This window comes from Dasypus novemcinctus, chromosome 19 (genome assembly GCF_030445035.2).
Source record: "Dasypus novemcinctus isolate mDasNov1 chromosome 19, mDasNov1.1.hap2, whole genome shotgun sequence".
Classification (NCBI taxonomy): domain Eukaryota; kingdom Metazoa; phylum Chordata; class Mammalia; order Cingulata; family Dasypodidae; genus Dasypus; species Dasypus novemcinctus.
In genome coordinates, this window is record NC_080691.1 from 80881612 (window position 1) to 81020204 (window position 138593).

Consider the following 138593-nt stretch of genomic DNA (forward strand, 5'->3'; position numbering starts at 1 on the left):
CCCTAGGGGAGGCCCCGGGTTCGATTCCTGGGGCCTCCCGGGGAAGGCGAGCTGGCCCGCGGGGCGGAGAGCTGGCGACCCAGGCCGCGGAGAGCTGGTGCACAAGATGACACAACAAGGGGGACGCAGAGGAGAGACAGTGAGAGACGCAGCGGGCCAGGGAGCTGAGGCGGCTCAAGCGACTGAGCGCCTCTCTCCCACGCCGGAAGGTCCTGGGATCGGTTCCCAGTGCCCCCTAAAGAGGAAGAAAAGAAGACAAAAGAGAAGAGGACACGGAAGAACACACGGTGATTGGACACAGAGCAGAGAGTGTAAGAAACAAAGATTAGTTTAGTTTTCACATAAAGGAAGAAAATATTGATTACTGTAACCTGGCAGCCTACTGCCTCAGTCTCCCACTCCCGGGTTGAGCAGGAACAAAGGAAACCAGCTTAAGCCAGTCCTAGAGGCAAGAAAAGATACCCAAGAAAGAGCTAAGTCAATACCAATTCAGCACTAGATTCCAATCCTTGTTTGGCAAAGGGGAGCAGGTAAAAACTAAAATGGTTGGAATGTGATGGGGAAGCGGTTAATCACAAACTTTTGCGCAGGAAAGTTAGATCTTCTCGGCTAGGCTGTAACTTCTGAAGCATCCGATCTATGGAGAGACAGAGGAAGGGCTTGCGTGCTCGGCTTAGGGGGGTAAATAGTCATTTTTCTTTGTTTGGGGCACTAGCCACGCTTTCTGGCTGTGCGCCTCTTCTTGCAAGATTGAGAATAAATTCTTTTCTCCACAATCGGGTGAGCTTTATTTTCTTCCAAAAGATTTCTTTCTAACAAGAGTGAGTGCAAACAACGACAAGGGGGTGAGAGAAATTTTTAAAAATAAAAGAAGCAAGTAAAATATAGAATGGACCGGATGCAGGGCGAGTGAAGGGCAAAAACACAGCAGGAGAGGACGAAAAGAAGGGTGTGCGGAGGTTCATTTTGAACAGGGCAGCCCCCTGGAGAAGGGGACATTTGCTAAAGGATATAGGGAGGGACCTAACCTGAGGGAATAGCATTCTGGGTAGAGCGAACAGTAAGTGCAAAGGCCCTGAGGTAGCGAGGAGAGCGGGAGGAGGGGAGGGCAGGGAGGGGGTGGGGGGGGCTTGGGCCCCTGGAAGGACAGGCCCTGACTCAGGTGCTCACAGGCGCCCTCTGGCTGCTGCAGGGAGGACAGACTGGGGGGGGGCGTTAGGGGACACGGAGGGACAGGGGTGGACCAGGCGGAGGTGGAGGAGGGGGGAGAGGTGGGCATATTTTGGAAAGATTTTCAAGTCTAAGTCAAGGAGATTTCCTGGAGGACTGGGCGCGGGGTGGGAGGGAAAGAGGGGTCTCCAGAGTTGATTCCAGGGCTTTGGTCTAAGCCCCCGGGGGGTCAGAGCTGCCCTCGACAGAGATGGGGAGGAGCGAGTGGGTGGGGACCGAGCTTGGGCCACCTTCAGGTTGAGAGGTGGCTGGGTGCCCCCACGAGGTACTCAGGGGCCGTGGCTATTAGATGCCATCTGGAGACAGGAGCTCGGTGGCAGCGAGGTACGAGGGTATTTGGCGCCCTGGGGATGCACGAGGGAGCGGTGGAGAGAGGAGGAGGAGGCAGAGAGATGGAGGAGGGGGCCGCCGGGGAGGTGGAGGGAAGCCAGGCGAGCGTGGGGTCCCAGGGGCCCCGTGAGGACGATGTACTGAGCGTGCAGGAGGACGAGGACTGAGATGGGACCGCTGGATCTGGCAGCGTGAGTGTCACCGGGGACGAGGGCGGTCTCGGGACAGTGGTGGGGAGGGCCCCTCCAGGGAGATTTTAAGGAAGGGTCTTTATTACCAGAGACTCAGTTACCCCGACTCTGGAAATATCGGTTGGGCCTTGACCTACCCCAGTGAGGCTGAGGATTTGGTGAGGCCATGTGCTCGGAGCACACGCTCTGCTTGGTAAGACAAAGCGGCATCGCTGGGCTCTTGCCATTACTCTTAGGAGGGCCATCTCTGCATCCACCCACCCACCATCCACCCATCCATTCCATCCACCCACCCATCCATCTACCCACCATCCACCCGCCATCCATCCATCCATCCACCCACCCATCCATCCACCCACCCATCCATCCCATCCATCCATCCACCCACCATCCATCCATCCACCCACCATCCATCCATCCACCCACCATCCATCCATCTACCACCCACCCATCTACCACCCACCCATCTGTCTGTCTGTCCATCCATCCACCCACCCACCCATCCATCCACCCACCATCCATCCACCCATCCATCCCATCCATCCACCCACCATCCATCCACCCATCCCACCCATCCATCCACCCATCTACCCACCATCCATCCATCCACCCACCTATCCACCTACCAACCATCCATCCACCCATCCATCCATCCATCCACCCACCATCCATCCATCTACCCACCATCCACCCACCCATCCATCCCATCCATCCATCCATCCACCCATTCATCCATCTACCCACCCACCCATCCATCTACCCACCATCCATCCACCACCCATCCATCCATCCACCCACCCAACCATCCACCACCCATCCATCCATCCACCCACCCACCCACCATCCATCCATCCATCCACCATCCATCTATCCACCTCCAGCCATCCACCCACCCATCCACCCATCCCTTCCTCCATCCACCAGACCATCCATCTATCCACCTTCTCATCCATCCATCCACCCATCCATCCATCCACCCACCCATTCATCCATCTACCCACCCACCCATCCATCTACCCATCATCCATCCACCCACCCAACCATCCATCCACCCATCTATCCATCCACCCACCCACCATCCATCTACCCACCATCCATCCATCCACCCACCCAACCATCCACCACCCATCTATCCATCCACCCACCCACCATCCATCTACCCACCATCCATCCATCCACCCACCCAACCATCCACCACCCATCTATCCATCCACCCACCCACCATCCATCCATCCACCCATCCACCATCCATCCATCCATCCATCCACCCACCAGCCACCCATCCATCAATGCTGACCCATCCCTTCATGCCATCCAGTGTCTGCACAATCTGGACACTGTGGTCTGATCTATCTCCAGGCGTGGCCCCGCCACCCCCTTTCCTTCTCGAGTTCGTGCCCAGGCTTGACTCCTTGGCCTCCCCCTCCCCCCAGCCTCCCTGTCAGGGCAGGGCCTTGCCCTCCATCCCCCCAACCTGAGTGGTGGCATGGACCAGAGTCCCGGGGCCCGCAGCGGGCCCATCTGCTGAGAAAAGCCCCCCGGGGCCCTGCCTGCCGCAGGTCTGGAGGAGCCACCCTCTTCCCTGCAGTGCAAACTCTGCTCCCGACGCTCCCCCTCCCACGGCAAGACCCCTTGGCACCAGCCTCGGGCCTTTCTCCCTTCCAATCACTCCGTCTTGCTCCTGCGTCTCGCCCAGTCCCCCCGGCGCTGGGGAGAAGTGCGGCCCCCGCGGAGAAGTCCAGTCCCAGCTCCCTGCGACCTGAGCCTCAGTTTCCCCCACTCTGGAACGGGGCCGTGATTCCCCTCTGGCAGGCAGGTGAGATTCTGCAGACTCACCTTGCAGGCTGGCCCCCGGCAGGGGCTCGGCCACCGCCCCCTTAACCCCGAGGGAGGGGCCCCGTGACGAGAGGACCCCCCCCCCCCCCAAGAGAAAACAGGAGGAGGACGCGAGGCGTGGGGGCCCCGGCGCTGGCGCGGGTTATTTTTCTCTGCAAGGACATGGTCTGGGGGCTCCGGGATTTTTCAGGCGGGCTCGTGCGCTGCACGCCGCTGTCGCCTAATGAAGCAGCAGCACATGTCCTGACCCAGGGCTCGGCATTTCGGGTCCCATTTAATTCGGCCCAAGGATGGAGATTTTTTTTTTTTAGTCCCATTTCACAGAGAAGGAAAAGGGTCCCGCGTGCGTCCAGACCAGGGGAGCGGGAACCCAGAGGCTGAGCCGAGGGGGGTGGCCAGGCCAGCCGCGGGGGGCTGGGGACAGGGGCCCCTCCTGGGGCACCCCGGGCGGGCTCCGCTCCAAGCCGAGACTTCCTCCGGGCGCCATGGCAACCGGCTCCCGGGAGATGCTAATTAAGGCGAACAGGAGCCGCTACCCACCTTTGACCCTCCCCCGAGGAGGGAGTGCGGGGAGGGGCCCCCCCGGCGTGAAGGGGATATTGCGGGAGAACGTGCGGCCGGAGGGACTCGGTTTCCCCACATTGCGTCAGTCACGTGCTCTGAGGCTGGGTCCCCCGCGGGTCGGGGATGACAGCAGGGAGGACAGAGGGTGAGCTCACCAGCTCAGGGACTGCAGGCCCCGGCCTTGGGCTGGGCGCCAGGTGCTGAGCGCACGCCGCGCCCCATTCATTTCACGGCCAAACAATTCCGTCTTAGGGATTTGTTTGTTTGGATAGGTAAAGCCGAAACAGGCGGCACAACAACGTTGCTGAGATGGCGCCTGACTTAGGCCAAGCCCTGTTTTCAGCTCCTTCTTGGTGTTAATTCGGTACGTCCTCATCCCAGCAGCGCCTGCAGGCTGGGTGTCAACACGTCCGGTTTGCCCATGAGTTTGCTGAGGCACGGAGAGGTTAAGTGGCTGGCCCAAGCTCACACAGCTGGTCAAAGGTAGAGCTGGTGGTTGAACCTGGGCCAAAGTATGGCATTTAACCATCATGCTTTTTTCCCTTTCTGGGCATAAAAAAGTTCAGGGAGGGGAAGAGATGTGGCTCAAGCGGTTGGGCACCTGCCTCCCATACAAGAGGTCCCAGTTTCCGTTTCGAGTGCCTCCTAAAGAAGGCGAGCAGAGACAACAAGCAGACACAAAGAGCAGACAGACGAAGGAGCCATCTCGAGTTTGGGGGAAGTTTGGGAAACTCTTTCTTTTCTATAGAGAAAACTCACCCCCCTTGCCCTGGCCATGGCCACCCAGTACCCCCCCCAGAGGCAGCCATTGTCACAGTGCCCTGCACTCCTTCCAGGGGTGGAATGTACACCCAGATGCATCTGCGGGTGTTTCTCTTCCTCGCCTGCTCTTAATCACACCCAAGGTGTGTACTCACATGCTGGCCGCTCCTTCTTTGTTTTCACTTAACAATACACCTTCCTATTGACACAGTGAGATCCCTCACCTTTTTCACAGCTGCATAGTACTCTGCCAAGGGGATAAACAGGACTTAAAATTTTTTCCTGTTAAAAATAACAGCATAGGGAAGCGGGTGTGGTTCAAGTGATAGAGCTTCCGCCTGCCTTATGGGAGGACCTGCGTTCAAGCCCTGGGGCCTCCTGGTGAAAAAGAAGAGAAAGCGGGACTGCACGGTAAGCTAGTACCCCCACAAGTGAGTCACGCAGCAAGATGATGACACATCACAAGAGAGACAAGAGGAGAGTCAAGGGAAGCGGACTTGGCCCAGTGGTGAGGGCGTCCACCTACCACATGGGAGGTCCGCGGTTCAAACCCCGGGCCTCCCTGACCCGTGTGGAGCTGGCCCACGCGCAGTGCTGATGCGCGCAAGGAGTGCCCTGCCACGCAGGGGTGTCCCCCAGGTAGGGGAGCCCCACGCCCAAGGAGTGCACCCCATAAGGAAAGCCGCCCAGCACAAAAGAAAGAGCAGCCTGCCTAGGAATGGTGCCGCACACACGGAGAGCTGACACGGCAAGATGACGCAACAAAAAGAAACACAGATTCCCGTGCTGCTGACAACAACAGAAGCAGACAAAGAAGAAGACGCAGCAAATGGACACAGAGAACAGACAACTCGGGGGGCAGGAGAAGGAGAGAGAAATAAATAAAATAAATCTTTAAAAAAAAAAAAAAGGTGAAGCGCAGCAGAAACCAGGAACTGAGGTGACGCAGCTGGCAGGGAACCTCTCTCCCCATCAGAGGTCCCCAGGATCGAATCCCGGTGAATCCTAGAGGAGAGAAAATGAGAAGAGAAGACAATGCAGATGGCGAAAACAGCAGGGCGGGAGGAGGGGAGGGGAAGAAATAAATAAATAAATCTTTTAAAAATATATAACAGCATAAAATTGACCATTTAACCATTTTATTTTATTTATTTTTTTTTAAAGATTTATTTAATTCCCCCCCCTCCCCCGGTTGTCTGTTCTTGGTGTCTATTTGCTGCGTCTTGTTTCTTTGTCTGCTTCTGTTGTCGTCAGCGGCACGTGTAGTGTGGGCGGCGCCATTCCTGGGCAGGCTGCACTTTCTTTTCGCGCTGGGTGCCTCTCCTTACGGGGCGCACTCCTTGCGCGTGGGGCTCCCCTACACGGGGACACCCCTGCGTGGCAGGGCACTCCTTGCGCGCATCAGCACTGCGCATGGGCCAGCTCCACACGGGTCAGGGAGGCCCGGGGTTTGAACCGCGGACCTCCCATGTGGTAGATGGACGCCGTAACCACTGGGCCAAGTCCATTTCCCATTTAACCATTTTAAAGTGAACTATTCAGTGGCGTTCCGTACATTTCGCAGAGAGCCGTGCAAACATCTCTCTGGCTTGGGGGCTTTCTCTTCGCCCCCCAAACAAATCCTATGCCCGTTAGTCTCCCCCTCCCCTTGGCAACTACTAATCTACTTTCCGTTTCTACAGAGTCCCCTGTTCTGGACATTTCATGACAACGGAATCCTCCAAGAAGTCTTTTATTATTTTTTTAATTAAAAAAATTTTTTAATGATGTCATTATAGTTGACAGCTTTTTTTTTTAGATTTATTTTATTTCTCTCCCCTTCCCACCCCACTGTCTGCTCTCTGTGTCCATTTGCTGTGTGTTCTTCTGTGCCCACTTGCATTCTTGTCAGCGGCACCGGGAATCTGTTTTTCTTTTTTGTTGCATCATCTTGCTGTGTCAGCTCTCCGCGTGTGCGGCGCCATTCCTGAGCAGGCTGTGCTTTTTTCACACGGGGTGGCTCTCCTTATGGGGCGCACTCCTTGCGTGTGGGGCTCCCCTACGCGGGGGACACCCCTGTGTGGCAGGGCACTCCTTGCGCGCATCAGCACTGCGCATGGGCCAGCTCCACACGGGTCAGGAGGCCCGGGGTTTGAACCCTGGACCCTCTGTATGGGAGGCGGGCGCTCTCTCAGTTGAGCCACGTCCGCCTCCCCCAGAAGTCTTTCAGTACCTGGCTTCGTTCACTCAGCACGATGTCTCCAGGACTCATCTGGGCGTACCTCCGAGCTGCTTTCCTCTTCCTGGCTGAATACTATTCCATCGTACGGACGGACTGGCTTTTATTCATCCTTCCATCCCCTGCTGGCCACGGGGCTGTTTCCATCTTTTGATTTTTGTGAATGTCGCTGCTGGAACGGTTGTGTGGCGCGTCCTGTTCAGACGCATCATCACGCGAACACCTGTTGTTGTTGTTGTTTTCCCCAGTTCTTTCGGATCTTAAACCAGACTATTTTAACTATTTTAAGCATTCAGGTTGCTCCCGTTCTCTTATTGGCTTTTGCAGCCAGCACTGCAGTAAACATCCTCCCGTGCCTGGCGTGTTGCGGGGACAGCGAGGAGGGGTGACCGGAGGGGGGTGGGGGGGAGAGTGGGGGGGGAGGGCAGGGAGGGGGCAGGCCAGGTGGGGTCCTGTGGGCGGCAGGGAAGAAGGAGGCCTCTATCCACAGAGCCCTGGAACTCGCGGGAGGGCTCGGAGCAGGGATGCCCCAGCAGGCTGAAGTTTCACAGCCATCCCCCTGGTCTCTCTCATTCATTCATTCATTCATTCATTCATCCACCAAACAAGCCCTGACCAAATCACAGCTACCAGCAGATTGGAAAGAGAGGACAAGGGACATGAAAGGCCAGTGGAAGAGGCAGGATTCGAACCCGCGCCTGTCTGGCCCCAGAGCCCCAGCTCTTTCCCAGCTCCCCCTGAGCAGATCATTCCAACCCTTGGTGACCCCAACGGTCCACGCTGAACAAAACCACCCCGGCTACGGCCGAGAGGCCCGCTCGTTGTCCTGCCTGCCCCAAAAGGCAGGGGCTGCAAATCGAGAACTCGGATTCGTCCCCAGGGCAGCCCGACACCTTCTCAGGGGTCTACAGCAGGAGGGGTCACCAGAGAAGACGGTCAAGGTCGGGGGCAGGGGGCCACTTGGGTTCTGGGGCCTCTGTGAACCTCGGTTTCTTCATCTGTGTCATGGGGACTCCCCTCGAAAGCGCCGGTGGGGATTTCAAGGAGACGGTGCGCGTTAGTTAGCAGTGACGTCACGGGGCCATCGGGCCTTTGATGGGGGACGAGCAGGCAGCCGTGGTAGCCCCCCTCCCCGGGGCAGGAGGCATGTGACTCAGCCTCAGGGGGCTCCCTCGAAGAGGTGACCTTGCAGCTGAGACCTGAAGGTGAGGGAGACGGCCAGGACAGAAGGGGAGCGAAGTCCTTTCCAGGTAGAAGGAACGGCATGTGCGGGCCTGGAAGTGAGAGCAAGGGTGGCCCGTGGGAGGACACGAGGCTGGCTCAGGGGCCACGAGGTTAGCTCGGGCGGGAGGCCAGGGGCTTTTAGGGTGCGGCGTCCTCCTTCCCGCTCCCCGAGACCCCTCCCTGTGCCAGCCGGGCCACGCGGCCACGTGCTTGCAGCCACCTGCAGACATGCACGCTGCTGGGGGCACGAGGCCAAAGGGCTGGAAGGGAGCGGGGGGTGGATGGTCCCCAACTGCACTGGCAGGGAGCACCCGGGCAGGCCCAGGGGATGGGGAGGGAGGAGAGTCCAGGTGTGGGCCCCCCCGCCCTGAGGGTACCATTGCCAACTGTTCCCATGCCCACTTTGGCTTCCGCGCGCCGCCACCAGGTGGTGGCATGGCCGTAGAGGCTGGATGCCAAGGCTCTGGCAGCCGCGCAGACAGGACCCCAGGTACAAGATGCGGCTGAGAGTGTCTGCCAGGGCCGCGGGGCAGAGCTGGAACCGACCCCGAAGCTGGGCCTGGAAATACAGCCAATTTGGATTCAGAGCCTGGGCCACGAAAGTGGGGGAGGAGGCGAGGACACTGGGAGAGGCCAGTGCTAACCGCAGCAGAACCCGGCTGCACGCCAGGCGCCGCACTCCCAGCACCGTGTCTAAGCCACCAAACACCTCGATGAGGCGGAGATCCCGTCCCCTCTTCGCAGAGGCGGGGGTGAAGCTCAGACATGGCTAGTAACTTGCCTAAGGTCACACAGGGTGGAAGCTGCGTAGCCAAGGTTTGAACCTCATCTTCCTTCTTGTCAGCGGCACCAGCAATCTGCGTCTCTTTTTGCTGCGTCATCTTGCTGCATCAGCTCTCCGCGTGTGCGGCGCCACTCCTGGGCAGGCTGTGCTTTTATCGTGTGGGCCGGCTCTCCTTTCAGGGTGCCCTCCTTGAGCGGGGGCTCCCCTACGTGAGGGACACCCCTGCGTGGCAGGGCACTCCTTGTGCGCATCAGCACTGCGCATGGGCCAGCTCCACACGGGTCAGGAGGCCCGGGGCTTGAACCCTGGACCTCCCACATGGTAGGAGGACGCTCTATCTGTTGAGCCACATCCGCTTGCCTTGAACCTCATCTTCCTGAGTCCAGAATCCCTCCTCCTCTGTGCTCTCTAGCAGGGTGTGGACGATTTTCTCCAAGCAGAAGCAGCCCCGTCGCCCAGGGAGGGCAAGGTGTAGCATGCAGACCACCATACGCTGTTCAGCTGCCACGACAGGCATCACTAATCAATAACAGGACACTTTCCCAGGGAGGCGAGAGCCAGGCATCACTAATAGACTGCAGCACGTCCTTCCCTGCAAAGCCGGGGCACAGGCCCAGAATCCTTCTTAACACAGCCTCAGGCAGCTGCTTCCATCCATGGGCAGCTGTGCAGTTGGGTAAATGTAGATGAACCTTTCTCTTTAAAGCAAACATGGGGCCTTCATCTTCCAGATGAATCTTTCTAGGCCACCAATTGTGGCTTAGATTTTCCTCGCTAAACATCTCTTGAGTATCTTCTCCCTGCCTGAACGATGAAATCCAAACGCCCCTCACCCACCGCAGCCTCTGCCCTCGTTGTTCCCTCTGCCTTCCAAACCTCGGCTCTTCAGAGTCATCCTGGCGGAAGTCTCCCCGACACCTGGTCCCTCCACCGGGCTGTTGTATTTTTATGTCTTTGCAGCAGTTGTCACCGCCTGAAATTCTCGCCTTTATTCCGCAGCTTTGCTTGTCCCCACCCAAGGCAGAGGCTTGTTGGGGGCATCTAGCACCTGGAGGGCATGTTTTGGGGACCCTTGGCCCCAGACTCCCAGAGAAGGGTCAAGGGCAAGTCTCAGAAAAGACTTCATAGGAAAAGACGTAAGGAGAGTTGGTCAAAAATAATCAGAAGGGGGTGCAGGCATAGCTCGTGGTTGAGCGCCTGCCTCCCATACACGAGATCCCCTAGGTTCAATCCCCGGCACCTCTGAAAACCTTAAACAAGGAAAAACAAGCAGAACAGCTAATCAAAGCAGCAACTCTTCCCAGCAATGATGGAATATCATCCGTCTTTGGCAGGTGGGGAAATGGAGGCATGGAGCAGGGAAACCCACACCCGAGGTTTTGCAGCGAGCGCTTGGGTGTTTGCTAGAAACTTCCCTCCCCAGGAGGACAATCATCTGCACGAGAAGAGACCCCAACGTGGCTCCCCGTGTCCTGGTGGCCAAGGACAGCCCGGCCCCACAACCCCGCCCGCCCCGCGTGAGCTCCGTTCAGTCCTGGCAGCGCCCCGCGGACGCGCAGGGCTCCGGCTCCCGCGCGATCACGCCGTCCTTGTGGCCGCCCCGCTCCGGCCTCTCTCGCCGGCCTGGCGCTCACAGCTGCGGGTGAAGGTTGCGGGCGGAGGACAGGAAGTGTCTATCTTTATAATTCCGGCATTCACCAGCCTCGCGCTTATTGAAATGGCAGTTTTCTTTCTCCTAATAAATGAGAACGCATTTTTGTTTTTCTTTTTTAGCTCCTCCACTATCAGTCGATTCTCCAGTCTGAATCGTCGGAAGGCTTACGAGCTTTCTGGCTGCGTCCTCCCATGTACACATTTTCCTCCCCAGCAAGAGAAAAGCAGAAAGTACCAACAGGGGGAAACGTTTGGATTGTATTAACAGGAGTATGGGGCACAGGAAAAGGAAGGTGATTGGGTCGCTTGCTCAGTTTGGAACCTTCCTAAGCTGAATGTGTTCAGTCCAGAAGAGGCTGATGGGACGGGTAGACTCGTGTCAACTCAGCCAGGTAGTTGTGCCCAGCTGTCTGGTCAAGCAAGCCCTGGGCTGACTGTACCACAAGGGCATTTGTGGACTTTAGTCACCAGTGACTTTACTGCGGTGGTAAATCATAGATAGCTGGTTACAATGACATCCGTCAGGGAGACTGCCATCAGCAGTGAGTGACGCTTAACCCAGTCAGTTGAATCCCTTAGAAGGGGAAGTGATTCCAGCATTGGGAGAGAATTTCCCAGCTCGTCTTTGGACAGCCAGCGTCTCCCAGAACTCGTCAAGAGCCTTCGCTGGACGTCCGCTGCAGCCTCTGGTTGCACCTGCCTGCGGAACGTGGACTCGTGCGTCCCCACAGCTGCGGGACAGACTCTCAGAGAAGCGCGTCCTATTGACAGGGAGCTCTGGCTGATTCTGTTTCCCTGGAGAGCCCTGACTAATACAGCTGATTGGGGAGAAAGCAGGCAGAATGGGGTATGACATGTGTCACTTGTTTTTTCAATCACAAGCCTTTATGGGGCCCCTAACATATGCCAGGTGCTTGTTTTAGGTGCTGGAGTGACAAGCCCGAACAAAACAGACACGACCCCTGCCCTCGGGGCACACAGAACTTGCTAGAAGACAGGTGTTAAGCCATCGAGCATGCACGCCACCGTCTCCCTGAACGGTTTCGATGCCCCCCGAGCAATGAGCCGGGAGGGCGGCAGGAGGATGAAAAGCAAAGCGCGGCAGGAAGAGCATTCCCAGGAGAGGGAACAGCCCGTGCGAAGGCTCCTGGGAGGAGAACAGGGAGGACAGAGCAGGGACCGCATGGCTGAGAGTGAGGGGGCTCTGGGGGGCCCCTAGTGTCTCCTGGGGGGACAATCTCAAGCAGGGTCAGCTTTGGGGCCCGTGATGACCAGTCAATGGACTAATCGTTGACGGGGGAAAAGCATTTACTCCTTTATGGAACAGCTCCTGCGTGCCTGAGCTGGGCGCCGGGACCCACGGGGCACCCGAGATGGGATCTTCCACTCTTTTTATGGAAGCGGATAGGGAGGCTCCAAGAGCTGCCGTGACTTATCCAGGGTCTCACGGCTGCCAAAGGGCAGGTGACTCTGCCTCCAGACCAGAGAGATATCTGTTCTATCTATCCTGGTCCTTCGATAGAGAGCTGGAGGACTGCCTGGAGGAGGAGAGAGGAAAGAGAGGAAGGGTCGGAGAGGCAAGAGGGAGGGAAGAGAAAAGGAGAGCGGGAAAGACGGGAAAGAGGAGGGGATGGGGGAGGAGGGGAAAGGGGGGAGGGGAGAGGAAGGAATGAGGCGGGAGAGGGGGAAGGAAGGAGAAGGGAGTGAGAGGAGTGAAAGGAGGAGTTGGGGAGAGGAAGACTTTTCCTGAGCAGCCTTCCAGGGCAGCGGCAGGGCCCAAAGAGGTAGGATGGAGACTACCCGGATTAAAGGAAAAACCGTCTAACTCTTAGCACAACCAAACTACAAAGGCGGCTTTCCCCGACAGAGAGTGAGGGCCCCATCGCCGGGAGTGTGCAAGGCCAGCCAGGGCAGGGACACCCACTGACTTCCCAAAGCCCTCACTGCCTGCGGTTCGGGGCCAAGCGGGGGACCCCAACCCCAGAGCAGCCTTGGCTCAGTGCGACCCGTGTCACGGACCCCCAGTTCCTCATCGCGGCCCCCCTGTGTGGCCTGAGCTGGTTTCTCGGCCTCTCTGGGCCTCGCCTGTGAAAACAGGGCCGTGACTGTCCAAACTCCCCAGGGCCTCCAGGACTGGCCGGGGAGCGCCTGGAACAGTGCCGGGAACAGAGGGCCCGCTCACGAAGTGCTGTCTCGGGTGCCACCTCCAGGCTCGGCCACTTGGGAGGCTCTGGCGACCACCGGAGCCTCCTCTGGGTCTGGCACGGGCCTCTGGGGGGGGCGATGTCACCGGCGTGTCCCGCTCAGCTTGCCAGGGACTCCTGCTCAAGTGCTCGGCAGACGCACAGCTGGGTGTGAAGATGCTGGGGGACAGACGGCCCTGCCTGCGCCTGCGCCTGCGGGTGACACGCGGCACGAAGCGCCCGCCCCTCGACCCCCTCGTGGGGCGCCTGGCACTGCCGGGGGAGCCGCCGGCTCCTGCACCAGCCCCAGGGCTGACCCCGGGCCAGGCAGCGGCACCCTGAGCTGCGCCCAAGCCTGCCTGACGGTTGCTCCACCTCCCAGGACCGCCCCCCCCCCCCTCACACCTCTTCCCTTCCGCTGCCCCCGCCCAGGTCCGGGCCCCATCACCTCCCCCCGGGACCCCCGCTGTTCGCCTCCAGCTCCCGCCCTCGTCCACGCAGCCTGTTCCCCCCGCAGCCGCCAGAGGGCGCCCGTGAGCACCCGCGCCAGGGCCCGGCCCTCCCCTGCCCGCAGCCCTCCGTGGCTCCCACGTGCTCCCCGCGGCCCGCCAGGCCCTGCGCCCCCCGCCCCGACCCCTCCCTGCCCTCCCCTTCTCTCCCTCCTCGCCAGCCACGCAGGCCTCCTCCTCGCTTTCCCTCCAACTCTCCAGGCGCGGGTCCAGCCTCAGGGCCTTTGCACGGCTCTTCCTTCCGCTTGGAATGCCCTCCCCTCCCCTCCTTTGTTCAGGCATCACAGCGAGGCCTTCCCCGACCACCTCCCTGCAGCCCTCAGCCCGTCCCCTTTCCACTCGATTTCGCATCCACCTTCGCCCGTTAAGATGCCCGCCGGGGTCTGCGTGATCGCCTGCTCTGTCTCCTGCCGTTCAGAACAGCGCGTAGTAGATGCTCAGTAAATACAGAGGATGGATGCAGGCGTCAGAGAACGAGCGGAGTCAGACCTGGGCCCCCCAGTGCAGCCCCGCCTCCTGAGCCGTCATGGATCGCCTCCCTCCTAAGCCTCAGTTTGCTCCGTCATAAAATGGGGACAGGGACAACCACTCTCGCCCCGGAGGGCTGCACGTGGGGCGCCCGCGGCCCCCAGCCCGGCCCTGCAGGTGCCACGGAACTTTCTTTGTGTCCTATGTCGAGGACTTCCCCTCCCCAGCTCAAGAACATCCCGCTGTGTGGGTTTCCCTCTTTTCCAGAAAAGGCGTGGCTGTGCTTGGGGGACGAGGACGGGCTGGTGGGGGGGGGGCCCGGTGGGAGGGTCTGACCCCCCCCCCTCCCCCGCCAGCAGCAGCCCCGGACCCCTCGGGCGCCGGGAGAGCTCTCCCCGCGCGGGCCTGCGGCTCCCCAGGCCCCGGGCGAGGAGCTGGGGTGTGTAATTGGGACGCGAACGGATTTATTTAGCACTTCCCGTTTTATCCTGGGCGACATCTCCGCTGCCAGGGCGATCCCACTCGCAGCCGCGTGGCGCTCCGTCATCCCCCTGCGCTGCGGGCGGGGAGGCGGGGAGCCGGCGAGGGCGGTAGGGGGAGCGCAGGGCGGGGGCCGGGCCTGCCGCCTGCCCCCGTGGGTGTGCCCTCGGCCAACCTGCGCCCCCTCGCTGAGGCTCAGCTTCCTGCCACGTTGGGACGTGGCCATAGTATGCCGTTTATGAAGCGCCTACCGCGCGCACACGGATGCAGGCCATGGGAAGCTGCTCGGAAGTGTTTGTTGACTGGCTAACGGATGGACTTTCACGGCGGTGAACTCAGGCTGGGTTGAATGGCCTGGCGGTGGCTGCTGCTCACTCCGTTTTCTGAAGGATAGGCCGTGGGCCCAGACTACAGATTGGTAAACTGAGGGCAGCTTTATAACCTTCCGGAAGAAAAAATATGGCCCCCAATAGCTGATTGTCATGGGGAAAACGGGTGTCTCTGTGAGTGACCCCAGAGCTCCAGGCCTCACCCCTGACCAGATCCCTCTACCTCTGGCCAGAATGAGACCTCTGGGGCCCTCGCCCCCTCCCCACCTGCTTTGTAGTCTAGTCCCAAGATGCACCTGGGAACAGTATGCAAATGAAGCGACTTGATCCTTCCTGCACCCAGCCAAGCTCCACCCTCTCCCGGGGTGCGCAACGCTGTGGGACGGGTGGACTAGCCCCCAGGCCCCCATCCTGTTTAGACCAGCCAGGCTCTGTGCGTTGAAGCCGGAAGGTTGGATGGCCAGAGAATCATCTGGAGGCAGGAGGAAAGAATCCGGCTTCACCTCTCTGACCCCAGTCTCTTCTTCCATAAAAAGGGTCTGGCTAAGACCGACCCCGCCTGGGTGCCATCCAGGTCCCATGGGATCATGGAACCTTTCCCTTCTTCAGTCCTCTTCAAGCAAAACAACCCCCTCCATCTGTGACTCAGTTCTTTCCTGAATCCACTTGTTTGCTTTTATGTAACCACATTTTCCTTTTTTTTTTTCTTTTTCTTTTGGAAAAGCAACACTGTCGCTTCTCTAGTGCTGGGCACAAGGACAAATTCACCCAGTGCACAAAGGCAAGTAAAGCTGCAAGTCAACAGAGCAAGGAAGACCAAGTCCAAAACCAAGGGGCCACCTAGGCAGCTGCCAAACGGTGAAACCCCGGGGACATCAGCAGGCGCGGGCTCAAGGCTCCAGCGCGCGCTGCCCGCAGGGCCCCGGCTCTGTCCTTCCCGGGCTGGGTGCTGAGTGACGGTGAGTGGGCCGGCGTTCGGGACCCCCGAGCACCCACCTGAGACTTTCACCCGGGAGGAGGACTGAGAAGTGAGCAGCTCTGACGGTCAGCGCTTCCGTGGTCCCCGCCCCTTCTTTAGAGGCACTGCGGTGCCCAGACGGGCCCCGCAGGAGCGGCGGTGGAAGGGGCGTGGGGCGAGGGCCTGGGGCAGGGGGCCCAGAGGACGAGTCCATTGTACTTTAGATGCGAAATCCGGCTTGGCCCGTTCCTGGTGGGAACTCCAGGTAAGACAGGAGGCCCGGCCCCTCGGCCAGGCAGCAGCTGGCAGCGGACAACGGAGGCTTGATTTGAAGACGTCCCCGGGTTCCTGGGGGGTGGGGAGTGGTGGCAGAACACAGCCCCCCTCGTTTCCCCCTGTGCCCAGCCAGGCCCCAGCGGTGGGCGACCCCCCAGTCCACCACCGCAGAGCCGCAGGTGCTATTTTATTTACTTATTTGAAGATTTATTTTTTATTTATTTCTCTCCCCTCCCCTCCATTGTCTGCTCTCTGTGTCCATCTGCTGTGTGTTCTTCTGTGTCCACTTGTGTTCTTGTCAGCGGCACAGGAATCTGTGTCTCTCTTCGTTGCGTCATCTTGCTGTGTCAGCTCTCTGCGTGTGCGGCGCCACTCCTGGGCGGGCTTAGTCTTTTTTCACACGGGGCGGTTCTTCTTACGGGGTGCACTCCTTGCACGTGGGGCTCCCCTACGCGGGGGACACCCCCGCGTGGCAGGGCCCTCGTTTTATATACCTAGGAGTCAACACTTACGACCTTCTGTCTTTCCCTTTTTCTTTATTACACTCATCCAATGGTATCTCACTGTGGTTTTGACTTGCCTTTCCCTAATGGCTAATGATGTCGAGGATCTTTTCACCGGCACGGTCATCGTTTGTATATCTTCTTTGCAGAAATGCCTATTTGGGTCTTTTGCCAACTTTTAAATTGGATTATTTACCTTTTTATTATTGAGTTGTCCTAAGAGTCCTTTATATAGCCTAGATACAAGTGTTATATCAGATATCGGGTTTGCAAACATTTTCTCTCATTCTGTGCATTTTCCCCCCATTTTCTTATTGGTGTCTATTGAAACAATTTTGACGAAGTCCACATTATCTGTTTCCTTTAGTTGCTTCTGCTTTTAAAGTCATATCTAAGAAACCATTGCCTAATCCAAGGTCATGAAAGTTGACTTCTAAGAGTTTTGTAGTTTTTGCCCTTACATTTAGTTGTCTGAGTCCATTGTCATCTGTGGTGTGAGTTAGGGGTCTAACTGATTTTTTTTTTAATAGAAAATTCTTCTTTTTTTAAAATTTCTCTCCTCTTTCTCCCCCCTCCAGTTGTCTGTTCTCTGTGTCTATTTGCTGCCTGTTCTTCTTTGTCTGCTTCTGTTGTTGTCAGCAGCACGGGAATCTGTGTTTCTTTTTGTTGCATCATCTTGTGTGTCAGCTCTCCATGTGTGCGGCGCCATTCCTGGGCAGGCTGCACTTTCTTTCACACTGGGCGGCTCTCCTTATGGGGTGCACTCCTTGCGTGTGGGGCTCTCCTATGCAGGGACAGACCTGTGTGGCAGGGCACTCCTTGCCACTGTGCATGGGCCAGCTCCACACGGGTCAGGAGGTGCTGGGTTTGAATCCTGGACCTCCCATGTGGTAGACGGACGCCCTAACCACTGGGCCAAGTCCACTTCCCTAATTGATTCTTTTGATTGTGGATATCCAGTTTTACCAGCACCATTGATGAGGAGATGATTCTTTCCCAATTGAATTGTGTTGGTGCCCTTGTTGGTAATCAATAGACCATAAATACGAGGATTTATTCTGGTGACATATATCTATGCTTATGCTAATGCCTCATTAATTACTGTAGCTTTGTAGTAAGTTTTAAAATTGGGATGTGTGAGGCCTCCAACTTTGTTCTTCTTTTTCAAGATTGTTTTGGCTTTTTGGGGTCCCTTGCAATTCTCTGTGTATTTTAGAATTAGCTTGCCAATTTTTGCCCACAAGGCAGTTGGGATTTTGATACAGATTGAAAGCTGGAGATCACTTTGGGGGAGTATTGCCATTTGAGTTATGTCGAGTCTTCCAATCCATGAACATGGGATGTCTTTCTATTTAGGTTGTCTTCCGTTTCTTTTAACAATGCTTTGTTGTTTTCAGCATACAAATTTTGCACTTCTATCAGTACATCTACTCTAAACACTTTATTCTTTTTTGATCTATTGTAAATGTAATCGTTTTGTTAATTTCGCTTTCAGCTTGTCCATTGCTACTGCATAGAAATACAATTGATTTCTGGATATGGCCTTGTATCCTGCAGCTTTGCTGACGTCATTTACTAGCTCTAATAGTGATTTTGTGACTTCGTTAGGATTTCCTATGTACAAGGGTCTGTCATGTGCAAATACAGATAATTTTACTTACTCCTTTGCAACCCGGAGGACTTTGACTTCATTTTCTGGCCTAATGGCTCTGGCGAGAACTCGCAGCACCACATGGACTTTCAGCGGGCATCCTTCTCTTGTTCCTGATCTTAGGGCGCAGGCTTTCAGTCTTTCACCGATGAGTCTACGTCAGCTGTGGGTTTTTCGTACCTGTCCTTTCTCAGCTTGAAGAAGGTCCCGTCTTTTTCTAGTTTGTCGAATGTCCTCATCATAAACAGGTGCTGACTCTCGTCAGATGCCACGGCGGGATTTCAGCCCGCGTCTGCCCGACTCCGGTGGAATCGGCTGAATCAGTGGACACCCCCACAGCCCCCTGAAGGGCAGGGACTCAGCAAAGGGTGTGCCCCCGCCTACCCCTTCTCTTTGTGGCCTTGGAAGTGAATTTGCAGAGGGAGAAAGCACGACGGAAAGAACATGCGGTACTGGGATTTCGGCCACGGGGCAGCGTTGTAGAGGAGACTCTTTCGAGCGGCCTCGCGGGGCGAGTCTAAGGCTGGGTTCTCTGCAGCTGAGACGGGGACGCTGACTCGCGCGAGGAGTCGACCGTGGCTGTCTGCGCACGGCGCTGGGCGGCCCGCGGGGCTGTCTTCCTGAAAACACAGCCGCGCTAATTGCCGGGTTCTGGGAGAGGCTGGGGCGGAGGGGTGGCTGGCAGGGAACGGGAGGAGGGCGGGAGGCGGGGCAAGGGACGCCCCCCTGCGGGGAGTGGAAGTGTTCATTGACGAAACGTCACCCAACAAGTGAGTCACAGCCACGGGCGCCCGTTAGGCCCCACGTGCCAAGCCTTTTCCCCGGTGTGGGGCGCTGAGGCTCAAGCCAAACCCCAGGGGAGGACCTTCTCCCCGCCTCGGCTATCTTCAAGTTTTGGGGCTGCTGCCCCCCTACCGCCTTTCAGATACCTGTCAGCCTCCTGGCCGGCAACGGGATCTCACTAGAATATTCTGTTCTTGTCTATTGAGTGAACCCGGGACTTCGTACACGGAAGCAGGCGCTCAACTGCTGAGCTACATCCGCTCCCCACTGTCCATTGATTTTTTTTTACTTTTAAAAAATATTTATTCTCCCCGTCCCCCTGCCCCTGCCCCCCCCTGCTGTTTTTGCTGTGTCCATTTGCTGTGTGATCCTCTGTATCTATTTCTCTTTTTGGTCTTCTCTTCTCATTTTGTCTCCTGTAGGATTCACCGGGATTCGATCCTGGGGACCTCTGATGGGGAGAGAGGTTCCCTGTCAGCTGCGCCACCTCAGCTCCTGGTCTCTGCTGCGCTTCACCTTGACTCTCTCCTTGTCTCTCTTTTGTTGCGTCATCTTGCCGCGTGACTCACTGCATGGGCACTTGGCTCGCCACGTGGGCACTCACGCGGGCACTCGGCTCGCCACGCAGGCACGCTTTCTCTTCTTCTTTTCGCCAGGAGGCCCCAGGGATCAAACCAGGGTCCTCCCATATGGTAGGCGGAAGCCCTATCACTTGCGCCACATCTGCTTCCCAGTCTATTCATTTTTTAAAATTCCTCCCCACCCCCCATGGCTCCCTCGTCTGTCTGCCTGCTCGTTGTCTGCTCGTCTTTTTTGGGGTACAGGGAACCGAACCCAAGACCTCCCACGTGGAGGCGAGGGCCCAACTGCTTGAGGCATTTCTGCTTCCTGCTGGGTGCGTCGCCTGCTGCTTGCGGCGTCTTCTCGTTGTGGCGTCTGCTTGTTGTGGTGCATGCTTGTTTTCTTTAGGAGGCACCAGGATCTGAACTTGGGATCGCCCATGTGGGAGGCAGGCGCCCAATCGCGTGAGCCACATCTGCTTCCCATCTATTGATGGGAAAACAGCAATCCTGTTTTTTTTTTTTGCCATTTACAATGACCACATTATTAAGCAATCCCTTATTTAGCCTGTGTTCTATTCCAGGCCCTGCCTGGACAAGCTGTAACTTGTTTCCCCCTCCCAACAACCCCAGGGAGGAGAGACTTTTACAGATAGGCAAACTGAGGCACAGCTAGGGAGGGAAACAGAAAACAAACTGGCAATAACGCCATCATTCTGAATTGTGATCAATAATCTGGCATTGAGACGAAGGTGAACCGGCACTGGTTAGGAGGATCTGGCCCGGAAAGAGCGGAAGGAACAGCATTGGAGACAGGGGGTATAGCCTGTGCAAAGGCCCTGAGGCTGGTCTGGGCCTGGCACGCGGGAGGAACAGGGAGGAGCCTGTATGCTGGAGCAGAGGGAGCAGGGGAGGGCAGGGAGGGGACAGGGCCTGGTGGGCTGTGGGGAGGACTTGGGCTTTTACCCCAAGGGAGGTGTGGGAGTATGAATTCCAGGAGGCAGGCATCTTGTGTGTGTCCCTGTTTTATTTACTTCTGTGTCCCCAGCCTGGTGCACAAGCTATACGGATGGGTTTACCAGGTGCATGTGGCACTGTATCTTACACCCATTTTCCCTTTTTTTGCTCAGAAGAGCCCTCCTAGGTACCCATTTTTGAAATTTATTTTATCCCCCCCTCCCAGATATGTACTTCGTCTGTCTGCTTGTTGTCTGCTGTGTCTGCTCACTGTCTCTGCTCATGGTCTGCTCATTTTCTTTAGGAAGCATAGGGAACCAAACCTGGGGCCTCCCATGTGGGAGGCAGGTGCCTAACCACTTGAGCCACATCTGCTCCTTGCTTGTGATGTCTGCTCATTTGTCAGCTCATTGCATCAGCTCATTATGTCTGCCCATTATCACCGCTTGTTGTTTGCTTGTCTTCTTTGGGAGGCACTGGGAACCAAACCCAGGACTCTCCATGGGAGGTGGGAGCCCAACTGCTTGAGCCACATCCACTCCCTGCACATTGCATCTGCTTGTCAGCTCGTTGTGCCAACTTGCTGTGTCTGCTCATCTTCTTTAGGAGGCATTGGGAACTGAACCCAGGACCTCCTATGTGGGAGGCGGGTGCCCACCTCCTTGAGCCACACCTGCTCCCCGTAGGTGCCCCTTTCTGCAGATGGGGATAGGCAGATTTGCTCAAGGTCCCTCTGCTTACAGAGAGCAGGGCAGGGGCTCTTGCCACGCCCAGAGCCTAGCCTCTCAGTCTCCAGCCCACCAGGCTCAAACACCCTGCGTGCCTTAGAGACCAGGCTGAGCATCTCGTCACAGACCACCCCGTCTCATCACGCAGGGTCCCCAACACTGCTGAGATGAGAAGACGGAGGCCCGACTGTCCACGGTCAGGTCAGGGTCATCGAGACAGGAAGGAGGGCAGAGTGGGCTCCGCCAACCTGACGGCTGCGCTGGCCGCTGGGAAACTCGGGAGCTTAATTTAGGCCCCTTGTTTAATTATTCATTATCCCCTCTCGTCTCCTGTTTATGACTTCCGCCGTACCGTTCTGTTCCAGGGGTTAATGCTTTCTGTTTAGCTGCATCTTTAGCCCGGAATGAATGAATCAACGATTTTAAAGCGGGGAGGAAAAAAAACCACACAAAATTCCATACTCGAGTCCCTTTGTGGTCACCTGGCCTTCTCCGAGTATGCACCCGGAGGAAATGCTTTCCACACGCTCAAAATACAACGGCTGGACAGACAGCCTGCCCCTTCTGAGCCCCTCCTTCCCACCATGAGAATAACGTCCCTGGAAAATTTTTCTTTGGGTCTTTTTTTTCAGGTTGTCCCTTTTCTTTTTGTCCCAGGAACCACAGGCCAGGCAGGAACGTTCTCAAGAAGCATGTGGGGAAACTGAGGCTCAGGGCCCCACGCAGCAAATCAGAGTGGAGCTGGCTTGTCTCCACCGCATTAGGGGATGGCCGTCGGGCGAGGAGTGTGCCGAGACCTGGAGATCCCCTGGGCCAGTGTCCCCTCTTTCCTGGCCTCACCTCCTCACGTGCCAAGAATACAAACGGAGATTCGGTGGCCGGTGGCGTTTCTGTCCCGGGGGGCTGACGTTTGAGCGGGAATCTGAAAGAGGCGAAGGGGAGAAGAGCGCTCCGTGCAAAGGCCCTGGGGCAGGATGGAGCCTGACCTGCTGGTGCCAGCCTGGCGTAGGCACCCGCGGGGGCACCAAGGTGGCGGGTGTGAAGACGGAGAGGGCAACGGGCAGCCCCGGCAGGGCTCGGGGCCGGGCCCGACCTCCGCGCCGCGGAGGAGCCCCCCGGAGCGGCCGCCGCCCACGTGCTCCCCGGCGCCCGGCGGCCCCCACGTGCTCCCGCGGCCCTTTAAACGCCCCCCGGGGCCACGTGACGCGCGCGCCGCTCCCCATTGGCGGAGCGGGCGCGGCTGCGCAGCGGCGCGGGCGGCAGGGGTGACGTCAGCGGCTGGGGGGGGGAGCGCGCGCGGCGGCGCGAGGGGAGCGCGAGCCGCAGTGAGTGTCCTCGCGCCGCCCGCCCGGCAGCCCGGCCGGGGCGCGCACGCTCGGGGCTCGGCTCGGGGTCCATGCACCAGTCAGGATGTGAAGCGGGGCCGAGCCTCCAGGTAGGGGGGGGAGAGGTGCATGCCTGCGGGGCCCCAAATGCAAAAAAAATCCCTGCCCCCCCCCCCAGCCCTTCCCGGCGCCGGGCTGGGGGGGAGGGCGCGGAGTGGGCAGCGCGCCGGCTTTGTGCGGGGGAAGCCCGCACGGCCTTTGTGCCCGGGGGACGCTCCAGCCGCAGCCGGGGACAATGTCCCTGATGGGTGGGCCGGGGGGGGGGGGAGCGCGCGGGGTGGGGGGCTTGGTCCGCGGCGTGGGAAGGCGTGGGGGGGGGGCTGGGCGGGCATGGCCGGGAGCCCCGCGTTGGAAGCTGCCGCCGGCTGCACCACCCGGAGCTGCGGGCGGGGCAGAGGCGCCGAGAGTGCGGGTCGGGGGGGGGGGGGGCGGGGGTGTGAGTGTGGGGAGGGGGTGTTGGTCCCGGCTTGGGGTCTGGAGGCAGGGGGCGCTGTGTCGGGGTGCGGGGCGCTGCGCCCCCGGAGTGGAGATGAGCCCGGGCTGGGTGGCTCGAGGTGGCAGCCAAAGGGGTGGGTGGGGGGGAGCGGCCGACGCGACTGCGGCGCCCCCCGCCGGCCCTTTCCGGATCCCCCAGCCCCGGGGGACCCCTGACTCAACCCGCGTTCTCCCCACCCCCTCCCCTGTCCCGACATCCCTTGGAGGGGGGCGCCCCTCGGGCCCCCTGGCCTTGCCCCACCCTTCTGCGGCCCGACGCCCCCTCCCCGTCCCCTAGAAGGACTCCTAGCCCCAGCTCCATCCTCCACCCCGCGCCGGCCCTAGGGCCCCCCGCGGACGGACCCCCGCGCCGGGCACCCCGACCTGCCCTCGGAGCTGGGGTGCCCGCGGGGATCTCGGGAGAAGGGAAGCCGCCCCTTGGAGCTGCCTGCCCGCGAGCTCTGCAAACCCCGGGAGCCCCCTCGGGGGCTGGGGGAGGGGAGGTGACGTCATCCCGGGGGCGGGGCCGTGGAACGGGTTGAAGGGGGCGCGGGGTGGGGGGGCGCGGGGCGTGCCCTGAGGGGAGCCCCCGCGGCTTAGCATCCCCGCGCTCGGCGCGCCCGGCTCGGCCGGGTTACGGCCAAGTTCACGGCCCTTCGCGGGGATCTCTCCTCCCAGATGTAGGGCCGGTGAGCCCCGCGCCCCCCACGTCTTGGACCCTTCTCTCCCCAAAGCCCCCCTCCCCATTGGGGAACTCCCATCAAGCCGCTTTTTCGCCCCCAGATTCTCTAATCAGGGCCCCCACCCCCACAAACTGGAATCTTTGCTCAGCCACACCCCCCCAAAATCTGGAACCCCCCCCCCCCCCCCGTCTTCAGTGACCCCTTCCCCCCATCTCCAGTCCTTCAGCCGAGCCCCCAAATAACACAGCTTTTGAGAATGCCCCTTCCTCAAATTCAGCTCCCCCCCCATCAACCCCCCTCCCCAGCGCTGGCGTCTGGGGGTGCCTCCCCTGCCCCCCACCCTGGGCCCAGCTGGGATTCCCCTGCTCCCCCACCCCAGTTTGGGGAGTCCCCCTGGCGCGCTTTGCCGGGACCCCTGAGAAATCCGTCGGGCCACCGGGGAAGGGGGTCGGAGGTGTCCCTTGTCCCGGCCGAGAGCCGGCGACGCCGAGACAAAGCCGGAGCCCCCCGAGGAGGGGGAACGAACCCCGCCCGGACTTTGGGGCTGAGATCCCGGCCTCGTCCCTCTGCGGCTGCTGTCCCTGGGGGGTGGCGGGGGTCAGGGCCCCTCTTTGTTCGGGGCGTCCCCTCCTTGGTGGGGGGGGGGAGCCGGCCGGCGCCGCGGCCCCTCTGATGCCAGCTGCCGGGGAGCTTTAATTAATGACCGCGGCTCCTGCCATTTGCATAGCTCCCCTCCCCCTCGCGGGGCTCCTTTGTGTCCCCCTCCCCCTGCCAATCCCGCCTTCTGTCCCTTGGCCCCTCTGCCAGCTGATACTTTGGCGGCGGAAGGCGGCCAGCTGGGGCTGGGGGCGGCAGCTCCTCCCAAACCCCGGCACCCGCGCCGCCGGGGGACCTGTGGCCGGGGCCCCCCCCCTCTCCGGGCCCCCCACCGTGCCCTCTCTCCGCTGCCACTGTTTGCGTCCCCTCCGGAAAGCCGCATCCCGGACCCCCAGACCCGGCGGGGATTGGGGGGGGGGTGACCCTTCACCATGATGGTGCATTTCTGCCTGGGTGTGTCCCCCCCCCCCAGCCCCTCCTGGGGGGGCCGCGGCACTCGCTCGGTCGCCCTGAGAGTTGGTGTAATTGGGCTCAGGCAAACAAAACGTCGCCGGAGACCCAGCCTGGCGGGTGAGCTCACGGCCTGTTCTATTCCTGCCACCCCGGCCAATGACATCGGCCCCCCAGGGGGCCACGGGGGGGCGGGGAGTGTGTGTGCGCCGTGGCTTCTGTCCCCAGAGGTGGCAGCCCGGCCTTCATCCCCTATGGGAGACGGGCGGTGGGTAATTCCGGGGTGGCCGGCAGTGGCATCGGAGGGCGCTGCTGGAGGGGCCGTGGAAATGCTGGCTGCCCGGGGGCGGGGGGCGTCCTTCTCCCCAGGGTCCCTCGCCAGGTGGGTGGCAGGTGCGTGCCGCGCCCTCCGTCCCGGGTACCAGCCTCCTACTGCCAGCTTGGAAACCGGGACCCACCGCCGTGCGTCTCTGGGCGCCCCCCCCAGCGCCGCTCTCTTTTGCCCGCTTCCCAGGGGACCCGCTCGGGGGGGCCTTTGTCCCCGCTGGGTGTCACTGCTCCGGTGGCCGCGTCCCGTGGGCCCTTCCAGAGACGTCTCTTCCCATCTTTTGGCTGGAGCGCGGGGCCCTCCCGGGGCGCCCCGGCCTGAGGAGACGATCCACCCCCGGCCACGCGGCCCGGCCCGGCGGCTTTTGGTTGGGCACGTGCCTCGGTTTCCCCTCCTGCCCTCCGCGCAGGCGTCCGGGCTCGGGCGCTCACCTCCGCGGCGCCGCGGGGAGCCGGGTGCGGGGACCTGTGGCTGCCCCGGCTGTCCCTCCTCCCGGGCCCGAGCGGTGGCGGGGAAGGGACGCCCCGTGGCCCTGCACGCTCACCCGCCTCCCCGGCGAGGGCAGCCACCCTGTGGGGGGGGAGGAGGGGGCACTGAAGAGTTTGGGATGGGGGTGAGGCTGGAGGAAAGCCCTAAAAATACAGGCGGCTGTTTATGAGCGGGCGGGCTGGGGGACCCCTGACGGGCTCAGGGATTCCGGCTGGGAGCCTCTCCCGCCCCCTGCCCGGGCCGGTTTAGGCTCGATTTGCGGACCCGGTGGGAGCCAGCGGTGGCTGGGGGCGGGGGTGGCTGGGGTCTGCCCGGCCCGTGCTCTCAGCCGCGGCGGCCACGAGAGCCGCCCGCCCCGCCGGTGGGTGGGGGGTCCCAGGCCCCAGGACTTGCGGCCCCTCTTGGGCGAAGCGGGCGCGCCTTGTCCTTGCTTCGTCCTTCCCTGCGGCAAACGGCGCCCGGCGGGGGGTCTTTCGGGAGCCCGTTTCGGGGGCAGCGAGGGTCCGAGGGCTTCGCAGGCCGGGAAAACTGCCCCCCTGCCTTTTGTCCCCTTCCTGCTTGCCCTCCTTGGCCAGGAAGCTGCTGGTTCTTGGGCTGCGGCGAGAAGATGCCAGAAAGCGGGGGGGACAGAGGCTCAAAAGGACCGATACCGGGGGAGGGGGGGGGAGGCGGGGGGACTTGAGAACGGACGACCGATCCGGTGGGATTCGGTTCTCAGAATCAGAGACGGGCAGCGTCTCCCTCAGGGACACACAGCAAGTCAGGCCGGACACAAGAGTCCACTTCATGGGGTCCAGTTTTCCGCCCCCTCTGGCCTTCCGGAAACTCAGGGCCGGCAGCGTGCCCGTGTTTTGGTTTTTCTCTTTTTTTATGGAAAAGCAAGAACCCCGACATCCGCCTTGTGCCCGGGCCGCGGCTGATATTTTAGAAGTGCCGAGGGAGGGGCGTGCTGCGTGGGGAATATGAAAAATCAATTGCCTTCCACTTGTGGAGAGGCGCAAATGAACAGGCGGGTGGCAGTGACTCACGGACACGGACGCGACTTTCGCATCCAGCTTTTATTTTTGTCTCCTCCTTTTTCTCCTTCTCCTGTTCTTCTCCTCTGCGGAGCTGCGGGTCTGGGGCCTGGAGGCTACAGGAATCCCAGGCCTGAGAAGAAGGCCCGGCCTGGGTCCCGGGCCCCGCTGCCCTCCAGTTCCCAAGGATCCCATGCCTCGCGCTTGTGTTTCTGGGTCGGGGTGACGGTCAACACCCGCCCTGCCCCCGGGTTCAGCTTTTTAAGCGCAGACGTCCCCCTTCGAAGGGGCAGCCTCTGTCCACGCCGCCTTCCGCGGTAGCGCCTGCGCGGCCCCGGCGGCGTTGGTGTTTTTGTTCCTTGCCCTTGGGAAGGGCGGATGTGAAAAATCCACCTTTTCTATTCTGCTTCTGTTCTGGCTCACCCTTGCTGTGTGATCTCCCGTCTGCCCCTCACCCTCTCTGTGCAGGAGCTTCCTCGCTTGTAAAAGGAGCTTCCACCTACCGCTCTCTCTGTTGTCCCTTCATTTCAAAAAACGGGCCCCTCGCGGCAGGCGGGTGGCGAGCGGGAAACACCTGCGGGTCTCCAGGTGGCCCTCGCCAGGCCGCGGCGTCCGCCCCGGGGAGAGGAGCCCCGGGACCCTCGGAAGAGGCGGGAGCCGGGGGGCGGTGCTGTGCCGCCGCGGGTAATTGCGAGTTGGCGGAGATGCGGGGAGGGGGGTTCTGGGAGGCTCGTTGTGCCGCCCGCGTGTGTGTAGAATTTAATGCCGCTGCTAATTAACCCCCGCGCCCGGCAGATGCGGGGCTGGCAGCGGGGGGCCGCGCCGGCTGCTGCCCCTTCTTTGGAGTCCGCGCCCGCGCCAGGCCCTCTGCCGCGTCAGCGCCCCCCTCCCAGCCGTCTCCTTGCCTCCGGCCTTCGGATCCCCCGGAAGCGTGGCGGCGGTGCTCGGGGCCCCGATCTGCAGAGAGGGAAACTGAGGCACGGCGGTGGGGGGGGCGGTCTCCGCTGGTCTGTGATCACACCCAGTAGGTGACGGAGCGGGGATTTTCACCCGGGGCCGGCCGATGCCCGGGACGGAACTCTTAACCCCTGGAAAGTTCCGGAAGTCAGGACCCGCTCGAGGCGCCCGAGAGTTGTTTTGGACGCATCGGGGCCAGGGGGGCGGCCTTCTTCTGAGGCTCAGAGCCCGGACGCAGGACCCAGGCCGCCCGGGTTCAAACCCCCGTGCTGCCGCTCACCGGCTGTGCGACCCGCGGCAAGTTGCTTGACCTCTCTGGGCCTCTGTCGTCGGGAGGGTTAGATGTGCTAACACCTGTTAGGAAGGAGCCGTACCGGGGTGACAGGTGCTGTTCCCGCGGCTGCCATTGTCGCCCTGATGATTTTCTGAGGCTGCGGGGCCTGCCCCGGCCGGGGTTCCCCCTCCCCCGGTCTCTTGATGGGGTCCAGCAGACGTTGGGGTGACTCAGTGGCTGCAAACTGGGGCGCTCCCCACCGCTGGCTGCCTCATCGAGGCCGCCCTGCGCGAGTTGAGCTCGGGGTAGGGGGGGGCTGTCTTGGGGGGCCTGGCGCCCCCCCCTCCCCGGGATCCCGGCTTCCCGGGGGCGAGCGCGCAGCGTTGGCTGCGACCTGCGGGGGACACAGGAGAGGGGTCCGTGGCGCGCCGGGCGCGTGAGCGTTCACTTGGTCGAGTCACCCAGTCACTGGTCCGCTGGCCCGGCCGCCGTTGAAATCCGCCAGGAGCCAGCCGCGGGGCTCGGGACCTCAGGCTCGCTCTGTGGCCGCGCCGTGCCTCAGTTTCCTCCCCTGGAAAATGAGCCCTTCGGAGAGTCTCCCCCCGGGATCGGGCTATTGTCAGAAATACCTGCACCCGCCTACGCCCGGCGGAGAGCAAGGGCTGTGCCGGTTTTAATTTGTTTTTATTTTTTATTTTTAGTTAAAGCAAATAAAATGACAATTCTGGGGACGCGGCGGCCGGTGAAGCAGGTCCCTGGGAGCCCGGGGGACGGGGACAGTGAACACGTTGTTTTTTTTTAAAAGCCAGAAAAATGTCATCGGCTACGCGAGGGCTTTGCCGGGAATGAAAATCGTCGTGGAGCCCGGCGTGTTGCCAGGTCGCTCTTTTGGGGGCGGAGGGGCGGTCGTGGGGATTTGAGGGGCCCTGCTGGGGTGCGCGGCTGGAGGCTGATCGGCCGGCGCAGGCCCTGCGGGGGCTCAGATTGCATCTTGAGCACGGGCGGCCGGAGCGTGCCCGAAGCCCCCCCAGAGTTTGGGGGTAACTGCTCCGACCAAGACCCCCGAGCTCAGAAACGACCCTGGGGATAACTGTCGGGCCGAAGCCCAGAGAGGGAGAGCAGTTTGCCCGGGTCACACAGCCTCACCGGGGCCTTTCACAGACAGGGTCCCCCGCACCCCTGCCGGAGCTGGGACAACGTGACGGGACGGTCACCCTGAAACCCCAGCGCCCGTCTGCGATGAGCCTTTCGCTGCCACCAGGGGGTCTGCGCCTCCGGAGCTGCCCCCAATGGCTTCGTGGCCAGATCTGCCGGTTTTCCTAAGGAAAACAAGCGACTGGGGTCTTCCGCGGTGTCGCCCGGCTGCGCGTCCTCGGATCTTCCTTTCATTTCTCTGAAAACCCGGTGGCCTGACGTAGTTCACGAGTCCCGCCCGTCGGGGTCCCCGTCCCGGGCCGCCGCCTCGGCCGAAGCCGCGTGGGTTCCCCGCGCCGCCGGACGGGGCTGAGCGCCGCCGGGTGGTCTCGGGGCGCGGCGACGCGGGGCGCGGCGACGCGGGCCACGGGCGGGGACGGCCCCGCGGACCTCCGCTCTTGCCGGGTTCATCCCGGGGCTCGACGGGAACCCCGGCGCGAGGGAAGCGCTGCTCCGTGGGGCCCCGCTCGCCGCCGGGACGGGCCTGTCCGCTCCTGGCACCCCCCCGGTCCCCCCCCCCCCCCCCCGGTCCCCGTCCGGTTGACGCCTGCGCCGGGGACGGTTTGGCTGTCCCCCTGCTTCGAGGGAGCAGGATCCAGGGGTGCTGCTCGGCTTCCTGCAGGGGCCCCACAAAACAGCATCCTCGCGTCAGCGACGTCACGGAGGGGCCCGGGGCGGTGAGGGCGTCCACGCCGCCACCCCCCCTCCTCTCCGGCCACCCGCCGCCACCGTGGCTCGCAGGAGGCGGGGGGTCGGCGCCCCAGAGCAGGCGGGAGACCCCAGAGCGGCCCGGGGCCGCCGGGCTCCGGAACGTTCCTTCCCGCTCTTGCCCGGCGCGGGGGGGGGGGGGGGGGGGATTCCTCCGGCCGAGGGCTTGGGGGTCCCGAGAACCCCCCGAGGTGAGCTCCCCGCGCGGGCCCGTCCGTGGGAGGCGGTCCCCGGGCCTCGGTTTCTCCGTCTGTGAAATGGGGGCAGCTTTTCTTGCCACGTCCCCGGGGCCTCGGGCGACACAGCGACGCGGCGGCGGGGGCCCAGCGGGGGGGGTGGGGGTGGCATCACCCCTCCCCCCGCCGTCTTCATTAACGAACGGGGGAGACGCGGGTGGAGCCCCGAGTTCATGGCTCCCCCAGACGACGCAAGGAGGGGAGACCGCCCCCGTCCCCGCCGTGATAAGGACAGCCGGCTTCGTGCAGTGGGTCTGACCCTGGGCCGGCCGCATGGGGAAACCGAGGCACGGAGCGGGGCCGAGAAAAGGGAACGCGCGGGCCTGCAGGGGAAGGCAGGGCGAGTTCCTCAATATTTTTGGCGTGGGGGGGCCCCGCGGTCACGTGCTGGCCATTCCCCGCAGTGGTTGGGACACGGACGCTGTCGCCAGCCAGGCCTGGGTTCGAGGCCGGCTTCTGTCCCCCGGCTGTGCTCCGGGAACGCTCGGAGCAGGGACATGGCAGCGAGAGGCAGCCCCGGTGGGCGTCGGGAGAGCGGGGCCCGGGTGGAGGTGCTGTGTGACCTCTGCCACTCGCGCGCCCTCTCTGAGCCTTTCCTTGCCTGAGACGTCCTGACATGTGGCCGTTGAGAGCGAAGCGTCTGAGGCCTGGAGCCGGGGGTCTGAGGGCATGTGTCGGGGGGGCCAGGGGCTCCCAAAACAGCCTCGAGATTTCTCGCTTCCCCGGGAGGCGATCAGCGGCCCAGGGGAGCCCCCCAAAGCGCACAGAGGCTGGGCCAGGGGTTCGAAGTCGTCTCGGGCCAGAAGCCGGGAGGATCGTCGAGGAGCCTGCGGGGGGCGCGGGTTCGAGCTTTTCCTTCCGTCCCGCGTGGCCTCGGGCCGGCGGTTTCGGCCGCCAGGGCCTCAGTTTCCTCCTCCGTAAAACGGGGGCGATGAAGCGGAGGCTCTGTTTGAAGCAGTCCCAGGAGGTTGTCCGCGCGCCCGCTGGGAGCCAGGGCTTTGATGGGCAGAGGGTTTGGGGGTGCTTGGGAGTACGGGACCCCGAGCCATGCCCAGCGCCAGGAGCGGGCTGCGCACTCGGGGCGAGACGTCAGGTCGGTGTTGGCAGGGGGTCGGGCCAGGAGCCCGGGGCTGCCCCGGAACCCCTGAGCCGAGACGGGGAGACTGAGTCACGCCCACGTGGCCCGAGCCCTCGGGGGGTGGGAGGGGGGAGGGCCAGTCCCGACCCCCTCGGCCTGACCTGTGCGTGCCGTGCTGGCTGCACCCGGGGACTCGCCGTCCAGTGCTCTGCACCGTCTCAAACTTCAATCGCTTGTCCCAGTATCTGTCCCTTCGACGCGACCGTCATCCTCAGACCCTTCGGAGGCTTCCTTTCGTGCCCGCGAGTGGGAACCCGTGTGTCCTCGGCCTCAGCCGGCAGGTCCTGAAAAACGAACACAATGAGATAAACGATAATGACGCTAAATCCTGGCCAGACGCCGCCGTCGCCCCATGACAGGAGGTGGGGCTTTGTCCATGCCTGGAGCCGCGTGGGGCTCCCGTCTGGCCAGGAGCTGGGGTCCCCCCCAGCCTCGCTCCAAGGAGCTGGGACTCTCCATCTGCCTCCCCCGGCCGGCCCCCTCGGTGGCTCCGGGAGAAGATTATTTCTCCCTGAATTCAATTATCGAGCCCATTAAAAACTATTTATTTCTCCCGGTGCTTGTTTACGGAGGAGGAGATGGGCTGGCTGGGTGTCCTTGGGCCGGGGCGCCCGGACCCCGCACAGGTGGGGGTCTCACCTTGGCTGGTGTTGCTGACCCTGGAGTTTTTGGGGGGGCAGGCCGGAATGGGTGGGAACTGTCCTGGCGCAGAGGCAGGGGGCTGGCCCCAATGACTTCCCCTGCCTTCCAGGCCCGAGGGTCACATGCTCTGGTTTGAAACCCAAGACTTGGCTCCTGGGCCACGTGGGCGTCCCCCGGTGTCCTTCTCTCTTCCTCCATAGGAGTTGAACCTTGACTTTTATCCGGGCATGTGACCACCTAATGGGGGAAAACGTCCATTTCCCAGAGTCCCTCGTGGCCACATGGTTCCATTCTGACTAATAGGATCAATGAGCAGGAGTTCCTGGAAATGCCTTTAGAGGGAGGTAGCAGATGCTCCCCAGCTGGAGTACGGAGGTGATGGCTGGCACTCAGGCAGCTGTTTTGGACCAGGTGGCAGATGGCATCGATGAGACTGGCGGATCAAAGAGATGGCAGGAGCCCGGGCCCCAGTGACTGTGAGGGAGGCCAGAGCAGCCCCAAAAGGCCGGCGACCTGTGTGCAAGGAGAAATTACCCTGCTCCAGCCCCTCTCGTGGGTTTTCTGACCCCCGCAGCTAACGGCGCTCATTCATGAGCCTCGGGACACGATGCCTTCTGGGGACTGAAGTCTCCCAGAGGCCGTGAGGACGACAGTGAACGGCCGCACGTACCGGGAGCTGGCACTGCCCCGGGGTCCCTGCCAAGCGCGTCCTGCACATCATCCCGTTTAATCCGCACGACCCTGCGAGGAAAGCACGGCCGCTGCCCGCCGTTCCCAGATAAGGAAACCGAGGCCCCGAGAGGGGACGTGGCTCACCCGGGGTCACCCAGCGAGCCGAGGGGGCAGGCCTCCCACCCCTTCCTTCCTTTCCCCCGCCGGCCCCCGCCTCTGCCCGCGTCACGCCCTCCATCCTGGGACAGGCCTGCAGGGGCCGTGGTGGAAGCCGTGTCCCTTGCAGCGGGGGCCGCCATCTGCCCCTGGGTCTCCCCAGGTCCCCATGAGGGGGGCAGTACTCAGCCTTAGGGTAGAGCGATCGAGCGCTAAAACGAATACCGGCGGGCATTTATGGAGCACCTGCTGTGTGCTGACCCGGTGCGGGAAGGACAGTGGTTGTCCGTCCGCTTCTCCCCCTCCCCTCTGCCTCCACCTGCTCCGGCCGCACCGTAGCAGTCTGCGCCGGCCCCCCGGCCCCCCACTGTCTGCCCTTGCCGGCACCGGAGGCAGGGCCCATCTCTCTCCTGCCTGCAGCCCTCCGTGGCTCCCACCTCCCTCGGGGGAAAGCCCGCGCGCTCCCTGCGAGCCCCTGGGCCCTGCACAAGCTGCCCCGTCCCTCCCTCCCCCTCCAGCCCCACGGGCCCCTCGCTGTTCCTCCAACACGCCAGGCCCCAGCCCTGCTGCGGGGCCTTTGCACAGGCCGTGCCCACTGCCCGGATGCTGTTCCCCGCAGCGTCTGGAGGGAGGACAGCTCCCTCCGCCCCCTCCGGGACTCTGCTCAGCTTTAAGTGAGCCCCCCCGGCCCCCCTCTCTAAATGTGCAGCCCCCCTGGCTCGCCCGGCGCCGACCCCTCCTGCAGCGCGCCCCGCCACCTTTGGCGCACACAGTAGGGCGTGCAGTAGGGCATCCAGCGCGGCCTCGCTTCCAAGGGAAGGAGAGCGGCCCCCGGGGTCGCGCGCCGGTCCTGGCGGGTCCCCGCGGCCGCGCCTGCCCCCTCCCGCCGCCCCCGCGTCCTCACCGCGGCCTCCAGAAATAGCCCGGATTAAAATAGCCTCGTCCTGAGGCCCGCTGCCCCCGCGCGAGCCGCCGAGGCCCCGGGCCGTGAGGTCGGCAGAGGCGCGGGTGGCCCCGGCGCTGCGCCTCCCCGCCCCCCTCCTACGCCCGAAGGCGCCCCGGCCGCCCCAGGGCCGCGCGCCGTTTAGGTCCTGTGACTCGTCCCCCCGCAGACGCGCCGGGGACCCACGAGCCTGCGGAAGCCCCAGGCTCGAGGCCCAGCGCCGCCTCCTGCCTGCTGGGTGACGTCAGGCCGGCGGCTGAACGTCTCTGAGCCTTAGTCCGTCTGTGAAGCTTGGATGGCCCTGGCAAGTGGCAGAAGTTCTCTGAGCCTCAGTTTACCCTTCTGGACACAGGGATGGCCTCGGGGCTTGGGTGAGGTTCTCCAAGCCTCAGTTTACCCTTCTGGGAAGAGGGTAGGCCTTGGGGCTTCAGCAAGGGGCGGAAGTTCTCTGAGTCTCAGCTTACCCTTCCGGTAATGGGGACAGTTTCAGACCTTGGGTGAAGTTCTCTGAGCCTCAGTTTACCCTTCTGGTAACAGGGACAGCCTCAGGCCTTGGGTGAAGTTCTCTGAGCCTCAGTTTACCCTTCTGGACACGGGGATGTTCTTGGGGCTTGGGTGAGGTTCTCCAAGCCTCAGTTTACCCTTTTGGAAAGAGGGTAGGCCTCGGGGCATGGATGAAGTTCTCCGAGCCTCAGTTTACCCTTCTGGACACGGGGACGGTCTCGGGGCTCAGGCAAGTGGCCAAATTTCCCCGAGCCTCAGTTTACCCGTCTATGAGCTGGGACCCTGGGGTTTCCCGTGCAGCCGGGCGCCCGCCGGGTGGGAGCCGAGCTCACCGCAGCCCTCACCGAAGTGACCTGCCCGCTCCCAGAGGAAAGGCCTCAGCGAGTGTCGCGCCAGGGCGTCGCCGGCTTCTGGGCTGTGGAACCTTCTGGAAACGACTTCTCCCCTTGGGGACTCAGTTTCCCTCTCCCCTCACGTGGGCCCGCAGCGCTGGGTGGCCGCGAGAGGTCAGGGCGACGCGGCCTGGCTGCTTTCCCCGCCCCAGCCGGGCCGCGGCGGGCGCTCCCTGCACGCTGCTGGCAGTTGCCCTCGCGCAGGGCTCCTCGGCCTCCCGCGTCGAGAGCCCGTCGGTCAGCGGGCGCTGGACCTCACGGCCCGGGTTCAGATCCCGGCTCTGTTGTCTCCCGTGCCTCTGGGCCTCAGTTTCCCCACGTGTAAAAGAGGGACCGTCCTAGCCCTGATTCCCAGGTTCCCGGGCCGGTCCGGCGAGTTAATCCGAGGGGACCCGTCGAGTGCGCCGGGCTCGGAGCGGGCCGTGGGCGGCTCGGCGGCGCGAGGAGGTTTATCCGCCAAGTAGCTGCCAGGTGCCTCCTGCCTGGCTCAGCGCCCCCCGCCCCGGCCACCGTGGGGGGGGATTAGCCCCGGCCGCGGCGGCCGCCCCCTGCTTCCTGCACGGCAGGTGTCCAGCCGCCCGGTGGCACCTGCTGGGGACAGAGGCTCCGGAAGAGGGCCGGGGGCCAGGGCCGGGGGGCAGCGCCCACGGGGCCCCACCGGGGCAGGGAGGGCACTTCCGCAGCCGGCCGCCGCCCACTCCCACACTGGTGTGGGGTATTTATTGGGCTCCTGATGTATGCCGGGCTCCGTGCTGGAAGCCAGCAGGGGACGAAGCTTCTGCCCTTGAGAGACGCACGTTCCGGTTAAAAAAACCATGTCACGTCAGGCGGGGTGAGAGAGCGAGCAGACGGGAGCGGGCGCCTGGGAGTGGAGGGGTGGGGGTGTCCTTTGAAACGGAGTTGCAGGTTCTCGTCATGGGGTAACAGAGGGGCAGAGACCCCCGGGGAGGCGGGGGAGTGAGCCACGGAGGTGTCGGGGGGAAAGTGCGGTCGGGGCACGGCTCGTGCAAAGGTCCTGGGGCAGATCGGTACCTGGCGAGTGGGAGGAACAGGGAGGAGGCCCGAGGGGCTGGGGCGGAGGACGCCAAGGGGAGGGGACGGGGCAGGGCGCGCGGGGCCTGGGGGGGCCGCGGGGAGGACGGGGGCTTTTATCCTGGAAAGAGGTGGGAGCCATGGAGGGCTGCGGGCAGAGGAGGGCCGGGCCCTGCCCTGGTGCTCCCGGGCACCCCTGGCTGCTGTGGGGGGCCAGGCGGGCGGCGATGGGGCTGCAGGAAGGGGAGGCAGAGGGGAGGCGGAGGGCCCGGGGCGAGCGGAGGAGGGCGGCTTCGGGCCGTTGCTCCCCTGCAGAGCCGGCCCGTCTTCTCCTCCGGGGTCCCCGGCCAGCGCGGCCGTCACTTTCGACTCAGTCCTCCCGCAGCTGCTTCCGGAGCCGCCAGCGGCCCCGGCCCTCCGGGGACTCGCTCTCGGGTCAGTGGAGACGGCGGCTGGCTCAGCAGACCACCGCGGCGGCGTTGCCCGCCGAGCCGGACGTCAAGCGTCGATGACCCAATGGTTGGACTAGAAGAAGTAAAAAGAACACTCTGCCACGTATGGGCCCCGCGCCGGGTGCTGGGGACGGCTTTATGCTCACTTTATGGAGAAGGAACGCAAGGCCCAGAGAGGGGGCATCACCTGCCTGGGGACACACAGCTCAGAGAGAGCTGACCTCCTGCCTGGCCCGGGGCCGGCTTGCTTTGTCCCCTCCTCCCCGAGCACTTCTTCCTCATTTATAGGTTGACCCCCTGCCCCCCCACTCCGTGCCTTTGAAGGCCGTGCTCCATTTCGTAACACTTCACCGGGAGTGCCGGCAGCGGCGTGGACAAGGTGGAACAGCCCGGAATTCTTCAGACCTGGGTTCGAGTTCTGCTCTCGGCTCTGGCCTGAGCCGTGTGGCCGTCGCTGGACCTCCGACCCTCACTTCCCGGGACGCCGGCCACTCACTCGCTCTGCCACGTCGTGGCTTGCGAGTGCCCGCCGGGGGCCCGGGCGCGGTTGGAAGCGGGGCGTCCAGCAGAGGGTGGGGGATCGCCGGGCCTCGCGTGGCTCCCTGGGGCGGGTGTCGGCGGCTCGGGGCGGGGAACCCGGGAGGTTGGGGCAGCCTGCGCCGGGGACCCGGGGGTGAGAGATTCAGGAGCGCCCGGCTCAGAACTCGGAGGCGTTTTAGGAAAAGTCGAACCGCTTGTGCTTTCCATTTACGTCCCTAACCCGGGAGCGAGGAGGGATGAAAATCTCTATCTGAAGCAGCCTCCGAAAAGCTCTTTAAGTAGCTGTCAAGTCGTAATTCAGTGTGATAAGGGAGTCGTGTCTGGGGTAACGCGCAGGGCTTTTTTTTCTCTCTCTGATCCGCAAAAATAACGATGCGTCTCAGATGCAACGAAATGTGCAATGAAGCGTCAGACCTGGGACTGGGATGGGGGAGGGGAGGTGAGAGGGAAGTCAGGGAAAACTTCCTGGAGGAGGCTGCAGCTGGACAGAGCGTGGAGGGAAGGGTGTTCCTGGGAGAGGGAACAGAATGGGCAAAGGCATTGTAGCCGGGTCCAGCACATAGTAGGTGCTCACCAAACACCCTCGGCCTCAGGATTTCGGGGGATGCCGCACGGGGTGTCGCTTTCTGGTGACTGCATTCCAAAAGACCCGAGGCCCGGAGGTTTGGGCCTTGCCCAGAGCTTCCTCCGCCCCCGCCCGCCCCAGCAAGTTGAGACAAGCTTTGGGGCCCGATGGACTTAGCTCCCCGCCCTGGCTAGACCTGGTCCTCAGGTGTGCGATGATCTGGCAAACTAGACCGACTTCATGTACAAACCGCAGGGAACTGAGAGGCCCCCGTAAGTACAAAGGCTGATGGTGGAGAGCCAGTTTCAGGCATGGCTCGATCCAGCCGCTCAGACGGGGCTCCCTGAGCAGGCACAGAGAAGCATCGCCACCAGAGGCTTCCGGTTCCGTCCCCCAGGCCCCACGGCGGGAAGGAGGCCAAAGCAGGATTCAAACCCAGTTCTCTCTAAATTCCACATCTACTCTGTTCACGCCAGGCCAGAGGCTAACAGCCAGTCGCCTCCATTTTACAGTTGGGGAAACTGAGGCTCAAGGAGAGGAAACGGCTTGCTTATGGTGACACGGTAAGCAGGGAGCAGAGCCTGGGCTCAAACCCACGTCGAGCCTGCGGTCTTGGGTCCCACTGCTCTCGGTCAGTGCGGGTTGAACGGGACACTGGTCGGACCGACGCAGAGAGCGGAGCTGCCAAGGAGGAGACGCGGTCTGCCAGGGGCCACCTCCGTCGCAGGCCAGCCCCTCTCCCGTCTCCGGGCCTCGGTTTCCCACCCAAGGCGCGTCTGCCTGAGCACCCCCCCCCCCCCCGCCGCCCGCCGCCACCGCGGCTCCTGATGAACACGTCAGGGTGACAGGTGGGGCGGTCCCCGCGCCCTGGCCCCGCGCCCGCCGTGGTTCCCAGCCAGGCCTGCCTTTCTCTGTCGCAGGAGGAAGTGAGAGCGACGGCCAATTGCTCTCCCCCGCGCCAGCCCGCCGCCCGATTTCCTCCGTGCTGGCCTCGATCGCGCGAGCCCTCGCCGCTCCTTCCTGGCCGCCGGCGGCCGATCGACCGGCCGATAACGCCCGCCGCCTCCGCCGGGCACGGCCCTCGCCGCCCACAGGGGACCTCCGCGGCTGTTACTGCGCGTCGGGCGCGGCGTTCTTTCGCCGACGTGCGCCGTCCCCCGCGTGCGAGGCCGGCCTGGGATGCTCTGAGCCGCGTAACCTCGGGCGAGCGCCCTGGATTCTCCGGGATTGAGTCCCCTCGTCTGTAAAACGGGGAGAAGTAGGTGCGTTATGGTGTGCGAAGCCCCTTGAGCCGTGCCCGGCGCGCGGTAGCGATATGAAATATTAATTAAATATTCAATTCCCAGAGCTGCCCTAACGGAGTACCCCAAACCGGGTGACTTACGGTACAGTGCGATTACAAATGTATCGTCTCACCGTTCTGCAGGCCGGAAGTCCAAAAACCAAGGTGCTGGTGGACTGGAGCAGGTGTCGCACGGTGGTTGAGTGCCTGCCTCACACGTATGAGGTCCCGGGTTTTATCTCAGGTACCTCCTAGGACAAAAACAGAAGAAACGTGGGAAAAAACCCAGCCTTTTGGAGCGGGTGTAGCTCAGTGGCTGAGCGCCTGCTTTGCACTTACCACCTTCAGTCACCAGTACCTCCTAGGAGGAAGCGGTGCCAACAGGGCCATGCTGGCTCGGGAGCCCCTAGGGAAGGTTGTGTCCTGTGCCGCTCTCTGGGCTGCTCTGCCACCCATGGTGTTCTCTGCTTTGATTGTCACGCGGCCTTCTCCCCTCTGTCTTCTCATAAGGACCCCAGGCATATTGCCCTAGGGTTCCTCCTTTTTCGGGGCTGCGTACTATGCCGTCGGCATGCCCGGTCCTCCTCCTGGTCATGAATGGGCCTGTTTGGTTTTTTTTCTTTGCTTTTGCGCGATACCAGCCGCTGCGCTCGCTCGCCTCGCTGGTTCTCCGAGGGGCTCGGGGGTCGCAGTCTGCATTCTCCGCCGCGCTGCCCCTCGAGTGAGCGCCTGCTTCCCCGTAACGGCTTCGGGGGTCCCAGCGGTTCCCTTCCTGCCTCAGCTGCTCCCCACCGCCTGCCCCTGCTCTCTGCTTGTGCCCCTGTCGGGGTTTCCGGGCCCTGGCTTTGGCCCTCTGTTTGTCTGGAAAAGGAGCGCACGGCGTCTCGGGCCTCGGACCCCGATGTGGGTCTAGAAATTCGTCGGTGACGATTTACTGAGCACCTATTGCCTGCCGGGAGCAAGACAGAGAGACAGCCCTGGCCTCGTGGAGCTCCGCTGGGGAGGTGGACGTCCATGGATAAAACGCCGGCGACGACGTGAAACGGTGGATCGCTCAGCAAATACCAAGCGCCTCCTGTATGCCCTGCCTTGGAGAAAAATAAAGCAGGAGATGGAGGGGGTGGAGAGTGAGGCAGGCCTCGCCCAGGGGACATTTCAGCAAAGGCTGGCGGGAGGAGAGAGAAGAGCCGTGCGGAGATTTGGGGGAACAGTGTTCCAGGCAGAGGGATCAGCATGTGCCAAGGCTCGGGGCTGCACGGCGCCGGGCGCCCACGTGGCAGGAGCAGGTACGCGAGGCAGAGGGTGGAACCTGGTGAGGACGGGGAAGGCACGGGGTGGGTCGTGCAGGGCCTGGTGGGCCACGGAGAGGGCTTGTGTTTTTCCCCCGAGGGAGGTGGGAGCCGTGGAGGGCTGTGGACCGAGGAGGGCCGGGCCGGCCTCGGGTGCTCACGGGCGCCCTCTGGCTGCTGCGGGGAGGACAGACGGGTCCCGGCAGGAGATGCTGCTGCTCCAAGCAGGTTAGCGACAGAGGAGGGCGGAGAAGCGGGTGTGTTCTGGAAAGATCTTTCAGAAGAGCGGCCGGGATTAGCCCAGTGCTTGGATGTGGAGGCTGAGTGTGGGAGACGGTGGAAGGGGTTGAGGAGCGGCCCAGGTAACTGGGCTGGTGGCGGGCAGGCGCCGGGACCCCCGGTGACGGGGGTGCTCTCCCTGCAGTCAGTGAGGGACCCTGGAGTGGGGGGAGACGACCCCTTCCTTAGCCAGGATGTGCCCATCCCACGTGGCTGACCAGCCAGTCGGTGGCTTTGGAAAAGGAACATACTTCTCTCCTGCCTCAGTTTCCCCATCTGTAGACAGAGATACAGGCAGGGTTTCTGGAACTTGCTGGCCTCCCGGAAGGGTTTCGCTCTGCTGTCCGTGGGGCCGAAGCTCAGAGAGGTTAAGGCACTTGCCCAAGGCTGCCCAGCACCCGGCAAGCCCCACTCCTCTTGCCACTCCCCCCAGGCCGGCCAGCTTCAGTCTTTGGTGGTTTCCAGGCGCCCCACGGCCCTGACCTGGTGCTCGCCACCCCCCCCCCCCCCCGCAAGCCCCGGGCCCAAGGTCCACCAGCCTCGGGGGCCCGGGGGTCTTGGCGCCCTCCGCCCGGCCTTACACCCAGGGTGCCCCCCGGCCCCTCCCACCCCTCTCCCACGAACAACGGCACGGGAGCCAGCGCGAGCAAGCGAAATCATATACACGCGGACGTGGAGGAATTAGCGTGGGGTCAGGCCAGGAGCATCGTGGGTCATTCACCGCCGATGACCGGAAGAGCCAGGGCTGCCTCGCCGGCGGCCGGGGGGCTGTCGTGTCAGCTTCTGAGGAATATGTAATTCCTCTCCGGGCTCGGGGTCCGTGGCTCCCCCTACCCGCCGCAGGACCCCCACCCGCCCTGCCGCGTCCCCCTCCCCGGAGGAATGTCCACCTGCGGCCTGCTGGGCAGCCAGCCCGGGCCCCCGAGGCCGCGTCCGAGAAGCTCGGCCTGGCATCCGATGCCACCTCGTCCCCGGCAATCCTGGGCCTCGGCTGCAGCCCCAGCCCTGGGCCCGCGCCCCCCGCTGGTCCACTCGGCCCGGGCTCACGGGTTCCACGTGGGCGCCACGGCGAGGCCCGCGGGGAGCTGGTCCCTGCCCGGGCGGGGTTGCGGGGAGCCGGTGGGCGTCGATCCGCGTTGAGAGCTCCCCCGCCTCTTGCCCGAGAGATGCCAATCCAGACGACGAGATGCCACTTGGTGCCCGCGTGCCTGGCAGAGCTGTTTGAAGCGTGAGAATCTCCCCGGCGGCAGGCGGGGCTGGCCCCCAGCTCCGTGGCTTCACGACATCTTTCCTCTTTCACGTCCAAGGACACCCGCACGTGGGCACGATCCAAGTGAAGGCGCACGGGGGGTGGGGGGCACCCTCCAGGCCTCTCCTCTCCGTCCCTGCCGTGTCTCCTTCCGGGTCAGCAAAGGTTTTTTCCGTAAAGGGCCAGAATCAATACATCTCAGTCGTGACGCGAAAGCAGCCAGAAGCGTGTGTCGGCGGGTGGGCATGGCCGAGTGCCAATAAAGCTTTATTTACACAGCCGGGCGGCGGGCCGGATTTGGCCGTTGGGTCGCAGTTTGCCGCTCGTTCCTCTGGAGCGGCCCTGTCCGGTGGAAGTTTCTGGCGGGTGGACGCGTTCTCCGCGCCGTCCGGTAGAGGAGAGCCCCTGGCCGCATGTGGCTGTTGGAACGCTGGAAAGGGGGCCAGTGCCACCGGGAAAGTGAGTCTTGAAATTTTATTCGACTTTATTGAGTTTATATTTAAACAACCACTGCGGCTAGTGGCTACCGTTTTGGATGATGCGGTTATCTAGAAACCTGTGAACATTCAGTAGGCAGGAAGAGAGAGAGAGAGAGAGAAACTAAATCTTTTACAAACTGGTTTGTACTTTGGTGTGTTTTTTTTTTCCTTCTAATTTTACGGTGGAATGTAATATAAAATTAGCCATTTTAGCCATTTTTAAATGGACTATTCAATGGCGTTAGTCACTTCTGCAGTGTTTGCGACCCTCCCCGCCATCCATTACCAGAACTTTTCCATCACCCCAAACAGAAACTGTGCCCCCATTCCGCAGGAACTCCCTGCTCCCCCCTTCCCCAGTTCCTGGTCCCCTGGAGTCTTTTCTCTGTCTCTCATTTTGAGGTATTTCATAGAAGTGAAATCATCCATATCCTTTTGTGTCTGGCTCATTTACCTCAACACGATGTCTACAAGGTGTGTCCGTATCGTCACATGTATCAGAGCTCGTTCCTTTTTTACGGCTATATAATATCCCATCGCATGTAGAGCTCACGTTTTGTTTACCCATTCATCTTCTGATGGACACAGAAGTTGTTTTCCCTCTTTGGGCTGCTGGGAATAGTGTCGCTGTGAGCATGTGTGTACAGGTATCTCTTGGAGCCCTTGCTTTCAGTTCTCTTGAGTAGCGTCTTTTACGTGATATGCCTCACCTTGTCTTTTTTTCACTTAAAACTGAAAATGAAAAAAAAAAGATAAAAAAGTAAATGAGTGGCGTAATTGTCTGTATGGGTTCCCCATTCCTTTCCATAGCTGCCCAGTATCCCTGGGCCATTATTTGATCCTCTTTTACCATTTTTTTTTTTCTGACTTTATTTATTTTTTTTTCAATAAATGTTATATTCCTTTTATCTCTACAAGATAGCTAAAATTGCTTATTGTCCATTCAAAATAATATACCAGTTGCATTGCTTCCATTAGTAGAACAAATAAAGTTGGTTTTATAGCTTACATTTTACACCAAGATAAGTGAATAGGTATTTAAATAAAGTTTTTTTTATTGACTTTGTACTAATATTACATTAAAAATATATATATGAGGTCCCATTCAACCCCACCTCCCCACCCCACCTCTCCCCCCTCCCAGCAACACTCGTTCCCATCATCATGACACATCCATTGCCTTTGCTCTTTTACCATTTTTATTGAACCAATCCCCAATTGTTGGGCACTTAGGTTGTTTTGTGTCTTTTACTTGTGAGGGCTTTTTACTCTGCACCATCGCGTTGAAATGCATCAGGTAGATAAATTCCTAGAAGGGGGCGTTAGTAGGCCCAAAGGGAATGGGCAAACTTGATTTGGGAAAATAATACCCCCAGTTGGCCTCTTCGAGGGTCTGTGCCGATACACACATGTCCCCAGCCGCGGGTGGCAGGGTCCTGGGTGTTTAGACGTAACCGTCATCAAATCCTCCACGTCAGGGAAAGAAACGCTTCCCCCGGGGCCCCGGAGGCGTCGGCGGGAGGTTTGCCAAGACGTGGGGCGAGGTCGGGAAAAACGGAACCAGCGCAAGTGTCCATCAGCGAGAGGATCGGGTAACAGGCAGGCCCAGCCTTGGGCCTGGAGAGCACACGGCAGGCACAGCGAGGCCGGAGGCAGCGTGGTCGGTGCATAGTGAAACGTGGGAAGAAGCAAGCGGGGGGCTGAGGCCTGCAGGGCGGTGCGATTTCACTTTAAAAGGCTCCCAGTGGTCCAGGGTTTGGGCTGCAAGTGTGCAGTGAAGACATTCAGAGAATTCACACAAACCCAGCAACGGGGGGCTGCCTCTGGGCGGGGCGGGGAGGACACAGATATTTGCACCTTCGGCGTGCCAGGCAGTACCGGCTGTTCCAGGCACGGAGAATTCGAGTGACTAAATTCCTGCCCTGGTACGACTGGGGAGGTGGAGAATAAACCAAGCACAGCAGAAAACTGCGAACCCGAGAGGGTGGTACATTGCTCTGGGGAAGAAAAATAATCCAGAGAAGGCAGGTGGGGAGTGTCAGAGTGGGGGCAAAATTGTAAACGGGGCATTTAGAAAGAACTTAGGATGGGGGCGAGCCACGGGGATGTCTGGGGAAAGAAGGTTCCCGGTCGGGGCACGTGCAAAGGCCCTGAGGTGGAGCCAGCCCACAGCCCGTGCCTTGGCCGCTCCTGCCGCTGCTTCCGGGGAGTCCCACTCGTTGGCTCCTGTCTGTCCCCCGCCTGCCACCATTGCAGGGGACAGCTGGTGGGGACCAAGTGATAATTAACCCCTGCCAATCATGACTACGTTGGGGAGCCGGGAGGCTGTCCTCGTGCCCCCAAACAGCAGCCCTTGCCCATTCGCCGGCCGGTTGGCGATGCCGGGGATTCTGGGACCGTGTGGCCTCCGGTCGAGGTTGGGAGGGTGAAGGCTGGGGTAGGGAAACCGAGGCCCGGATGAGCCGCTGGGGATGAGCGGGTTGGGTTCGAATCCTCAGCTGCGGGAATCTGGGCCCATCGCGTCGTCGCGCTCTGTGCCTCAGTTTCCCTCCCCGGAAAATGGGGAGGATCGCCCCGCCAGGCCCTCATCGAGGGGGTTGGCTGAGCTGCTTGGCACGTGGCCGGCACCTTGGGAGGCGCGAGGAGTCCCTCGGCCGGCCGTGCGCTCGCTGGGCGCCTGCTGTGTACGTTGCCTCTACAAAGTGCTTAGTGGGCCTCTTGAGGTCCCCGGGGGAGATGGGATTGGGTCCGTGTCCAAATACACTGTTCAGAGATGCATGGGAGCTGGGGGAGCTGCCCAGAGAGGTTAAGCCCCCAGCCTGAGCTCACACAGCGGGTCTGAGGCCAAGCACGCAGCCCCCTCCCTAATGAGATGGGAGCTGGCCAGGGCCCCCCACCCCACTTCTTGCATTTTGCCCGGCTCTACTTAGCTTTGCTCTCTCTAGCCCCCAGACCTTTTCCCCCCGCTAGTCCTGGGCAGCAGTCCCTGCTCCCTCGCATTTTTCTCATCCTTCGCTGTGAAATGCTGCCTCCCCCTGGAAGCCTGCCCGGCCCTGCCCTCCCCCGTCACGGCTCTGAGCTTGAACCCCTGGCCCCTCCGCCCCAGCCTGGAGCCTGGTCTGCCGCGGGCGCTCGGGAAACGCTGGGAGACCGGGTGGAAGGAGAGCGCTTTTTCTCCCTCGGAGGCCCCCCCAGCTCCGCCATCCCGGGGGCATGGCGGCTGTTGGTTCTTCAAGTACTGCCGCAGCTTCGGGGGTCGTGGTCCCGGGCACCCTGCACGCCTCTGACCTCGTGTCCTCCTCGCGCTCTTCTGCAGCCCCCCCCCCACTTCCCCCAGGACGCCACGCTGGCCCCTGCCCCAGGACCTTGGCACGGGCTGTGCCTCCTGCTGGAACTCCCGCCCCCGCCCCGCCTGTCACTCTCCCTCCGTAGAAGAGGAGCCCTGGGAGGGTGTCTGCCCGGGTGCCCGCCCCAGGCCTGGACCCAGTGGGCGCCTGGCGCTCAGTAGGTGCCGCACCCTGGGACCCAGGGCTATGCCTGACGCACAGTAGGTACCATGCGCCCGGACCCAGGGGGCACCTGGCACACAGTAGGTGCCATGCGCCCGGACCCAGGGGAGTGCCTGGTGCACAGTGGGTGCCACACTCCGGGACCTAGGGGAGCACCTGGCGTTCAGTGGGTGCTGCGGGCCTCGACCCAGGGGTGCACCGGGCGTGCGGTGGGTGCCACGGGCCCACCGTGCCCGAGACCAGGTCCCCTGCCCAGCGCAGCCGAGGGAAGCCGAGGCCCCGAGCTCAGCTCAGGGGCAACACCATCCCCGGCCTCGGGGACCCCTCGGGCTTTTAGCCTCGCCTCAGTTTCCCCGATCTCCATGCGCGGCCCCCTCGGTGCACAGATGGGGAAACCGAGGCCCCAGGACTTGCCCAGGGCCCCCAGCTGGGGAGAGAAGCGGGCCCCCTGCCTCCCAGGGCGGGGCCGTGCCGGGGTGGAGCCGCGCTCCCGGGCCCCCCCCCACCCCCTTTCCGGTTGCTGGCGCTTTCCAGGAGAAAGGCTCGTGGGGGGCGCGGGCTCCTCTAACACCAACGCCTGCCAATCTCCTTGTAACAAAATCCCATCTGGCGGCTTTAGCAACGGGATCCAGCAACGCCGAGAACGGGGCGTATGTTTCTCATCGTTCCTCTCCTTCCAGGGTTCCTCTCGAGAGAGCACACTGGGGGGGGGATGCCGGAAATCAGTCGATTATTTTAAGGAAAAGGCACGAGCCGGTTCAACGAGAGGTTCAAGGAGATCACGGGCGTGGCGACGTCGTGGAGAAGGGCTGGGGGCTTGGGCACGAGTGCGCCCGGCGCAGGGCGAGGGGAGGGCGCTCGAGTCGGGGAGAGGATGTGGCCCGGGCCGTGCAAGCCGCCGCGGCCGCCTCAGCGCCGGGGGCGGCGGGCCTGGCAGGGGTCCAGCCTGCCCGCCCCGGGGCCCGGCCCGGCCACCCTGCTGCTTCTGGCCGAGCCGGCACTGCCGGCCGAGGCGCCGGGCTGCAGAGGGGACCCCGGGCGGCTTTTAAAAACTCCTGCCGCTGGTGCTGGAGCGGCAGCCCCAGGAGGGGAGGGTGTCTGGGTGGTCAGCCGGGAGGACCCGAGTTCGAATCCCGGCTGTGTGGTCTTGGCTCCGTCTCCTTATCTGGCAGAATGGGGAGTTTAGAGGTGCTGCAGGGCCCCGGGGGCTGTGGCCGCAGATGACAGCCCCTCCCTCCACCACCCAGCTCCACTGGGTCTCTTAGGTGTTCATTCATTGAGAAAACACTGCTTGAGCACCGACCGCATGCCGGACCCTGGAACCCAGCAGCCACCGCAGCTGCCTGGTGTCCCCCGGCTCTCCCAGGCTCGAGCAGAGCCGTCCAGAGAAGCTTCTGCGGTGCTGGAAGCGTGCCCTGCCGGCGCCGGCTGATACGCAGCCACAGGCCGCGCGGGGAGTGTGGCCCGTGCAGCCCGGGAGCTGGATTTCAAATTGTGTCCGATTTTATTTCATTGACGTTGACAGAGGCACGCGCGGCTGGAGGTTCTCGTATTGGGTGGTGCTTATTGAGACAGGAAACGAGCAGAGAAAGAAATGATTTCAGGTGACAGATGCCCAAAAGGAAATAAAATGGGGCGTGTGTGACAAAGGGGCGACGGGAGCCCCTGACGCTGGTGGCGAGCAAGGGCTACCCTGAGAAGCCGGTGTTTGAGTGAGACATGAACAGTGAGAAAGAAGGAAACAGCCATGAAAATGTGTGTGTGTGGGGGGGGGGGGGGTTCCCGGCAGAGGGAACGTGCAAAGGCCCTGAGGCAGGCTCGGGCGGGCGTGGTGGGGGAGCGCGAGGAGGCCCTTGGGGCTGAAGCAGGAGCGAGGGGGAGAGCTGGAGGAGGGGAGGGCGGGGAGGACGTGGGCTTCTCCCGAGGGAGGTGGGAGCCACGGAGGGCTGCGGGCAGAGGTGGGAGGGGGCTGACTCGGGTGCTCACGGGCGCCCTCTGGCTGCTGCAGGGAGGACAGACGGTGGGGGGTGGAGGTGAGAGGAATAACCGGGGACCAGGGCGGAGGCGACTGAGAGGTCCAGGAACGGGGAGCTCGCGGAGGAAGATGCACAAACTCAACACACTCAGGTGGGAGTGGCGGGAGGAGTCCAGGTTGAGCCCCTGCAAGGGTATCGGGGAAGCAGCAGGTGTGCTGGATCCAGCCGCGCCTGAAGGCGTCCCGCATTTGTCCAGAAGGAGAGGAAGGTAGCCGGGCGCGGGAGAGCCGGCGGGTGAGGAGAAACCGGGGCGTGCCCGTGGTGGGCAGCGTGCCCGCTGCGGGGCGGCTGGCAGGCAGGCGTGGCGCCGGGGCCCCTGGCGCAAGCGTGGACAGGGCGGGCCGCCGGCCGGTCGGCACATGCTCGCTGCCCCGGGTCACGAATGCGCTGCTGGCTGGGGAGCGGCCCCCCGGGCACAGAGCCATTTCTGGGGTGCCCTGGAGCCTGGAGGAAGCTGCCCGACTAGTTTCTTTTCGCTCTGGGAGCCAAAGGTGCAGAGTCTGACAGTTGCGACCGAAATGGAACTTTCAGGGGTTTTGATCCCAACTAGAAGGGGGGCGGGAAGGCCGGGGGAGAGGGGGGTCCTGCCCAGGGGGCTCCAGGGTCCCCCGTCAGCTCCGATTTCAAAGGCCTTGCCATCATCCCCAAAAGAGTCACGCCCTGCTTGGAAGTATCTGCAGGAAACCACGGGCCCAGGTTTCCTCTGAGGATGTCCCTCGCGATGTTGTTATCGTGGAGAACATACCCGCATGTCCAGCAAGTGGGGACTGACCAAGCTCCGGGCGCCGGGCCCTGGGCTCATGAACGTGACCTCCACTGAGAGAGGTTCACATTTGCACACACAGGCATCTGGTCTCCCGCAGCTCTTCTTTTTCTTTCTCTTTAATAAACAAGCATAACTTTTTTATTTTTTGTCTTTATTTTTTTAATGTTACATTAAAAAAATATGAGGTCCCCATATACCCTCCACCGCCCTCACCCCACTCCTCCCCCCATAACAACAACCTCCACCATCATCATGAGACATTCATTGCACTTGGTGAATACATCTCTGAGCACCCCTGCACCTCATGGTCAGTGGTCCACACCATAGCCCACACTCTCCCCCAGTCCACCCAGTGGGCCATGGGAGGACATACAATGTCCAGTAACTGTCCCTGCAGCACCACCCAGGACAACTCCAAGTCCCAAAACGCCCCCACATCGCATCTCTTCTTCCCTCTCCCTACCCCCAGCAGCACCATGGCCACTTTCTCTACACCAATGCCACATTTTCTTTGATTCCTAATCACAATAGTTCATGAATAGAATATCAGTAAGTCCATTCTAATCCATACTCTATTCCTCCATCCTGTGGACCTTGGAATGGTTGTGTCCACTCCACCTCTGTATCAAGTGGGGGCTTAGAGTCCACATGGATGCTGGATGCAATCCTCCTGCTTTCAGCTGTAGGCACTCTTGGCTCCCTGGTGTGGTGGTCGACTTTCTTCACCTCCATGTTAGCTGAGTGGGGTAAGTCCAGTAAGCCAGAGTGTAGGAGCTGAAGTCTGTTGAGGGTCAGGGCCTGGGGCAGCCCATTTTTTAATCTTCTTTTTGGAACCTTTCAAGTGCTACCCAGCGTTACGTAGGGGACAGCGCTTCTCTGTGGGTGCCTGTCCCCCCACTTGTCTGTGAGCCCCCCCCGAGCGCAGGGGTGGTGGTTGGCTGCTCCGCTACACTCACCCCTGGGCCCCCAGCGGCCCCAGCACACAGTAGGTGCTCCATAAGTGCGGAAAGCACGTGCGGCAGTGTCCAAATGGTGTCTCTGGCCGGGAGGCGGGCGGATGGGCCATTTTTATTTTCTCCTTTCTGCTGAATTTCCTTAATTTCCTGCTGCACGCGCCTCCTTTATAATTAGAAGAAAAGTTATTTTGAAAGAAAAAAAAATTACCCCCAAAAGTTCCAGCTGCGGGAGCCGAAGCGGTTGAGTCCCGTGCTCCGCCTCAAGGGCGGCTGCCTCCCGGGACGTGGGGAGGGGACACAGGGAGAGGACAGACGGCCCTCCCAAGGTCAACAGCCCTCCACGGCCCCAGGCGGGCAAGGGCAGTCAGGGAGGGCTGCCCGGAGGTGGCAGGGCTGTAAGGCAAGGTGGGATCGGAGCAAAAAAGGAGGAGCCCAGGGGTCCCACCAGGCGGAAGCTGTGGGACGACACACCGAGGGATGAGAAAGTGGGGGACAGGCTCTCTGGACACGGAGGGGGTGTCAAGTTTGCGGGAGTCCCATTCCCAGGACCAGGGCTGGGCTTGTCGCACCCTCTTAGAATAGCGCAGGTCAGTCAAAATAAAATTACCTGACGAGGGAAGGTGCTATTTTTACCCCCGTTTTCAGACAGGGAAACTGAGGCACGGGTGCCTGCACCATGCCTGCCTGCCTTGGGGACGGGGGTCCCAGGAGAGCCTTCCCCACCGGTACCCCGCGAGCCTCGCCCGCCTTCTGCCTGCGTGACGGAGGCTCGGGTCTCCGGTCTGTGAAATGGGGGCACCGGGGGGCGCTGATGGAGAAACGGGGTGCTGCGGGAAAAGGGGGGAACCACGTGGGAGCTCGGCCCAGAGGGAGACAAAGTGACGACAGTGTCCTCCTAGTGTGGCCTCATCGTTCCTTCTGCCTGGCCCCCCGTCAGCTCCCACCCTCGCCCCCCGCAGTTCGTCCATCCCGTACCAGCCAGGGGGCACCTGTGAGCACCCGAGTCGGGGCCCGTCCCTCCTCTGCCCACAGCCCTCCGTGGCCCCCACCTCCCTGGGGGGGAGAAGCCCACGTCCTCCCCGCGGCCCACCTGCTCGCCCCGCCCCGTCCCCTGCTCCCGCTCTCCCCCTCGCTCCCTCCGTTCCAGCCCCACTGTTCCCTCCGCACACCAGGCACCGTTCTGCCCCAGGACCTTTGCACGGCGGTGCCCTCTGCTTGGCGCACTTTCCTCCAGATCGCCACGCCTTCCGTCACCTGCCCTCACCTGCCCCAGGTCTCTGCTCAGATGTCACCTTCTGCCTTTCCGAACCCCCCCCCCCACACTGAATGCTTCGTCTCATCCTCTTCACTGCTTTATCTGTCTCCCTGGTGCTTCCCCTCGTCTGACATTTTACTCCTGTCACGCATTTTACGTCATCACCCGCCCTCGAGCGGCAGCCCCTCGAAGGCAGGGGGTCTCTAGAGGCTCTGGTCACTGTGCTTAGGGGACACCGGACACCCAGTTTGTGACAAAGGCCCCCCATGGCGTGGTTTTGGGAGGAGAGTAAAGTGGGGTGCTCTCTGCAGGGTACGGATGGACCCGACCAGTCGTGTAAAGGTTTGGTCCTGCGAGGTCCTAGGTCATGCTGTGGCCCGTCCCCCGCACCAGAGGCCCAGGGGACTGGCGCGCCCGCCTCGGGTCACACAGCCATGGGCAGAGGGCGGCTGGGCCGACACAGGCAACATGCGTTGATTGAGGCCTCTTGTGTGTCCAGCTTCTATTACCCATGGGGAAACCGAGGCCCGGAGAGGTGCAGAGCTGGGCCTGAAGTCACGTGGGGCATGCCGGGATTCAAACCCGGGTCTACTTTGGCCCTGGGCTGGGAACCAGCAGGTGCAGGCAAGGCACCTACTGTGCGCCCGACGGCATTTCCAGCCGCGTGTGCTCTGCCAAGCTGGGGCAGGCTTCACTGCTCAACGCCACACCCACTGGGTGCCACCTCCACGAAGCACCTACTGTGTGCCTTCCCAGGGATGGGGGCCGTGGGGAGAAGTGGTGGGGACAGAGCTAGCATGTTCAGTCAGCGCCGACTGTTGGCTCCTCTGTAGAAGGGGGTAGAGAGAAGACTGCCTCCAGGTGGCCCTGTGACACCTACTGTGCGCCCAGCTTCAGGTGAGACCTCCAGTATTGGCAGGAGCTGGGACTGATAACCTCCCTTCTGCAGGGGGAGGAAACTGAGGCACAGAAAGGGCAGGGGGGCAGGCTGGGGCCAACCAGGCAGGGAGAGGCATTCTGTGCTGGGGGGTAGGAGGGGGGCGCGTGTACCTGCTGGGGGGCCACAGCCAGGTCACCCAAGTGGCTGCCAACCCTCCTGGACTGGGAGCCCCTAGGGCAGGGGGAGTGGTTTGTCTCTGGTGCTGCTGTGCCCCCCCCCCCGAAAAACTGGGGCGCTTTAAATTTATAATGGCTTGCTCTCAACAGCCATGCTTCTCAGCCTCCTGCAGCCGCTGTAGTAAGAGCTCGGGACCCAGCCCTGAGTTCGAATCCCTGCCTTTCTAGCCCCGAAGGAGTCACTTATTTCTCTCTGTCCCCCCACCCCCACCCCCCATGTCCCCTTTGGAGAATGGGCGGGTGGTCGTGGGGGTCTCCCTTCAGGGCTGTCATGCCCGAGCACCAGTGCTGGAAGGAGAGGCCCTTTCTAGGGGCTTGGGAGCCAGCCCGGTGTGTGGGGGGGTCCCGCCCCTCCCTGACTGCGTCTCTCAGGCCCTGGGGACCCCCCCCCCGCCGCCCCCCCGCCCCCCCCGCCGGGCCTCGCCAGCGCCCGGCCGCTCCAGCGGAGTTTTCAAACCCGCAGCCCGGGGCAGCGCGGGCCGGGATTGGCTGCCCGGCAGGGCCGCGCCTCCCCCCCCCTTCCCCCCCTCCCGCGCCCGCGCACCCCCCCCCCCCCCCCCCCCCCCCCCCGCAGCCGCCTCCCGGGATCGGGTGTCGCGCGCTGGCACCCGCCCGCCCCATCTGTTTCCAATCTGGCCCCGCGCTCCCCGCCCCCTCCTCAGAGGTGTAGGGCGGGGGTGGGGGGGACCCTGCCACGGCGTCCCCCCCCTCTGCTCCCCGCACTGGGCTCGCAGCGGAGAGAGAAGCCCCCCCAGCCCCCACCGCCGGGTCTCGGGCTTGGGGCGCCCCTCGGCGGCTGGGCCCCCCTTGCAGCATCTCCCTGCCCCCCTCCCCGACCTCCCCATTTGGGTGTGTTTTGGGCGTCCTTGGCCGCCCTGTCCATCACCCCCCCCCCCCCCGCGCGTTGCCATGGTCACGAGGAGCGCGGGGCGGGGGGGGAGGAGCCTCTCGGCTGCGACCCCCCTCCCCCCAGCCGGGGGAGCGCTCCCCCACCCGCGCCGCCCGGACCCCCGCCAGGCCGCGGGGCGCCCCTCGGGTCTCCCCGCCCCACTTCCGGCCGGGGCCCCGCCCTCCCGGCCCCCTCCCCGGGCCCGCCCCCCCGCCGCAGGCCCCGCCCCCGGCCCGCCCCCCGCGGCCTCTCCCGAGTCCTCGCCGCGCGCCCGGGGCGGACGGAGGGGACGGACGGCGGCGCGCGCGGCGGCGGGGGGGCGCGCGGGCCCCCGGATCTGCGCGCCGCGGGGGGTGAGTGCGCCCCGGGGGGGGCCCCCCTGCACCCCGAGGCCGCGCCGGGCTGGGTCCCCGCCTCGCCCTCCCCCGGGCTCCGCGGGGGGGCCCCCGCCTCGCCCCGCCCGGCCCTCCCCCACCCTCCCCCCCACCCCGCGGCCTGGCGCCCGGCCCCCCACTCGGGCCCGGGGTCGCACTTTGGAAAACTCGGGGACCGTTATGCTTCGCGGGGGGAGGGGGGCGACACCCCCCGGGGGCGGAGCCAAGCGCGGGGCCGCCTTCACTGCCCGCCCGGGGGGCGCCGGGGTCGGGGGCTCCCTCGGCATCCTCAGGGTGGGGGGGCCGTGGAGGAAGCCGGCGGGGTTGGGGGTGCCCAGCTGCCAGCCGCCCTTCCCCCGAAATCACAAAGTTTTCCGCCTTGCCTGGGTCCCCGCGCCCCTCGGGCCTGTGGATCCCGGGGAGACCCTGGGCCCAGCGGGGACTTTCAGCAAGCAGGGGGGACCTGAGCCCAGGGAGGGTTCTGGGGTGCCCGCCTCTGGCCGGGTCAGGGCCACAAAGCAGCTCCCATTTTCTTTCGCAGTCCCTGTTCCCTGAGCTCCCAGCTCCCCCACCCCCCCCTTCCTGCCTCGCGACCCCCAGGGCCGCCCCCAGCCCTGCTTCCTAGGAGGGCATCGCAGACACCTGGACCCCCCGGCTTTGGGGACCCCCCCGGCGTTTTCCTGCAGGCTTCTCACTTCCCCCCAGCCCCGTCTTCCCCTTCCCAGTCTCATCCACCCCCCAGCGCCCCCAAAGCTTGAGCGGACCCCAGGGCAGGTAGAAGGAAGCGGCGGCCGTGCCTCGTGGGTGGCTTCTGCCCGCGGTGGCCTCCCCACGTGGCCTCAGTTTCCCCTTCTGAAACGAACATCCTTATAGGAAGGATGTCAGTGAAGGGCGGGAGTGAACCAGATCTTCAGTGGGTGAGGGCCTTTGCCCCCTCCTTGGGACGGGTGGCGGTCCCCGGCCTGGGGGACTGACAGCCCTGGGACGGGAAGGCGTGGAGCCGTGGTGGGGGTGGCCGAGGGTGCTGGGGGGGTGAAGGTGGCTCGGTCCAGCCTAGGGCAGCAGGGGAGGGCTTCCCGGAGGAGGTGACAGCTCGGCCGGGATCTCAGGCTTTATAGGGAGCAAGGAAGGGTGTGTTGCACGGAAGGAACAGCATAGGCGCATTGCCCTTGGAGAGGAAGAGGGCAGAGAGTTAGGGACCAAGGGGACAAGAGTGGGGCTGGCTGCGTGAGTGACCGGCATTGGGGGAGGTTGGGTCTTGAGGCCCAGAGGTCAGGGGTTTGGGTTGCTGGGAAGCCATGGAGGGGTTTAGAGCAGAGCTGGCCTCAGGGTGAGGTGAGAGAGACCCCGACGTGACGGAGGCTCAGCCTGGGAGAGGGTGAGGCTCTCGAAGGACGATTGGACAGGTGGGCCGGTGCACCCTGGGAGCTGCGGAAACTTTCCAAGGACTTCTGGGAACACTCGCGGGGCGGGGGGGGGGTGGGGGGAGGCAGATGGCAGAGGGTCCCAGCCCAGGAGCCGGGGGTCCCTGGCAGGTGTGTGAGCAGGGGAGGGGCGCGGCCACACCTTTGCCGGCAGAGGCCGCCCTGGCAAGCCGGGCACCCCGAGAGCAGGGCCTCGGGGTGCCCACGAGGGCCGGGCTCTGGCCTCGGATCCCAGCGCGCTCTGGCGCCTCCTCGCTGTGTGGCCCCTGGCACGCCGCGGCCCCTCTCTGAGCCTCCAGTGGCCTCCCCTCCCGGGGAGGGAGCACGGGGAATGCTTAAGGGGGGCCGCGTGGGGTGGGGGGCGTTGCCCGTTCCCCTCTCTCGGGCTTGGCCCGGCGCCCACCCCGTGTCCCATCCACCCCACCCGGCCCCTCCCGGCCACAGGCATCCTGGGGGGCGACGCCTCAAGCCCTTGGGTCCTCCCAACGCCAATCGGTAGGCAATTAAGGCTCCGTCCCTCGGCCCTTTCCGTAAAGGGTGGCAGGGCTGGCCCCACCCAGAGCCCATTTCCTGGTGGGGGGGCATCGGGGCACCCCTGGGAGAGGGGCTTGGCGGAGCCACCCCGGTCCACCCTGGCCAAGGGCGCCCCTCCCTGCTCGGCGCCCTGCCCGCGCGGGGCTGTGGGGATGGCCGGCAGCGGCGGGAGTGTTCCAGAAGCTTGGAGCCGAGGCGACAAGTGCGGAAGGGGACGCGGGGATCTTTCTGTGCCCGCTGTGCCCCCACGGGCTCCCCTGGCCCCGGGCCACTCCCTGGGCGCCGTCTCGAGAGAGGCCCCACTGTGTCCCCCCAAGTGTTGGACCTGGGGAGAGGAGCCCCTGGCCCCCGGCCCCCCGGGGATAGCACCCACCCCAGGCCCCCCGGTGTCCCCAGGCCCCGCCTCGGGCGGGTGGCACAGAGGCTGTTTGATGCCCGGGTCTCAATCGCCCCTTTATGCTCCCGGGCCACATGGGCATGCCAGGCCGACGCCAGAGCGCGTGACGCGCCCCCCGCACCCTGCCGGAGCGGGTGCCTGCTCTGCCCCCCGCTCGCGCCTCCCCGGCAGCCGCCCCTCCTGCCCACTCCGCGGTCACACGGAGGCCAGCTCGAGGCGGGGGGCGTCCCCGGACGAGGCCCCACCCTGGTGCGTGCCTCGGTTTCCCCTTCTGTGACAGGCGGGCCCCGGCTGCGAGCTGGCCGTGGCAGACGTCCGGCGCCTGGCAGAGAGCGCGCGCGGACGTCTGCGGGGAAGGTCGAGTTCAGGCGGGGCGGCCCCCCCCTTTCACTTCTCCCTGGCTCAGCCCCCCCCGAGTTACCCTGGCGGCCCCTGCGGGCAGGTGCTCGGGGAACGGCGCGTGGCCCCCGTTTACCCACCTCGGTTTCCCCTTTGGCAGGAGGGGAGGGACGCAGGCTGGACCAGGTGCTGACCCGGCCGTGCCCTTGGCCATCCAGGGTGGCCCAGGGCCCCTCTGCCCTCAACTCTCCCCTGTCCCCCGTGGAAGCTTCTTGCCCTGCCTCGTGCCAGTAACGGGGCGCCCCCACCCCACCCCACCGCCCCTCCCGTTCACCCTTGGGTCACCAGCCAAAGCGTAACAACGTTAAATCTGCTCGAGGCAGAGGGCACGGCCCGTGCAAAGGCCCTGGGGCAGGACTGGGGTGGAGGAGCAGCGAGGAGGCCCCTGGGGCTGTAGCAGAGGGAGCGAGGGGAGGGCAGGGAGGGGACAGGGTGGGGAGGACGTGGGTGTGTCCCCCCAGGGAGGTGGGAGCCGTGGGGGGCCGTGGGCAGAGGAGGGACGGGCCGACCTGGTGCTCACGGGCGCCCTCTGGCTGCCGCAGGGAGGGTGAGGGTGGGGGCACCTGCGGGGGTCCAGGTGTGGGAGAGGCGGGGGGGGGGGGGCGGTGTGGGGGGTGGGCCGCCGGGACCTGCCCGCTCCCCCCCGCCCGTCGCCCTCCGGGAAGCGGTTGGCAGCAGGTGGGCTGCGCCTTGTCAGGGTCCTGCCCCCCCCACCCGGCCCCCCATTACGGAAAGCCCCTGGGGGAGCACCCGAGTCCTGAAACGCGGTGTCGTTTCACCCTGTGGGGTCTGCCCCGGCCGTGCCACCGCCCATCCCGCCCCGTCACCTGTGTCTCGAAAGTCCCCACGTTCCCAGCCCAGGGCTGGAGCGGCAGGTGGTCCCCAGCCGGGCAGCGGGAGGGCGTGGGCTGCCCGCTCCCAGGGGAGCAGCTGGGACCCCCCACCCCCTCCCCCCCAGGCCCCCCATCCCGGGGACCCGTGGCAGGGCAAGCCCCTCTGGGCTGTGGACGCGCCACGCCGCCTCGGTTTCCCCAGGGCCTCTCTGCAGGCCTGCCTGGCCCGACCCGAGTGGCCTGAGCCCCAGGTGTGCCTGCGGGGGGCGACGCCGGCCGCTGGGTCACCCGGTCACTCTGGCGCAGCCACCGCCGTCCTCGTCGGCTCCTCGTGCTCCCAGCGGGCCTGCGGGGGGCGGGGGCGGGCTGCCGGGTGAGGGGACGCGCCCTGGATGTCATGCTTCCCACCTGCCTGCCCCCTCCCTCCCCAGCTGGCCGTGTGCGCGTGCATAGCCATAGCCTGACTGCGCGCCGGCCCGTCCCCCGTAGCCCAGCTGCATAGACGCGTACGACTTAGAGTTCTGGCTTGGTGAGCCTGTGCGCGTCATCCTACTGCGTGTGTGTGCGCGCACGGGGTGTCCTGCTGGCTGCGTGGCTCGCCTGTAGCCTGACTGCGTGTGCACCTCCGTGTTCGATCTGAGCATGAGTCTCACCTGCCTGGACAGTGTGTGTTTACGGGCCGTGTATGTGTATTGTCTGCCGGACTGTGACCCTGCAGGACTCCCCGTGTGTGTGTCAGATCCTGCCACGTGTGTCCCTACTGTGCGTACGTGCTACCTGCCCACTCTTGACACCGTGTGTGTGTGTGTGTTTTGTTTTCTCGGCGTGTGTGCATGTCTGGGATGGGACTTTGCACACCCGTGCCTGGCATCGGTGTGTATGGTCTGACTACGTGCACCTCTCACCTGCCCGACCACGTGGGCGCCTGTCCAACACCCGCGCATGAAGGCCTCTGTGTCTGCGTCTGGTCTCGCCACCCCGGTCTGCGGTCTGACTGTGTGCCCAGGCTGGCATGCCTGCCCATGGTCTGACTGCACGCACGTCCCCATGGACGTCCGTGGCCCAGGCACTGCCGTCACGGCCGCCTGTCTCCGGGCGGCCGTCTACACGGACACCCCCTCTCTGCAGGCAGTCTGACTGTGCGCCTGGGGCCTGAGTGTGCGTACATCCCCCTCTCCCGCGTGCCCTGCCTCCGCCCTGGGCCGTGACCCGGGCACCGCGTCCCCAGCCTGCCCCAGGGGCCCCTCCCCGGGAGCTGGGCGAGCCGACCGCAGCGGGGTATTTTGGGAGCCGGAATCACAGGGGCCTGCCCCGTCATTACGCGGCATCCGGGCCTGGGACCGCCGCCCAGTCGCGCCCCGGGCACGGCCACCAGCGCCCTCGGCGAGCGCCCCGCCCTGGCCCCCTGCCCTGCCGGCCCCGGCGCCTGCGTCCCGCCCACGGCCGGGATCCTCGGGGGCAGCAGCCGCCCAGTGCCCCACGGTCACGTTCGGCCTCCAGGCTGGAGTGGACACAGCGGGGCGCGGTTTAATCACCCGAGACTCTGGGACGCGGAGTTTGGGGGGAGAGGCTCGAACCTGGGGGGGCACGGAGGGCCGAGGCCCGGCCTCAGCGGCGGCGGGCTGGCGACACTTTCAACCAAGGGACCCGGTGGGGACCGAGGCCCTGCGGCAGGACGAGCTGCGCCCCGGGGCCCAGAGGGAGCAGCTTCTCCTGGGACGGTGGGAGCCACGGGGGATGTTAGGGCCCCAGGGGAAGGCCCTCCCGGTGGCTGGGTGGCGGGGGGCAGCGCAGGGGCAGGGGGCAGGGGTCCTTCAAGGAGGCGTGAGCTCTCGTCTTCTCGGGGACCCCGGCCCGTGGCGAGGGCGGAAGTGGGTGTCCGGAGCCCGCCCAGGGCAGGAGCCCAGTCCCAGCGCGGGGCTCGGTCAGAGTTGGGCCTTGGCCGGGGGCGGGGGGCAGCCCTCTCCCCTCCCCCACGACTCACGGCCCCTCCCTTGTCTCCGCAGACGCTGCCCCGTCTGAAGCTCGAGGCCTCCCGGTGAGGGACCGTGGCGGGGGCGCCCTCCCCGCCCTGCGCAGGTCGCTGCCAGGCATGGCGCCCGCCCGGGGCCCCGGCGTGGCCTCTCTGGCCGGCCCCCTGGGCCTGCTCGTGGCCCTGCTGGTTGGAGGCTGTGTGGCGGAAGGTAAGAAGGGCGCGCGGGAGCCAGCCTGTGCGTGGCCGTGTGTGTGTGTGTGTGAACGCGGGTCCCCGCCCCCCCTTCCTGGCGCGCCCCGTTTGGCCCTCCAGGAGCGAGGCGCTGCTGCGCCGGGCCCCCGAAATCCACCAGCAAACAATAACGATGGCAGCTGTAAAATATAACAGTAACGGCAACACCAGCCGATTCTCGAGCAGCTAAGCACAGACTTTGCCGGCTTCGTCTCGAGCCGACAGCACCCAGTCGTGCCGGCTGTGTTACCGTCCCCATTTTTCCAGTAAGAAACACAGGCTCGGAGAGAATGGAGGCTTAGTTGAGGTCACCTCTGAGAGCCACGAAAGTCAGTTCCTCTTTCACCAGCTCCCAGGTCGCAGGCATGCAGGCAGACAAATTTTCCCAGAGAGGGAACCAGAGTTGGGAGCAGGGAAGATGGCTTCTTAGGAGAGAGGGCATTGTACCTGGGGCTTTGTGGGTGCATAGGAGTTTGCCAATGCAAAGGCCATTCCTGGTGGAGGTGAGGGCCCATGCCACAGGCCTTGGAGGTGGCGTTTGGGGACGGACAAGGCTCCTTTTCCAGGGATATCAGAGGGCCCAGGCCGGCAGGGCACCCCCTCGGCCACCCAGCCACGCAGCCTCCTGGCCCGGTGTCCGGCATGTCTGCCCTTGACCTGTCCGGCCTCTGCCAAGGGCCCCCTTTTCCTTGGCAGAACAGTTGGAGGAAGGAGCCGAGCGTTTTTGGTTCTTTGCTCATTCCTTTAACGCAACCCCACGCCCAGCCCTGTGGGTATTTGGGTCTGGGACGTTTCTGCGTCGGGGAACATTCTGGGCACTGTGGGGCGCTGGCGGCCTCCGCCCACTCGATGCCGAGAGCACCCCGCCCCCGGCCACGACAGTCCCGGGTATCTCCAGACCCAACCGTCTCTGCCCCACGTGAGACGCCCTAACCCGGCTCACCTCGACTGACCAAATACCACGCTCACCGCTTCGGCGCGTCGCCCTGATGCAAGGCCCCCGGGCGCGCTGCGGCCTGCCCGCTTCGACGGGCGCGGCGGCTCCGGAGCTGGGGCGAGCCCCCGTTTTCCAGGTGGGGAAACCGAGGCTGCCGGGTGGCCGCCGGGACGGGGCGATGGACTTGGGGACTGCCCCCGGCTTGGCCCCGTGACGGCGGACGAGCCTGTGCTTCCGCCGAGCTGCCCGGTGGGCTTTTACTGAGCACCTACTACGTGCCAGGCCCGGTTGGCCGTACGGGGGACAGAGCAGAGCAACGTCCCCGCCCTGCCGTGGAGCTGGTGAAGTCTGGCGGAGGGCATTCGGCTGGCGGGCGAGCGGGGGCGCTAAGTCGAGCGGGGGAGGGAGAGGAGGAGGGCAGGGGAGGGGCAGTGAGGGGGCACCCAGAGGAGGTGGGAGCTGCCCTTGCAAAGGCCCTGAGGCGGGCTCGGCGGCCTGGGATGTTGGAGGAGCAGCATGGTGGGCTGCGGGGAGCACTGGGGCTTTTCCCCCAGGGGAGCTGGGAGCCACGGAGGGCTCTGGGCAGAGGAGGGCTGGGACTTAGGTGCTGCAGGTGCCCTCTGGCTGCCGTGGGAGGACAGCAGGCGCAGGTGGGAGCCCCCTACCGCACCTGGCAGGGAGCCGGGCTGCTCAGCGGGCTGGGGCACCTGCGCCCCAGCAGGTGGGTGCGCTCAGAGGGAGCCCTGTCACCTGGGGCCCGGAGAGGGCTGTGGGCGCCGGCTGGCCCGGCCAGCATCGAGGGCGCCCCCCGGGGCTGTGGGCCTCTGGGCCGGTGAGGCGGCAGCCAGCGCCACAGGAGCAGTTTCGGCCGTAGAGAAACGGCTTCTGGCCCTCCGAGGCCTTCCCAGGATGCCGTGGGGCCGGCCCAGGCGGGGTCAGAGGGCTCGGGGCGGGTGGGTCGCTGGCCCTGGCGCCGGCGTCCTCCCCTGCAGAATCTGCAGCGGAAAAACAGAAATTGGGCCAGGGTGGGGGAGGCTCAGGCCCTGGTTTTCGGAGAGGCCTGAATTCCTGCCCCAGCTTCTACGCTGTTGGCTTACCACTGGGAACCTCGGTCTCTTCGTCTAAACAACGGGATGTCTGCCGTGCCCGTGGCCAGCAGAGACCCGCGGCCCCATTTATTGAACTCACACGGTCGGCGGGGCTCGGGAGCCAGCGGGACCGGGTTCGAATTCCGGCTCTGCCCCCTCACGAGCCCCCTGGCCCTTGCTGCGCCGTGCTTTTGCTCCCCCATGACCCAGGCGTGAGTCGGTGGCCGAGCCCCCCTCCAGGCCACCCCCTGGTGGGCACGCGGCCACCAGGACGTGCCCTGACGAGGCCTCCCCACACCTGGAAGACGAGGGGAGGTTTCTCCGAACGCGCGGTTTCAGGCATCCGTGAGAAATCCGAGCGGCGGGGGCGGCGCGGCGGGCCGAGAAGCTTCTCCCAGGCTGGCTCGGATCCCGCAGCGGCTGGAGACGGGCCGAGAAGGCGTTTCCTCCCTGCGGCGGCACCGGGCCGGGGGTAGGTGGGCTCTGGGCAGCAGGCGCTGCCCCGGCCGTTCCAGCACTGCCTGGTCAGAGCCGCGTCAGGCTGCCCGGGGGACGCGGCGGCCACGCCGAGCTCGAGGCTGCCACGTGCGGCCGCGGGCAGCAGCCAGCCCTGTCCCCAGCGCGTAAACGGGCAGGCCCTTGTCCCCCGCCGCCGATCCCCTTTTCCCTCCAGCGGCTCCCGAGGGAGGATTTTTCCAGAAGTTGAGAGATTCCTGATTCGGCCACAGTGACTTTTTTGCGTGCCTCATTGGCCAGGGACAGCTGCTGCCTGGGGTCACTGTTCCCAAGGCTCGGAAGGGGGGGGCCCGGGCAGTCCGAGCCAGGGAGGTGGGCCTGAGTCCCTGAGAGCTAATCGTCCATGCTGCACCATGATGGCGGGAGCTTTGGGGCAGGCACAGGGTCCCGGGTTCAAATCGTGCTTGCCTTCCTGAGCTGGACCGTGTCCGTCAGTGAGAGTGGGAATACAGAAGCCGCTCGGGGGCTACAGAGGTGCCGAGCGAGGCACGCGTGCCTGCGCCCCGCGCTCCAGAGCTGCGTGGTCCCGTCAGTAGGAGCGGGGCTCGGGCAGGGGGAGGGGACGCCCATGGGCCACGGGGGCAGGCACGCCGGTCCTGATCCTGGCTCAGCCCGAGCCCACGAGGGCAGGTGGCAGGGCCCGGGGGTCCCAACCTGGGACCCTGAGGCCTCCCCCAGCTTCCCGGAGCTTCCAGAACTTTCCTGGCGAGCCCACATGCCCCCCTCCCCCCACTCCCATTTCCGGCCATCCTGGAGGCCCAGAGATCCAGTGTTGCGCAACATTGGAATTGTGCAAGCTTGGCCCCACCCCGGGGACTCGGGGACCCCCGGCTTTCTCTATTGTTTTTTTCTCTTTAGTTGCTCCCCTCTTTATTTTAGATGCTTATTTTTTAAAAGTCAGTTTAATTTAGTTTTATTTTTTTTCTTCCAGCTCTTTGTTTTTTGAGGTACTGGGGCCAGGGCTCGAACCCGGGACCTCGTGTGGGAAGCCGGCGCTCAACCTCCGAGCCACTTCGGCTCCCCTGAGTTGGTTTTTTCATTGACTCGCTTGTCGTTTTTTGGCTTTTAGGCAGCACCGGGGACTGAACCTGGGATCTCCCTTTTGGGAAGCAGGTGCTCAACCACTTGAGCTGTATCCACTCTCCAAATTTAGTTTTTATTGAAGATCTCTAAATCTGAAAAAGCAGCCAAGGTGTGAAGCTTCCCCCACAGCTGTGCCCAGTCACCCCGTGTCCACCGGCTTCCAGCTTGTTGTAATTGGAAATCTGTTCTCTCTTTACGCAGAGGCGCACACACCAGCTTTTTCTTCTTCTGTCTTTCTTACCTAGCGCAGCATTCTTTATATTCTCTCTAGCTTTGTTTCATCTAACAGTACATCTTTCCAATCGTTCATGACAAGGCAAAGCAAAAAAACACAAAACCAAACATCCTTTTTCACAGCAGCTTAATATTCCCCCAGGTAGTTGACTGGCATTTATTTAATCAAGTCCCCTTTGGCTGGATATTCGGATTATTTCCAGGAGGACCCTTGAGTCTGCTGGTAAAAATTTCAGAAGTAACTGAATTCGTTTTTTTTTTATGGAGGTAGCAGAGATTCAACCCAGGACCTCATACATGGGAAACAGATGCTCAAACACTGAGCTACACCCACTCCCCAATGAAAGTTGGTTTGTTTGTTTTTAGGAGGTACCGGGGATCAAACTCAGGACCTCGTACGTGGGAAGCAGGCGCTCAACCGCTGAGCTACACCCGCCCCCCCTGAATTCTTTCTAAGGGCTGCTCCGCAGCCTCTCCGTGAATGGAAGTCTCTGTCCCTTGGCGGGAGTCCATGATTACTGTAGAGAGAAGTTGCTAGGAAGGAAACCACGTTTTTTAACTCTTCCCGGCCACCCCAGCGCTGCCCGAGCGCAGAGCTGAGGCCGTCCTTGGTGAGGCTCACGGCTTCGGGGGTCGTGGGCTCAGGGCCCGGCCCAGTTCCGGTCCCGGCACCGCCCCTCCCCGGCCGTGCGTGTCCTTGGCAAGCGCCTACCCCGGGCCCTGCCTCCGTCTGCGTGTGTAAAACGGGGGCGTGTCCCGGCCCTGCCCGTCAGCGCTGCCAGAAGGACTCGACACCGCGCCTACGGCCGGCGCACACAGTAGGCACCGAATAAGTGCTTGCCCTAGGGGTTGCCGGCGGCTTGGGCAGCGCTCGCCTTGGGAACCCCCACATGCCCTTCCTCAGCCTCTAGCTCGCGGCCCTGCGCCCCGACCCCTGCGGGGCAGGCGCCTCCGGGCTGGAGAGGCTGCAGCCCCGGGTTCGAGTGCCGGCTCCAGCCCCAGATGCTCTGGTCGCCCCCTGCTTCTCCGCTCGGCGCCTCGATGTCTCCCACTTGCACTCCCCGGGGGATTCGACCGGGTGGTCCAGCCTCCCGGGTCTTTTCAGGGCCAGGGACCCCCTGGGGCCTGGCTGGGGGGGGGCCCCCTGGGGGGGGCGTGTCCGCGTGTGAATGTGTGACTGCCCGGCTCGGGGGGCCGCCACACAGATCCCGGGGTGCCCCCGGGCGCCCCTGAAAGGGGAGCCGTGCAGCAGCTGCGTCTTGCCACCGCCTCGCTGGGCCCTTCTCCGGGCTCCACGTGGTTCCTCTCTGGCCACGGAGGGGGGGCTCCGTGGGCGTGGACCTGGGGGGTCCCGGCTCCGCGCCCGGTCCTGTCTGAGCCCCTCCTCTCCCTGCTCCGTCCCTAGAGCCCCCCAGGTTCATCAAGGAACCCAAGGACCAGATCGGCGTGTCGGGGGGCGTGGCCTCCTTTGTGTGCCAGGCCACGGGCGACCCCAAGCCCCGGGTGACCTGGAACAAGAAGGGGAAGAAGGTCAACTCCCAGCGCTTCGAGGTGAGTGGGGGGCGGAGACCCCTCCCCAGACACAACCTCCCCGGCAGGGGCCGGCCCCCTCCTGCTGCGGGCCCCGCCCTGGCCACTCGCCTGCTCTGCCTCCTCTGTGCTGTGTGGCCTCGAGCAAGACCCTGCCCTCTCTGAGCCTGGCTTCCCGCAGATGCAGGCCCCCCCCAGGAATTCGCAACCCTGTGTGCACACACGGCCCCCGGCCCCTCTCCCGGCTGCCCCCGGTGCCGCCCCCCCCACCGCCAGCTCCCCCGGCCTCACCGTGGGCCCTCCCCCTCCCCTGTGACAGACGATCGAGTTTGACGAGAGCGCGGGGGCCGTGCTGAGGATCCAGCCACTGCGGACGCCCCGCGACGAGAACGTGTACGAGTGCGTGGCCCAGAACTCGGCCGGGGAGATCACGGTCCACGCCAAGCTCACTGTCCTCCGAGGTACAGGGCGCCCCGGGGGGCGGAGAGGGGCCCGGGCTTGGGGGCGGGCGGGGAGGGGCCCGGGCTTGGGGGCAGGCGGGGAGGGGCCCGGGCTTGGGGGGCCGACCTCAGGGGCGTCCCGAGCAATGACCCCAAACCCTCCCGCTTTGGATTTTCTCCCCCTCCTCCGGGGACGCTCGCGGTCCCTTCTCCAGCCCGTAACACCGTCGGGGCCCAGAGCCTGCGGGTGCTTATTGAGCCTCCTGCAAGGAGATGAGGGACTGGAGGCCACAAGTTCCTAGTGATACTCCAGAGTCTTCCTCGCCTGTTGTCTTTGTCGTGGTGGTTCTGGGCCCATAAGGCTTGAACTGGTTCAAGTGAGGAGTAACTGTAGTTACCACGTCCACGGATAGGCAGGCTTCAGGCTCGGCTGGATCCAGGGGCTCCACGCTGCGGTCAGGGCTCAGCTTCTCCGTGCCCCTTGGCGTTGCCCTCTGCCATGTCCCCGGTCCCCCTTAGCTCCAGGCTGACCGAAAAGCCAGGACCGGGGAGCCGAGGGCTGACGCTCATTGGCCCAGCTTGGGTCCCAGGCCGGTTACCGAGGCCGGGAGCCAAGGTGCTCTGGCCAGAGGGGGGGCGTTTCCCCCGATGGAAAAAAAAACAGACAGGTGCCGGGCCGGCCGCCGCCACCGTGGACGCCCGCCCTCTGTGCCTGGGAGGCCGCCGGAAACGCCCCTCAGCCGGGCCATTGGCTCGCGCGGGCGTCACACACCGGCCTCCTCCAAGCAGCTTCGCGTTAGCGCGGGGCCGAGGATTTTAACACCAGAGCCCGAGCCGTCAGGGTCCCGGGGTCCCGCGCCCCCGCCGCGCGGCCGCTCTGCGGCCCTGTGACCTCGGGCACGTGGCGGAACCCGGAGGCTTTTCCATCAGCAGAGGAGCAGGCAGGGGGCGGGCGTTGTTGTCGCCGTCGTGGTCACCCTGGTTTTAACGACGGCCACTCTCAGCGTCATCGTTGTTCTAACGAGACGGCCGTGGCCAGCCCTTCCGCGTCGGGCTCTCCTGATGTCCCCGAGAGCAGCCGAGGCCCGCGGCCAGCCCTGGGGGGCGGGGCCCTGTGCCCAAATCGCGGGCCCAGGACTCGGGGCAACACGGGGGACCCCGCACCAGGGAGGGCTCTGCTTTGGGGTTCTGGGGGCAACCCCTGGGAATCCCTCCTCCTTTTAACGAGGCGCCCCCCATGCCTCAGTCCCGCAGTGGGCCCCGCGGGTTCCAGGGTGGGAGGGGCCTGCCCCCCGCCCCCGCAGCTATTTTTAGCCCTGACCTTTTCCTGGGCACGGGCGGGGACCGCCGGCCTCCCGCGCGTCCCGTGCCAGCGCCCGTCCCGTGCCAGCGCCCGTCGTGAGGGCTCGGGGTGGCGGGCCCGCCCGCGCCTCCGCCCGCCGCCTCGCCTCTGGGAGTCTGGGAACGACGCAGCCCCCTCCCCCGGGCCTCCCCTGCTCTTCAGGTTCTCAGGGGCTCTCGGGCCGTGGGGGCACGGCCTCCCTGCCGAGGCCCGGGCGTCTGGACCTCCCTGTCTCCCTGCAGCTTGGGGACCCCTGGGTCCAGCCCCCGCCCGGTTCCCCAGCCGCGGGGAAGCCCCTCTGCACCGCCCCCCTCCTACCTGTGCCCCCTGGCGGCGCAGCCCGCACTGCCGTTTAATGGAACCCTCAGGAACCGGGCACCGCGTGGCGGGCGGTGGCCGCCGTCGTTTAACGAGCTCCTGGTCCCGGCGGGTGGCCGCCCCCCACTCCTCCATGATCACCCCCTGCCCCAGGAACGGACCGCCCGGTCCCTGGAGAGGTCACGGGGGCCCCCGCACGCGTCCCTGCATGGGGGGAGCAGAGGTCTGGTGGCAGCCGCCGCCAGGCTGGTCGTCTTGGCCTTGCCCTCCCGTGACGCAGTGGGCTCCACGAGGGGCACAGGGGGGTACCCATCTCCTGCCCGGCGTGGGGTTAGCGCTCGGGCCTCGGGGCTGGGGTGGCTGATCCCCCCCAGCACCCGTCGTCTGGCCCCATTGGGGAGATGCAGGACGGTTCTGCCCCTCCCGGCCTCCTCCTCGGCCCACGTCCGCCTCCTGCCCCCACCACGTGCCTGGGGCTCCGTCCTTCTCACCTCCATCCCCGGCCGCTCATTCCCCAGCCAGACACCCCCCTCCCTTGGGCAGCCTCCCCCCGGGCACCTGTGGGCACACACCTGCGCGTGACCACCTTTCCACGCAAGCACCTGCCTCCTCTGCCCCAGGAGTCGGCAGGCGCGTCCTGCAAACGCCCCAGAGAGTGACTCCTCCCGGGCCCCGCCGTCCGAGGCCTTAACTCTGCCGCAGCTGGACCGTCGGCGGATGGGCGGGGCCGTGTCCCAATAAAACTTTATTGACACGAACAGCCGCCGGGGGCCGGGGTTTGCCGACCCTCAGCCAGCTCCGCCCGTCTCGGGGAAGCTTCCCCGCCCGGCAGCTCCTCTGGGAAGTTGTCCTGGTCCCGGTGGCAGGGCGACGGGCAGCCCAGCCCGGGCACGCCCCACGCGGCCCCCCACCTTCTGCCGTGACAGCCCGGCGCGGGAGGGGTGGGCTTCGGGGGCTGCGGGGCCGGGCGGTCGGCGGGGGGGCCCCGTTCCATACAGGTGGTCCCGGCCGGGGCTCCGCACGGCCAGAGCCCCCCCCCAGCCGGCAGCCCGCCCCGCCCCCACGTCACCCCCCGGGGCCCTTTGACGTGGTTTCCGGGCTCTGGAACCCGCCAATTAGCCGCCCTCGTGGCATCAGCCTGGAGCCACGTCCCTGCCCCTTCCAAAGGCCACGGGGAGCTGGCACTCGGGGGTCCCCAGGAAGCTTCTGGAAGAGCAGCGTCGCGCGCAGCGGGCGGCAGCAGTGGTTGAGTCACGCGTGTGAATACCGAGTGCCTGCAGGGGGCGGGCGACAGGGACCCCGGAGGCCGTCGGGGGTGAGGGAGGGCGCCTTCAGAGCTGAACCCGTGGGGACGTAATGGGGCAAGGCGGGGGGCAGTGGGGAGCCATGGCAGACGGTGGAAGGAGGGCGTTCTCCAAGTGAAACAGTGTGGCTGTCTAGGGCCACAGACGGGGGAAAGGGAAGCTCTGGGGCTGGCAGAAGGGGGGATCTTCAGAGCTGAACTGCGGGGAGATAATGGGCGCCGACATATGCAACGCTGGGGAGCCACAGAAGGCCACAGGGAGAGAGTGTCCCCAGTCCCCAAGCATCGGGGTCCGAGCGAGGCCATGAGCCGGGGAGGCCTGCGGGGAGGCGACTGGTTACAAACGGCGCTCAGCGCCCTGGGGCCGGGCCGGCGTCCCCGGCCAGGGGGACGGGCAGGAAGAGCACAGCGCAGGGGGGCCCTGGTGCCAGGAGGGGTGGGCAGGGGCCCCGGTGGGCGGGAGGGGTGGCCACCCTGGATGCCCCCCCTCCCCAGACCTTGCTAAGCGTCCCCGGGGTGCCGAGGGCAGAGCTGCCCCCCAGGTGAGACCCCCGCTCGGGCTCGACGCCCCAAGTCGCCAGGCGCGCACTCCCCCGTTTCGGGGACGGTCCCGGGGGCGGAGCCCGCGGTCCCCCCGGCCGCTGCGCCAACCTCCGCCCCGCGTGCCCCCCGCCCGCAGAGGACCAGCTGCCGCCCGGCTTTCCCAACATCGACATGGGCCCGCAGCTGAAGGTGGTGGAGCGCACGCGCACGGCCACCATGCTGTGCGCCGCCAGCGGCAACCCCGACCCCGAGATCACCTGGTTCAAGGACTTCCTGCCCGTGGACCCGGGCGCCAGCAACGGGCGCATCAAGCAGCTGCGGTCAGGTGGGTGCGGGCGGGAGGCGGGGGCCGGGGCGAGGCGGGTGCGGCCCGGCCTCCGGGGCGGGGGGAGAGGGTCCTCGACGCCGAGCCAGCAGGGTGCCGGGGGGCACCGAGGACCACAGGGAGAGCGAGTCGCCTAATACTCAAACACGGGGTTCTGTTCTCACGAGGCACAGACGGGTGCCAGTAACAGAAAACCACAGAGGGTGGTGGGTCTCTGCAGCGGGGACACGATGGGGGGACGGTCGAGTTAATGGGGAGCCGCGGAAGGCCGCAGAGGGAGAGCATTTTCTTTGCGGACGCAGTAGGTGTGGCTAGGGGCGATAGAACGGGGCACAGACAGGAGGACAGAGAAGCCACGCGAAGCGACGGCAGGAGAGTATGTCTAGCGCGGATGCGGCGTACGTGTCCAGAGGAGATACGTGAGCCATAGAGAGCCGCAGAGAGAGTGTCTGACGCCAAAGCAACACGGACGTACCGGGGCAAAGACCGGCAGAGGGGAGGGCGAGCCGTGGGGCACGGTGGGGGCTTGGGTGCACAAAGGGTGCACAGGCAGTCCAGCCTGCTCGTCCCGGCCCCGGCGGGCCAGGGGGGCCCCTGGGAGCCAGCTCCAGACCACGGCCACCTGGCTACAGGCGGCTCCACAGCCGTGTCCACGTGCCTTCCCCCCGTCAGATGAGTCCACGTGTGCGTTGTCAGTCCCCCCGCTGCTTGGCATGTCCGCGAGTGTGCGTGTCTGTCTCATCTGTCTGTCTGGGCGCCCGGCATCCTGTGCATGGGCTCAGGTGTGCAGGCTCGAGCTCGGGCACACCTGGGTTCACCCTCCCCTCCCCGGAGCACGTACCCCCCCCCCCCGTGTCTCGACCACCCGTGTACCCACATTGCAGTGCCCTTTGTGTACACGCACTCGGAGCAGGTGCTCCGTGGCCCGGCGTGCAGGTGCGTGCGCAGGAGCCGTTTCCGTGCGCACTCGTGTGCGTGGGGCTGCGCGGCGAGCGCCCACGTCGGCGCACGCCCGTGCGTTGGTCATCTCGGCCGCTGACAGCCTGAGGCCCGCCCTGGCGTGGGTTCCCGTCAAGATTGCCCGCGGGCCCGCACGCGCCCCTCTCGTTGTTTCTCTCCGCCTCTCCTCTGAGCACCCTTACCCCTCCCGGCGGGCCCACCTGTCGTTCCCAGCGCCCTCCTCGTCCTCCGAGGAGCCCCCTGCTCCCAGAAAAAAGGCAGGCGCGAGGCCACAATTGCCCGGCTCGAGATGAACAGCCGTCGCCCTTCCCGGCCTCTCCGGGGATGTTTCCAGCAGAGCGGGAACGACAGGAATGTTGAGAAATCAGTTGGATTCTGGGCTCCGGTCCCAGCCCTCCCTTTCACCAGTCGCGTCCGCTTTCCCCGAGCCTCCGTTCCCCCCAAAACGTGCCTATTACGGGGCGTTACCGTGAGATGTCCTTGACAGAAGGCGTTCCTCGCGCCCCCTGCCCCACGTACGGAGGCCGCTCTGGTTCACGATCTTAGCGGCCCCCTCCCCGCCTCCCCCCACCCCGCCGAGGACACCGGCTTCGGAATAACCCCCTTTAACACGCCTGTTCTCTTTTCTTGTCCCCTCCGTTGTAAATGTTCAGAGACCTTTGGTAAGTCTGACTTTTTCGTGTCAACGACTAACGTCGCCTCGTTGCTCCCCACCCCCCGACTAACAGCCACCGTGACCGTAACAGCCTCCGTGTGGCATGTTTACTAACGCCTCCCCCCTCCCCAGCCCCCTGCCCTCCCCAGCGGGGCGCCGGCGGGCGGCAGGCAGAGCCGACCAGAAGGAAAAGAGGAAAAAAGACCAGGCCACGGGGCCCCGCGAGAGCCCGGGGTGGGGACGCCCAGGGCCCGTGCAGCTTCACGGCTCAGGGTTTGCCTGCTCCGTCCTGGGCCTCGACGGGGGCTCGAAAGGGGTGTAATGACAGCTTTGGGGGCTGAGTTGGTGGGAGGGGCAGGCTGCTGGCGGAGTTTTCCCGCCGGGCTGGGGCCAGGCGCGCCGTTTGTCCCCAGCGTCCAGCCTGAATTCTCCCAAACCCACAGCTGGGCTAATTCTTACTAAGGTGAGAGTGACTGATACTGACCCTCGAGAGTCCCTTCTCATCTTCCCGAGGGTGGGAAATAAGGAGCCACCCTTGATACCCCCAAGAGGTACGTCGTGTCGCTCAAAGAGAGGGGCCCCACTGGGCAGCCCAGTTCTGGGGCAGGGACCACGTGATTTCCAGCTCCCCGCGGGGTCACCCCAGGCAGATGCCATTTCCTCAGGGACGTCACGGAGCCGAGGAGCTGGCGAGCGTTTCAGCAGGCAGGGCAGCTGGGTTTCAGGCCTTCCCTGCCTCCAGCTCACAGACAACCTCCTGGCCCCCTGGGCCTCAGTTTACCACATCTGTAAAATGGGGCCAGAACACGCAGAAGGGACCCGCGGTTCCCACCCTCCCGGCCGCTCCCCTGCCTTGGTCACAGGGTGTCCTCATCCCCTGGAGGGCCCTGGCCGCCCCTGCGGGGCCATGAGCCGAGAGCATGCCCCCCGCAGCCTGGGGTCCTCTCCGTCTGCTTTCTCTCACCCCCGGCCCTGCGGCCCAGGTGGACAAGCCGGGGGTCCTTTCCTCTTTTCCTTCTGGGAGTCCACAAGGCTGCAGGGGGCCCTCTGCTGGGGGTCCCCCCATCGCCTCCCCCCCCTTGGCTTCATTTATGCCTGGCTCCGGGCCACTAACCCCCTCCCTCTGCCCTTAACAAGAGTCCTGAGACCCTCGTCCCCCCCCATCCCTCCCTGGTGTCAACTTGAAAGCGGCCCCTTCCCAGGCCCCCCCAGAGGGCCCGCGAGCCTGCCCCGCCCCGGAGGAAAGACAGCTGACAGGGCCAGGCCAGAGAAGCTTCTAGACTCCGCCCCGCCCCCCTCCGAGACCCCCACCTGCAGCTTGGCACACCCCGGAGCGCCCTCCTGCTCCCAGGGGCCTCGCCGTCCTCCGCAGCTGCCTTCCGGGCCCCGGCCCGGGGCTGGCTCAGGCCCCCCCCCCACCCCGGGGGACAACGGCCTGTGGCCCGGCCCGCCCCCCCACCGCCTACTGACTTTCATCTGACTCTCTCTGCTTCCCTTACAGAAAGCACTCCAATCCGAGGTAAGAGGCTCCGCTCGCTCGCCCACCCACCCGGGCCGTGGCTGCCCGCCCCGCGCCCCCGCAGGCCCCCGGCCCCCCCGCCCCTCCCAGTGTCTCTTCCTCTCGCCCCCCCCTGGGGCCTGCCCAGTCTCGTTTCTGTGTCCCTGTCTGTGGCTGGGGAAGCCGAGCGTGGCCGTGGTTGGCGGGGGTCCGGGAAGGGCTGGCACAGGTTTCCCAAAAGAGTCCCCGGCTCCGTCCGGCCTCGGTTTCCCCATCTGTGCAGCGGGTGGACTTTGGCTCTCTGCCTCCTTCTGATCCCCGACTCTGGAGGGACAGGGGGGTGTTCAGCCTCAGACGACGTGTGCCTGAGCCCCCTGGGCTGCCCCGAGACTGAGAGCCGACTTGCCACGAAACGCTGGGTGGCCTGGAGCAGCTTCCCTGTCCTCTCTGGGCCTCCCTTGGGATGCCTGCCTGCCTGCTTCCCGGCAGCCTCAAGGTCCGAGGGTAGGAGGAAGCATTTTTTAAGCAGTTCGCCCCCGAGAAAACCTCCCACGGCACCTCTGTGCGCCAACCATGAGCAAAGCTGCGGGAGAGGAGGCCGGGCTAGCTGTTTGGATTCCTGGGGCCAGGGACTTCGATGGAAGGCCCTGTGATCCAGACACCCCTTCATCATCTCCTGGGCTCCCGGGACTTGGATTCAGGCCCCTACTTCCAGAAACGCTCGCGGGAATCTCGGCCCCGTGTTTATTTATTCACGGGGGCGGAAGTATTTGATGGAGGCCTGTGATTTCAAACGTAATCGGAGGTGTTTGCTCGTCCCCGTTTGCTTGGGAAAGCGGGGCCGTATTTCATTTAATCACGGGCACAGAAGTGTTTGATCAAGCCCAGTGAGCGCAGATATTCTCCGGAAGGTGTCTTCATTTTCATCTGTTGGCGGGAAGTAAAGTCTTTGGTCCGCGCCTGTGATTTCAGACATCCTGGGAAATCAGCCCTATTTTCATCGACTCACGGGCGCTGGTGTGTTTGGCGGAGCCCAGTGACAGCAGAGATTCTCAGGGAGCTTCCTTCGTTTTTATGTTCACGGGTAGCGAAGCTGTGATTTCAGACGTGCTGGGGAGTCAGCCCCATTTTTGTGTACTCGAGGGCACCGAGAGCGTTGGCTCAGGCCCGCGATTTCAGTGACGCGCGAGACAATTGGCGTCATCTTGGCTCACCCCTGACCACGCGTCCTCTGCTCCAGGCTCGTGGTTTCAGACACACTCGGGGCATTTCAGCCTCCGGTTTATTGGTGGATATCAGAGGCCTCTGCTCGGACTCCAGCTTTCAGACCCTTTGGAAACAAAGTTCAAGCTCGTCCTCGCTCGCGAGCCCCACGGCCTGGATCCGGAACGATCATATCGAGCACCCTCGAGGAAATGCAGCTCCCCGTGAGCCACAGGGATCTTGGAACAAGGCCTGCGGTTTCCAGCACACAGGCCAATTCAGGTTTATTCTCGTGACTTCAGAGATCCAGGGAAGACAGGACTCCCTGTTCCGCTGAGTTCAGGCTCGGCCTTTGATTTCAGACGCACCGGATGCTGCTCAGCCTCCAGCCCCGGGATCCTAGAAACGACAGCCGGCCACCCGGCGCGGGGCTTTTTAAGCACTTAAAGGACGCCAGACCCCGTCTGCGTGGACTCACGGGCACCGAGGAGGGCTGGGCGGCCGGTGATTTCAAACACAGCCCCCCCCGAGGTCACGCAGTCCCCGCGGCGGCCCCCGGGGCTCCTCGACCGCCCGCTGTGGGTGCTGAGGGCTGGCCCGCCCGAGGGGCGCCCCCCACCCCGGCTCGGTGGGTGACCCTGGCCGTCCCTTTGGCGCGCCGGCCGCGTGGCACTTCCCTCGCAGCGAGGCTGGCGGATTTGCCGGGGGATTCGGGGATCCGCGTTGCGGCCCGTTGGGGGCTACAGCCTGGGGTCGGCGGGGGATGAGCCGGAGAGACCGCAGCCCTTCTGGGGCTTCGAGGCTCACCCACCGGTTTCTTGTCTGCTTCCAGGCCAGAAAGGATTCTGGGACGGCCCCTGCCGCTGTCCCCCGGCCCCGACCTGTCCGGCCTTTCTCCCCTCTGCCCACAGGTGCCCTGCAGATCGAGAGCAGCGAAGAGACGGACCAGGGCAAGTACGAGTGCGTGGCCGCCAACAGCGCCGGCGTGCGCTACTCCTCGCCCGCCAACCTCTACGTCCGAGGTAGGGACCAGCGCACCCAGGTGGAAGTCAGGGACCTGCCCCCTTCCCCCCCCACCCCGGGCTCACAGCCTCTGGGCTCCCCCAGCCCCGAAAGACCCAAGAGGGGGGTGTCCCCCGGGCTTCCGGACAGCGGGGGCAGCCCATCCGCCTCCCCCCACGCCCGGCGAGGTGGCGGGACCCCGGGGGGGCCGGGGGGGCCGGGGGTCAGTCTTGGGCCCGCAGGGCCGGGGGAGCCCGGAGGCCTGGCCGCCCCCACCCCGCCCGCCTCGAGTCGGCTTCTGTGACGTGTCGTGCCTTCCCCTGTCGTCTGCCAGCTTTGCTTCTCCAAAGTCCGTGGCGTCTGAGCTCCAGCGCCCCCGCCACACCCCCCCAGTCCCCTCGCATCCACGAGTTGGGGTGGGGGGGGGGTCTTAGCAGCTGCCCCCATTCCGGCCCTCGCCCCCCGCCGCCCACCCCAGCTTCTGGGGCTCCGTCTCCCCGTAGTCACTCTCAGGAAGAGACACGCTTAGGCCACGGCGCCGCGGCACCCCCGCTGGGTGCCGCCAAGACCCCCTCAGCCACGTGGGTCCTCACGCCAGCCCCCACCCCCGGCGCCTCCGTCGACACCCCCCCCACCCCGCGTCCGCTCCCCTCCGTCCTTGCCGACACGCCCATCCACCCCCTCTCCCCTGCCCGCCCTCCCCTCGGCCTGCTCCGTGCCTCGGTTTCCCCCATTTGGCACCCAAAGAAGCGGCTCCTGCTCAGCCCCACGGCCCCCCTCCTCACCCCGGGCGGCTCCTCGGTCCTGGGGCTTGGGTCTAGCCTCGCGCCTCTGGGGAGGAGGCCACGTGCGGGGCGGGGGTCCCGGGCGGGCGGGGGGCACGTGCGAGCCGCCGCCACGCCACCGCGGGTGAGTTACCTTGTGCTCGTGTCTCCAGCCGACTGGCCTCCGCCTGACCTGCTTATTTCTCTGCAAACCCCCGGGGCGGGCGGGAATCGTGAGCCTGGCAGGATCGAGAGGGAGAGTCTGGACGCAGGAGGCGGGGGTGGGGGCAGGGGAGCGGGGCCTTTAGTGAGGGGGTGAGGAGGGAGCGGAGGGTCGCCTGCGTCCCCCAGCCCCCGGAAGTGGGGTGCCAGGTACGAGCCCTCCTTCCTTGTGGGGGTAGGTGGGGGGCCTGGTCCAAGCCTCCCACTCGTGGGTCTCAGACGCTCCAAAGCTGAATTTGAAAAAAAGGATCTTGAAAAGTAGCCGTAGATCTCGTATGTCGAGGACAGAGTGGAGGAAAGGGGGGAAAAAAGAGTCATTGCTGTTCTTTTTGTTTTTTAATTTCAATTTTTTTTATTTTTTGGTTTAAAGAGAAAAAAAAAAAAACGACAACGAACTATTGCAGCTTTTAGCCTTGGGAAGTCCTCTTTTTACTCTCTGTATCTCCCCTATTTTTTCTCTTCTCCCCATGTCATTGTGTTCCGCATCAAACCCCCTTTTCATCCCTCAGAGCTTCGAGAAGGTTGGTGTGTTTTTTTCTTTTTTACTTTCTTTACCCACATTTTTACATTCCGAAAGTGACACGCACAGACACGAAACGCACACAGACACACACTTGGACACACGCAGGCATGCACACGGATAAAAAAAAAAAAAAATAGAAAAACGAACCAAAAGCTAAAAAATGGAATGTGAATAAACAAGCGCAAAGCAAACAGACCAAAAAAAAAAAAACCGCCACGCGAGAACAAAACCCAGAAAGACACGAAAATTTCAGCCGCGCCCAGCCCGGCTAGGCCGGCCGCACACACGTGATGCTTGCATTGTGGTCGCCCTCTCTGCATCCGTTGGTAATGTTGTTGCTAAGTTTTTTGCACTCCTCGTCGTCATGGTAACTTGGGCCTGATGCATGCTGGGAGAATGTAAAAATCTTCTCTGCATGCCACTCTTGTCGGTTCGGTTTGGTGAATTCCCACTGCCTTCTGTTGGAGTGTTTCTTGTCTTCCGTTCTGTTTTCCTCCTTTGGTTTTCTTTCTTTCTTCCTTTCTTTTCTTTTCATTTTTTTTCTTTTTCTTTTGGTTTTGTTCTGTTTCGTTTTTGGGGGGAAAAAACCGATTGGTTCGTTTTTTTTTCCCTCCCATCCCTTCTCCCCGGCTCTCCTTCTCCCCCGGAGTGTCTTGTCTTTGTTCTGTCTTGTGTTTCCGTGCTTCTGGGTCTCGGTTGCCCCCGGCTGAGCTCTGTCCTGTGGTTGCTCTCCAGACGCATTGTGATTTCCAGCCAGTGTTCCTGTCCCATCTCCCATCCGGGGGGGCGGGTGCCACAGCTGGGATGCTGGGGTGGGGACAGAAAGTGACCGCACGGAGCACAGGGCCAGGAGGGAGGGGGCGCCCGCCGTGGTGCACACAGAGCCTGGGTGGGGGGCTGGGGCGGCGGCCCGATGTGCCCGTCCCCCCGGCCAGCTCCCTCTTCCCGGAGCCCTCCCCGCCCCAGGGCGGCCATGTTGGAAGGAAGCTCAAGCAGGCGCCCGCCCTCCCAGAGCAACCGAAAAGCCGGCGTTTGAGGCATGGCCAGAGTGGGCGTTGCGAGTTCTCTTTCCAAAGGGCAGCACGTCCAAGAAAATTCTGGGAAGTGGTCGATGTAAAACCGGGGAGGGGAAAGGGGGCGACAGCCCTGGCGCCCTGAACAGCAGCTGTTGGGATGGTCGGATGCGTCCTGGCTGGGCACGGATAAGGAACTGCCCGTCGGGAAGTGCAGCCAGCCTGATGGACCTTGGAAAAAAATACTTGGCCGGTTTTCAGGCCCTGGCGTTCTGTGCCGCCTGCGCCCCAGCGAAACTGGCTTGCTCCCCCATCCCCTCCCAGGCTCAGGGCCCCGGCCACAGATGTCCTTTGTCCAGCAGTACAGCGCGGTCACTTTCTGAAAGCCTGAGTATCAGAGCTGTGGAATTCTCGAGAAAACACAAGGGACCTTGGACGTAGCTTCTCCCCACCCCCATCCCTCTCTGCCTCCCTGCCTCTCTCTTTCTCTCTCTCTCTTTCATGTCTCTCTCTCTCACTCTTGCAAACCTTCTGGGATGCACGCCTCCATCTTCCACCCTCCTCCCCCAAGGAAAAAGCAAGCCCCGGAGAGCCCACTCCAACCCCCACGTTAAAAATCCATCTAGATTTCTAAACCCCAGTCCCCGGCCCCGCATAGGGGATAGTCTGATGGTGGAGGGCAGCCCGCTTTGGATCTCCTTTTTCTTCCCCTCTTGTCCCTCACCTGTCTTCTCTAAATTCCCTGGGTCCGAGGCCAAATTGGGAAGACGACTTTAGGGGCACAGAGAGAGAATCGACTTCTGCCTCTTTACTAACCCAGTATTAGAGCTGCCAGGCCCCAAAAGATGGGAGCAAGCCAGCCCCATCACCAAGGCCATGTCCTGGTGAACTGGGGCCGAGGGACAGCTGGGCCTCTGAAGGCCACTTGAGCTTTTGGGGCAGCACGGCCTAGTGGTAAGAGCATAAGCTCTGGGCTCCAGTAGACCGGGTTCAAATCCTGCCGCAGCGCCCCCATACCGGCTGTGCTGCCTCAGGCCAGTGGCTCGAATGCAGTCCCCGTTGCCTCCTCTGAGCCCCAGAAGTCGTGGCTTTCTGCTCAACGGAAATTGAGAGGATTCCGCTGAGCAAATACGTAGCAGGTGCCCCGTGCCGCGCATGGCGCGTAAGAAGTCGCTAGCGAGGTTGGTGGAGGGCAGAGAATTAAAAAAAAAAAAAAGCAGATGATCTGGGCAAATTGCTTCCCTTCTTTGGGGGCCTCGAGTTCCCCAGCACGTGCCTTACAGAGCCACTGTTCAAATAAGGTGACATTTGGCAAACTGCCGTGATACGGGCTGAATCACAGGAGCTGATTCACTCGCTCAGATGCCGTTTTTCGCTCGTGCTTTTCGGAACACGTCCTGTGATCTCGTTTCCTCCTGGCTCAGCCCCATGCCCGTGAGATCAGGGGCCCCAGCTCCCCAGAGCCCCAGCTCTCATCTTCTCCCTGCCGCTAACCCCCCCAGGAATTTCAGTAGTCAGAGGAGCCCATAAAGAGCCAGCACCGCCCTAAGCTACCCTTGCAGATAAGTACCAGCCCGCCAGGAAAGGTGGGCCAGTTGTCTTGCTCTACCCTGGAATTTACAAGTGTTGACATTGTTGCCAGAGCAGCCAGCCTGGGGAGTTAATTTCAAAGAATCCCCACCGTCACCCGAACTTTTCTTTCCATGCAGCTTCTGGCTTCTGCAGACTGAGTGGTTCAGAAGGGGTGGGATATTGCAGCTTGCCCTTCTCCTAAAATTCATGCCCGGGATCCCAAGGGCCAGCATCAAAACCAAGCCCTTTTTTTTTTTTTTAAGGCAGCAGGGAGCTCCACGCCCAGAACTCCTCCCCTCCACCCCCATGGGGCAGATACAGGGAGCCTCTTGACAAGGCGATCATAGTTTACACTCTCCTGGCTGGTTTCCCCCCCCTCTGTGAAATCGTAAGCCTCTCAGGCACGGACTAGTGGCCGAAGAAGGTGTCACCGCCACTCGGGCTGGCCAAGCAGCGTGGCTAAGCCACGGGGGCACAAGGACCCAGTTACAGGGCGACACCCCACCCGAGCCCGTGGGAAGAAATCCGAGCAAACGGGTGACACAGGGAGACCCTTGCCCCGTCCAGGAGCACAGGGGCCTCTTCGGGGTTTCAGGGGAGGCCAGGAGGGGCTGGAATTATCAAGACCCCGAACGCAGAGCTAGGAAATCGGGCCTCGACGCCCGGCGCCCACGGCAGAAAGTTCTAGATGGCCTGTTTTCCAAGTCCTCAGGACTCCTCGGTCACGACCCGTCCCTGGCGGGGGAACTTGTTCCCATAAATCCGTGACGTGGGGTTTCAGGGAACGCATTCCTTTATTTTTTTTAATCAAGTGCCCCCCCCCCCCACCTAGCCAAACCCTGCAACTGCTAACTGTAAACTCCCGGAAACCTCTCCTGGGAGCCCGAGGACGCCTTCCACTGGGGGGGGTGGCGAGCTCTCCAGTCCCTGCTGACCACAGCTGGCCTTGCTCCCCCTTCCCCCCCCCCAAGGCCCCTGGCTCACCCCTGGTGGGAGACCAGCCCCCAGCCCCCCTCCTCATTCCACCCTCACCCTCGGTGGGGGGAGCAGGCCCCAGGACGGGGGCTCTCCATCGGGGCACGGCGGAAGGGGGGGAACACTGAGCTCTGGCTGCTTCTCGCCTGCTGCCTGCCTCTGCATCGCTCTTCTCTGTTTGGGGGGGCGGGGGGCGCGGGGGAGATATTAGATTACACCTCGTCGTTGGGAAGGCGCCCACGTCTCCGGCGGCCGCGGCGAGGGTGGGGGGACGGGGGGGGGGAGCAGAGGACGGTTGCTTGGCAGGACGCCGTGCCATTTTCTGCCAGAACCAAAAATGAAAACCCAGGGGCGAGGGGGTGGGGGGTACCCCCCCCCCCGCAAAAAAAAAAAAATAGTCGACACGCAGTGTCTAGAATCCAGCCACACACGTCCGGCTCGAAAACTGCCGACGATCCGCCGTGGCCGCCGGCCAGCCCGCGAGCCCGGGGCCCCAGCCACGTCCCTCCGGGCCCTGCATGCCAGCCCGATGGCGGAGGGACCTGGCCATGTGGGAGGGGGGAGGCAGGGGGGCGGGGGTGGGGCCCAGTGGGCCGGCAGAGGGGGGCAGGGGCAGAGGGGAGAGGCGCAAGGCGGGCCGCAGAGGGCTCCCCGAGACGGGGCTCTGGAGTTCGGCTGCGGACCCCCGACTCTTCTCCCGACAGGTGTAATCTAAGCTAAACTGGCCCCCCCCCCCGGAGGCTGCGCAACTTCTTGGCATCTCTTTGCCCGCCCACCCCATCCACACCCTCATTTTGGAGTTCGGAGGAGCCAGGAGAGCGGCCCCTCCCCCCCCCAAAATGGCCTTCCGCGCCCCCCCCCCCCCCTGTCCTCCCCTCCCTCCCCCCCCTCCTCGGAGCTGTGGCTTGCTGAATCGTTGAGATGTTTGACACTTTGTCGGGTACCCCCACCTTAGCGCTTCAACCAGATCACCTCACTTTTGAGTTTCCCCCGCCTCTCCCACTCCTCCCCCTGCCCCTTGCCGTCTTCCCCCACCCCCACCCCGTTTCAGTTTTTTGGGGTTTTTTCTTTTTCAGTTTTCTGCCTGGGGGGGGTCGTCTCCCCCGCCCCCCCGTTGCTTTGAAGGTTTTTTGAGTTGTTTTTCCATGTGAATCGGGGTTTGAAGCGCCCACCCCTCCACCCCCCCGACCCCCCTCACCCATGCGGGTCCCCCCCCTCGCTGGGGGCCCCCCCCCCGCCACGGCCCCCCGGCTACTCGGTGACGAGAAGAGCTGGAACAAGAGCCAGCGGGAGGAGGCCGAGGACCAAGGCTGGTGCGTGGCCCCCTTAAAATCCGCCTGGAGCCTCCGTTCAGGTCGGTAATTGGGGGCGGGGGTCCCCCGGGGCCCCGCGCCCACCAGACTCTCTAACCCGCACCTCAAGCTTGCAGCCGGGGCGGGTGGAAAGACGCTGCGGGTGGGGCGAGCCGGGCAGAGAACGGCACCAGCCACCGCCCGTCCCAGCCGGGAGGAGGTGAGGTGGGGTGAGCCTCCCCAAATGAGCGGCAAACCAGCCCCCTCCCCAGAGACCACCCTTAGAAACCAGTGAGGCGGGGGCAGAGGGCCAAGGGACGACGTTTCTTAGGGGCCAGAACAAGCCTTCCCAGCTCATCAGCAGGCCCATTTAACTGATGGCTGCTGGCCGTGGCTGGGATGGTGGGCGATGAAATGACAGTTGTGGATAAATGCCCTCCCTCGTTGGGCCGCTTTCATTTCATTAACAACCCTGGACGGCAAGTGTTATATACTCAACACGCGTGCCTTGTGTCTGCTTCTAAGGAAAAGTTAGGGGAGATGTTTAAGATCAGATCGGGTGGGAACGGGGTCTTTTGGGAGCACATCTGTTCTTCCCAGAAGGGAAAAATTAAATTCCCATATAACCTTTAGCTCCTAAGGAGAGATTTTAATTCCCTTCGAAGTTCCAGCAATCCCTTGGTAGAGACTGAGCCCTTAACTGATGGCTCCTGACCATTTATTGTGATGGCTGCTGGATATTAGTCCTTTGGTGGTTACTGAACCAGCTGATGGAGACGTGTATAGGTGATGAGTTACCTTTGCCATCTTCTGGGTCCCCAGAGGGGGAGAACACACAAGTTTTTGAAAGAGCCAGCTGCCGAAAAAAGAACTTGGCCATCCTTGTGACCTTCTCCCCCGCCCAAGGCCCCCTTTTTGCTGTGGTGAGAAAAGGCAGACCTGGCGTTAAGCTCGGGCCCCTGCCTTCCTTTGTGACTTCCGGCAAGTCCTGTCCCTTCCCTGAGCGCCCCCTGCAGATCGGTTGCAGGGACCTTTCATTTATCCGCGTTGAGAAGGATGGAACGAAACACGGGTACCCTGGAAGTCCTTCCTGTGTCCCCTCCCTATTGTAACTCGCTCCCCAAACTCCCTTACAGTAGAGACGCGCTTGGCTCTTCCGACACACTGGAGGCTGGAAGGAAACTTAAGGCCATGCCCTTCTCAGCACATCACCCATTTCATAGATGGGCCAACCTGGGTTCCGGGGGGACACCAAGGCCACGGGGCCCCTTCAGCCACATTGACTGTGCCACCCCTTGACCGGAGGCGTCTGCCACGCCAGGGCCAGGACTCCCAGAACGCGAGCCGAGCGGCTCCAAGCCAGGGGCACGGGGTGGGCCCAAGAAGGACGCAGCCGAGAGGCTCTCCCTAGACGGGGGCTCGTGGGTTTGCCCCAGAGGTTCTCCGTCCACGAGGACCTGCCCGTGGCCGCCTCCAACACCTCCTGGGTGCCGGGTGGCGCTTCATGCCCTGCAGTCTGCCCTGGTGGCATCTCCCTGGGGAAGCCACAGCCCCCACCCCCCACGCCCTTTCAGACCCCGATTTTCAGCCCCATTCCCATTCCATTTTTTGTTCTTCCTGCTTCAGGGTTTTTCGTTTTGTGTTGGAGGGGTTTTGGTTTGGTTTGGTTTGGTTTTCCGTTTGTCGGTTCTGAATTTTATTTTTCTTTTCTGGGCTTGCTTTTTTTTCTTTTTTTCATTGGTCCTTCCTGGTTCTGTTTTGAGCGTCGATGCCCGTTTTCTGTCCTCGATCACTTAGTGCCATGCTGCCCCTGCCCCCCCCACGTCATGTTTTCCATTTCCATGGCAACCTCGCAGTCGCCGTGCCACCCCCGCCCCCCCGCGCCTCGCTGTGGATGCCCGCGGCTGGCCTGGCCCGCAGCGGCCGGCTGGACCCCGTTCTCCTCGACCCCCCGCCACCACCCCTGCCAGAGAGCCCCCCCTATCTCAAGCCCCCCGCCCACCCCTCCATCCTGCTGCATGGCCCCTCTGTGCCCCCCACCCGCCACCCCCGCCCAGCGTGCTTCCCCTCCCCCCATCCCATCCCTAGCGGGACTCCGGACTTTTCGTGGGGCTCCGTTTTCCGAAGGGCTGCCTGCCCCCCCCCCCGACCCTCCCCAGTCCCCACCCCCCACAAGAGTCCCCCTGCTTCTGGCATCCAGCCGAGACCCAGGGGGCAGGGGTCTCCAGCAGGCACCGAGGCTAGCAGGGTGGAAATTGGGGCTCTCCTCCAATAGGGTTGGCCAGACCCCCAAATCACCCCCCTTGGACTGGCCCCCTCCCCTAATACCATAGGCAAATCTGGGGCACGCGGGCACAGCGAAAGACTCTCCCCTCCGTCTTGCCCAGCCCCCCCACCCCCCAGCTCGGGACCACCCACGTGGCTCCTTGAGTCCCTCAGCTCTTACCCAGAGAGGACCCCCTTTTCGGCCCGCAGGCTTTTCCGGGCTGTCCCCCAGTCCTCCCCAGCACCCCTGGGTGTCCCCCCACCACCCTTGCTCCCTGCCCCACGCCCCCCCCCCCCCGACTTCTGAAAATGGAGCCCCCCGAAACGCGTCCCGCGCCTTCGGGGGACCGAAGCCGCACCCGCTTTCCCCGCTGAGAAACTCACAGAACATACCCCCCCTTTCCCCAGCGTTCAAGTTCATTCCCCCCCCCCCCGTTGTTTTTGGATTATTATTGATTCTTCTTCCAAACATCCTATTTATTATTCTGCCAGGGCTGTGATGTGAAAATGTGACACGTCACATTGGGTCACATCGGCTGGAATTAACATGCAGCATTGGAAGTGGGCCCCCCTTTCTTTTTCTCTGTCCCTCTCCGTCTGCTTTGGTTTTTTTGAATCGCTCTCTGCTCCTCTGTGTCCTCTCTCTCGCACCCACATGGTGGCCCCGAGACGAGGCGTCCCTTTGGCATCCCACCCCCCTCTCTCCCTCCTTTGGCCTGTCGCTCACTCTCATTCTCTCTTTCTCTCTCTCTCTCTCCATCTGTTTTGCATGGTGTTTGTGACTCGGAGAGCTGCATTTATCGATGGAAACTTGTCAGATCCGACAGAAGCTTTTAGAAGGGTTTCTACACCCCCAAAAAAAACCCCACAAAAATTTCATTAGTGTTTCTCATCTTTTTCCTCGAGGGCCCCGGGGGAAGTCGGGGGGCCACGGGGACGACCGCTGAGAGGGGACTGGGTCAGGGGGCCGGGTTTCCAGAGCCCCGTCCACCTCCTGGGTCCAACTCTCATCACCATAGAAACAGGGAAGAGTGGAAGCCAGACCCTTCCAGAACCGCCCCCCCCGCCCGGCTTCCGGAACCTTCCGCAACCTTCCGGAAGTGGCTGCCCCCCACTCCGGAGCGGGTGGGCGTTAGGGGGGGTGGGCGCCACCTTAAAGCCACGTCCGTCACCAAAGATGAGAAACGGCTGATAAATTTTTGTGTCCGTCCCTGTGCTGGGACCAGCCCGTCTGGTCTCCAGCCCCTGTTGCTATGAAATAATGCTTCATGTTTCTCTATTATATATCGGTATCTCTCTCTCTCTTGTTTGTGAAGTACCTTCCTTTGAAGTTTTGGTTTCTTTGCGTTGGCCTTTGGTTTCTTAATTTGGTTCTGTTCCGTTCCGTTTTTCTTTTTGTTTGGAAAAAAAAAAAAAAAAAGAAAATCACCCGGGGAGAAGGAAACAGCCCTGTTTAAATGGTTTTCCACTTTTTTTTTTTCCTTTTTTCCTTCTTTCTCTCTCTCCTCCTGCTTGTCTTTCTTTTCTCCCCCCCCCCCCCGCCCCGTGCATCTCCCCCCTCCACGCCTCCCCCGGCCGCCCCGCGCCTCCCCAGTGCGCCGCGTAGCCCCGCGGTTCTCCATCCTGCCCACGAGCCACGAGATCATGCCAGGTGGAAACGTGAACATCACCTGCGTGGCCGTGGGCTCGCCCATGCCCTACGTCAAGTGGATGCAGGGGGCCGAGGACCTGACGCCCGAGGACGACATGCCCGTGGGCCGGAACGTGCTGGAGCTCACCGACGTCAAGGACTCGGCCAACTACACGTGCGTGGCCATGTCCAGCCTGGGTGTCATCGAGGCCGTGGCCCAGATCACGGTGAAATGTGAGCGGGGGGGGGGGGCACCCCCGGCTCCGGGCGGGAGGCCCCGGCCCGTACCAAAGTACAGACCTATTGGGGAGCAGTAGGGGACGTGGAGACACAGCTCAGGTTCAAGTGATGGTCCCACCTCCGGGGAAAGGTAAATCAGCCAACGTTTCCCAGGCAAGGCATTGCCCCCAGTTGGGAAAATCAAAGTTGAACGGGCGTGAGTCAGACAAAGCGGACAGGGAGCAGTGTTCTAGCCAGAGGAATAGCACATGCAAAGGCTCAGAGGAGAACAAGAGGACAGAGGGGCCTCCCAGGGGGGTGGCGAGATTCAGACTCTTCTCGTGCTTCCAAGCAGGGCCTCAATCCGGCCCTCCGCTTGTGGTTGTAAATAAAGTTTTATTGGCACCCGGCCACGGCCGTCAGTTTATGTCTTGTCTACGACTGCTCTTGCGCTGCGGCGGCAGAGCCACTGCTGAGACCGTCTCGCTGCAAAGCTGAAAGTATTTACCGCCTGGCCCCTTCCGAGGAATGCTGGCCACTGCCCGCTTTTGAGCTGTATAAAGTGTCCGAGGCAGCGGGCTCTGGGGCCTGAGGTCCTGGGACAAGTGGGAGGAAAGTCACAATTCTCAGGTGGGGTCTCTGTGGCCCGGCCGTGCCTAAAATGAGAATAAGCATGAAAACCAGCCGATCTCAGGGCTCGGGGCTGGGGAGGGTGCTCCCAGCCAGGTTGGTGAGAAAGGCCTGAAGGAATGGCGCTCGAGAGGGCGCCAGCCACGTGGCTGTCCAGGAGAGGAGCGTTCTGCTTCCGTGGAACAGCAGATGTGAGGTGGGAGCATACCTGAGGCCTGTGCAGCCGGGAAGGAGGGAGCCATAGAGAACTCTAGACCAGGAGCAGCCAACATTTCCGTAAAAGCGTAACTCTTTTCCTTAGTGAATATTTTCGGCTTGATGGGCCATCTAACACCTCTCACCAGGACTTTGCTCCTGGTGTCAGAGCGCAAAAGCTGCCGCCTCCGATAAGCGAGCTTGGCTGCTTGCCAATAAAACTTTATTTACAAAGACAGGCGTCAGCCCGGGGGCCGTAGCTTGGTGACCCCTTGCTCCAGATGACAGGGTAGGGGTCATTATGTCCATGATCGCCACTGAGGGTATAAGGCTCAGAGAGGGCAGTAGTGTGACCAAAGGCCACACAGTCCTTGGGGCCCGCCCCCAGCGCGGCCAGCCTATGACCCGCCTCCTGCCCACAGCTCTCCCCAAAGCCCCCGGGACCCCCGTGGTGACCGAGAACACCGCCACCAGCATCACCATCACCTGGGACTCCGGCAACCCCGACCCCGTGTCCTACTACGTCATCGAGTACAAATCCAAGAGCCAGGACGGGCCCTACCAGATCAAGGAGGACATCACCACGACGCGCTACAGCATCGGCGGCCTGAGCCCCAACTCCGAGTACGAGATCTGGGTGTCGGCCGTCAACTCCATCGGCCAGGGGCCCCCGAGCGAGTCCGTGGTCACCCGCACCGGCGAGCAGGCCCCAGCCAGCGCGCCGCGTAACGTGCAGGCCCGGATGCTGAGCTCCACCACCATGATCATCCAGTGGGAGGAGCCGGTGGAGCCCAACGGGCTGATCCGCGGCTACCGCGTCTATTACACCATGGAGCCCGAGCACCCCGTCGGCAACTGGCAGAAGCACAACGTGGACGACAGCCTGCTCACGACCGTGGGCAGCCTCCTGGAGGACGAGACCTACACCGTGCGCGTGCTGGCCTTCACCTCGGTGGGCGACGGGCCCCTCTCGGACCCCATCCAGGTCAAGACGCAGCAGGGAGGTGAGAGCCGGGGCGGCGGGACCGTCCCTCGCCCCGCGAGCCGCGCGGCCGTTTGATGCGTCCTGCCCTGAAAGAATCTCCGTGCGGGCGTTTGAGAGCAGGGAGTTGTCCCACAAGACCCGAAACCCCGACTCCCCTTGAAAAGTCAGGTTCGGCGACCCCTCGGGGCTGCGGCGATCGGGCGTCCCATCAGATCGCGTTCGAGTAAAGGGTGCAGTTCCTTGCCTGACCCCCGACGGCGTTTGCGTTTGAGCACGCCAGCCTGTCGCCTCTAGTGGAGACACCAGGCGGTTGCTTAGAAATAATAAGCGATAGAGTACACGGCACTAAGGCGGAGGGCCGGCTTCCCACACAGCTCAGGCCGCGGGATGCGCAGCAGCATTTCGGCGCTCTGGGCTTCTGGTCCTCGCGAAATCTAAAATCCAGAGAGGCTCAGGCGCCCTCCTGAGCGGAGGGATGGGGTGATCAGAACGCCGGGGTTGCTGAGCCCACACAGGACGGAGGTTCGTGTTTTAAAACACCGTCCCGCCAGTTTCACCACGGCTTAATTTGGAAGGTGGAGGGACGCTGGCGTGGTTTGACATAGGGATTAAAAGAATTTTTTCCCCCACTGGGAGAACTGAGGGTGGGGAGATTGGGGTGGACAACCGATGATGCAGGGCGATAGTGTGAACCCAGGAAAACGAGCAGTGGGAGAACATTCTGGAAGCATCTGGAAGCATCCGGATGCCAGGCGTCCTTCCAGGGCAGGGCTGAGCGCCACGCTCCGCGTGTGTCTTTTAGGGGGAACGAGGGCATCCTGGGGTGGGAAGCCCCGTCTCCCCTCATTCCTGCCCCTGTCCCCCCACCCGCAGTGCCCGGCCAGCCCATGAACTTCCGTGCTGAGGCCAAGTCGGAGACGAGCATCGGGCTGTCGTGGAGCCCCCCGCGGCAGGAGAGCATCATCAAGTACGAGCTCCTGTTCCGGGAGGGCGACCACGGCCGAGAGGTACTGGGTGGGGGCGAGGGGGAGGCGGGGGGGGGGGGGGAGGGGGGGCGAGGGGGGAGGGGGCCCGGGGGGACAGGAAGGAGGCGGGGCGGCGCGCGGGGCGTCCCTCATGCTCCCCCCCTTCTCTCCCCCCCACTGTCCCCCTCCCCGCTCTGTCCTGCTCGCTGACTGCCCCCTGGCCTGCGTCCTGCCGTGTTCCGTGTCCCCGTCTCTCCTTCCCCCCCCCCCCGCGCCCTGTGCTCCCTGCTGGTTCTCTCTCCCCTTCCTCACGGCTCCTCCTGCCTCCCTCTGTCTTGCCATCTGTTCTCCGTCTCTCTGTCTCTCTGTCCCTCTCTGTCACTCTGTCCCTTTCTTTGCCCTTCCATCCCTCCGTTCCTCTGTCCCTGTTCCTCTGTCCCTCGGTCCCTCTCTCTGTCCCTCCGTTCCTCTGTCCCACTCTCTGTCCCTCTGTCCCTCAATCCACTCTCTCTCCATCCCTCCATCCTCTATCCCTCTGTCCATCTGTCTGTTACTGTCCCTTTCTGTTCCTCCATCCCGCTCTTTCTCTGTCCCTCCGTCTCTCTGTCGCTTCATCCCTCCATCCCACTCTCTCTCTGTTCCTCTGTCCCTGTCCCTCTGTCTCTCCATCCTTCTGTCTCTCTGTCCATCTGTCACTGTCCCTTTCTGTCCCTCCATCCCTTTGTCCCTCCATCCCCCCGTCTCTCTGTTCTTTTGTTCCTTTGTCCCTCCGTCCATCTGTCACTGTCCCTTTCTCCATCCCTCTGTCCCTCCATCCCTCTGTCCCTCCTTCCCTCTGTCCAATCCTCTCCCCCTCCCTCCATCCTCTGTCCCTCTGTCCCTCCGTCCCTCCATCCTCCGTCCCTCCATCCTCCGTCCCTCTGTCCCTCTGTCCCTCCATCCTCTGTCCCTCCGTCCCTCCGTTCCTCTATCCTCCGTCCCTCCATCTCTCTGTCCTTCCTTCCCTCTGTCCTGCCCTCTCCCCCTCCCTCCATCCCTCCCTGCCCCCCGCCCGCCCCCAGGTGGGGCGGACCTTCGACCCGACCACGGCCTTCGTGGTGGACGAGCTCAAGCCGCACACGGAGTACGCCTTCCGCCTGGCGGCGCGCTCCCCGCAGGGCCTGGGCGCCTACACGCCCGTGGTGCGGCAGCGCACGCTGCAGTCCAGTAGGTGTCTCGCCGGGCCGCGCTGCCCGCGGGGGGGACGCGCCGGCCTCAGCCCGGCTCCCGCACGGGCCGCCGGGGCGCGGCCTACCGCTGGGGCAGGGGGGCGCCGCGGACGCCCCTGCCGCGCCTCGGTTTCCCCACCAGCGCCCGGGGGGTTCCCACGGGGGCCGGCGACCCGGCCAGAGCCTCGGGGACAAGGAAGCAGCCGGTGCCCCCCTGGTTGGGGAGAGGCGGCCGGGCACCCCCCACCCCCTGCACCCTACGCGCTCCCCCACCCCGGGCCTGGGGGCGGCTGGGCAGCCACGCGGCACCCACGTCCTGGTGACTCGGGCGGGGCGCGGTGAAGCTGGAAACCGAGCCCGCCCCCTGTCGTTCGAGAGTGCGAGCCAAGGACACCAAACAGACCCTCCCCGCGTCCCACACGGCCCCCTGGGGCTCTCGGGACGCCACGGCAGGGCCTGGGCCACGTGGGGGCCGAGCCGACTCCGGGGTGGGCGGGCTGCGGCGGCGCAGGCGCCAGTGGGCGTTCGGGCCCCAGATTCGGCTTCGGGATCTCCGGGGGTCCAGCCCCGCTCACCCAGCTTCCCTGCTGCAGGCAATTCGGCCCGCCCACGTGGCCCCCGGGCCACGCCGTGGCTCCCCACCGCACCCCCCCCCCAAAGCGGCCGAACCCGGCCCGCCCCCACGGCCGTGGCCTCGGCACTCGGGGCCCGAGCAGGCCCCTTCCGTCCCCCTCCCACAGCCCCCCACCCCACCGCCTCCCGCCCGCTCGGCCGAGCCCGACGTGGCCTCTCAATGGCGGCCTACGTCGCCCCCTCATGATTTCTCCTTCCGCCACCTACCCCCGCCGTCGCCCCCTTCTCGGTCTCGGCGGCGCATCCGCCCTGCGTTGTCTCCAAAGCGGCTCCGGCTTCGAGGCCGCCGAGCCCCCCCCCGCCCCGGGCGCGGCACAGAGAGCGAAAGGGTCAGTGAGGGCCACGTCAACGCGGGCCGGGCCTCCGCCGCGGCTCGCCCCCCCATCCCTCCCCTCCCCCCCGCTACCCCTGCCCCCCTTCCCCCCCCCCCCGCCCCCAGCCACGCGCTCGCCGGCTCCGGGGTATCCGGGCGTGTCTGTGAGTGAGAGGAAGTCAGTGAGGGTGGCCCGTGGCTCGGGAGGCCACGTGAGGGACCGGCAGAGGTGCCGCCAAGGTGAGTACACGCTGGTCTCGAGCAGGCGCACAAAGACGGCCCACCCGGCGTGCCCCCGCCCGCCCCCGCGCCGGCCCAGCAGCTCTGGGTGGCACGGACAACCCCGAGCCCCGATCCGGCCTCCGGAAGCCCCCGGCCGCTGTGCTGGGCCTTCCCCCGCCACGGGACGCCTTGTGGGGTCCCCCAACACCCCCCCCCCCAAAACATCACGCGGGTTGGGCCGGATTGTGAAGGACGCGGCCTTCCAGGGCCGCCCGGAAAGCAGCTTCGGCCCGGCCACGCGACCCTCCGGGGCGGCCCAGTACAGGGAGTGGGGAGAAAAGGGGCCTCCCCGCTTCCCACCCCAAGACGGGTGGGGCCCCAGCGCGCCGGCAGACGAGACTCAGGGCCAGGCGTGTCCCGCGTGGGCTTGTGGGTGCCTTAGACTGAACGCAAGGGTAGGTGGAGGCCAGACCACTCAGACGTGCGTCTCTCCCGGCGCCGTCCCGCCCTCCCGGGCCCGCCCGCGTCCAGAGACCCGCCACGAGCTCGGTCTGGCCTCGTAGCGCAGCGTCCCGCCGTTCCCTCCTCCCTCGTAAGAAAGTCTTGTAAGTTAGCGGTTGAAGAGTGGAAGGTAGGTAACCAGACTGGGAATTTTCTGGAAGGCGTCTTTCTTTCTTTTATTATGGTTTTTCTCATCATCATCACCATCACCGCTGTTTCTTGTTTTATTATGGTTTTGGATTTATTTTTTCCTCCCCCCCTCCCTTTCTCAGCAAGTCCGTTCCTTCCAGCTCATTCCTTGGTTGGTTGTTCCGCTTCTGCCTGATCCCCTCCCTGGGCACTTTTGGTTGGGGTGGCTGGTCAAGAAATAGAGGAGGGGGCCCCAGGAGCCTATTTAGATCCAGTTGAGGGGTGCTTGGTGTTTTCCTCCAAGCGAGACTGGGAGGGTCATTCTATTAATAGCAGAAGCAAGCCGCTGGGGTCCGTGGTAGGCCAGCGTCTTTGAGGGCAGGGGATTCTGATGCGTTTCTGGCCCCGCGCCCAGCCCCGCACGGGCCTCCGCACGGACGTGGGGCTCCGTAAGCGCCTGCCGGCGGCTTGGGGTGTCCTTGCGTCTGGACGCGCAGCAAAGCCAGCGGCGAGGGGGAGATGGGCTCCAGGCCGCCAGCCGCTGGGGGAGTGTGGCCGGCCGCCCGCAGCGGGCTCGAGCCGGTGACGGCCACCCACCGAGCCTGGGCTCAGGCTCCTGCGGCCACCCCCACACCTCAGGCGCCTCGCCCATCACGGGGACCCACCTCGGGGGTTTTGTGGGAAGGGTTGAGGGAGGTGAGATTCAAAAAGCACCGGAGAGAGGCCCTGCCACCCGCTCGGTAGGCAGCCAGCTTGTAGAAAATGGGGGAGGCAGGCTTAGAGATGGGGTTCCCCACCTGTGGCCGGGGTGCGGGGGGTGACGGGCTCCAGCCACCCCTCGGGGCTGATGGGAATTAAATGGCACAGTCCGTGGGAAGCGCAGAGGATGGTGCTTCACGCGCAGTGGGGCCCATTGTCTGTAAAGAGCGTGGGCGTTGGGTGCACAGTAGGTGCACAGAATGCAGGGCTGCTCAGGAGTGTGCATAATGCCTTGCTAGGCACAGAGTAGGTGCTTAGTATGTGGGGGCCGTGGCTGTTATTCCACAAAGATCTTAGTGCAGGGCTCAGCACACAGTAGGCACTTACCCTGTGGGGGCTGTCGTTATTCCACAAAGCCCTTAGTACAGCACCTGGTACGCTGTAGGTGCTCCGTAAATGCAGTTTTCAATCTAAAGGATTGGACGGTTCCAGGCACAGCAGATGTTCAAAACCTGGGGGCTGTGAATACCATTTTGCGTAGCCCTTGGCACCGTATCTGGCATACAGTAGGTGCTCAATAAGTGGCTCTTGCTATAAAGAGGTTAGCCTGGTACTAGGCACATAGTAGGTGCTCAGGTGGACACTGCTGTCAGTCTGCAAAGTCCCTAGCGTGGTGTGTACACAAAGTTAGGTGCTCAATAAGTAAGACCTACTGTTATTTTTACATAAGCTCTTTAAGGCGGTGCCTGGCCCACAGTAGGTGCTTAATATATGGGGGCTATTGCCGTTATCTGATAAAGCCCCTAAAACAGTGTTTGGCGCACAGTAGGTGCTTAAGCGAGATAGTAATTTAACCTAGAAGGTTTTTAGTATAGTACCTGGTGCATAGTAAGTGCTTAATATGTGGGGAGTATTACTGGTATCTAATAAACCCCTTAGCACAGTGCTTGACACCCAGTGGGTGCTTAAGAATCGAGCGCTTTTAACTTACTGTAGAAGGTATGGCTTCTAGTACATAGTAGGTGCTTAATATTGGGGCCTTACTACCTGTTACCTGATAAAGTTCTTATCACAGTGCATAGTACACAGTAGGTACTGCATAAATGACAACCGCTGTTTTTCAGTCTTTAGAAGGTTAGTAAAATGCCGGGTCCATAGTAGGTGCTCAGTAAATGAAACTTATATTCATCTGTAGTGGACTTAGGGTGGTTCTGGCTGCACAGTAGGGGCTCAAAAGAGGAGAACCATAATCTATCAAGATCGTGGCACACAGCAGACACTAACCATGGACTGTGTTCTATTCTAACAGTCCCTGGTGCATAGTAGGTGTGCCATAAGTAGGCACTCATTATTGTCCTATAAAGCCTTTGGCATCCTAACTGGCACACAGTAGGTGCTCAAGATCTGGGTGTTATTTTCTCTAAAGCTCTTTGCACAGTAGCTGGTATACAGCAGGTGCTCAGTTAATGGAGCTTTTGTTTTTATTCACTGAAGCCCTTGGTGCCATGCCTGGCATACAGTAAGTGCCCAATAAATGGGGCTTTTATTGCTCTTCTGGCACGGTGCCTGGCACATAGTAAGTGTTCAGTCAATAAATGTTTATTGTTACTCTTTGAAGCCGTTGGCAGGTGCCTGGCATACAGTGGGTACCCGATAAATAGGGCTTTTATTGCTGGGACTGGCACATAGTAGGTATTGAACAAATATTTCTACTGCTATACCATGAAGCCCTTGGCGAGTGCCTGGCACATAGTAGGTACCCAATAAATGGGACTTTATTGCCTTTCCCCGGCAAAGAGTCTGGCACACAGTAGGTGTTCAGTAAATAAGTATGTTTACTATTACTCTGTGAGGCTTTTGATGGTGTGCCTGGCACATAGTAGGAGCCTGATAAATGGACTTTTATTGCTCTGACACTGGCACACAGTCGGTAGTCAACCAGTATTTCTACTGTTATACCGTGAAGCCCTTGGCAGGTACCTGGCACATAGTAGGTACCCAGTATATAGGGCTTTTATTGCTTTTCCCCTGGCACACACTAAGTGCTCAATAAATAAGTATGTTTACTGTTATTCTGTGAGGCACTTGGTGGTGTGCCTGGCACCTAGTAGGTGCCTGATAAATGGGCTTTTATTGCTTTGACACTGGCACACAGTAGGTAGTCAACACATACTTCTACTTATACTGTGAAGCCCCTTGGCAGGTGCCTGGCACATAGTAGGTACCCAGTAAATGGGACTTTTATTGCCTTTCCCCTGCCCAGTGCCTAGCACACAGTAGGTGTTCAGTAAATAAGTATGTTTACTGTTATTCTATGAGGCTCTTGGTGGTGTGCCTGGCACCTAGTAGGTGCCAGATAAATGGGCTCTTATTGCTCTGACACTGGCACACAGTAGGTATTCAGCACCTAAGGTGCTTTACTGTTATTTCTCCTTGGAATAGTGGCACATCGTGGGCGACTAGTCGCCGTGGCTCTTACTGTATTCCTCTGGCACGATGCCTTGTGCATAGTAGGGGTCGAGCAAACAGGTGCATTGACTGTTGCTTTTGAGGCCCTCATCACAGAGCCTGGCACCTAGTAGGTGCCTATTAAGTGGGCTCTCACGATGCTTTTCCCCCAGTCACGGGGCCAGGCCCGCAGCAGCTATGTGCCCCGTGGGGACCGTGGCTGCCCTCTGCCCGAGCCCTACTGTGCGCCCGGCAGGTGCCGCCCCGGGTGGTGAGCGCAGCGTTCTTGGCCAGCCCTCCCGGCCCCCCTCCCCGCCCGCCCGCCCATCTCACTTTTCGTTGCCGCCCACTTCTTTTGGGTTCGACTTCTCTTTTGGTTTGGTTCTGTTTTGTTTGTTATCATCTTCTTTTTTATTTTCTCTTTCCCATCTTTTGTTTCCCCGCCCCCTCCCCCGCCCATCCCGCCTCCCTCCCCCCACGCTCTCCCCCCCCCAATAGAACCGTCCGCCCCCCCTCAAGACGTTAAATGCGTCAGCACCCGCTCCACGGCCATTTTGGTAAGTTGGCGCCCGCCGCCGCCAGAAACGCACAACGGGGCCCTGGTGGGCTACAGCGTCCGCTACCGACCGCTGGGCTCGGACGACCGGGACCCGCAGGAGGTGGACGGCATACCCCCGACCGCCACTCAGATACTGCTGGAGGCCCTCGAGAAGTGGACCAAGTACCGCGTCACCGTGGCCGCGCACACAGAGGTGGGGCCGGGGCCCGAGAGCTCGCCCGTGGTCGTCAGCACCGACGAGGACGGTGAGCACCGGCCCCGGGGTCCCCCCCGCGGGCCCCGGCCCCAGGGTCCCCGCTTTGGAGCCTGCCTTCGCTGGGAGACGGGGCCGGTGGTCAGCGGGCGCAGCCAGCCCCATAGGGGGACATGACGCCGGGAAAGCAGCCTCCCCGAGAAATCCCGGGCGTTGTTTTCTCTAAAGCTCTTGGCCCGGTAGCCGACACACAGTAGGTGTGCAGGAAACGGGGTCTTACTGGTACCCCTTGGTCTTAAAATTCCTTGAACCTGGAATTTATGGTTCTAGACCTTCTGGGACACCTGGGCTTGGAAGCATTCTTCTCCTGAGCCTCAAGCCTACAAGTGGAAACTAGCAGCCCCGCATTTCAGGCCAAAAATAATAATAAATAGCAGTGGACGGGAGCGGGTGTAGCTCAGTGCTTGAGCGCCCGCTGCCCATGTATGAGGCCCCGGGTTCAATCCCTAGTATGTCCTAAAAACAAACAAACGAGAAAAACAGCTTTTACTGGGGCATATGTAGCTCAGTGGTTGAACACCTGCTTCCCATGTATGAGGTCCCGGGTTCAATCCTTAGTATGTCCTAAAAACAAACAAATGAGAAAAACAACTTTTGTTGGGGCATATGTAGCTCAGTGGTTGAGCACCTGCTTCCCATGTACAAGGTCCCAGCTTTGATCCCCGGTACCTCCTAAAAGCAAACGAGCAATAAAACCAGCTCTCATTGGGGAGCGATGGCGCTCGGTGGTTGAGCACCTGCTTCCCACGTCCAAGGTCCTGGATTCAATCCCCCGAACCCCCTAAGGAAAAAAAAATGATGGAAACCGTGAAAACAAGAAACAGTAATACCTACAACAAAATGAGGCCCCGTCAGCTCCCAGGAACCTGGGATTTAGACCCCCCGGACGGGACCTTGCCCTCTCTCGAGACCTCGTACCTGGCAAGTCCGTTGCCAGCTGTGTGCTGGTGCCATTAGCGACCGGCTGTCGGGGGGCTAGAGACCCTGGTTTGTAGCCCTGGCGGGGTACTGTGGCGAGAACATTCCCCCCATGGCCAACGGCCAGCTAGAAAGTCCGAAGCTGCGGAGTCGAGTGGGTGGTCCCGGGCGTGGGGTCCGAGGCCGGCAGCGGAGGCTCCCGGTGAAGCCGTGGCTCCTCGGTCCCCAAAGCCCGGTGTGCTCCCCGAGCCGTCAGCCCGGAAAGTTCCAGCGCAGCCTTCGTTTAGGACCACCCCAGGGAGAAATGAGGCAGGGGGGGCGGGGGCTCCCGGTGGGCCTGCCTGCCCGGGGCCTTAGGGACATGGCGTGGGACCGCCAGGTCCCCTCGCCCTGGGCGATTGTGGCGTCGGCTCTCCGGGCCTCAGTTTCCCCATCTGTGGAACAGGAATACGAGCGCCTGCCTCGAAAGGGATGGACGGGGACGCTGCGGGTTAAGGTCTTAGGACGCTCCCACCCCAGGGTCCCGGGGGGGCAGACGACCCAGGCTCCAGAAGCGGGGTGGGGTGGCGGGCGGCCTCAGTTTCCCTTTTGTGTGCCGGCACAGCGGCGGCACCCTGGCACCCACACCCCCTCCCCCCGGGTAACCGGCCCCGCCCTGCCCGCCAGTGCCCAGCGCGCCCCCGCGGAAGGTGGAGGCGGAGGCGCTCAACGCCACGGCCATCCGCGTGCTGTGGCGCTCGCCCGCGCCCGGCCGCCAGCACGGCCAGATCCGCGGCTACCAGGTCCACTACGTGCGCATGGACGGCGCCGAGGCGCGCGGGCCGCCGCGCATCAAGGACGTGATGCTGGCCGACGCCCAGGTGCGCCCCGGGGCCGGGGGGGGCGGGCGCCCCGGGACCCCCCCCCCCCGCGCCCCCGCTTCTCTGCCGCCGCCCCGCTCACCTCCCTCCTCTCTCCCCCGCCGCCTCCTCCCGCCTCAGTGGGAGACGGACGACACGGCCGAATACGTGAGTAGCGCCCCCTCTGCTGTGCTGCCCCCGCGGGCCGTGCCGTGCCGCCCCCCCCAGTCCTCCCCGCACCCCAGACCCCGGCTCTCCCGCCCCTGGGCCTGCCTCCCCATCGGCGAACGGGATGTTCTCGCCACGGGGGGGCGCAGGTTAGAGGTCTCCCCCCCAGGGTCCCCCAGCCCCCCCTCCCCCCGTGTCCCCCCCCAGGCCCCGCCCACCTGCAGTCCCGATTCCGGGATGTTCTCGCCACGGGGGGCGCAGGTTAGAGGTTCCCCCCGCCCCAGGGATCCCCCCAGGCCCCGCCCACCTGCAGTCCCGATTCCCACAGGCGCCCCCTGGCTCCCCTCCCCCGCAGCCTTGCCTCTCTACCCCTCCCCCTCCACGCACACCTGGAATACCTGCCCTCCCCAGGTGTCCCTCCCCTCCCTCCCCAGCGGGAACAGCTAGCGGCAGCTCAGAACTCAGCCGCCCTTTCCACCCTGCCTGGCCTAGAAAGTTCTCTCGCTGGCTCAGGCGCCCCTCTGTTATAGCCCACGAGCACTGAGAGAGCCAAGCGCTCCCAGGGGCGGCATGGGCTGCCCCCGGCACCCCACCACGGCCAGTCACCCCTCACGGCTTTCACAGGAGACCCCCTCCCCCCAGGCTCGCTGTGCCTCTCAGGGCAAGTCTCTGCCCCTCTCTGGGCCGCCCTCGGCCCCTCAAACGAGCCTGGAGTCACTCCAGCTCAGCGCCCCCCAGCGCCGAGGCCCCAGAAGGGCCTGAGCGCCAGGCTCAGGGGTGGGAGACCCCGTCGGCGCCCCCTCCTCCTGCTCCTCTCCCGCACCCCCCCTCCCCGAGCTCCCGGGCATGTTGGACTTTGTGGATGTGTGCACGTACGTGGTGTGACCGTGCCAGGGCGCCCGCGGCCCCACTCGGTGTGCGCGTCGGGGGCACGCATGTTGAATGTCGGGTGGGCCGGCGGGCGTTTACAGAGTGCCTCCTAACGGCCCGGTCCTGCCCCAGACGCTGGGGCGTAGCAGAAGCTTGGGCGCCCCGGGCCCGCCCCCCCAGCGGGTCACGAGATGCAGGTGCACGTGCGGCTCCAAAGTGGCCGGGGCAGGATAGAAATGCCGGGCGCCCATTTCCAGCCGTGCCCCTTGCTCTGGTGTAAACGTACCCCCGGCCGTCGGTTTTGAGTGACCGAGGCGTGGCCGGGTAGAGCAATGCCGCCCCCCAGATAACGGCAGACGCAACGAGCCGCCAGAGCAGCGGCCGGTGTGAGCTCCTTAAACCGATCGGGGTAGCTGTCTCCTCCGTCTTTAACAGAACTCATTTGAGCGTAAACCCGTCACTTCGTTCTGATGACGGCGGGGTGTTTCGGAACCCGCTGCCCGGGTTTGCGAGGCGGACGGTCAGACCCCCCCCCCGCCCCGAGCCAGCCCACGGCCCCTTGGGGGCTCCCATGGGTGCAGAGGCCGGCATGTGGCACGTGCAAAGGCCCTGAGGCAGGACCAGCCCGGCGTTTCGGAGGAACGGGGAGGAGGCCCGCGGGGGGCACGGAGGGCAGAGGGCCAGGGGGCGCGGGGGCCTGGCCACGAGGCGGGGACCCCGGGGGGCCGTGTGCTGCTGACTGCGCGTGAGCCTGTGCGTCCGCCCCGCCGCCCCCGCGCTGACCCGCCGCCCCGCCCGCAGGAGATGGTCATCGCCAACCTGCAGCCCGAGACCGCGTACTCCATCACGGTGGCCGCCTACACCATGAAGGGCGACGGCACCCGGAGCAAGCCCAAGGTGGTGGTGACGAAGGGAGCAGGTAGGCCGGGGGGGGGGGGGGCGGTGGGAGCGGGTGGGTGGCCCCGCGCCGCCCTTCCCGCCCTTTGGGGCTTGGCTCTGCCTCGTGCAGGTGCTTCCCCCCGTCCCCCCCGCCCCAGTTGTCCTTTCGGGCCGATGTGCCTGGGGGCCACCTTGATGGGCGGCCCTGCCTCAGTTTCCCCTCCTGGCCCCTCCAGACCCCTCCCGTTGGTCTTCAAGGGGGCGCTTTCTCTCCCCGGAACATTGAACCAAGAGAAAGAGGCCGGTGTGGGGATGGGAGGGAAGGAGAGCAGGCGTGCTCGAGGGACAGCCAAACCCTCCCGCCGCCACGGCCTCCGTCCGCAGTCCCCCCTCTGCCCACTTGCCCGACGGTCAAGGCCTCCCAGGTGGACACGGCCCATCCCGCTGTCCAACCCCAGCGCCGCTGCCTCCAGGCAGCCACCCGTGGTCTCTCTTTCTCCCGCCGCCCGGCACGGCACCCTCCTCCTCTCGGGGGCGTTGCGTCAGAGCGGCATTTGCCAAGCAGGACACCCCCTCCCCCCACCCTGGGCGTCCCCAGCGGTCCTGGCCTAGAAGCCCGGGTTGGTTTCGGGGTGACCCCAGAACCCGCACGAGCCGCAGGGTTCCATCCGGCAGAGCTCCGGCCTGCTCAGGCGAGGAGCAGTTAGACAAGGAAAGGAGTTAAACAGGAAGGGGCTGCCGCGAGGCTCCTTCGGCGCAGCCCGACCTCAGGGCCTTTGCACGTGCCGTTCCCTCTTCCCCGGAACACTGTTCCCCTCGGTCCCCCCCAGCGACGCCCCCCCGAGCCTCCCCCCGTTGACGCCCGCCCCATGTCCCCGCAGTGCTGGGCCGCCCCGCCCTGTCGGTGCAGCAGACCCCCGAGGGCAGCCTGCTGGCGCGCTGGGAGCCCCCGGCCAGCGCCCCCGAGGACCAGGTGCTGGGCTACCGCCTGCGGTTCGGCCGCGAGGACGCGGCGCCCCTGGCCACGCTGGAGTTCCCGCCCTCCGAGGACCACTACACGGCGACGGGCGTGCACAAGGGCGCCACGTACGTCTTCCGGCTGGCGGCCCGCAGCCGCGGCGGCCTGGGCGAGGAGGCGGCCGAGGTCCTGACCCTGCCGGAGGACGCGCCGCGCGGCCACCCGCAGATCCTCGAGGCGGCCGGCAATGCCTCGGCCGGCACCGTCCTGCTCCGCTGGCTGCCCCCTGTGCCCGCCGAGCGCAACGGCGCCATCGTCAAGTACACGGTGGCCGTGCGGGAGGCCGGCGCCCCCGGCCCCCCCCGAGAGACCGAGCTGGCCGCGGCGCCCGAGCCCGGCGCCGAGAACGCGCTCACGCTGCGGGGCCTGCGGCCCGACACAGCCTACGATCTCCAAGTGCGAGCCCACACGCGCCACGGCCCCGGCCCCTACAGCCCCCCGGTCCGCTACCGGACTTTCCTGCGGGACCAAGGTAGGCGCGCGGCATCGCCCGCACCCAAGACGGACCGGGCCCTGCGCCCGCCCCCGCCCCAGTCCCCTCCCTCTCCCCCGCCCAGGTAAGTGGCCGCTTTTCTCCTTCTGGAACGCTCCAGGCGAGCCCGGACCCCCCGGCGCCGGCGTTTTGGCAAAGGTGGGACGTGCCTCGGTGGCGCCACCGCCCCCTCCACCCCACCCCGTCCCCACTCTCCGTCCCCCTCCTCCCCCTTCTCTCCGCAGCCCCCCACCCCGCGGCCGTCTCCAGCGGCAGGGACTTGGGGACAGGGCAGGCAGGGCCGGGACAGGGCCAGGTAGGAAGGCCACGGGCGCCGGCGCAGAGGTCCCCAGGGAGCACCTGGGCCGCCCCCCGCCCCGCCTGGCCCCGGCCCTCACCCGGCCTCTCCTCTGCTCTCTCCCCGCTCGGCCGCTGCCCGCCGCAGTCTCACCCAAGAACTTTAAGGTGAAGATGATCATGAAGACGTCGGTCCTGCTGAGCTGGGAGTTCCCCGACAACTACAACTCACCCACGCCCTACAAGGTGCGGGCAGGGCGGACGGGGCCAGGGGCTTCGGCGGCCAGGAGTGGGGCTCCGTCGGGGCTGGGGTTCAACCAGGGTGAAGGCTCGGTTGGGATCTGGATTCTGCTGGGGTTGAAGCTGATCTGAAGTCGGGGTTCAGATGGGATTGAGGCTCAGTCTGGGACTGGGATTCAGCTGGGATCAGGACTCAGTTAGGGTTGGAGCTAAACTAGGATTGAGGCTCAGATGGGATTGAGGCTCAGTCTGGATTTGGGGCTCAACTGGATTTGGGACTGAGTCTGGGATTGGCTCAGTTGGGGTTGGTTGGGGCCAGCTGGGATTGAGGCTTAGTGTGGGGTCAGGTTTCAGTCTGGGTCTGGAATTCAGCTGGGATAAGGGTTGGAGCTAAGCTTGGATTGAGACTGAGATAAGGTAACGGTTCAGTCTGAGATTGGGACTCAACTTGGGTCAGGGTCAAGTCTGGGATTGGCTTAGTCAGGGTTAGGGCTGAGTTGGAATTGAGGCTCAGTCTGGAGTTGGCACTCAACTGGGTTTGGGACCATGTCTGGGATTGACTCAGTCAGGGTTGGGCTTGCCTAGGATTGAGGTTCAGCCTTGGGTTGGGCTCAGTGTGGGGCTGGGACTCAACCAAAGCTGGAATTCAGCTGGGATCAGGGCTCAGTCAGGGTTGGGGCTGAGTTAGGATTGAGGCTCAGTCTAGGGTTGGGACTTGGCCTGAGGGTGGGACTTATCCAGGGTTGGGATTCACCTGGGATCAGCCCTCTGCCCAGTTTCAGAGCTCAGCCAGAGTTGGGACTTAACCAGAGTGGTGGTTTGTCTGGGATTGGGGCTCAGTCTGGGACTGGGATTCAACTGGGATCAGGGCTCAGTAGGGTTGGAGCTAAGCTAGGATTGAGGCTCAGATGGGATTGAGGCTCAGTCTGGAGTTGGGGCTCAACTGGATTTGGGACTGAGTCTGGGATTGGCTCAGTCAGGGTTGAGGCTCAGCTGGGAGCGAGGCTCAGCCTTGGGTTGGGCTCAGTGTGGGGCTGGGACTCAGCCAAGGCTGGAATTCAGTTGGGAACAGGGCTCAGTCAGGGTTGGGGCTGAGCTGGGATTGAGGCTCCATCTGGAGTTGGGACTCAACTGGATTTGGGACCGTGTCTGAGATTGACTCAGTCAGGGTTGGCGCTGAGCTAGGATTGAGACTCAGTCTGGGGTTGGGACTCTTCTTGGGGATGGGACTTAGCCAGGGTTGGGATTCACCTAGGATCAGGGCTCAGTCACATTTGGGGCTGAGGTAGGGTTGAGGCTCAGATGGGATTGAGGCTCATTCTGGAGTTAGGGCTCAACTGAGTCTAGGATTGGCTCAGTCAGTGTTGGGGCCAGCTGGGATTGAGGCTCAGTCTGGGTTCAGGACTCAGTCTGGGTCTAGGATTCAGCTCAGATCAGGGCTCAGTTAGGGTTGGAGCTAAGCCCAGATTGACGCTGAGATGAGATTGTGGTTCATTCTGAGATTGGGACTCAACTTGAGTCAGGGCCAAGTCTGGGATTGGCTTAATCAGGGTTAGGGCTGAGCTGGGATTGAGGCTCAGTCTGGAGTTGGGACTCAGCTGGGTTTGGGGCCATGTCTGAGATTGACTCAGTCAGGATTGGGTTCAGCTAAGATTGAGGCTCAGCCTGGGGTTGGGCTCAATGTGGGGTCTGGCCTCAGTGTGAGACTGAGATTCAGCCAAGGCTGGAATTCAGCTGAGAATAGGGCTCAGTTAGGATTGGGGCTGAGCTAAGATTGAGGCTCAATCTGGGGTTGGGACTCCACCTGGGGATGGGACTTAGTCAGGGTTGGGATTTACCTACAATCAGGGCTCAGTCAGCGTTGGGGCTGAGCTGGGATTGAGGCTCAGTCTGGAGTTGGACTCAACTGGGTTTGGGACTGTGTCTGTGATTGGCTCAGTCAGAATTGGCATCGGCTAGGATGGAGGCTCAGCCTGGGGTTGGGGCTCAGCCTGAAGATGGGACTTAGCCAGGCTTGGGATTCACCTAGGATCAGGGCTCAGTCAGGGTTGGGGCTGAGATAGGATTCAGGTTCAGTCTGGGATTGGTACTCTGCCTAGGAATGGGACTTAGCCAGGGTTGGGATTCACATAGGTTCGGGGCTCAGTCAGGGTTGGGCTGAGTTTGGATTCAGGCTTAGCCTGGGATCAGCCCTCTGCCCAGTTTCAGAGCTCAGTCAGAGTTGAGGCTTAACCAGAGTGGCAGTTTGGCTAGGATCAGGGCTCAGTTGGAGCCAAGGCTCAGCTGGGATCAGGGCTCAGCCGGGGCTGGAGCTCAGCCGGGATTGGGGCTCAGCCGGGGCCGGGCTCAGCTGGGATCGGGGCTCAAGCCGGGATCGGGGCTTAGCCGGGGCCGGGCTCAGCTTGGATCAGGGTTCAGCTGGGGCTGGGGCTCAGCTGGGATCGGGGCTCAGCCGGGGCCAGGGCTCAGCTGGGGGAGCTCAGCTGGGATCGGGGCTCAGCCAGGGCTGGGGCTCAGCTGGGATCGGGGCTCAGCTGGGATCGGGGCTCAGCCAGGGCCATGGCTCAGCTGGGATCGGGGCTCAGCCGGGATTGGGGCTCAGCCAGGGCCATGGCTCAGCTGAGGGGGCAGCCAGGATCAGGGCTCAGCCAGGGACCGGGGCTCAGCCGGGATCAGGGCTCAGCCGGGGTTGGGGCTCAGCCGGGATCTGGGCTCAGCTAGCGGGCTCAGCCAGGGCGGGGCTCAGCCCAGGGCCAGGCCCAGGCCCCTCTCAGCCGCCTGGCCCGCAGATCCAGTACAACGGGCTGACGCTGGACGTGGATGGCCGCACCACCAAGAGGCTCATCACGCACCTCAAGCCCAACACCTTCTACAACTTCGTGCTGACCAACCGCGGCAGCAGCCTGGGCGGCCTCCAGCAGACGGTCACCGCCTGGACCGCCTTCAACCTGCTCAGCGGCAAGCCCAGCGTGGCCCCCAAGCCCGACGCCGATGGCTTCATCATGGTGTACCTGCCCGACGGCCAGAGTCCCGTGCCCGTCCAGTACGCCTGACCCCCCCACCAGTCTCCCCCTCTCCCCAACCCTAGAAACACCTGCGCTAGCCAGCTTGGCGACCGGGACAAGCCACCTCACCTCTCTGTGCCTCAGTTCCCCCACCTGTATAGAATGGGGATCACGCTAGCCCCGACTTGCGTGACGGTCGTGACAACGAGTTGTTGTCACCGAAAGTGGTCCTATGTCTGCTCCCCAAACATAGGTGTGGCCCAGGTCCAGGGTCACCCATTGAGGAGAGGAGGCAGAGAAGAATTAAGACCTAGAGGAATATGTGGGCACTGGAGCTGGGGCTTTGGAGGATGTGTAGGAGTTTGTCGAGTAGAAATGCCTGGGACGGGCTTTGTAGGCAGAGTTGAGGTTATCACTGATGTATTTAGTGAAGTTACGTCTTAGGAATTCCTTTTGAGAAAACTTCCCTGCGTTTGTTGTCAAAGGCCTGGAGGCTTGAACCAGGAATCGTGGTCATTCGTAGTTGGGGTATAGCATGGAGAGCAGAAGGGAAGACTCAGGGAGGGAGGGCTCCCCGGCGGCCCCCTCGGTCATGCCCCCGAGCAGCCCCTCTCTCCCTCTGCCCCGTGTCTCAACAGGAGCTACTTTATCGTGATGGTGCCCCTGCACAGATCTCGGGGCGGCCAGTTCCTGAACCCCCTGGGCAGCCCCGAGGACATGGACCTGGAGGAGGTAAGGGCCCGGGGCTCAACTCACGGGGCCCGATGGAGTGCCGGCTTCCTGTGGGGCCGGTCGCTCCCTGCCAGACTCTGAGCTGCCCGTCCCTCTGTTCCCCCAGCTCATCCAGGACATCTCCCGGCTGCAGAGGCGGAGCCTGCGGCACTCGCGCCAGCTGGAGGTGCCGCGGCCCTACATCGCGGCTCGCTTCTCGGTGCTGCCGGCGACCTTCCACCCCGGTGACCAGAAGCAGTACGGGGGCTTCGACAACCGGGGCCTGGAGCCCGGCCACCGATACGTCCTCTTCGTGCTGGCCGTGTTACAGAAGAGCGAGCCCGTAAGTTCCCCGTGGCACCCACTCTCAGGCCGAACCAGATCCAGAGCCAGGCAGAGACGGGGCGAATTGGAGGCTGGAGGAATCCCAAGGGGAAGGCTTTTTGGAGGAAGGGACTTGGGAGCTAGGGCTTTGAGGGATGAATAGGAGTTTGCCAAAGAATGGCCTCCCAGGCAGCCAGAACAGCCTGGACAAAGGTCTGAAGGTTTGGGTCCGAGGAGAGCGGGCACGGATGGAGGCCCCTGTCCCTGCAGACGTTCGCGGCCAGCCCCTTCTCAGACCCCTTCCAGCTGGACAACCCCGACCCGCAGCCCATCGTGGATGGCGAGGAGGGGCTCATCTGGGTGATCGGGCCCGTGCTGGCCGTCGTCTTCATCATCTGCATCGTCATCGCCATCCTGCTGTACAAGAAGTGAGGCCCCCCGCCACCCCCCAGCGGCAGGGACAGCTTCCCGGGCGTGGGCGAGATGGTTCTGGCGAGGGCCATCCCAGGATGGGCCCCGAAGCCCCCGGGGTACAGCTGGGGAAACCGAGGCCCACCCAGGCGGCTAAGCCCCTCAGTCGGTCACACGGCCGGGGATTGGGTGGCGCTGGAGGGCTTGAACCATCCAGCGGCTCGACTCCTCCTGTGAACCCCACACCCCACTCGGGAGGATCCTGGGGTGTCCCAGAGGGAAGCACTGGAGGGCAGAAGCCACCGCTGCCCCATTTGGACGAGGATGAAATTTACAGGGGCCCATGGGACTTGTCCCAGCTGGGGGGGGCGGTGCTGGAGCTGGGGGGACCCCCAGGAAGGGCGAGCCCCGTTCTTCAAGGAGGTTAAGGAAAGCAGGGGCAGGCCCTGCGCGGCCCGCGTGCCCTCATCTCTCTGCTCTCCCCTCTGTTCCCTTGGTGCCCGCTTTCCGGAACAGCAAACCCGACAGGTGAGAGCGGTCCTGCCCACCGGAGGCTAAGGCCGGGGCGGGGGGACTGGGCCCCCGGGGGCTGCCCTGCAGGTGGCTCAGTGGCCGGCTCTCACCGGTGCTCACCGGCCTCTCCTGCTTGCCCCCCCCCCGCCCCGCCGCCCCCCACAAAGTAAACGCAAGGATTCGGAACCCCGCACCAAATGCCTCCTGAACAATGCCGACCTGGCCCCCCACCATCCAAAGGACCCCGTGGAGATGAGGCGCATCAACTTCCAGACGCCAGGTACACGCTGAACCCTGGCTCCCTGGGGCACACCCAGCGGGGGAGGTGGCTCTGGGGAACAGGGAGCCCCCCGCCACTGCCCCCCAGTGAATCGTGCCCACTGCGGTCAAATCCTTGGTTCCCAAATGGCTCCCACTGCAGGTAAACCCGGGCTCAGCGCGCTAGTGGGTTGGTTCTTCCTGCAACTAAGCGAGGTTTTTTGTTTTTGTTTTTTTTGAGTTGCATTTAACTGGTGGTTCCTGCCCTCTTGGGGAGCTTAAAGGGCATCTAAGAAAAAAACAAAACAGAATAATACCTCATTTCTCCGGGCAGAAAGACTTGTGCCTCCGTAAATATGTAGCCTGCAGGCCACGTGGGGGTGGGTGTTGAGGTTTTTCCTTGGCCGTGTTCCGCAGTCCCTTGACAGCTGCCCCTAGCAAGAAGCAGAAGCAACCCCCACCATGTCCCCAGCAGGATTCAGCTCAGGTCACCTTCCTTGCCTGGTGGAAGAACTCCACCACGGTGTTGTCCTTGATCTCTGGGCTGCCCCAGCTCCTCCTTTCTCACGGTCTCACACCAGCTGACTCTCACCAAATAAGGAATTTTCTATTTAACTGATGGCTGCTGTTCTCCTTATGGGCTCACAGCCCGGTTCCGTGGGCTCCTCCACCTCCATCCTGGTCACCACCTCCTATCTCTGAACTGGCTTGTGTCGGTTCTCTTTCCATCCAAACGAGGATTGTGAGCATGTGTATTTAACTGACGGCTGCAGTCCTTCTCATGGGCTCATGCCTGTCCTCAAATGCCTGTCTTAATGTAGTCCCCTCATCCTTCCTGTCTCTGGACCGGCCCGTGTCAGTTCTGTTCTTATCCAAAAGAGGATTCTAAATGTGTGTTTAACTGATGCGTGTTTAACAGTCCTTGAGGGCTCATGCATGGCTTTAGGTTGTCACCTCTAATGTATTCCTAAAGGAGGATTTTAAATGTGTATTTAACTGATGGCTGCAGTTTTCGAGGGCTCACACCTGCCTTTACGTTGTCATCTCTAACCTACTACCTTTCCTACTCTAGCTCTGACCTGACTCATGTCGGTTCAGTTTTATCCAAAGCAGGATTTTAAATGTGTATTTAACTGATGGCTGCAGCCTCCTTAAGGGTTCATGCACGGCCTCACATGCTATTCCTAATGCTTCTCCTTCTCTTTTCTGTGTCTGGACTGGCTCATGTCACTTCTGTTTCCAGCCAGATAAAGGTTTCAGATACATCTATTTAACTGATGGCTGCTGTCCCCATCAAAGCTCATAGCATGGGCCCGTATGTCCTCTCCCCGTACCCCAGTTTCTCCCTCACCATCCTGCTTCCCCCAAATCCCCTGTGCTAATCCCAGCGGGGGCCCCGAGGCCAGGCCGGTCTGGGGTGGGGGGGACACACTCGCAGAGGAGCCTAAAACTTGGGGTCTTCCCAGGGTGGCGTCTTAGGACCAGGAGCCAGCCCGGGGTACGGCGTCCCTCCTCCTCTCCCTGCCCATCGCGACTTCCGCTTGCGCCCGGCGCGGGGCGGGGGAGAGGGGACCCCACCCCCGCATGTTTTCATTTGTTTATTGTTTGCTGTTTCTGCAGATTCAGGCCTCAACAGCCCCCTCAGGGAGCCGGGGTTTCACTTGGAAAGTTAGTTCCTGTGTCTCTCTGTTCTTGGCTTCCTTTCGCGCACCCCCCCCCTTTGTTTCCATTCCGGGGCACCCCGAATTCCGGGGAGCGGGGGGAGGAGGCCGCCGGGCCATTGAGGTCCGGGGCGTGCGTGACCGCGGGCAGGGCCCTGGGCAAGGTGTGCCTGCGGGGGGCCGCGGCCTGGGGCCCCCTCAGGGGTGGGCTCCTGGGGAGCGGCGGGGGTCTGAGGGGCTTCAGCCAGTCGCGCCAGCAGCCCTGCCATGCCCACCCATGTCGGCCTCTGTTAGGGGACAGGTCCCACCCCCATCCCAGCACCCCCCCCCCGGGGGGGCTCTGAAGAATAAGGATCAACAAACAAAAGGCCCAAAGTGGGGGGGACGGGGAGAAACTCACTCGATCTCCTCCCGCCCCTCGTGAGTTGAGGGGTGGACAGTGGGGGCCCCCCAAGCGAGCTCAAGCCTCCCCGGAACGCGCGCGCCTCCCTGTGTCCCCATCCCCCGCTCCATCCACTCCAGCAGGAAGGCTTTTCTGGAAGTCCTACTGACTCCAGAAGGACAGAAAGGGGTGGCAGCCCCCCGCCCCCTGCCCAGGGACGACCCCGTGGGAATTTTGGGGGCGCTCCGGGGCTGCACCTGCTGCTTCCGTGTCCGCACCACCCACCTGCTTCTCGCCACGAAGAGCTGGGAGCTTGAGTCTGTCGGGGCGGGGGGCGTGGGGACCCCAGGATGGGCAGGCACCTGGGAGCCGGGCCGACCCCTTCCCCCACCCGGGGGTGCTGGGCTCGGCCCCGAAGCAACAGCCGCCTTCCCTCCACCTTCAGACACGGCGCCCGCGCCCCTGCCCCACCGACACCCCCTTCTAACCGCAGTGGTCGGGGACTCACACGGCAGAGCACGCCCCGTCCCACCCCCGCCCCTGAGTGACAGGCGGGGCCTCCTCCTCCCCCAGGCATGCTCAGCCACCCGCCCATCCCCATCGCTGACATGGCCGAGCACACGGAGCGCCTCAAAGCCAACGACAGCCTCAAGCTGTCCCAGGAGTACGAGGTGAGCCGCCCGCCCCCGCCCCAGCCCGGCCTGGCCCGGCCCGCCGCCCACCCCCACCCTGACCCCTGCCGCCCCCCCCGCAGTCCATCGACCCAGGGCAGCAGTTCACCTGGGAGCACTCCAACCTGGAGGTCAACAAGCCCAAGAACCGCTACGCCAACGTCATCGCCTACGACCACTCCCGTGTCATCCTCCAGCCCGTCGAAGGTAGTGGGCAGGGCCCCAGGCGCCCCCCCTGCCCTTCCTGACCCAGCCACGGGGGCAAACAGGGCCCACACCCCCCTGCCCAGGGCCAGTGTGGGCGGATGAGGAACCCGAGGCCTGGTTCTGGGCACAGGCCTGGTCCAACTCCAGCCAGAAGCCACTGGGAGACTCTTTAGACCAGTATTTAACTGATGGCTGCTGGCCCAGTCCAGCTCCAGCCAGAGGCCGCTGGGACTCTTTAGACCAGTATTTAACCAATGGCTGCTGGCCCAGTCCAGCTCCAGTTAGAAGCCACTGGGACTCTTTAGACCAGTATTTAACTGATGACTGCTGGCCCAGTCCAGCTTCAGCCAGAGACCACCTAGAATTTTAGATTGTATTTAACTGATGGCTGCTGACCCAGTCCAGCTCCAGTCAGAGGTCACTGGGAATCTTTAGATCGGGACTTGATGGCTGCTGGCCCAGTCCAGCTCCAGCCAGAGGTCACCGTGAATCCTTAGGACCGGTATTTAACCGATGGCTGCTGTCCGTGATGTGTGATTCCATCCTTTCCATCTGTGGTTCTCAATTGGGGCATTTCCAGCCCCGGGTATACTTGGTGATGTCAGGAGACGGTCTTAGCCGTCACAGCCAGAGGGCAGAGGGGTGCTCCTGCATCTAGCGGGCGTTGCCCAGGGATGCCAGCAACACCCAACAGGGCGCAGCAAGGCCCCCCAACATAGGACCATCCAGCCCCAAATCTCACAGCCCTGAGCGGGAGAGCCCCAGAGGGACAGGCAGGCAGGAGGGCTCCCTGGAGGCAGCAGCCCAAAAGCCAGCCCGGGAGGCCAGAGCCGAGCGTGCCCCGTTGGCCCCCGGCCGCAGGTATCGTGGGCAGCGACTACATCAACGCCAACTACGTGGACGGCTACCGGCGGCAGAACGCCTACATCGCCACGCAGGGGCCGCTGCCCGAGACCTTCGGCGACTTCTGGCGCATGGTCTGGGAGCAGCGCTCGGCCACCATCGTCATGATGACGCGGCTGGAGGAGAAGTCGCGGGTGAGGCCCGGCCCCCCCAGCCCACCCCTGGCCCGCGGCTGCCCCGGTGCCCCCGCCGCTCACCCCGCCCTCTTGCCCGGCGCAGATCAAGTGCGACCAGTACTGGCCCAACCGGGGCACGGAGACGTACGGCTTCGTCCAGGTCACCCTGCTGGACACCATCGAGCTGGCCACGTTCTGCGTGCGGACGTTCTCCCTGCACAAGGTAGCGCCCCGCGCTGGGGACCGCCTGCCCGAGGGGACTCGCCTGGTCCCCAGGCACACCCCAGATCCGCCCCGGCTCCCCGAGAGCCTTTCGACGCCCACATGCACTTGACCTTCCCCGACACAGCTGGCCTGGGTAGCGTGGGACACCGAGGAGATGGACAGGGCAGGTGGGGGCAAGAACTCCCGTTCACCCGTGTGTCCCACACGTACGTGTTCGGGGACATGCCAGGCTCCCGAACAGCAGGGACAGACGGACACACTGTCCTGCCCCGGTGGAGCTCACCACCCCGTGGGCACAGGCCAAATGTGTAAAACGTCCAGGAATCTTGAGCGTTGAAGGAGAACGATAATGCCAGGGAGGACGATAGGGCGTGTGTGTCGGGGGATGAGAAAGAGCCGGGGGGCGTTGGTGCGTGGAGCTCGGGAGGCGAGGTTTTCCCGGGAGAGGGAGAGGCCATGCAAAGGTCCTGAGGAGGGGCGAGGAAGCCCGTGGGGCCGGAGCGGAGTGGGCAAGGGGGGGGGCAAGGAGGGGACAGGGCGGGGCGTGTCCCCTGGGAAGGTGGGAGCCACGGAGGGCTGTGGACAGAGGAGGACCGGCCCCGACTCTGGTGCTCAGAGAAGACAGAGCATGGCAGGGGGATGGGGTGGGACCAGGCGGCGGTGACCCCAGGGGCCGCCGTAGGAGGGGGAAGAGAGGCGGCTGGATGAAGGCATAGCCGACTGCATCAGTCAACGCGAGAGGGGGCAGGGCAAAACCGAACCCTGAGTTGTGGCCTGTGCCCCTGAAGCACGGGGGGCGGACATGGGGGGGACATGGGGGCACGGGCACTGCCCCGCGCACGGGGGGCGGGGACACCAAGTCGGGAGCTCGGGGCGGGCCCGGCGGTGACGAGCCACGTCCCCATGCCCGTCCCCCCCAGAACGGCTCCAGCGAGAAGCGCGAGGTCCGCCAGTTCCAGTTCACGGCGTGGCCGGACCACGGGGTGCCCGAGTACCCCACGCCCTTCCTCGCCTTCCTGCGGCGGGTGAAGACCTGCAACCCGCCTGACGCGGGGCCCGTCGTGGTCCACTGCAGGTAAGAGGGCCGCCCGGGGCCCCCCCGCCGCTCCCCCCCCCCGCCCCGGCCCCCCTCAACGTCGTCGCCGTCCCCCCCCCCCCCAGCGCCGGCGTGGGCCGCACAGGCTGCTTCATCGTCATCGACGCCATGCTCGAGCGCATCAAGCCCGAGAAGACGGTGGACGTGTACGGGCACGTGACGCTCATGCGGTCGCAGCGCAACTACATGGTGCAGACGGAGGACCAGTACAGCTTCATCCACGAGGCGCTGCTGGAGGCCGTGGGCTGCGGCAGCACCGAGGTGCCCGCGCGCAGCCTCTACGCCTACATCCAGAAGCTGGCGCAGCTCGAGCCCGGGGAGCACGTCACCGGCATGGAGCTTGAGTTCAAGGTGAGACGGCAGGCCCGGGCGGGAGGGGGGGGGGGTGCACGAGGGCCGCCGCGCGCTGATCCCCGGCCCCCTCGCCCCGCAGCGGCTGGCCAACTCCAAGGCCCACACGTCGCGCTTCATCAGTGCCAACCTGCCCTGTAACAAGTTCAAGAACCGCCTGGTGAACATCATGCCCTACGAGAGCACGCGGGTCTGTCTGCAGCCCATCCGGGGCGTGGAGGGCTCGGACTACATCAACGCCAGCTTCATCGACGGCTACAGGTACGGCGCCCGCCGGGGCCCCCGGGGGGGCGTGTCCGGTATTTAACTGATGGCTGCTGTCCACAATGTGGTTCCATCTGCGCCTCTTAACGTCATCGGTTCTCGGGGCAGTTCTGCCGCCCAGGGGACGTTTGGCAATGCCTGGGGACATCGTGGGTGGGCCCAGGCGGCGCCCACCACAAAGAACAGTCCAGCCCGAATGTCACTAGTGCTGAGGGTGAAGATCCTGGCTTAGGAGAGGATGTTGCAAGCAGAGAGAGGAGAGTGCCGTGCAAAGGCCCTGGGGTGAGGGAGGACAGCCGACGGCAGCTTAAGGCCCCGTGAGGAGCGTGTGGCCGCCGGGGGTCCTGGCTCAGCCCTCTCTCAGGCCTCCGTCTGCCCGCCGGCCCCCGGCTCACACCCCGCCACCCCCTGCACACCCTGCAGGCAGCAGAAGGCTTACATCGCCACGCAGGGGCCGCTGGCGGAGACCACGGAGGACTTCTGGCGCATGCTCTGGGAGAACAACTCGACCATTGTGGTGATGCTCACCAAGCTGAGGGAGATGGGCCGGGTGAGCCTGGGGGGCCGTGGCGGGCGGGGCCGAGGCTGGGTAAGTGCGGGGCGGGGATGGGGCCAGGCGGCCTGGGGTGGGCGGGGCGGGGCTGGACAGGTGGGCTGGGGCAGAAGGGCGGGGGGAGGGGTCCCAGTGGGAGGGGCCTGGGTGAGCAGGGCCAGGGCTGGACACAGGTGAGCTGGGGCAGAAGGGTGGGGCTGGACAGGTGAGCTGGGGCAGAAGGACTAAGGTGGGCAGGGCCCAGGCTGGACAGGTGGGTGGGGTTGTAGTGGGAGGAGCCTGGGTGGGCGGGTCCCAGGGTGGGTGGGTCATAGTGGGAGGAGCCTGGGGTGGGCGGGGACCAGGCTGGACAGGTGGGCTGGGACAGAAGGGTGGGGCTGGACAGGCGAGCTGGAGCAGAAGGACTAAGCGGGCAGAGCCCAGGCTGGGGGGGTGGGTGGAGTTGTAGTGGGAGGAGCCTGGGTGGGCGGGGGCTCTGGATGGGTGGGGTCATAGTGGGAGGAGCCTGGGCAGGGCCTATGGTGGGTGCGCTCATAGCAGGAGCCTGGGTGGGCGGGGCCATGGTGGGTGTGCTCGTAGTGGGAGGAGCCTGAGTGGGCGGGGCCCATGGTGGGTGTGCTTGTAGCGGGAGGAGCCTGGGTGGGTGGGGCCCATGGTGGGTGTGCTCGTAGTGGGAGGAGCCTGGGTGGGCAGGGCACAGGCTGGGTGGGATCATAGTGGGAGGAGCCTGGGCAGGGCCTATGGTGGGTGCGCTCATAGCAGGAGCCTGGGTGGGCGGGGCCATGGCGGGCGTGCTCATAGTGGGAGGAGCCTGGTGGGCGGGGCCATGGTGGGTGTGCTCATAGTGGTGGGAGCCTGGGTGGGCGGGGCACAGGCTGGGCGGGATCATAGTGGGAGGAGCCTGGGCGGGGCCTATGGTGGGCGCGGTCATAGTGGGAGAGCCTGGGTGGGCGGGGCCCATCGCGGGTGTGCTCGTAGTGGGAGGAGCCTGAGTGGGCGGGGCCCATGGTGGGTGTGCTTGTAGCGGGAGGAGCCTGGGTGGGTGGGGCCATGGTGGGTGTGCTCATAGTGGGAGGAGCCTGGGTGGGCGGGGCCCATGGTGGGTGTGCTCAGTGGGAGGAGCCTGGGCGGGTGGGGCACAGGCTGGATGGGTGGGGTTGCAGTGGTAGCCTGGGTGGGCGGGGCCCAGGCTGGACCAGTGAGCTGGAGCTGCTGGGGCAGCTGGGCTGGCGCTGGCACAGGGGTGACCGTAGCCGCCACCCCCTCGGCAGGAGAAGTGCCACCAGTACTGGCCAGCCGAGCGCTCCGCCCGCTACCAGTACTTTGTGGTGGATCCGATGGCAGAATACAACATGCCTCAGTACATCCTGCGGGAGTTCAAGGTCACAGACGCCCGGGTGAGTGCGGGGACCGATTGCCGGGAGGGGCTGGGAGGAAGAAGAGTTGACCAGTTGGCCAAACACTCGGACCACCGTGTGGGCAGAAGAGAGGGCCGCATTCTGGTGCTGACCCTGTTGTCCCCACCGGACCATGTGGGCCGTCACTCTCCAGGGAGCGTGACCCCAGGGGGTCCGGAGAATGGGAGTGAATGGGGCATTTCCTTGGAGGCAGCAGCACGTAGGTTGGGGAAGAGGGTGGCGTTAGAGGGTGGAAGGTGGCACGGGGGCTTGGGGGTGTGATGGTAACGGGTGGTGGAGAACGCAGCTGTGGAGTGGAAGGGCGGCTGCAGTGGACCAGAGGGGATGGAGAACGGGTGGTGTTGGCCCACGAAGGCTCAGTGGAAGATGGCGGTGTTGGGTGGTCGAGGAACAGTGGGTGTTAGGTGGCGACTGAAGGCCGTTAGCTGAGAGGTGGCCCTGCTGGGAGACGGAGAGGGAATCGGAGAAGATGGGCAGACGGGATGAGTAAAGTCTGTGGATGGATGTTGAAGTCAGATGAATGAATAACCAGCGTTGGGAAGAGTGCTCTTGGTGGTACAAGAGGGCACCCTTGGATGGTGGACTGTGGATTGGAGAAGGGTGTAAAGTTCGAGTGGCAGGGAATGGAGAACCTTGGAAAACAGTGCTATCGGGTGGTTTGTTCATTTCCAGGCTGCTGTGACAGATACCACTGGGTGGGATGGTTTCGACAATAGAGATTTATTAGCTCGTGCTTTTGGAAGCTAAAGGCTGGTTTCCTGCCACGGCTAGTAGCGTTCTGGCTGACCAGTAATAACTGGATTCCTTGGTTCTCCCATCGCATGGTGATGTCCTCTCCTTTCTCTTCCGGCTCCAGCTCCTCCCATGGTGTTTTTGCTCTAAGGCCTCCAGTATCGGCGTTAAGAGCCAACCTGATTCAGTTGGCCACACCTTAACAAAAAATGATATCCTCAAAAGGTCTATTTAGAGTGGGTTCACACTGCAGGAATGGGATCATGATTAAGAACATGTTAGTTTTTTTTTTCTTGGGATACATAAGTGAACCTATCACAGTCCACCCTCTGGACTCAAAAAACACATGTTCTTCCTAGATACAGGATACATTCCTTCCATCACAAGATCCGAAAACCCTAAGCCATTTTAGAACAACTCTAAGTCCAAACTCTCATCAAAACCAGGTACGAGCATTGTTCTGGTTTGCTAAGGCTGCCGACACAAAATACCAGAAACAGGCTGACTTTTATAAAGGGAATGTACGTGGGGTAAAATCTGACAGTCTGGGGACCTGGTGAAACCTAGAAAACAAGATCTTGGGGTTCCCAAATACAGCGGTGGGACAGGTGTAGGGTAGACGTTTGCATTCCAGAGGGAGAAATTGAAAGGAAAACAGGGGTCACAGGTCCCAAACATGTCCAAAACCCCATTAGATTTCCAGGTCAGAGATTCACTTGTGACCATTATCAGTGCCTTAAAATTAGGCCAGCCCCCACAAAGTGCCTGTACAACAGCCACACTCTACCTCAATGCTGGCATCTAGACCCCACCATCTCCAAACATTGGGGTGGCACCTGGACTGTCCCCAAATGGGATGGGAGCCCCACCCTCTCCAAGCCCTGGGGCATTCCCTCCCCTTCTACCCACCTGGGTGGGCCGGTTCTCTTGCCCAAAGAAATCTCTCACCTCCAAATCTCTTGCATTCATTCTTTAGTTCGTCCCTCCCCTGTCCCTTTCAGTCCAGGCCGACAGTGCCTCTGTCCATACGTAGTTCACGAAATTCTTTTTTTTTTTTTTTTTTTTTAAGATTTATTTTTATTTATTTAATTCCCCTCCCCTCCCCCGGTTGTCTGTTTTCTGTGTCTTTTTGCTGCATCTTGTTTCTTTGTCCGCTTCTGTTGTCATCAGTGGCACAGAAAGTGTGGGCGGCGCCATTCCTTGGCAGGCTGCTCCCTCCTTCGCGCTGGGCAGCTCTCCTTATGGGTACACTCCTTGTGTGTGGGGCTCCCCTACGCGGGGGACACCCCTGTGTAGCACGGCACTCCTTGCGCGCATCAGCACTGCTCACGGGCCAGCTCCACACGGGTCAAGGAGGCCCGGGGCTTGAACCGCGGACCTCCCATGTGGTAGACGGACGCCCTAACCACTGGGCCAAAGTCCATTTCCCCACGAAATTCTTGATGACTTTGTGTTTAGTTCACGGGGGTCCAAACCATCGAATGAAAGGACTTCCCGCAGAGCCTTCCCAAATAACTCTTATTTCCAACCCTGGCTTCCTCTGAGATGTCCGACTGGAGAGAGCTGCTTCCTGCTCTACTCTTGGAGCACATTATCTGGATAGGCTGAGAATTTTCCATGTCATCAACTGCTGATGCCTTTGTGCTTAAAAGTTCAGTCCTCAGCTTTTACTCCTCCTTGCGTTTTACCGTAGGCTGCAAGGAGAAACCAGGCTGTACCAGCCATACTTAGCTTGGAAACCTCTTCAGCTAAAGACCCAAGTCTTGCTTATAAATTCCACCTTCAGTCCAGGACTAGGACACAATTCAGTCAAGGGCTCTGCTACTTTATAGCAAGGATCGCCTTTCCTCTAATTTCTAGTAATGCATATTTCCCAGCTATCTTTTCAAAGCAATCCAAACTTTTTCTATCAAATACCTCAGTTTTTCCAGCCTCTACCCATTACCCAATTTCCAAAGCCATTTCTGCTTCAGGAATTAATGGTAGAACCCCACTTTCCGGTACCAAAAACTGTCTTCATTTCCAGGCTGCTTTGACACATACCACACAGTGGGTTGACTAAACAGAGATTCTCTTTGTACGGTCTCCAGTAATAGAACTAAGACCTATCCTGATTCAGTTGTCCACACCTTAGCTAAACAGAACATCTTCAGAAGGTTCCATAGCCAATGGTGATAAGGTTAAGAATATGTCTTGTTGTTTTTCTGGGGTCTGTAATTCAACCTATCACACATGGAACTGGGAGATGGTAAAAAGAGATGGTTCTGGAGGGTAGGAAAATGGATTTGGAGAATGGGACATATAGATAGCAAAAGACCGAGAATGCTAATAGAAAATGATCTATGGGCTGGCAAAAGTGATGAGTTACCAGTGAGAAATAGGGGAAGAAGGGATTGGAGAAGAGCAAACGCGTGGCTGGGGTGGAAGATGGAGAAAATCAATGGAAAATGAATAATGGAGGATAGCCAGTGTTCAATGGTCAATGGTAGAAGACAGCACTGATGAATAGGAGCAGAAAGTAGTGCAAGATGGGATTGGAGAAAGGAGGCATTGAGTGGTGGGAGATGGAGAACATCAGGGTGAAATGGCGATTTTGGATGGCAAATGGTGGTGGAGGATATGACAGAGGATGGCACCATTTTGATGATTAACTTCCAAGGTTTTCCTCTTGAAGCCGTTTTCCCTTCCATCTCTCCCCTCCCTGTCCCTTTCAGTCCAGACTGACAATGGTTTCATTCATACAGATCTCATTAAAAGCTTGTTGGTTTAGCATGCAGGGTACAGGGTTCTGAGTCATCAGACAGTAAGACTTTCCGCAAGTCTTTCCTGGATAACAGCATTTTCAATCTTGACTTATAAGTTCCAAGTGTGGTTCATTCCTCAAATGGGGCAGTATCCTCTGGGGGCTTGATTTCTAGATACTGGTAATTTCCCAAATCAGCCATCTCTGGTTTCTTTGTGCCCCACAGTATAGTTATCATATCTCTTTCCTCTCGCATTTTGCTATAAGCTGCAAGGAGAAGCCAGGCTACAGTCTCCACATTGACTTTGGAAATCGCCTCTGCTAAATGTTCAAGCTCATCGTTTTCAAAGTCTGCCTTCCATCTTACGTCAGGAGTCAATCTTGCCAAGTTCTCTGCAACATCCAAACAGTGATTGCCTTTCTTCAAGTTTCCAATAATAGTTCCTTCATTTTCCTTCTAAGTCCTCACTGGAAATAATTTTAGGGTCCATATTGTTACTAGCAGTCTCTTCAAAGCAATCTAGACCTTTTCTGTCAAACGTCTCACAATTCCTTCAGGAAATACCTCTTACCCATTTATAAAACTATTCCTCCACTTTTGGTACTTGAAGCAGCACAACCCCACGCTCTTGGTACCAATTTCTGATTTAGGTTGGCTGCCAATGCCAAGTACCAGAAATCTGTTGGCTTTTTAAAGGGGATTTATTTGGGGTAAAACTTATAGTTCCAAGGCCATGAAAAGTTCAAACTGAGGCTCAGTCACTGACGCTTTCTCACCAAAGTCAGCTACCGTTGATCCCGGCAGGTCGCCACATGGCAAAGCAAGATGGCCGCCGCCCTCTGCCCAGCCTTCAGCCTCCCCCTCCAGGCTTCCTCTGTCAGGCTCAGCTGCTCTGCTTTCTTCCCAGTTGCAGCTATGAGGTGTCAGGCATAAGGCTCTTCTCTTCTTGAGTTGGTCCGTGATGCCAACCTCTTGGGGCTTCATGCTTAAGCAGTCCTCTCTCTTACACAGCAGGCTCAAACATGGCAGTTCCCTTTTTCCATGTGTCTGTCGTCTGCGTGTCCTTTTATATCAGACCCAACAAGGGGGTGGGGACTCAGCCTGAGTCACGCCTCACTGAGAGTCTAATCAAAAGCCCTAAAGCAGTCTTACAAAGTAACCTATTCAAAGGCCCCTCCGTTGCATTTAATGCCAAGGGTATCACACCCAGAGGAATGAGTCAGCTTACAAACATACTCTTTCTCTTTTGGAGATGCATGAAATAATCTCAAACCGCCAGAGAATGTCAATGGAAGGTGGTCCTCTTGGGTGATGATGAGGGATGAGTTAGCAGAGGTGGGTGGTGGAGAAGGGTCCCTTGGATTTGTGAAGGCTGGAATATGGCAGAGGATGATGGAGCTGCATGGCACTGCTGGGTGGTAGGAAGATAGGAGTTGGGGAGGAGAATGGTTGAGTGGTGGGTGTGGAAGATGATACCTTTGGATGGTCAAAGTTGATGAATTTGTGGAGATGATGGTGTTGGATGACACCTTCATATAAAAATTGGGGTAATCAGTATGAATGATGGAAGATGTTGGGTGGTGTTTTCGAAGATAGAGTGTGAGTGGATGATGGAAGGTGAAGCTGTTGGGTAACGATGGGTGGAAGACGATGGTACTGGATGGTGCTGTTGAGTGGTAGACGATGATGAGTTACCAGCAGTGAATGGTAAAAGATGGAGCCACTGGATGGCAGATGATGGTGGGATGATGCTCAGATGTCACACGGTAGAGGAAGACAGAATGATGGTGATGGAGGATGGGACTGGGAAGGGTAGCTGTTGGGTGGAAGAGGGTGGAAAACCCTTATGGGATGGTGAGGGTAGACAGTGTCGTTGGATGTCACATTGGGTACGGTGGACGGGATTGGAGAGGGGGAGACAGGCAGTTGGGCCAGGCATGGAGAATGTCCTTGTTGGATGGCACCATTGGACGGTGAAGGTAGAAGATGGCAGAGGACGGTGACGTCCTTGGGCGGTGAGGATGGGCCTGGAGCCTCTCGGTGGAAGGCGGCGTGGCTGGTCGGCGAACGCCAAGTAGCCATGCTTGATGGCGGACGGGGTGAGAGGTTGGCGGGGACGGGGACACAGCCACGGCTGCCACATAACCAGCAGCGGGCCCGGCTCTCCCCGCTCCAGGACGGCCAGTCCCGGACGGTCCGGCAGTTCCAGTTCACGGACTGGCCGGAGCAGGGCGTGCCAAAGTCGGGGGAGGGCTTCATCGACTTCATCGGCCAAGTGCATAAGACCAAGGAGCAGTTCGGCCAGGACGGACCCATCTCCGTCCACTGCAGGTGAGCCCATCGCCGGGCGGGGGGAAACCGAGGCACAGCGCGGACCACCCCAGGCGGGCTTGCGGGCCGCGGCTCCTGAGCGCCTGGCCCTGAACCAGCCCCGCCCCGCTTGTCCCCGACAGCGCTGGGGTCGGCAGGACGGGCGTCTTCATCACGCTCAGCATCGTGCTGGAGCGGATGCGCTACGAGGGCGTGGTGGACATCTTCCAGACGGTGAAGATGCTGCGGACGCAGCGGCCCGCCATGGTGCAGACGGAGGTGACGTGGGCCTGGCCTCCTCCCGGGGCGCGGGCGCGGCCCCCCACCCGGCCTCGCCGGGCTGTCAGGGGTAGGGGGGGCGGCGGGACCCCTCGCGGCTGGGCTCGAGGGCCATGACCCCTGCGTCGACCTGAACGGAGCCGCGACGCTGCTCGCTGGGCTTGGGGATGCGCCCCCGGAGGGCAGTAGGGAGTCCTGGGGGGTTTCGGAGCGAGGCCGCCCCAACAGAGCCTGTCCCCCCTCCCTGCAGGACGAGTACCAGTTTTGTTACCAGGCGGCGCTGGAATACCTTGGAAGCTTTGACCACTATGCAACCTAAAGCCATGGCCTCGCCCCCGGCCCGACTCCGCCCGCCCCGGGTGCCTCTGCCCGCGCCGGGCCACCGACCCCTGGAGGCCCGGGAGCCGCGGCGGGCCGGGCAGGAGGAGCGGCAGCTGCGTCCCCGCGCGGACTCGGGGCACGGGGTCGCCACCCCCCACCCCACCCCGGGCACCGCCCGCCGCCTTCCGATACTTGGCACATTCCTCATTTCCTTCCAATTCCAAATCCAGAGATTCCGGGGTGGGGGGGCGGGGGGATCAGGAAGCAAACAGGGGTTCTCCCCCAAACCAGAAGAGGACGGCGACTTAACCCCGTCCTCCCGGGCGAGCTGGGCGTCTCCTTCCAGCCGTGCCCACCTGGGGGGAGCGCCGGGTTGAGGGGGGAGGGTTGGAATTCAGCTTTCTTTTAAACTCTCAGTGTAACTGTAACCAGTGACTTTTTTTTTTTAATAGTGTATATTTTTTTCTTTATCTTTTTTTTTTTTTTTTTTAAGAAGAAACAAAACGCCTCGCCGGTCAATGACTTTGAAAAAGAAAAAACTCCGCTTACTCCCAGTCTGTTCAAAGACCGTCTATTTTTTCACTGTCGCCACGTGCGGTGTGATGGCCGTTTCCGCAGACGTGCCGGGCCGACCGCTGCCCCCCCGGCTTGCTTTTTTGCTACCATCGGAGGGTGTGCCCAGCTCCTGTGAGAACGGAACGCACCCCCTCGCTCCCGGGGTTTTTTTGGCTTCTTTCTGTTTCCTTTTTCGATTCTGTTTTCCGATTTTTAAATCAAATCCTCAGACATATCAAGGACCACTCGGTAGGGGGAGGGGCGGGGGGAGAGGGGAGACCTGGGACCACAGGCATCGGGTCCACGAGACCACGGAGGCCGCCCTGGCAGCCCGGAGTCCCTGGCTCCCAGCCCCGGGGGGCCGACCGCGAGGGAGGGGCTCCCCTTCTCTGGGAGGGAGAAGGGCTGCTTGGGTGCTGCCCCAGGTCGGGCCCAGTCTCCCCTGGGACCCTCGGGGCCTTTTTGGGGCAAAAGCAGATGGACCGGAGAACCCCCCCCCCCCCCAGCAAGTGCGTTTTTCTCTTTGTACGAGAGCAAATCTGTCGTTGCTTTCAACACTTGTTTATTCAAACGGAAGCAGTTGGGTGGTTTCCCACCTCTGTGTATGTAGATATATCGACTTTGTATTAAAGGAAGATTGTCCGACCCCGGTCCCGTGGTGGCGTCTTCGTTGTACCCCACCCATCCCATCTCATCCGTGGGGGTGGGTGGGAATCTGGAGAGGCGACGTTCTCATTTAAATCCGGGCAGACAGTCTGACGAGGAGTTGGCCCAGAGAGGCTTTGCTGCTTGTCCAGGGTTGCCCAGCGAGTTGGTGACCAGGCAGGGATTCGAACTCTAAACCCTGCGGCTCTGGACCTCATGCCCGGGGCTGCCCCGTGTTTTCATTCGTCATAGTCTCTGTAAAGGGGCATCTACCACAAGTCAGGACCGCTGAGATGGGAAGTTATGGGGCCGGATTCCAGATGAGGAAACAGGCTCGGAGAGGGTCAGACACCAACCAAATGTCACACAGCGAGCAGGAGGAAGAACTGGGATTTGTACCCCGGTCACCCTCACCCAGGGCCCCAAACACCACACCATGCTGCCTGCCCCAGGATGGGGGGCTGGAGGGAAGGTCATTTTATGGGCTCCGTCTGGCCTGACTCGAGAAGCCACCCACAGGAGCCAGAGTGGGACAAAGGCCCCCATGTCAAGGTCACAGAGACGCTGCAAGGGTGGGAAGGGGTGATCTTACCCAAAGCAGGGGTCCCTCTCAGGAAGCGTGGAATTGCCCTTTTTAGAAGCAAACACATCAAGTATCCAAAGAATAAATATATAAGATGTGATTGCTCAATGTGGCCAAGTAGACCTGCCACCCCACATCCTCACAAATTCTCAAACACAGACGGAACGTTGCTAAAAAAAATAAGCCTTGGGAAGCAGATGTGGCTGAACTGATAGAGCATCCGTCTACCACATGGGAGGTCCACGGTTCAAACCCCGGGCCTCCTGACCGTGTGGAGCTGGCCCATGCTCAGTGCTGATGCGTGCAAGGAGTGCCATGCCATGCAGGGATGTCCCCGTGTAGGGGAGCCCCATGTGCAAGGAGTGCGCCCTGTAAGAAGAGCTGCCCAGCATGAAAAAAACGCAGCCTGCCCAGAAGTGGCGCTACACACACGGAGAGCCAACGCAGCAAGATGATGCAACAAAAAAAGATGTGGTTTCCTGGTGCTGCCTGATAATACAAGCAGACACAGAAGAATACACAGTGAATGGGCACAGAGAGCAGACAACGGAGGGAGGGGAGGGGAGAGAGAAATAAAAAGAATAATAAATCTCAATAATAAGCCTTATAAAACTCAGTGATGGAGAACCTCAGAAACTCTTAAGAAACTAATAACAGATAAAATATCCCAATCCTAGCCCAGAGGTGTTGATTCTGCAATGGACTCACCCAGAAGCCTACAACAGGAAGTGTTTAAACCCATAAGGCATAGGGTAAAGAAGGAATCAACATAGAAATTATAATGTTTTTACAACTGAGCAACTCAGAAGCTAGATGAAACCTGTGGGGATACAGCCAAAGAAGCACCCAGAGGAAAATTTATAACCTTGAGCACATTTTTTTCCCCAAAGCAAGAAAAAGTGAAAATCAGTGAACTTAAAAAATAAAAGAACTAAGCTTTCTAAACAAATATATAGAAAAGAACCCACATTTTTAAAAAGTGGAGCTTAATCAACAATGATACTTTTGAAGTTGTTCTCTTGCATTAACAAAAAATTCTTTGAAAGCACCAAAAGTAGGTAAATCTTAGGTACAATCAAGAAAACAATACAAGGGAAGAGATATACAAATAATAGTGGGAAGGACAGGTACTGAAATGGGAGGAAGATGGAGAGGAACCATGTAAAATTTGCATTTAGTAACGCCTAAATTCATATTTTCAAGACTTGGGTTTGGGGTGGAGTTTCCTCTTTTAGTGGAAAGTTGTGGGACAAGAGGGACAGAAAAGTCAGACTTTAACCCAGGCATGGCCCTACATGAATCATCCAAGACTTCACCCACAAATTACTCTGTCAGAGAACGCCTATTCAGTCCTCAATGCCCAATCTTAGAAGCCCCTCTTAGTAGACCTTTCCTTATTTCTCCTTTCTGGGCTACCTGAGCCTCATATCCCTCCCACTGTGAATAAGGGTATACCTTGCTACCTTACCATCCTGGCTGGAGACTGGAAAAGATCTTCAAGGGAAAGTCAATGTCAGTGTCTACAAGACCCTTAGCGCTTAAGGAGCTCGTAGCTGGGTGCCTAATGAATTGACTCAGCCTCACCCCGTAGACATGACCCTCAAGGCTCTGAGCATGTAGAGCTACCTTGGCCCCAACACAGGATACCATAATAACCATCCCCACTTATTGAGCACTTACTGTATCCTTGGCACATGCACTCCTGTTTAATCCTTCCAAAGATGCATCATTGGACACATCGGAAAACTGAGGCTCAGAGAGTTTGGCCCTCTTACCAGGGTCACACAGATGGAGAGTGGTGGGGCCTGGACTTGAACCCGGTCTGGCCATATCCACCAGCCTTAGTGGGAGCTCTACCTGCACATGGTCAGCATTGGCTGCACCGGGAGGGACATCCCAGATGAGCACTCAGGATCTGTCAGGCCAAAGCCGCCTAGTGCCCTGAGAAATGCAGAGACCCTAGATAAATGCATACCTTGTCCCTAACAATGTGAATTTAAATGTTTAAAAGTACAGACATCCCTGAGGAGAAATGCACAGGACCACAGCTGTCCAGGAGAGTGACCCAGATTCAGAAGCCGAGAATCCAAGCAGAGGAAATAATAAAGGCTCTAGAGGAGATGAATAACACACTATCAAATTCCATCACATAGAAATGCATAAGACTTTGTACCCGACAAGTTACATTCTTTCCAGACACTGGGAGTGATCAGGAAAATTTGTAGACCAAAAAAAGCTCAGCATTCAGATTTCACTCACAAGCCATGAAGCAATAAAATGATAAATCAACAACAGCACTTTGTTTTAACATTTCCAACTACATAGGTTTGAGGGGTTATGTGCCATCCTCAAATCCATATAGTTGAAATGTTAAAACAATGAGCTCAAGAAAAAGCAAAACATAACTTCCGAGATAGGTTGAAGCTGAAGGAAGAAAGCACAAATGAAAGCTGAAATCGTACTCAGAGGTAAAGTTTAGACCTTAAGTACATTTACAGGAGGGAGGGAGACACTGAAGAAAAATAAACAGCCAAGAATGTACTCAGAGGGAAATTTGTAGCCTTTTACAAATCTCTGAGGAAAAGTAACTGAAAACAAGTACAGTTAAACTTTCAACTCAAGCGTCTGTGAAAAGAAACAAACACAAGGAAAGTCAAAGGAAAATTTAAGAAAAGCAGAAATTATGAAAGAAATCTATAGCAACAGCAACAACAAAATAAAAAGCTGGGTCTTTAGAAATATTCATTAAAGTGGTAGACCTTTGGTGTAAACAGTAGGCATAACTTAGGAATGTTAAGGATGACAAAGGGAACAACTACTTTCACAGAGGAGAGATGTAAGGATTAGCAGATACTATATATAATCAACTTTATACCACTAAATGTGAAGTTATAAAATAGAAAAAAAATCAAGGACAATAAATTAAAATCAATTGAAGTCATAGAGAAAAGGGAATAATCTTAGAAAATATTGAAATGATGTTTAATGAGATGTTTAAACACCTTCCCAGATATTTTCTCTGGTGAGTTCTGCCAGACCTTCAAAGACAAGACAAATCTGCATCTTTTATAAACTATGTCATACGATAAGGAGGAAAAAGAGGTACCCAAACTATTCAAGAACAATCCAAGACAGAAATGAGCTCATCCCACTTATTGACCTAGACGGTTAAAGATAAAAGGCTACGAAAATACTAGTAAAGTAAATCTAGTATCTCGTTAAGAGTGGGATGTTGTGATCCGTGGAGAATGGGTTATGGAAAGCAAAGATGGTCTAAATTTAGAAGATCACATTATTAAGAGTGCGAATAAACTGGAACTTTGAAGGGCAACTGGGAAGTACCTAATAAATTGAAGATGTGCACAACCATTTGATTGAACAACTCTACTTGTAGATAAACACCTTACAAAGATTCTTATCCATGCACCTAAGGAAACGGGTATAAGTGTGCTCATACTCATATTATTTGTAATTAGAAAATTTTTTAAATTAATTTTTTATTACATTGTCTTTTTTTTTAAAGATACATAAAGCACAAAAAAAGTTAAAATTAAAAATATAAGACAGGAAGCGGATTTGGCCCAACGGATAAGGCATCCACCTACCACATGCGAGGTCCAAGGTTCAAATCCAGGGCCTCCTGGCCCGTGTGGAGCTGACCCATGCGCAGTGCTGATGCGTGCAAGGAGTGCCTTGCCACGCAGGGGTGTCCCCCGCATAGGAGACCCCCACGTGCAAGGAGTGCACCCTGTAAGGATAGCCACCTAGCACGAAAGAAAGCGCAGCCTGCCCAGGAATGGTGCTGCACACACGGAGAGCTGACACAACAAGATGATGCAACAAAAAGAAACACAGATTCCAGGTGCCACTGACAAGAATACAAGCGGACACAGAAGAACACACAGTGAATGGACACAGAGAGCAGACAATGGGGGGGGGGAGGAAGGGGAGAAAAATAAAAAATCTTAAAAAAATATATATATAAGAGGTTCCCACATATCCCACCCCCACCCCCCCACTCCTCCCACATCAACCTCCCTCATCATTGTGGCACATTCACTGCATTTGATAAATACATTTTGGAGCACTGTGTGGATTATAGTTTACATTGTAGTTTATATGCTCCCCCAGTCCATTCAGTGGGTTATGGCAGAATATATATTTGTAATTAGAAATTGGAGCCAGCTTTTAAACAATCTTCAGCAGAAGGAATGGATATTCAGTATAAAGAATGGGTACTCCTACAATGCAACATGATGCTACAGTGACTATAATGTAATCAGAACTATGCAACCCATGTGGATGAATCTCAGAAATACATGAAGCAGAGGCGCAAGTTAAAGGAAATGCACAGTGTAATTCCATCTGTAGAACATCTAAAAGCATGCAAAGCAAATATATATATTGGTTAAGCATAAACACAAAAGCAGCAAACATATTAAAATTTAATCGATATGACAATACTACCCACAGTGATTTACAGCTTCATGCAATCCCTATAAAAACGCAGTGACTTTTGGGAGAAATGGAAAAGCTGATCTAAAATTCACATGGAATCAAAAGGGGCCTCAAAAAGCCAAAACAATCTTGAAAAAGAACGAAGTTGAAGGATCCACACTTCCTGATTTCAAAATTTAAAATGGTGTGGTGCTGGCATAAAGAGACAGCAATGGAACAGAACTGAGAGCCCAGAAGTAAATCTATATGTCTGTGCCCAACTGATTTTCAACTAGGGTGCTAGGACCATTCAATAGTGAAAGAATAGTCTCTTCAACAAATGGTGCTGGGACGACCAGACAGCCACATGCAAAAGGATGAGGTTGGGCTCCTACCTCGCGCCATATGCAAAAGTTAAAATGGGTCAATGGAAGAGCTAAAATTATAAAACTCTTAGAAAACCTAATCTATAATTTTTTAAAGATTTATTTATTTATTCCTCCCACCTCACCACCCCGTTGTTTGTGTTCATTGTCTGCTCTCTGTGTCTGTTTGTTGTGTGCTCATCTTCTTTTTAGGAGATACCAGGAACCAAACCCAGGACCTCCCAAAAATTCATCATACTTGCACCCTCTAGGCAGCAGAGAAGGGTGTGTATTCAGCACATCCAACTAGATGTGTAGGGTTTTACTTTTTAAGTTGGGTGTTAAATATTTGACATCCATTTTATCGTTTATCACTTTTGTGTATCTGGAATGAAAAACATCTATCAATGGAAAAAAATGATTGGAGAAATATGATTGCCTCTAAGTATTTGCTAAAAAATATCTAATTGTCCAACAAACACACTCAGTAAATTAGGAATAGAAAGGAATTTCCATAATTTGATAAATTAACTTGGTAATGCTTTATACAGCAGTGCCCAAACTTCTCCTGTAAAAGGCCAAATAGTAAATGGTTTAGGTTTTGCAGAACAACTAGTCAACATCTAAGTGGCCATAGACAATACATAAGTGATGGCCATGACTGTGTACCAAGAAAATGTTATTTGCAAAAGTAGGCACAGGAAATAGATGTGGCTCAACCCATTGGGCTCCCGTCTACCATATAAGAGGGCCAGGGTTCGATGCCCAGGGCCTCCTGCTGAGGGCGAGCTGGCCCATGTGGGAATGTCACCCCACACAGGAGTGCCTGCCAACGCAGAAAGCTGGCGCAGCAAGGTAACACAACAGAGACACAGAGGAGAGAAAATAAGAAGACGTAGCAGAACAGGGAGCTGAGGTGGCACAAGAGAGTAATCGCCTCTCTCCCACTCCGGAAGGTCCCAGGATTGGTTCCTGGAGCCGCCTAATGAGAAGACAAGCAGACACAGAAGAACACACAGCTAATGGACACAGAGAGCAGACAATGGGAGGAACCAGGAGGGGAGCGGAGAAATAAATAAAAATAAATAAATCTTAAAAAAAAAAAAGGCAGCAGGATGGAGTTGGGCCATAATTTGCAAATGCCCAACTTAGAAACATGCCCATTAAATTCAGAAATGCGACACAGAATACCCATTACCATATCAACCATTCCACATAATACTAGAGACCCAGCCAACACAATCAGACAAGAATAAGAAATGAGCTGCAGGGATGGGAAAAGAAAAGACAAAATTTTATTGCAAAAGATGCAGTTGCCTACCAAGGCAACCTAAGAGAATAAGCTTAAATTTTATTAACAATAATAAGATTGTGGGAGGTTGGCAGAGTGGGAAGCTCCAGGAATCCGTTCCTCCACCAAAAATAGCGATTGAACAGGCTGTTGGAAATGAGTTGACCATTTTGGAACTTCGGAGTGGAGCAGAGTGCTGTGCAGCATCCAAGGAAAAGCTGAAAAGGAAGAGGCTGGTAGATTGTGGTAAACACTGATGATTTCCACCTCCTGTCTCCCATCCACACTGCTCTACTATGTGGCAAGCAGCAGTGAGGACTGTCACCTGGATTCCTCATTTAGCTTGCGGGGTGGCAGTGAAGTTCCCCCAGTCTGGAGAGGGGGTGTGTGGTCTGATCGTTAATCACTGCTTTTGATCAGCTACTTCAGATCACTGAGGATTTGGCTCTGAGGCCAGTCTCTCTATTTTCTCTTTATTCTCTTCTCTTCGTATTCCCCATTTGGAGCAAAAAAAAAAAAAAAAAAAAGTTTGGAAAAGTTACAAGTTGACAGCTCCAGACCTTAACAAGGAGAAAAAAGAAAAAAAACACTCGCAATCCCAGAGGAATGGGAGACTTATATTTCCAAAGTTACAACATATCAGGTTGTCAACAAAAACGTCAGCATATACACACAAAACAGGAAATATGCCCCGTTCACAGGAAAAAAGAATTCACCAGAAACCATCCCTGAGGAAGCTCATGTATTGGAACTATTAGTCAAAGATTTTAAATCCAGTGTCTTCAATATGCTCCATGAGTTAAAGGAATCCATATACGAAGAACTACAGGAAATTAGGAGAACGTTATCTGAACAAAATTAAAAGATAGAAATTATTAAAAGGAACCAAGCAAATGTTGGAACTGCAAAGTACAGTAATTAACATGGAAAATGTGAATATGGGTAATATTGCCTATATGACTGTTTTTACAAAATATGAATACAAATGAACTAGAGAGATGGAAGCAGAAAGCAGCTATGCATGGCAGGGGAAGCATAGAGAGATTGAGAGAGGGTGAGGTCTTTATTGTTTATTATTATCGCAATAATGAAATGCTCTACTAATGATGGAAGCGATAAATGCACAGCTATGTGATTTCACACTTTGGATGGATTTACGCTTTATTAATATGCATCAGTAAAATTGATTTGTTATAAAATGCACTAGGGAGACTCAACAGGAGATTTGAACAGGCAAAAGAAAAGATCAGGGAACTTGAAGATAAGACCATTGAAATTATCCAGTGTAAGGAGCAGAAGGGGAAAAAATGAAAAATAAACAAAGCCTGAAGGACCTGTGGGACACCGTCAGGTATACCAGCATACACATCATTGGAGCTGCAGAGTAAGGGAGAGAGGGAAAAGAACAGAAAAAGCACTTGAGGAAATACTGAAAATTTCCCAAAGCTGTTGAAGGACATGAAAATACACATCCAGGAATCCCAACAAAAAACAAGATAGACTCTTAAAGGGCTACACCAAGACATATTATAGTGAAATTCCCAAACACAGAGACTCTTGAGAGCAACAAAAGAGAAGCAACTTGTCACATGGAAGGGGTCCCTAAAATCAACAGCATGTTTCTCATCAGACACCCTGGAGCCCAGAAGACAATGGGATGACATATTTGGAATTCATAAAGAAAGAAAAAAAAAAAAACCTGTCAACTAAGAATTCCAGGGAAACAGATGTGACTCAAGTGATTGGGCTCCCCTCTACCATACAAGAGGTCCAGGGTTTGATCCCAGGGCCTTCTGGTGAAGGCAAGCTGGCCTGTGTGGCGAGCTGGCACAGCAAGATGATGCAACAAAAAGAGATGCACAGGAGAAACGATAAGAGTCACAGCAGACCAGGGAAATGAGGTGACACAAGAGATTGAGCACCTCTCTCCCACTCCAGAAGGTCCCAGGATCGGTTCCCGGTGCCGCCTAAAGAGAAGACGAGTAAACACAGAAGAACACACACAGTGGATGGACACAGAGCAGACAATGGGGGGGAGGGACATAAATAAGTATATAAAATAAAATTGTACATGGGTCTTAGTTTAAAATAATTTTTTAAAAAAATAATTCTATATCCAGCAAAATTATCCTTCAAAAATGAAGGAGAAGTTAAGACATTTACAGATAAATGAAAGCTGAAAGAGTTCATTAACAAAAGACCTGCCCTGTAAGAAATTTCAGGCGGAAATAAAAGGGCACTAGAAAATAACTCAAAGCCATAAGCAAAAATAAGGAATGGTGGGGTAAAGGTAGCTATATAGATAAATATAAAACCCTGTCATTTTGTACTTTGACCTAGTAACTGCTTTTCTTTCCCCCCATATATTGTAGCTGACAAATATGTAAAACAGTTAAGTTCTATGTTACTGGGCATACAGTGTGTCAAGATGGAAGCTGAGATGTTACCAGTATAGAGGGGGAAGGATGGAGATACATAAAAGCAGAGTGCATACTACTGAAATTACGTTGGTGCTTGTCAAACTAGGTTGTTATTAATGCAGCATGTTAACTGCAATTACAAAGGTAATTTCTAAAAACAACTAAAAAACATAGAGGAAAGGAAAGAAGAAGGGAATCAAAAAGGGTACATTAGAAAAAAGGAATTAAATATAAGAAAAAGCAGTAATGGAATAATTGACAAACTAACAATATGCAAGATGTACAGAAAACAACTAAATCGCAGATGTGAATTCTCTCTTCTAAGTTATTACCTGAAAGGCCAATAGATTAAGCATCTCTATTAAAAGGCAGAGACTAGAAGATTGGGTGAAAAAGTATAATCCATCTATGTGCTGTCTACAAAAAGCTCACTTTAGGTACAAAGACAAAAAGAAGTTGAAAGTAAAAGAGTGGAAAAGATATTCCAGGGAAGAGGATTTGGCTCAACGGATAGAGCGTCCGCCTACCACATGGGAGGTCCAGGGTTCAAACCCCGGGCCTCCTGACCCGTGTGGTGAGATGGTCCATGCGCTGTGCTCATGTGCACAAAGAATGCCATGCCACGCAGGGGTGTCCCCCGCGTAGGGGAGCCCCACACACAAGGAGTCCACCCTGCAAGGGGAGCTGCCCTGCACAAAAAAAGTGCAGCCTGTCCAGGAGCGGCACCGCACACACAGAGAGCTGGCGCAGCAAGATGATGCAACAAAAAGAGACGCAGTTTCCCAGTGCCGCCTGACAATGCAAGCGGATGCAGAAGAACACACAGCGAATGGACACAAGAGAGCAGACAACTGGGGGGTGGGGAAGAGGAGAGAAATAAATAAAAAATAAACAAATCTTTTTTTAAAAAAAGATATTCCAAATCAACAGTAACCAAGAGAGAGCTCTAGTGGCTATATTATTATCACAGAAAATGGACTTTAAGCCAAAAAAGTTTATAACAGATGAATATAAATAACAGACAAATATAAAAATATATATTACATATGGATCCAAGGTTAAAACCAGCGGAAAGAGATAACAGAAACATATGCACCCAACAACTGAGCCCCAAAATACAAGGTGCAAACTTTGATAGCATTGTAGGGAGAAATACTTCTAAAATAATAACAGGAGACTTCAAAACAGCACCTTCAGTAATTGATAGAGGGAACTGGACGTGGCTCAGCTGATAGAGTGTCCATCTACCATATGGAGGGTCCAGGGTTCAAACCCCAGGCCTCCTGACCTGTGTGATGAGCTGGCCCATGCGCAGTGCTGATGCGTGCAAGGAGTGCCCTGCCACGCAGGGGTGTCCCTCACATAGGGGAGCCCCACGCACAAGGAGTGCGTCCCACAAGGAGAGCTGCCCCACATGAAAAAAGCACAGCCTGCCCAGGATTGGCACTGCACACACGGAGAGCTGACGCATCAAGAGGATGCAACAAAGAGATGCAGATTCCTGGTGCCACCCGATAATGCAAGCGGACGCAGAAGAACACACAGCAAATGGACACAGAGAGCAGATAACGAGGGAGTGTGGGGTGGGGAGAGAAAAAAGCGAAAAAATAAAACTTAGAAAAATAATAATAATTGATAGAACATCTAGACAGAGACCAATAAGGAAATAGAGGACTTGAATAACACTATTAATGAATTAGACCTAATGGACATGTATAGAATACTCTACTCAACAGCAGGAAAATACGTTCTTCTCAAGTGCACCTGGAACACTGTGTTAGACAAAAAGCAAATCTTACTAAATTAAAAAAACATTGAAATCAGGAGAGTTAGTCCCTGGCTGGAGTTGGAAGTTACATTTCCCAAAAATCAGGGAGGAAGAGACGGCTGGGCACCGATTTCAGCTGCCAACAGTAAACTCAGGGGGCTGAAGTCCACTCCTACAACAGCTTAAGTTTGAACCTGTCCACGTTGGAAAGAAGCCAGTAGCTGCCATTTCAGCTCTGCCTCCGGCGTGACGGGAAGCGGGGCTGATTGAAAATCACAGTCCAGGCAGGGACCGGCCTCTCTCCACTCAGACAGTGGAAAGAAGCCCTAGCCTGGCTCCAGCCCCACCTCCGGCAGGGAGGAAGCTGCAGGAGCTGCGCCAGCCTCTCCAGGCACCTGAATCTGCCTTCAGCCCACACGGGATAGACCGTCGGGCCACCCCGTGGCTCCGTCGCTGCCCCTGGCAGGGGAGGGTGGGGGGCGGTGCTTGGACGGTCCCCCAGGGCAGCTGTGGTCAGTTTTGACTCACACGGCTTAGTTCGCTGCCCACGCCTGCGGCTCCATCCCCACCCCAGGCCGGGGAGGAAGGGGCATGGAGCTTCATGGGTCTCCCCGGACAACTACAGCAGCCGGTCTTGGCTTGCATGGCTTGGATTATTGCACGTGGCCGCGGCTCTGTCCCTGTCCCTGGCGGGGGAGAAAGCGTAATCAAAGCTTCATTGGAAAAACAATTTTTATAAAAAGATGAAAAAAACTTCTCTAGTAAAATATTTAAAAGAAAAAAGAAAGCTTCACTGGGGGAAGTGGATGTGGCTCAGGTGACTGAGCTCCCACCTATCACATGGGAGGTCCAGGTCCCGGTGCCTCCTGGAGGATGCACAAGATGATGAACTGGTGCAACAGGCTGGTGCAATGAGCTGATGCGGCAGGTTGGCGCAATGAGCTGATGCGACGAGATGAAGCAGAGAGGTGACACCACCTACACAGAGTGAGGAAACACAATGAGAGATGCAACAAAGCAGGGAGCGGAGGTGGCTTGGGCAATTGGTGCCTCCCTCCCACAGGGGGGTCCCTGGGCTCAGTTCCCAGTGCCTCCTAGAAAGAGGAGATCAGCACACACAACAAACAGACACAGCAAATGCAAATGAGGGGGCATAAAGAAATAAATAAAATAAGTCCTTTTTTAAAAAAAGCTTCATTGGTTCCTGGGACGATGCAGGCAGCATCTGTTTCCACAGCTTACAGCAGCAGCCACATCCTCGGCTCCTATCCCACAACCAGCAAGGGAGAAAGGGCAGGAAATAGATGAAAAAGAGCTGAAAAAAATTCAGATTGGCTGAACTCAAGCTACTATAAAGTTCCAAATTCAGAGGAACCAAGGGTCAAAGAGGGACTGTAGCACAAAGCCAGTCAAATAGAAAGCCCTAGACTGAACACAGAAAAAGGACCAAGTATATATATATAGTAAATCAGATGCCATGACACCAACAAAAAATTACAATCCACACCAAGCAACGGGAAGCTATGGCCCAATTAAAGGAACAAGATAAGCCTCTAGATGACATAAAGGAGTTGAGGCAGCTAATCACAGATGTTCAAACAAATCTTAATAAATTCAATCAGATGGCTAAGGAGACTGAGGATATCAAGAAGACACTGGGCAGGCATAAAGAAGAATTGTTTTTAAAGATTTGTTTTAATTATTTCTCTCCCCTTCTCTCCGTTGTCTGCTCTGTCCCCATTTGCTGTATGTTCTTCTGTGTCCACTTGCATTCTTGTCATGCAGCACTGGGAAACTGTGTCACTTTTTTTTTGCCTCATCTTGCTGTGTCAGCTCTCTGTGTGTGCAGTGCCACTCCTGGGTGGCCTGCGCTTTTTTCGTGTGGGGTGGCTCTCCTTGCGGGGCGCACTCCTTGCACGTGGGGCTCCCCTATGCAGGGGGCGCCCCTTTGTGGCACGGCACTCCTTGCGCACATCAGCACTGCGTGTGGGCCAGCTCACCACATGGATCAGGAGGTCCTAGAGATCGAGCCCTGGACCCTCCATATGGTAGGTGGATGCTCTACCCATCGAGCCTCAACTGCTTCCCACAAAGAATTTGAAAGCATATATGGAAAAATAGCAGATCTTATGGGAATGAAAGGCACAATAAGCAAAATAAAAAATACACCGGAGGCAGTTCACAGCAGACTTGAAAAGGCAGAAGAAAGGATCAGTACGCTTGAGGACAGGGCTTCTGAAATTGAATATGCAGAACAGATGAAGCAAAGAATGGGAAAAAATTGAACAGGTTCTCAGGGGAATAATTACAGCAAGAGATGAGTGAACATACATGCCATGGGTGTCCCAGAAAGAGAAGAGAAGGGAAAAGGGGCAGGAAGAATGCCTGAGGAAATAATGGTGGACAATGTCCCAACTCTATGGAAGAGGTAGATACCCATGTCCAAAAGCACAACATACTTCTGTTGCAGCACAGCAGGTCGACGTGCAGGGCTTCCTGTCTGGAGGTAGGAGCCCTGTCATTCAAACTTTCTCTGAGACAGTTCTTCAGCCTTCTCTGGCAGCCCCCTCTCTTTTCCCAGGTGGGAAATATTTCCACCTCCCTCTGAGTCCTCCCCAGGCAGGCCAGGTTAGTAGAGAAGGAGATTGGGGGGGTCGAATCTCTTGAGCCCCTTATAGGTTCCAAGTCAAACAACGGTGCAGCCCCACCCGGCCTGGAAGGGCTCTTGGACACAGGAGAGCAAATCTGTGGGTCAGAGGCTAAGTCAGCCTTGGGCTGTGCCCCTCCCTCTGCCCTTTCCTGGGGTGGTGGATCCCTGGGGCCCCCTTTGTCTGTGGTCGCAGGCCCAGAGGCCCGAGAATTCTGAATGTCTTTAGGGAAATGGATGTGGCTCAACTGATAAGGCGTCCGCCTACCACATGGGAGGTCCAGGATTTGAACCCAGGGCCTCCTGACCCGTGAGGACCTGGCCCATGCGCAGTGCTGATGCATGCAAGGAGTGCCCTGCCACGCAGGGGTGTCCCCTGCGTAGGGGAGCCCCATGTGCAAGGAGTGCTCCCCACAAGGAGAGCCGCCCTGCATGAACAAAGTGCCGCCTGCCCAGGAGTGGCACCACACACATGGAGAGCTGACGCAGCAAGATGACGCGACACAAAATAGACACGGATTCCCAGTGCCACTGACAAGAATGCAAGCGGACAAAGAAGAACACAGCAAATGGACACAGAGAGCAGACAACAGGGTGGGGGCGGGGGGAGAGGAATAAATAAAAAATAAATCTTAGAAAATAAAGTGTCTTTAGCGTGGGAAGGGTGCCAGCAGCAGCCACTGTTTCAACTCCCAGTTCTGTGGTCGCGATTCCCCTCCTTTGTCCCTCTCTCCTCTGGGCAGCCTTCGCCTGGTGCCCTAAACCCTAGAAGATCCTTTTCTAGGCGGTTTCAGCCTGTCCTCGAGCTATTTTTCTGGAGAATTCAGTCGCGTGTCTTTCTAGGCTGCCATCTTCCTGGAAGTCTCCACAACGTGCTTTTAAAGAATTCATTTTGAAAAATGAAGAAAAGCTTTCCCATCCATTTTTGGATGGACTATTAGAAAATTAGCTCCCTATGGGGAGAGTTCCAGCAGCCTGCAAGAACGGGTACAGAGCAGGCACTGGAGTTAAATCTTGCCGAAAGCGCCGTTTTCTCTGGGCTTCTGTCATGATCATAAAAATAAAAATAAAAACTTAAAAACCTGTTCCCATATTGAGGGGCTCCTTGTAGTAATTCATATCACAGTGAGAAGGTACAGAGGCACGGAGAGGTTAAGCCACTCACCCAAGCTCACACAGCCAAGAAGTGACAGAGCCAGAATCTGAACCTGGCCTTTTTGGCCCCAGAGCCTTCATTACATTGAGCAAGCCTGTGGGCAGGCAGTGGAGAGTCAAGAGTGAGTGAGAAGTATTCTTGCCTCCGCAAAGCTCGCTGGCAAGCGGCAGGAGACAGGCCATGTCCACTGGGGTTCTTCCCGCAGAGAACAGGAACGCAGAGGGGGGCAGTCCAGAAAGGTTTTGCACATGCATGTGGAGGGGAGGGTTTTAATTTCTTTAAGGTGGGCTGGGCTGGGGAGGGGGGCAGTGTTCACCCCAACTCAAAACTGCCGTCCCAGCAATTCCGCTCAGGCCTCACTTGCAAGCTGCCTCCACAGTCGGATTTCAATGCAGAGTCATCCAGAGCCAGCTCCGTGGGGCGTCACCTTCCCACCCACGCCCCACTCTCGTGTCCAACTCCACACAGCGCTTTCTGGGGGGAGGGAGCCCTTGGAACCTGCCCCCCGGGCCTCTGCCCAGCCAGTCCACCCCTTGTTCCTGATCCCCTTTGGGTGACACCAGGGCTGTCCTGGTTTCCCAACACAGACGGCGGATAGAACTGACCGGAAGTGAGATGATTTCAGGTGGCCCAGAAAAGGGCACCACGTAAATTTAAACCGCAGATCTGGATGTTCTGTTTCAATTCCCTTTTTTTATTTTATTTTTTATTAAATTGTCTTTTTTTTAAGGTACATCGATTGCTTTTTTTAAAAAGATTTATTTTATTTATTTCTCTCCCCTTCCCGCTCCCCCCCAGTTGTCTGCTCTCTGTGTTCATTTGCTGTGTGTTCTTCTGTGACCGCTTCTATCCTTATCAGCAGTACCAGGAAACTGCGTCTCTTTTTGTTGCATCATCTTGCTGTGTCAGCTCTCTGTGTGGGCAGTGCCATTCCTGGGCAGGCTGCACTTTCTTTTGCCCTGGGCGGCTCTCCTTACGGGGTGCACTCCTTGCGCGTGGGGCTCCCCTACGCGGGGGACACCCCTGCGTGGCAGGGCACTCCTTGCGCGCATCAGCACTGCGCATGGGCCAGCTCCACATGGGTCAGGAGGCCCGGGGTTTGCACCCTGGACCTTCCATATGGTAGGCGGACGCTCTATCTGTTGAGCCACAACCGCTCCCCCATAGATCACTCTTGATTCTTCTGTTTGGGTCTCGGCAACAAGATGAGTCTGGGTCTCCTGCGTGCTTCCAGCCATGCTCATCTTGCTAAATTCGCTCTCCAGCCCTCCCACACCCCGTCCTGGCCATCTGGAAACCACTTCCGCAGCGTGGGACTGCAGAGAACTTTGCAACGGTGGGACTCGCTGCAAAACTTAAGAAAAAAGACAACTTTGGATATTTATTCTAAATATCCCCTTCTCCCTTTGGCCTGAGAGGTCTCTAAACAGCCTGGTCTTTATCTCCATCCTCCTCCGCCAGCGCTAAGAGATGCCAGGTGGTCTAATTACCGCAAAGGAAAACATTCCACCCCAGCCCCCGAATCGCCCCCAAACCACCCTAATTACAGCCACCCAGGAGACCTCGCCCCGCTCAGTGGTCAGCTCCCCTTGCCAACCTCCGGGGCTTCTCCTCCCCAATCTCTGCCCTTTTGTTGTTGTTTTTTTTTAAGGATTTATTTTATTTATTTCTCTCCCCTCCCCCCCCACCCCGGTTGTCTGCTCTCTGTGTCTATTTGCTGCATCTTCTTTGTCCGCTTCTATTGTTGTCAGTGGCACGGGAATCTGTGTTTCTTTTTGTTGTTGTTGTTGCATCATCTTGCTGTGTCAGCTCTCCGTGTGTGCGGCGCCATTCCTGGGCAGGCTGCTCTTTCTTTCGCGCTGGGCGGCTCTCCTTACGGGGCGCACTCCTTGCGCGTGGGGCTCCCCTATGCGGGGGACACCCCTGCGTGGCACGGCACTCCTTGCGCGCATCAGCACTGCGCATGGGCCAGCTCCACACGGGTCAAGGAGGCCCGGGGTTTGAACCCTGGACCTCCCATGTGGTAGGCGGACACCCTAAGCGCTGGGCCAAGTCCACTTCCCCTCCCTGCCCTTCCGTTTGTGTGAAGTGGAGTCCTGCTCTCTCCTCTGCTACCGGAACCCCTGAGCAAAGCTGCTTAACGCCGTGTGGTGCGGTTTTTTCCTTTGACAAGCCTCTCCATCTCCACCCGTTTTTCTTCAATTGAGGTATAATTTACAACCAGTTACAGTTTAAAGCTTGAATGTTCGGCTAGATGAATTTTCACATATGTTTACTCACCCCCAACCTGCTCTCAGGTCAAGATAATAAAACGTTTTCAGCCCTTCCGGCAGGTTCCCTCCTGCCCCCATGCAGGGCGATCTTCCCAGCCCAATTTCTAGCATCGTTCGTTAGTTTTGCCTGGTCTTTAAGACGCATCTAAGTGAAATCATGTAGAATGTTCTCTTTGGGGTCTGGCTCCTTTTACTCCTCATTTATGGTGGGAGATTCCTACATGTCGGTTTGCTCTTTTTCGTTGCTGTTCAATATTCGGTGATATGAATACACCACGCTTTATTCACCCGAGCTGTTTTTTGGTAAACATTGAGGTTGTTTCCAGTTTGGAACTAAAGCAGCTATGAACGTTCTGGTACAAAGACTTGAAAACTGGAAGCTGCATTTCATCAGATAATGGAATATTAAGCAGCCAGGAAAAAGACCGAACCGTTGGAGTGAGGGTGCTAGATCCTTTTCTTCTCCTTGTTTGTTTGTTTTTAAAGGACATCAGGCTTGGAGCAGACGAGGTCTGTGTTAGCCAGTCAAAGGGGCGCCATTGCGAAATAACAGAAACCGGTTGGTTTTTATAAAGGGTGTTTAGTTGGGGTAGGAGCTCACAGACACCAGGCCGTAAAGCCTAAGTCACTGCCCTCACCCAAGTCTGTTGCCCCGTGTTGGGGCAAGACGGCTGCCGACGGCTGCCGGGGCTCAGGCTTCCTCTTCCTCCTGAGGCTCCGTGGTCCCGGCTTCTTCCTCGCAGCTGCCGGCTGGGCTAAGGCTCGTCTCTCTCCCGGGGCTCGTTTCTCTCCAGGCTCAGCTGCTCCGCTCCCTCCACGAGGCCAGCTGTGAACCATCAGGCAAGTGGCTCGTCTCTCCTCCCAGGGCCTCCGCTGTGTCTAAGGAGCCTTCTCTATTCCTCTTGTTCTCCTGCGTGTTTACTCCCAGGGGCTCCTGCTCAAAGCTCCAACTCCCTTCTCTGCGGTGCTGTTCTACTGTGAGTCCCCACCCACCAAGGGGACGGGGGACTCAACGTCCTACTGATGTGGCCCAATTAAAGCCTCAGTCATTATTTAATCAAGTAAAAGGGAAACCTCTGAATCCAATACAATCTAATAGGCCCAGAGGCACAGACCAGTTCACAAACACAATCCAGTATCTAGTTTTGGAATTCATCAACAACATCAAACTGCCACAAGGTCCCAGAAGCATACTTTTGTTTCCTTTATATTTATTTGTATGGTTATCTGTCCCCAAGGCAGGTGACACCATTTGCCACCCTCAGATCTCCTGCTAAGTTTGCCAGGGCTCCTGTCACAAATGTCGCAGCAGGGGTTGGCGTACGCCACGGGGATTTGTGGGCTCGCCGTTTCAAGGCTGGAAGTCCAAAATCGAGGTGTCAGCGAGGCGATGCTTTCTCACCCAAAAATCTGTGACATTTGGTGCTGGCCTCGGGCAGCGTCGGGGGTTCTGGGCTTGCTCCCCTACCTGGAGTCGCGGTCACCTCCTCTGCTTTCTCTTACGGGGGCCGTGGCCTTCCAGCTCCCCGCCCCTCCGCGCAGTTCTCTAAGCCTGAGCCCCTTTTCCTTACCTGGGAAGGCCTCCAGGAAATCTCGGTCACTTGGGCCACAACCTTAACCAAAATCGCCTTTCCTCGAGGCCCCGATGACAGCGGGCTCACAGCCGCGGGCACGTGCTTCAAGACCCAATGTAGCCACACCTAAATCGGGGTACACCGCCCGAAAGAAAAGGCGTGGAGCAAGGAGAACTCTGGCGGGGGGGGGGGGCCAGGAACCCCCAGCGGCCGCGACCACTCGGCTTCGGGCAACTGTCCCCCAAGCCCAGCGGA

The 138593-nt window shown here is 60.7% G+C and overlaps 1 protein-coding gene across 9 annotated transcripts; it reads left to right on the plus strand.

Annotated features, from left to right (window-relative positions):
• The first annotated feature begins 22461 nt into the window (after positions 1 to 22461).
• PTPRS (protein tyrosine phosphatase receptor type S) lies at positions 22462 to 119824 on the plus strand. 9 transcript variants are annotated; one of them, XM_058282023.2, is made up of 35 exons: positions 22462 to 22612; positions 58077 to 58253; positions 63540 to 63685; positions 63984 to 64125; positions 67747 to 67935; positions 73163 to 73273; positions 83474 to 83743; positions 84976 to 85557; positions 86412 to 86545; positions 87565 to 87709; positions 93155 to 93460; positions 95053 to 95246; positions 95367 to 95393; positions 97065 to 97182; positions 98024 to 98632; positions 99078 to 99175; positions 101959 to 102212; positions 102813 to 102906; positions 103013 to 103228; positions 103480 to 103637; positions 104137 to 104148; positions 104301 to 104413; positions 106012 to 106059; positions 107008 to 107105; positions 107189 to 107312; positions 108174 to 108349; positions 108435 to 108554; positions 109477 to 109631; positions 109718 to 110003; positions 110086 to 110264; positions 110691 to 110817; positions 112092 to 112217; positions 117891 to 118045; positions 118168 to 118303; positions 118554 to 119824. In XM_058282023.2, exons 2-35 carry the CDS (start codon positions 58163 to 58165, stop codon positions 118620 to 118622), a joined length of 5808 nt encoding a protein of 1935 aa, XP_058138006.1. In that variant the 5' UTR covers positions 22462 to 22612; positions 58077 to 58162; the 3' UTR covers positions 118623 to 119824. The 9 variants fall into 9 exon arrangements, with proteins under 9 accessions (XP_058138006.1, XP_058138009.1, XP_058138007.1 ...); XM_058282026.2 differs by lacking the exon at positions 106012 to 106059; XM_058282024.2 differs by lacking the exon at positions 104137 to 104148.
• Positions 119825 to 138593: the final 18769 nt, after the last annotated feature.

Excerpts from the sequence above, each read along its gene's own strand:
- PTPRS (XM_058282023.2), top strand. The coding sequence starts at position 58,163 with ATGGCGCCCGCCCGGGGCCCCGGCGTGGCCTCTCTGGCCGGCCCCCTG. Across the intron at positions 73,274-83,473 it reads CGCCAACCTCTACGTCCGAG|TGCGCCGCGTAGCCCCGCGG; the intron begins GTAGGGACCAGC and ends GCGCCTCCCCAG. Across the intron at positions 106,060-107,007 it reads GCCGGGGTTTCACTTGGAAA|GCATGCTCAGCCACCCGCCC; the intron begins GTTAGTTCCTGT and ends CTCCTCCCCCAG.